Source organism: Microtus pennsylvanicus, chromosome 6 (assembly GCF_037038515.1).
Source record: "Microtus pennsylvanicus isolate mMicPen1 chromosome 6, mMicPen1.hap1, whole genome shotgun sequence".
Classification (NCBI taxonomy): Eukaryota; Metazoa; Chordata; class Mammalia; order Rodentia; family Cricetidae; genus Microtus; species Microtus pennsylvanicus.
In genome coordinates, this window is record NC_134584.1 from 83,220,230 (window position 1) to 83,364,408 (window position 144,179).

General features: G+C 40.9%; 1 protein-coding gene across 13 annotated transcripts; it reads right to left on the bottom strand.

Annotated features, from left to right (window-relative positions):
• Positions 1-23,148: 23,148 nt before the first annotated feature.
• On the bottom strand, positions 23,149-107,483 carry Il15 (interleukin 15). 13 transcript variants are annotated; one of them, XM_075976577.1, is made up of 9 exons: positions 103,776-103,862; positions 81,901-82,021; positions 59,434-59,470; positions 36,951-37,043; positions 35,777-35,874; positions 34,747-34,831; positions 28,507-28,551; positions 26,024-26,161; positions 23,149-23,520 (listed from the first exon to the last, which is right to left on the bottom strand). In XM_075976577.1, exons 4-9 carry the CDS (start codon positions 36,960-36,962, stop codon positions 23,410-23,412), a joined length of 489 nt encoding a protein of 162 aa, XP_075832692.1. In that variant the 5' UTR covers positions 36,963-37,043; positions 59,434-59,470; positions 81,901-82,021; positions 103,776-103,862; the 3' UTR covers positions 23,149-23,409. The 13 variants fall into 13 exon arrangements, with proteins under 13 accessions (XP_075832692.1, XP_075832689.1, XP_075832687.1 ...); XM_075976574.1 differs by having other exon boundaries at positions 36,951-37,046; XM_075976572.1 differs by lacking the exons at positions 59,434-59,470; positions 103,776-103,862 and adding an exon at positions 104,249-107,483 and having other exon boundaries at positions 36,951-37,046.
• Between the last annotated feature and the right edge of the window lie 36,696 nt (positions 107,484-144,179).

A 144,179-nucleotide genomic window follows, 5' to 3' on the forward strand; every position in this document is an offset into this window, starting at 1 on the left:
GTGTTTACTGCCAAGGCTTATAATATTAATCCCATGACCCACAGAGAAAGAGTGAACCCTAACTCTCCTCCTCCCCACCCTCCCCCCTGGGCATCTTGTCTGACATTCACATGCCTGACGTGGCACACACCAACATACACTCTCTCTCACCACGCAAGCAAATGGATAACTGTAATATTTTAACCTTAGAAAAGAAATTACGAAATTTATAATTTATAAGAAGTGCATATTCAATATTATTAATGTTTTTAATTAATAAAATTTTAAAATAAAGATGTTAAAGAAAATAGTTTTAAATTTTGGGGGAGTGTGTCAGAACCAAACCTAAATTCCTTAGTTCCCTGCACTCACCTGTATTATTTGAACCTTATTCCTTCTTCCTGATCTTGTCACTCTTTGTGAGATTATGCACTTCCTGTAGTTTCTCTTGGTGTTTATTTAGAGCTTCCTTTTTTGTGGTCAATTGGAACCGGAGGAACTGTTTCGGTCTTCTGTTGCTTAGACTGGTACATCCGAACATGTGATTCACTTTAGGGGAAAAGTTCCCTGAGCTTCCAAGAAGCCTGTGTAGTCTGGAGTCTCTGGGTGGAGTGCTCTATAGATATCCGGTAGATCCATTTAAGTTATTTTTAATCTCCATTTAATCTCTATTTTTTTATCCAGATGAGCTGCCCATCAGTGAGGGTGGAGTGTTTAAAGCAGCTACTGTGAGTCTGTTGGAGTTAATCTGACTTTCTATCTATTATCTGTCTTTAAATTCAGATTTTTTTCCCCTTCCAGACCCTCCATAGAACTATCTCTGCTGCTAGTTTCACGTCACCTTGACACTTGCAAGAAGGATCGTCAATTGAGAAAGCGCTCCACCATGTTGGGCGACGGACAAGTAAATGATGTGTTCCCTTAATTGATGGTTGACATGGGAGGGCCCAGCTGACTGTGGGCATTGTCGTCCCTGGGCTGGTGGTCCTCGGTACTCTAAGAAAGGATGAGCAAATCGTAAGGAGCAGGCAGTAAGCAGCACCCGCTATGGTCTGTGTATCAGCTCCTGCCTTTGATTCCTGCCCTAACTTCCTTCGATGATTCACTGGGATTTGGAAGTATAAGCAAAGTAACCCTTTTCTCCGCAAGTTTCTTTCAGTCATGGAGTTTTAGCACAGCAATAAAAACCCTAAGACACTGTCTTAGTGATCAAAAATTCCTTTAGCCTGTTCTTACTATGGAAAGTTAATATTTATTCTTCAACTGTACAGTTTTCCTGGTGTAGTAGTGGGTTGACAGCTGTAGTCTTTCATAACTTGAATTACATCTTTTTAATCCTTCTTGGCCTCAAGAGTTCCTATTGGAAAATCAGATAGGTTTTTTTTTTTTTGGATTGGCTTGCCATTGTGTATAATTTAACCATTATTAATTTCATCTTTCCATGCCCTTTCATTGTTCTGTAGTAATAATTATTAATAAATTTATATGACCGAGGGATTTCTTCCTTATGACTTTGTCATGTACTTCTGTCAGCCTCACCTGCCCTAATTCCAACAGACATTCAGTTCAGTGTGAGAGCCCGACTGAACTCACCCACCTCAGGTCAGCGGGAGCCTCAGATGAGGTGCTGAGATCAGGAATATTCCTTGTTGGAGTAAACAGAGTGATATGTGGAGGAGTAATCTTTCTGCTGAAGGAAACGAAATGTTTCCATTAAGGGCTCGTCGGAGCTGCGGAGGTCAATGAAGAACTGAGCGCGTCGGAAATATTTGTGGAAGGTATCTCCTTCATGGTGCCTCTATTTTTGAAAGTTAACAATCTAAAACTGTTGTGCATCTCAAGCTGTTTGCTGAACGGGAAAGCTCTGAGATGCACATAAATCCCAGGCGACAGCTCCACCCCAGTGGGATGCACGTTAATCCCAGGGCCACTGCCTCCACCCCATTGTTTTCTATATTAGCGATCAAAGATCACCTTATGTTTCCTTGTAAGACAGAGTGACTCAGCCATTCTATATTTAATGCACCCTTGGATAGCTGCTTTAGAGTTGTGCATGCTGGGGCAAGAACACAGCAATGGACTGTGACACCTTCTGTTGATGGCCCTGGAGACAGAGTTTTGTGTTCTGCTTGAAATATGCAGAAAATCAGAATCTGCTCAATGCTATTTTTTGCCAATATTCTCAAATGAACAGTTGATTTCTGCATTAAATTTAATCAAATAATGTAAGTGTTAAGATTGTCTAGATCAATGCAGAAGTCAGGTAGGGGGTTCTATCCCATAATACCCATCAGCAACCAGTGGCATATTCATAAGAATTCATGGTGGGCACTAAGAGGGAGAATTATGTGAGGGGACTTTCTTAATTTTTCCTGAAGATCCAATGTGTCAAGATTATCTTAGTTACTACTAGCAGGGGGACTCTCTAAAATGCAAAGATCCCTACTCACATATAGAATAAAATCAGATTGCTAATTTTTTTCTATAAGAGCTTTTATTTTCTGATACCGTGACCACTTTTGAATGGTACCTTATTTTGGACAGGTTTGAGAATTTTCAAGCTTCTAAATTCAGTGTGTTTCTTCTTGGCTATACACCTCCATGACAACATACTTCTGTGTCAATCAGAGGGAGTCTTCCAGCCCCTTTTAACCTACCAAACTCATATTATTTCTTTAATGCAAAATCTATGTAGCTTATTCTAGATGAAAACATTACCCTTCATTGACTACATTGCATCTTTCTTTTTTATTTAAGCCTAATATTAACCTATTAAAATATATTTGTGCTGGGTATTCTTGGATTTCTAAAGTTTGGACAGAAACCTGTTTCATAACAATTACTCTGAGTATACACTTTTAAGTATTTTCCAACTAAGTTAAATATTAAGAGTGTTTGAAATGTCACAAGGGAAATTACAAAATTCAAGGAAACAGGGTTGTGCCTGCATATTTTATGTCCTTCTGCTATAACATGCAGGTTTCTGCAGACTTAGACTTTCTGCCATCATAACCTCCTGGCTTTGCTTTCATTGAATTTGAGGATCCCCAAGATGCTGCTGACGCTATCTGAGATCTAGATGGAAGAACACTGTGGCTGCTGAGTAAGAGTGGAGTTGTTGAACGGTGAGAAAAGAAGGAGGGGGTGGAATCGCAGCCTCCTCCCTCTTGGGGTAGTTGCCCTCGAGGTGATTACTATAGAAGGAGTCCTCCACCTTGGTAAAGATCTCCAAGGAGAGGCTTCTCTGGAAGCTGGCGCACGTCCTTTCTAGAGATAGGAGAAGAGGGAGGTTTATGTCTTGTGAGAGAAACCACAAGCTGTCTAGATCCTTCTCTAGGTCTCATAGCGGATCTAGGTCAAATGAAAGGAAGTAGAAGACCAGTTTGCAAAAGAAGTGGTATATAGGAAGTAACTTTATTTGACAGGAGTATGTACAGGAAATTCAAATTTTGTTTGAGACTTCATAAGCTTGGTGCATTTTTAAGATGTTTTAGCTGTTCATGTTCCTTTAAGCAAGTTTGAATTAGCTTTGAACTTTAGTTTTTCATAGACTGAAATAAACCTAGATCCTGCCCAGTTAAAGTGTGGTGTACTAATGATAAACCACTGACGGAAATTGAAAAAAACTAGTTTCTTTATAGTAGCTGGGACACAGTCAGGAGCTGTGGGTGAAATGATAAGCAGTCTATAAAAGCTGCTGTTAACACAAGTTAACAGGGAAAGGGTGGGAACTGTACTCTGAAGGCTTTCAAAGAGGTTCTTCGCCGATTGCTATCTATGGAGGAAGCTCTTTGTAACATTCTTTATTTGGAAATGGAAGACTAAGTTACCAGTCGGTTTAAGGGCACATTGTAGAGTAGAACCTTTGAGTTTCTGTGCAAGATTTCTTTTTAATGTTGTCATTTGTAATATGTTTGTGAGAGTCTTTGGGATTCAAGTTTGGGTTACAATTGTTGCTTAAAAAAAAAACAAACAAAACGACAACCAGTAGTTCTAACAGAAGCATGTCCTTTCACTGAGCTTCCTTTCCTGTAACTACAGTGTAACCCAGCAGTAGTCAAGCAGAAACTCACTATTCTTGACAGCCAGCGCAGCAACTCCACTCTAACCCCCGTCACATGTATTTTTTCAATGTATAAAGCCCGACACTCAGGTCCCTCTCCACAGAATGCATTCTGGGTAACTAGTGTACACGGTTCTTGAGTGGTCTTTATAATGGTCTGTCCTGTCCCTTTAAGAGACAAGCCTTGCCTACTCCCTCCCCTATCCAATAAGGCAAGCAGATTCTGGCCTGAGCTCCTTCCTTTCCATCTCTCTCCCCAAGAGGCACTTCTGTCTCTCTTCCTTCTACCTACTTCTCCTTCTTCCCTTCCCTTTTATCCTCTCTCTCTTTCTCTCTCTCTCTCTCTCTCTCTCTCTCTCTCTCTCTCTCTGCCTCTCTCTTCTCATTCCTCTTCCCTTCCATAACCCACTAAATAAATATCCAGCCTCACTCTGCATGGCATGCCTAGCTGTCTCTGTCTCTCACCCACATGTGGCTCCCTGTCTGGGACCTGCTGGCTCTCGTGGCCTGCCACTGCACCCCTCAGGAAATGGGGAACTGCCTCGTAGCCTTTTACCATTACCACCATTCTCACTTTGGCCAACATAAACTTTGTTCTGACATTCATCACGCATCAAGTTTCCTCAAGGTTGACAAGATGCAGTTCCTACTAATGAAGCTTTTAAGTATTCTTAATGAGAATAAATTACCATCTTTAGAAGGAAGATTTCAAAAACTAATAATCAACTATAATTTGGAACTATTTTTGAATAGAGAACATGATTAAGCCAATTTCTCAAAAATTATAAGAAGTATTTTGTCATGTGATTTTTAAAATTAGCTCTTAAATTTAAGCAAAAAGTATGTGATTGAAGTGAAGTCCTACTCCCAAGTACTTTCAAAGACAACAGTGATGTCGGGAAATAAGATTAATACACCTTTTAACAAATAATTAATTATCTATTGGTGTCTAGGGAGCACTCTAGTGCATCTCTGTCTTCTATGAGGATATAATAAATATACGTCCATTAAATATTTTAGATTATTCCAATCTCTTAAAACATCCTGGCGAATAGGTATTAAGTCTCCCGGTGCAACCAGTGTGATGGGTTTTCAGCATGATTAAACTGCTCTGCCTGGCAATGGCTCAGTCCTGCGGTGTCCACACACTTCCCAGCTAAACACCTGCCTTACCCTTCCTAGTATGTGGGCCTCATTCACTGTGTGTTGTCCAGTTTAAAGTCACACTCAAACCTGTGGATATAACATATTTAAATACACAAAGACTTTGACAGTCAAAAAACAGTCTTCAAAATTTCCTTCAGAGATGACTAAAATCTAACTTCATAATATTAACTTTATGTAGAATGAAAAGGTACTGGGCCATGTATATTTAAAGCAAATCATTAAAAATTTAGAATATATATGTTTTTGTTGAAGGTAATGTGTATGTGGTGTCAACAGAAACTTCACAAGGACATGTTGAAGGTTTTAGTAAACATGGAATTCAGTGTAAGTGACATTCTGTTTGGTACAGAATGTATCATCACCATAGGAATTTACCTTGGGCCAGGTAAACTCTTTTCTGGAGAAAACACCCCAGATTTGTTTTCCATATTCTTGATTCTCATGTCATGTTCAGCTTCGTATTCACTCAGTGTAAATATTGGTAAATTTCCAGTTCATATCAAAACTTACCTGTGGCTGCACATTTTATTACTGTGGGTGTTTAATTCTAATTATTTTAACTGCAGGTTGTTTCTAGTCTGGGGCTATGATGAAGACTCCAACTATAAGGCTAAAAAGAAATCACTGTAGCTCTGAGCACAGCTCCTGAGCTGTGTCTCGGTATACCTGAACTGAAGACATTTCCCTACTGCCTCCAAAGTTCTTAAGACATTTGACCGCCCAGAAAGAAGGAATGAGAAGTCAAGTGTCTCCACATCTAATGTCAGTTACTTTTCTCATTGCTATGACTAAATTGACTTAGTAAAGAAGGTGTTTGTATTGGCATCTGGTTTGGTGGAATACAGAGCATCACGGTAGGAAGGCAACTGGAGTATCCCAGCCATACTCAGGAAGCAAAGAGACAAATGTTGGTGGGCACCAGACCTTCCTGCCCCTTTATCTCCTTCATCCATTCTGCATACCCAGTCAAATTTAGAGTGGGCCTTCTCTCCTCAATTAATCTCCTAGGTGACTTAAATCCATTCAAGTGGACAATCACAATTAACTGTCCAAGAGCTGATGATATTAATCTTTGTTGTTGCAATCTGCAGAATAGATCCCCATATTTTCCTGTAGATTAAATGTTTAGCCCCCATTCATATACTTATTAGCTGTCCGTGTATCTTCTGTGGGGAAGTAGCTGTCTTATGCCCACTGGCTTATCTGTCTTTTTAATTGAATTATAAAATTTATTTATATTCTGGAGAAAACATTATTTGTCAAATACTTGTGTTAAAACTATTTTTTTCCAGAAGTTTGTCTATATCTTTTTTTTGTTTGTTATGTTTGTTTGTTTTGTTATCATTGTTTTGTTTTTGTTTGTTTTCTTTTGTTTTGATATATTTTCTCTGTATATAGCCCTTGCTGTCCTGGAACTCACTGTATAGCCAAGCTGGCCTCAAACTTACAGAGATCCGCCTGCCTCTACCTCCCTTGTGCTGGGATTGAAGGTGTGCGCCATGATGCCTGGCTTCAATTTATTTTCTTCATGGTGAACTTTCCTACATCCACATTTCAGTTTTGTTGAATTTTAGTTTTCAGGTTTTAGTTTTACTTTCTGAACTACTTCAAAAAGCTTTGCTCAACAGAGGTAGTAAATATTTTACTATTAACCCTCTGGAAGTTCTTTAATTTTAGCTTGAGGTCCAAGAGTATAACCCATTTCAAAGTGCTTTCTGTTTATGAGGTACTCTTTTCTTTATAAATATGAATACAAATTGTTTTGAGCACTATTATTGAAAAGATATTGACTTCTCCATTGAATTGCTTTGATATTCCAGTTCAAAGCCATTATCTGTGGTGTGTGCAAGTCTATTCTCGTGCTCTTCTCTTCAGAAAGTTTGCACCACCACCTTGTCTCCAGTACAAGACCTGGGCACATGCATGGTGGCCTGAATGTCACTCTGATGGCTGGCTGTCATCACTTTCTATTTTCCCTTCTTGTGCAGTATCTCATTTCTTCCTGACACCATCATATCTCAGCAGGTCGCACATGTGCACACCACAGAAGAGCCTTGTTGACAGTTCTGTCCCATAGCAAATCCAGGCTACTGCTATCGCACCTTGGGTACCAAGCCTGGATGATAAGAGAGCGCCTCCTAGCCCTTTTCTGCAGCCACCAGACTGCCTTAGGCAGGAGTCTCTTCAGAGAGTTCTCACAGTTCCCTGATTGCCATTGGGCTAGGGGAGGGCAAATTAAGTTTTATATTAATATGATCAATAGCATTGTGTCCTCTTGTATACTTAATGCTTGGGGTTTCTAAATAATTTTCCTGGTGTACTTACTTTAAAGAAATAATTCTTGAAAATCCAGTTGCTTTCCTGTCATTGGTGGCAACTTCTTCCCCTGCTGTTTTATGCGCTGGTTCGATGTGATAAACACAGAAAAAGTGTTATGTGTTGCAAAACATTATGTCCAGAGTGACTATATGACTGCTGAACCATATCAGCATCAGTCTCTTATCTACGAGTGCAGATCATAGACACTACAAAGTGACAACAGAAAGCACCTACTCTAAGTGACACTATGGAGCCACCAGGGATCATTATCCGTACCTACAACAATGGCATGCTGTATAGTAATTTAAACAGCAATGTAGTACAGATGCATTGACATGGGAAAGTTTATACATGGTGGGATGGGGAGCAAGTAAGGGTGCAAAATTCTTATCCATTGGTTAATCATGAATAATCAATAGAGAAAGTCTAGAATTAAAAAAAATCAATAAAGACAGGTGCATCAGGCATAGGTCAGGGTTTTGCCCTTGTTATTTGCCTTGTGAAAGAAAATCATGCATATGGAGGATTTTGACTAAAATCAGGACACATATTTAATAGAGCATAACTGTGTGTGTGTGTGTGTGTGTGTGTGTGTGTGTGTGTGTGTCTGTGTGTGTCCTCTGAGTAATTGCACAGTTATCTTTTCTCCTGGATGCATTTTGCACCAAAATATAATTTCTCAATTTTGAATAATGGTGAGATGTAGCACTTTCATTTTAAGTAAGGGAGGGAGAGCCATCTGCAGGGAGCAAACAGCTTCATGAATAGGTTAAAATGCACTTCCTTTTGCAATACCAGCTCCCAAGTATAGATGATCACAAACAACAGATTGCTCCAAATAAATGCTCTTTCTCTCTTATGCACGATGCAGGTAAAAAACAGCATTAGGAGCAACATTTCAGAGGAAAAGAAGTCATAACGTTAGAGGGGAAGGCACGCGGTGTGGGGGAGGGGAGACAGCACAGGCCATGTACTTCACAGGAAATGGACAGTAAATGGGCTGTGACAATGAGAGAACTGAGGAGAAGGTGGGGAAGTTTATGACTGAGACTTACTGGGGCCTTCTGGGCCGGCCAGGCGTTCGTAAAGCGCCATCTCTCCCTCATCCCAAAGTTGAAGAACAAAAGCTTACTCCAGTCTTTCCTTCCCTTCTCCTGTGGGTCCTCTGACTTCTGAAGGGGAGGGGTCCGATGGAGACCTCCAGTTTAGACTCTCTCTTTGCATAATATCTAGCTCAGGGTCTCTGCAGCAGCCCCCATCTGCTGCTGGAGGAAGCTTCTCTGACGATGAGGGGACACGGCACCAGTCTGGGAGTATGGCATCATTAGGAATCATTTCCTTCTTTCTTTTTTTTCCAGTGATGTTTGGTTCTACCCTAGCTCTCTGGGTCATCCAGCCTCTGGTTCCTGGCCATCCAAGCAGAGTAGGGTGTGGGCTTCCTCTTGAGGAGTAGGCCATAAATTAAACCAAACTTCGGTTGGCCACTCCCCCAAGTTCTGAGCCACCACTGCTTCAAAATATCTTGTCCACAGGACAGAGTGTAGGTCAAGGATTTTGTGACTGGGTTGGTGCCCAGCTTTTTCCTTTTGTATTCTGCAGAGTACCTTCCTGCACTAATGAGACTCAAACTTTGGAGTAAAGGCTCCAAACCTGCACCAGCTCAACTTTTCTACCTTTCACAAGCTGTGTGGAAGTTGTCTTTCACAAGAGATCGACCCTCTGTCCTAGCATCAGCCTGGAGGACACCAGAAGAAGATGGTTCACTGAATCAACTAAGCAGGGCTCATGGAGACTGAAGCAGCTCTGCTCAGAGGATGAATATGTGTTGCACGAGTTCTAATTGGTCTTAATAATAAAAACTCAGAGTCAGACATTAGCGGTTAAAAGCTAAAAGATCAGAGAAGCAGAACAGCCAGCCATTAGAGATCTTACCTCTACAACTCTCGGCCCAAAAAGAGACCGATCTCCTATCTTCACACGGTTTATCACTTCCTCTTTCTACCCAGCCATATCACTTCCTGTCTGTCTGTACAGACCTCCAGATCTCTATGGTTAACTAACGGCTAGCCCCTCCCTCTGATCTTCAGGTAAGCTTTCTTTATAGAGTACAGACAAAATCTCACAGGTGTGAGTTGTTATGTGGGTGCTGAGAACCAAACCCAGGTCCTCTGCAAGAGAAGGAAGTGCTCCAAACCACAGACTAATCTCTCCAGCTAAGATTTCCGTTAACATCTCATTCCGTTACATTTAAAGCTAAGTGTACAGAGTATTCCTAGCTGGAAAAAGGCTGGAAGGATGGAAAGCTTTGGGGTATGCCTCAGACAGAAACAGAGGATGTTTTAGCCTTACACAAGGAACTTATGACCCACTCTAACCAGATACTGTAAAGAGCTCAACAATTAACACACAGAATTGTGGTTCGGGCTAGCCACTCTAGTTGGGGCAATCTAGCTATAGTGAAGAGAAAAGTGATCCTCTGACATTTTCTAAATATAAAGCCATGGGAAGGGACAGACTTTCAGAAGTCTAAGAAGAGAAGTCCCTCTTGACATTGCTGAGTCCTTAAATACTTTTTTTTTCTGAGAGGCACATATCTTTAGGAAGTCTTACCTCAGGGTATTCACTCAGGAATAAAATGAAGTACAATGATTTTAAAAATCATTTTAGTAATAAAGTATATTTTATTGATATGGTAAACTATAGTAGTTCTATGATTACTAAAATGAGGCTAACAATAAAAGTTAAAATATAAAATATTTCAAATTTAAAACTTTATGCAGAAAATAGTGAAAAGATGTGCTAAAATTGATTAGTGTTTATCTCCGGGAGGTCATGGAGTTATCTAACTTCCCATCACAAACGTGTAGGGTTTTGATAAGATAAGGAAAACGATTAAGTCAGTGACAATGCTGAGCACAGCTATGTCCGAAACCCGAGAACTAGGAGAGTGTGGACTGTGCAGACTGCCCCTCCCAGCACCCACTCAGGGAGGCTTTTGTGGGTCTGGAGCGCATTTCTTTTATCCTAAGTGTTTCCCACTTTAACTTTTCTCAGTTGAACCTGTGCTGTTTATCACAAACGTCAGATAAGCTAAGATGGGAGACTTACGAATTATCTGCTCCTTTAGTTACAGGAGCAGCAGGATGCCACAAAGAGAAGACTTCCTTGAGACCAACCTCCTAAAACCTTGATGTGTTTGGGGAAAACGGATTATGCCTGCTTTAAATGGCTCAATCTTGCACAGAGGTTAGGTAATAAAGTGTCACTGGGAGTGACTTCACCATTGATTAGGGAGAATGCGGTGACCAGTTCTTACAAGGGTAGAAGATTCTTGGAGAATCTCAGAGCAGATACGTATCATACTTACTTTTTTTTTTTTTGAGTAAATGAAATTTGATGTTGTAAAGAGGAAAGAATGGCTCGGCTGATGAGATTAGGGGCGCAGAGAAACTTTGGAGAAATGGAGCCATGAGGTCATCCAGCTCAAGTGGGACACTTGCAGCTGTAGATCCAGACTGACTGCAGTGCCATTCCATTTCGAAGCCAACTGTAAGTCTTTAAATTCAGTAATCCAAGTCCTTATCACTCTTCTGCATTCTTTCTATGACGCCCATTGTTTGCTACTCTAGTGGAGCTTAAAGTTGACTCCATTTTACCATTCTAGGTGATATGAGTCACCGTCCGGATCTACTAATTGGAATTGTGTAAATTGTGATTGAACATCTTTTCCAGTTAGACAATAAAATTCCATAAACCCCACAGTAAAATATGCCTTCATTCAAGGGTATTGTATTAGAGCATTGTGCTAAAAAAAAGTGTAGATTTATGTGATGAGGATCAAAATGAAGATCTGAGTGTGTGTGTGTCTTGTGTGTATCTCTGTGTGTTTGTCTATGTGTCTGAATATGTATGTCTCTGTGTGGGTGTGTGTCTGTGTGTGCTTGTGTGTGAGTAGATGTCTGCGTGAGTCTCTGTGTGTGTGACTTTGGGTGTCTGTGTGCCTGTGGGGGTGTCTGAGCACATGTCTGTGTGTGTGTGTTTTTGTGTGTGTGTGTGTGTGTGTGTGTGTGTGTGTGTGTGTGTGTGCTTGGACTCTCTTTTCTTTCCAGATCTTTCTCTTGTCTTTGGACTGGTAATATAAACACTACACAGACTCTCCAAGGATGCATGGCACTTTAATACATTCTTTTCATACTCTATGACTTAATGGAATATTTTACCATATTTTTATCTTAGCTGGGGAGTTCCTCTCTCTATTGGCCTTGACACTGACTGAGACTCAGAAGACAGATTGAATTAAAACACTCAAGTCCAGAAGGACCAGAGAACACAGCTCACAGGACTCAGCGTAGCTCAGAAAGTGCCACGCTGGGCCCCAGAGGAGTCCTGTGTGCTAGAAAATCTGTTTAGACGGTGTTGATGTCCGCTCTCTTCTTTGGACACACATATTTCTCAGAGACCTCTTGGCGAGAGGGCACTGAATTTCTGTGGTAAATCCAGAGTTTCTGACACGGCCCTTCAAGGGGATGTAGGTAACACAGACATCTGATACTTGTACAGGAAATGGCTGCAGAAACTAGAGCGGCACACAGCTCTGTGGGCGGTGAGACCTGTGCTATAGAGGTCCTTCCATACTGACTGAAAAACCCCTGGGTGAGGCTGAGTGTTTTATAAAAGAGCAGTGTGGCCTGAAAATGTCATTTGACTTTCAGAAATGTGCATGCAGTGTCGTAAAGAATGTAAGCTACACTCGGAGACGACCCAACGTGTCCGTGGCAATGCCCCCTTGATAATTCCTCTCAGAACATGACAGCCTTCGCCTTGAGTGAGCCGAAAGAATTCCCCAGAAGATTGCTAAGGACCAATCCATGTGGACACTGCCCTCCTTTATAGACACCAGCTGTCACCTCTGATAGCTCTTCAGGATGTGACTTCTGGGGCCCTAAAGGAAAATCACCTGAAGAAGCAATTTTGTTATTAAGTGACTTGGGGAAACACTACACAGACAATGTCAAATTTCTAGGTTTTAAGAAAAGTGGTGATGGGAAAAATGATAAATAATTTTGTTCTTTCTCTAGGGGAAAGCAGCAGGTCAGAGATCATAATTTTGTCCCACGGACTGAACCTAAATGAGAACCCTAAGCACTGAGCAGGATGGCTGTATTCATTTTCCTCTGCAAGAGGGGACGAGTGAGATGATGCAAAGACACAGGGCCCAGGAAGGGAAAGTGAGGGCAGGTGCAATTGCTAAAAAGAAAATTCCAGAGCTCAGTGAAAATTCATAGAATAATACTCCGCAGCCACTTCGTGTTACCTCCTTCAGGAGCAATGCAGTGTCTCCCACTGGCTCCTTATGGCCTCTCTAACACAGCTGTGAACACAGATCTGCCAGGGTGATGCTGTGTGCCACCCTTCGGTCGTGTAATCACACACGACATTGGCAAGAAGAGCTGCTACCGTCATGGAGAAGATGTTCTCCTTCACAAGGAGGGACAGCCGCAAAACAGGGAAGACACTGAGGTGAGAGCGCTAGAGGAAACTGGTCCAAATAGGTTTATGACAAGCCAAGCCATCCACAGGCTGTAGTTGAAGACGCAAACCATAGTTGGTCTTCTTCAGACTCTCTGAGATTACATCTGAAGCTTGAGTCCAGCAATCCAGCTTCTAGAGGAATCCAGTGTATGCTAGCACTTCTGAGCCACCACAATAGGCAAAATCATCTTCTAAAAGGTGATCTGGGAGTGCGGTATGATGTGTTAGGAGAGTGACAAGCATGGAACGGAGCCTATGCGTATGCTACCTCTGTAGAACCTTTCAGTTACCAGACTCGCCCTTTACCTAGGACTCTACCGCCCCATTCCCACCCATTCATGGGCTCTGACACAGTCATGGTGCGCATCATATTTCCCCAGGAGGGGGTTTGTTCTTTAAATTTGCAAAACACCTCCCATGGTGAGTTACCCCTAAGATGGTAAATTTATTGCCTGAATTTGTTGCAAATGTAATAAATTGGTAGTCATCCTAGCACTGGCTTCCGTAGAGCTCAGTTATTTCTGGAATCAAGGTTTGCTCAGCTGCCGCAATGTGTGACTACTGAGCAAGCCCTGGCTTCGTCGTTGCCATCTAATGGCAAGTCAGTGCTTGTACCCTTGCTTCATCAATGGCATATTTATTGTGACAAAAAGAATGATTGTTTTCTATAGGGAGTGCTCTTCTGGATATGTGTCCCCCAGATGGTTTGTAATCCGCTGTACTTTACTTTCCACGGCCACCCACAAGCATTTGAAGGAGGTTGCCTGTTTTGGCTGGTGCCCATCAAGACAGCTGTGAATTCCAGGGAGAACTCGGGAGCTGCATGCATCACGGCTTGATGTACTTGCAAGCTCAGGAGCGCTCCGGGAAGAGTAGTCAGCCTCTAGCTCACGTAAATTACACTGCCTGTCTGAGTGGCTCTGTGATCCAAAGTGACATTCTATTAACATTGTTCCTGACATAAACAGGATTTGACGGTAATGGGAGAATTAAACATGAATTATGTTTGCCTGGTAACCTTGAGCCTAACCGTCTTGAAGAAGAGCACAGCCTACTCTTTCTTTCCATTTCTTTCTACATTGTGACCTATTCACGCAAGTAACAACTGTGGGAATTGAAATTTATAAATCAGCCCCATTGTTTTCTAACTCGTTTGCTTACTCAATTTTGTCAATGATGAAAACTCAACAGTAGAGTCAAATTAATATTCCACGCTAACTGTAACCTTAGCATTGTCTCAATTAGAAACAACAGCTAACGATGGTCCTGCTTTTGTGGCTCAGTGATAAGAACGTGGTCTCTTTCATTATCCAGCACAGTAAAATAAGGAACATAAAGAAATCTTCTAAACCATGGCATATTTCAAAGCATGCAGTCTCCCAGTTTTCCTGACACTTAATGAGTTCTAAAGCAAAATAATAATAATAATAAAATAATAAAAAATAAAAAAGAAAGATAGAAAGAAAGAAAAAAGAAAGAAAGAAAGAAAGCAAGCAAGCTAGCTAGCTCTCGGGGTTAGACCTGACTGCAATGCAAGCCCCATAGATTTGATTTTTTACTGATGAGAGAAGGTCACATTGAAATGGGAAGTGCCCAGAGTCATACATCCATTCAATAGCTTGTATGAACAATGTAAGCAGTGAAATTCTGCAGTAGTAGCAGGGTTACCAGGAAAAGGAGATGGATAAACTCTAGTATACAGCATAGCTTTAAAAGGAGTTGGAGAGAGAGCAGGAGTTGGAGAATATTGTCCTCACTGTAGAAGAGGCCAATCAGAATAGCTAGTGCAAGTAAGCACTGAAAGCAGAATGAGTGAGGGGAGGGGTCAGGTCAGCTCAAAGGCAGTAGTCTGCTAGGCAACTAGCAAATAGAACCAGGCAAATAGCATTTGATTATCTGTTGGGAAGACTATCAGCAAGCACTGAAAAGTAGGAAGGTTTCCCACTCAGATCCTTCTTGGAACCAGGAAGTACTAAAATAAAGACAGTTTCTCCGAGGGAATTCTAGACATGATAGCTCTGTGCTGGTTTTCAACCTGAGGCTAGGCCCAGATAGGGAAGAGTACAATCTTTCCCTAGAGACACAGGAAATAGAAAAGCGAGTCAAGGAAAGGTGGAAGAAAACCGCCTACTCAAGATCTAGACCCTGGTATCTATCTCAACTCACAACAGTTTGGCTAGTAAGAAATAGCATAGCTTTTGTAATGTGTTGAAACACACAAGTCAAGGTGGTTAAGTGACTTGATCAAAATAAGGTGGCAAAGAGCACGTCTACTTCCGTATTTCTGGATGGCATCTCTCTAGTCATGGCTATGGCTTCCTGAAGCAACTCAAGAGGTGAATGCTGTTTGATGTCAGATTTTATGAAAACCTTTCTGTTGCCTCAGAACCTGCTACCAGCACCATATCTATGGGAACTGTTGATTAAGAATGTGAGTTTTGGTAGGATTCTTGGTCACACATTAAAGCATACAATTGAGTTTTACAAAGGCACGGTTACCTGACCCTTGTCTTAATTTGGAGATCTAGGAATTCCTAGAGGCGTTCTTTTCTTTAGATGTATTTTATTTTATCAATTATTGCATTGTGCATATGTGAGTGTGGGTTTTTCCTGTTTTTTGAGTGCCTTTGCTCACAGAGGCTGGGAGGGAGTGACCTTGGCCCTGGAGCCAAGATTACAAGCAGTTATGAGCTTGGTGCTTGGAACTAAACTCAGATCCCCAGCAAGAGCAGTGCACGTTTTTTGACCTCCGAGTCATCTCTCCAGTCTTCCTCCAGGCATTCTTAAACTCTGCTGAGTCATAGCAAAAGCTAAGGGGCAGCTGATGGTGTGGACTTATTTCTGAAAAAGACTGTATGGGTATCGCTCTTCACACCTTCTTTACCCTGTGAAACAGGGAGACCTCCTAGGTCCTGTGCATGCTCAACCTAGCCACGTGTTGCCTCCATGCTCCTATGCTTGCTAAGACATGATGAAGGTAACAGAGAACTCCAAACCAGCATGGAAAGTATATTACATGTAAACTCCTTTATAAATGGCAGTCTGAGCAATTGATTAAAATTTAGGAAAATCATGTTTGTGTTTGTGGGGCGGAGGAAACCTTAGCAGTAGGATTGTTTTCACATAATGATTGGTGGTATACAGACATCAGAAAGACAGATATTTTCCTCAGTTTTACAACTGTTTTGAACTTCTTAAACAGCCAAGAAGTGCCTCCCTGAATCCTACACCTGGGAATGTTGTTGCTGGTCCCTGGTGCCACTGCTTGCTAATATGAATTCAACAGAGCACTGCCTGTGTTCTTTAGAAGTCAAGTCAACATGACTAAGACATGAAGTGAATACCCAGGGATCAGAGAATCCCCTGGTAGGGCAATGTCCACCTGAAGGGGAAGTCTGAATGCCAATCAGACACCTCAGACAACTTTGGTATCATGATCAGGCACCATGACCCTCTCCTGGATCCACAGTTAGCAGTCTTGGCTAGCAAGAAGTGTTCTGCTTGGCAAATACGTTCTCTGAACAAAGCAAAGAATCTATCAAAAGTCATTGAGCTGAAGTGTGAGTAACCAATGTCATTGTAGCCATTCAGATAGCAACCTGTGGCTGCCAGTGTGTTACAGGGGAGAGTTGTGTTGCTGGCTTACTCTACCGGGTAAAGCACTGAAGAACCAGGCCAAGGGACCCCCAAAGAGAATGACCACCAAGCACATGCATTGGGCTTGCTATTCTGAACTGAGGGCTTCACAGAAGTAGTACTACTCTGCGGTTTTCACACCTTAACAACCCCAGGGACACCCATGGCTGGTGTTCTTGTGAAATAACAGAGTGGAAATCTTTTCAGATGAAATGTTGGAAGCCATGCTATTAATAATGCTGTCTAGCAGCTGCCTTTATTTATTTATTTATAAATACAGTTCAAACATCTTCCTTGTCAAAGGAAAGCATCTTCTTTTACTATAAAAAGGTAATTAATTCAGGATGGATAAACTTAAAGGTACCTTTGCCATGTAGGATGAGCAAAGAAAGCACCAGAACAGAATTATATAAATAGTATCGAAACACGCACCAAAAATATGTACTTAGATGTTATTTTGATCTCTTGAATAAGACACAATTTCCCACCTCCAAGTATCAAACTCATGTTTATTTAAAAAGAAACACAAGTGGCGATACAGCAAAAACACATGCACACCTGCGTTCAGACAAAATAGCAGGCAGCTTCTTGCTGGATTGTTTTTTGTTACGTATCACTGAAAAAAAGTCAAGTATTTCCAGGCTGTTTCCCTTTGAATCGGTGCCAATGAGAGACAAACACTCTCACTGAATAAAATAGAGTAGATGAAAGGGCTCTGTGAACTTTGAAGAGTCATGCCTATATAAGAGAACTATTATTATTACCTTCTGCCTGGTGCATCTTGAGAGGAGGGAGTAGACGCATTGGGAGCTTGACTTTATTAATTCCTCGCAGGAAACTGGGCTTGGCTGAAGGCCAGTGATCTTTAAATTTTTTGAGAAGGATGGTGCCTGCCAAATAGAACCATTTCTGCTCTAGCATCCCCCGTCCCCAGCTAGGAGCTTTGCCGTCACATATTGAGAGACTGGTTTTGTCTTCCTCCCCTGAAGCCCATAACGTTCTACTTCTGCTGAGCCTTGTTGTAGCTGTCCCCCACGTTACCTGTTCCTAATTCTACTTCCGACGTTCTCTCTCTCTGCCCAGGCCCATCACCCCTTCCCACTTCTCATTTCAACCCTTCCTAGCTGCCATTCCGTGGGATTTCCTCCACTTGGTTTATCTCAAAGAGAACAATTAGCTTCCCAAACAGTTTTCCAGCGAAGGGCAATTTAGAAAAATCTTCATTTCAAAAAGCCTTCTTTGTCTCAAGATTTTTCCACAGACCTTTTCTGAGTCTGGAGAACCAGTCCCGTGATCCACTTGTACAGATGTCCCTGCGGCTTGCAAGGCCCATAATGCTGGCTACAGGGCTGTCACATTGAGTGATTACTTAACAGTATCGTCCATTCAGCGCTTCAAGAACTCATCAAATGATAGAGATGGCACTCTCAGACAGGAATGCATTTTAGGAACCTGGTATTTATCTGTAAGGAGACATTGACTTAAAGGAGACATGGACATAAAGTAGTCTTTCTTTCAAAATAAGAATACATCAAGTTTTTGTGCTACAATGTGACACTTCTTTCTCTAGAACAGACTGGAAAGTTTTTAGTGCAGCCCACAGAGCCGACAAACCCCTCCACTACTACACCTTCCTTTCAGTCTTTTGCCATCCTGGCCATTCCAGATTTTCTTTTGCCCTGAGAACATCCCGTCCTTGCTGACTGGAACGATGCCACTCTTGCCTGCTCCTCTAGCTCAGTCCCTACTCCCCAATGGCTCAGCTCACCTGTCACTTTTGCCCAAGAGACTCTCTTTGAAAGGGCACCTTGAATGATCCTGATCCTCCCTCATGACCTTCATAAAACTGATGGAGATCAAATAAGCCCTCGGATGATGGGTTTGGTATTGAGCTGCTTCTGTTGGTTGCTCCTGAAGGCCAAAGCTGTGGCTTTCTTAGAGAATCTATCAAAACAGTCACCCAGAGTAGATCTCCAATAGCTAAGGCTCCAGTAAGTCTGACATGGCGATTTCTTAAGTCACAAGAGGTGATCACAACAATGAAGGCAAACGATTTGGCAGGGGTGGTGCATTCCACAATAGTCAAAAAATCTGACATTGTTTCCAAAGGCTAAATGTAGCAGTTTTCAAGTCTGCTTCTATGTTATAATCATCTCCTCCATTCCCCTAATTCCTATTTCAAAATTCATTGTTGAAGTAAATTATAGAACAAAAGCACACCTCTGTTTTATTAATTTTTTTCTATGTTGTGTCAGGTAGAGTACACAATTAGGACCAAGGGACCCTCCACACAGCTAAGCACCGTACATAACACATTCCTTAGGGGGACCACAATTCAGTCACTAGACTCTCCATGGAAATGGAATTTCCTCTGGGCAAAATATTTACCCATTGCAGGCATATGTTGAGCGTGATTTGCCAGTGAGTGCAGATGGCTTCAGTCATGATACAAAGTCACAGAAGAGAAGAAAGAGGAATACACTCTCTATGATTTCTTGTTGCTTGGGGACAGAAAGGAGTTACAACGCATTACCTGGGTTTCATTTTGCATATGTTGGTTTGATTTTATAAGTTATTGAATTTGGAAGCCACAAACTACAGCGTCAAAACATGTAATTCCCTCTTTACAACTACAGCAACAACAGCAGAAGCAGGTAATTCTATTGATTCGCTCGTCCCGGATAAAGAATGAGATTATATAAAACTAGACTTGTAATTGGGTTATAGAATTCTCTTGGCTCACAAATTACTTATTAGTTCTGCTTGTGTTTCCATGTTCCCATCTTATAGTCCTTTTGCTTTATTGCCAGAGAGAATGCACAGATAATATCCTCTTGTACATCTTTTCTTTACTTGAAATAATAATTAAAAAAGCAAGAAGATACCTGTTAACGGATGTTGGTCTATAAATCTAACTTTTATTTGGTTTACTTTGTCCATTTGCCATTATATATGTGATTTTGTGCTATACATATAATTTTCATTATAGGTAATATGATAAGTAAGCAATTAGTGCAACAGGTGAGATGCAAACAACGCATTCCCCAGGAAAATAACACTGGCTGGCCAGTGGGAGAGGGAAGAGGGCATGGACTTTGACATAGAGATAAAGGATTGGCTTCAAGAGCAGAAACACATAAAGTTAAATTTGGATGATGGCACATGATCACTCAATCTCTTACATTAACTAGAAGATGCTGTATATGATCATTTCATCTTTTGTAACAAGTTAAAGGATTTGAAGACACATAGACCTGAGTTTTCTAAAACTGGCTGTGTCCTGTGACATTCCAGAGACAGTAACTTTGAGTACTGGAACATTCCAAAATTTGAAACTATCATGCATTTGTTTATACAATGCAAGTGGATTATTAGTCACTATGAAACACCATAGTAATGTGATTGTCATCTTGACCTCCCTTTCCTCGGACAAATAAATACTGGATGGGGACCAACTTCTCTTAACAATAAGACTAGAAAATTAAAGCTAAAATGGCACATTTTTCCTAATTTTTTGCAATAGAGATGCTAGAAAACTTAGTAATTTTAGCTAGTAAAATGAAAAATTATAAAGGTAAGAATCATAAAAAATATATTACTCTAAAGTCGCACGTGAGTGTTGATCACATGTTGATATACACGTGTGTGGATACCTCTTCTAACCCTCTCCTCCACGTTTTTCTTTCTTTTTATTTATTCTTTGTGTATCTCACATCATGCATCTCGATTCCATTCATTTCCCTGTTCTTCTGTATCCTCCCTCTGCCACTATAACACCCCCAAATTAAAATAAAAATTAAGAGAAAAAAGAAAACAGAAAAATAGGAGAAACCTAGTCATGGAAGCTGTAGTGTGACACAGTGAGCCACACAGTAAACCCTTTTGCCCATCTATCTTTAGGTGCAAGGGTTCATTGCAAAGGGTCATAGGTCTGATTGAGACCTCTGGTTTCTTTTTTTTTTTTCAGTGTGTGATTTTTTATTCACGATTCCTCTTCTCCAAGGGAAAAGAGTCATGCTTATTAAACACCCTGAAAAGCAGGGCAGGTGACTAGAGCCAGGTGGAGTGGACTGGCTATAGATACACACTGCCCTTTTCAATTTTTTTCCTCTATTTTTTTAAATTTATTTATTAAAGATTTCTGTCTCTTCCCTGCCGCCGCTTCCCATTTCCCTCCCCCTCTCTCAATCAAGTCCCCCTCCCTCGTCAGTCCAAAGAGCAATCAGGGTTCCCTGCCCTGTGGGAAGTCCAAGGACCACCCACCTCCATCCAGGTCTAGTAAGGTGAGCATCCAAACTGCCTAGGCTCCCCCAAAGCCAGTACGTGCAGTAGGATCAAAAACCCATTGCCATTGTTCTTGAGTTCTCAGTTGTCCTCATTGTCCGCTATGTTCAGCGAGTCTGGTTTTATCCCAGGCTTTTTCAGACCCAGGCCAGCTGGCCTTGGTGAGTTCCCAATAGAACATCCCCATTGGAAAAATGGATGAATAAAGTATGGAATATACACATATTAGAGTACTACTCAGCAGTAAAAACCAAGGACTTCTTGAAGTTTGCATGCAAATGGATGGAAATAGAAAACACTATCCTGAGTGAGGTAAGCCAGACCCAAAAAGAGGAACATGGGATGTACTCACTCATATTTGGTGTCTAGCCATAAACAAAGGACATTGAGCCTATAATTAGTGATCCTAGAGAAGCTAAATAAGGAGAACCCAAAGAAAAACATATAGGCATCCTCCTGAATATTAACCTTCATCAGGCAATGAAAGGAGACAGAGACAGAGACCCACATTGGAGCACCAGATAGAAATCTCAAGGTCCAAATCAGGAGCAGAAGGAGAGAGAGCACGAGCAAGGAACTCAGGACTGCGAGGGGTGCACCCACACACTGAGACCTCTGGTTTCTGCTACAACATTGATGCTTAACTCTCATTGGAACTCACACCTCTTGGATAACCTGTTGTTGCCCTATGACATGGAAATTCTGCAGCTTTGGGTCTGCAGGACTAGCCCCTTCACATGCTCCCACAGATCATAGATGGTGTGAATGTTGGGATGGGCCAACATGTAAATCTGGTACTGGGCCAGAATAATTGCAACTTTGGTCTGCCTACCAGCTTTCCTCCTTTCTCACCACCAGGGTGAGCTCTCCAGCATTACCTCAGCTAGTTCGGCCCTTGTTGCAATAAGCAAGGAATGGAGCTGGGTCTGTTTTCACACCCATAGAGTTGACTCTTCCACAGCTGGACCATCGGAGCTCTACTGTGCTGCCCACGTGAGATGCAGGATCCACTTTCCCCAGTGCTGCAGCTGGTAAGGGAGAGGGTCAACTCCCTTGCCCGCTACAGGTGGCAGGGGCAAGGGGGGTAGAATATCTTTCCCTTGCCCTCACCCCCACATGGCAGATGAGGGAGATGAGGCCAACTATCTCAGTCTCACACCCTGAGGGCCAGATCACCCACCCAGCCTCTGCAAACATAGGCAGCTCTGTATTGTGCTGCCCAGGCAAGGTGTAGGGTGCAGTTTTTCGAGTGCTGCAGCTGATAAAGGGGAGGGGGTAGCTCCCTCATGCAAGCACAGGTGGTAGGGAAAGGGGGCCTCCAGATCATCTTAAGACAGCGTACTGCACCGTATCTGTAGCTAAACTGGTGGCCCGCAAGCCCTAGTCCTCCTGTTCCTCCACACGGCACAGGGTTGGCATGGCCATGATCAGTTTTCCAAGGATGCTGGTAATGCAAACTTGGATCCTCTTGCCTGTTCAGGAAATATTCTTACCCCTGAGCCATCTCCCCAGAACCTATGAGCAACTGCATTTTTTGTCACAGCAAACAGAGTCCAACAAATCAGCACTTTTTAAAAATTCAACAAGTAGAGCTTTAAAAATTGCGAGAATAAAATAGCACTCTTTGGGAAAAGGGATACACTACTGTACACATGGGCGTTCTGTGTCCCCTGTGCACTTTCCTGGAAGGACGATCACCCTCAAACAAACAAACATGACCCTTCCTTTTCTGCAACAGATAAGTTAGAGAGTAGAGAGTCGCCTCAACGGGGCAAGCGTTTGCCAGGCAAGCATGATGATCTGGGTTCAGATCAGCAGGTCCCATGTAAAATGTTTGGTATGTGGCAGCTGCCTGTAACCCCACTTTTGAGGGCGTAAAAACAGGAGGATCTCTGGGTTCACTGGCCAGTTAGTCTGACTGAACTACTGAGTTCCAGGTCAAGGAAGAGACACAGCCTTAAAAACAAAACAAAAACAAAAGCAAGGTAGAAAATGAGCAAATGAGCAAGGCACCAGAGGTCAACCTCCAGCTGCCACACACTTGCACATGTGTGTACTGCATGATGCACACAGACAACCACACACACACACACAATAGGCACATGCAGCCAAAGACAAACTAATCATAAACGGTGAAGTAAGAGTTAAAGCTAAATCGATAAGGCATATAAAGAGCTTTATTCCACATCTTCTGTTATATTACAAATATGTACAAGCGCAGTAATAAATTAAAAAGGAGCAAAAGACGCCTGAGAAGAGTTCCTTTCCTCCGGTCGTCTCCCGGAGTTCATCTGATCCAAGGGGTTCATCGGCAGCTGCTTCGGCTGCTTTGTTTCCCCAGCGGATCTCAGAGGCACAGAGCGGCGCTGCCTCTGCACAGCAGGCAGCGGCGTGGTAATAACAGAAACCCTGGAGAGCATCAGCGACAATCACGAAGTGTTGATGAACATTTGGACGATGCTTTTAAAACTCTGCAAAAACTCTTTGAAGCTTTTCTCCTCCAGTTCTTCACATTCCTTGCAGCCATATTCTGTTATATTCTACAATCAAGAAGGAAGAATTAGATCAGCAAGCAGAATGCATCGCTTTGTTGGGGTTATTATACTCTTTGAAACACATGGTAGGGAGGTCTTTGGACATGAAGACATTGTCAAACTAATATGAAGTTAAGAGCAGCTATGAGAAAGAATCAAGAGATTTGATAGAGGTTGGTTTTTACCAGCGTTGGGTTAAGAACTCTGCAAGTGCATAGGCCATGTATGTTAGACTGTGCTCTTCCTGCTTAAAGCCCATCAGTGGATTATTTGTTTCTATCTTGAAGCCCATACTTCCCTGAATGCTCCATGGCCTCTGTGACGTGTCCTTACCTAGCTCATCTTTCAATGGCCTTGAATGCCATGGCCTTGACCTTGAGACACCAAGAGAATACTTGCCTTTATACTCCACATATATGTACATATATACATATGTGTATATATATACTATATGTACACACACACACACACACATATATATCACAGACTTTTAGTATTTTTATATTACTATTCTCTAACCATTCCTAGGAAGGATAACCATCTATTTTTCTTTCCCATCAGTAAGCACAAGGCCTAGTACAAATGATCTGAACCACTTAGGCAAATGCCATTAACACAGCTTCGGGGACAACTAGAACATTACAAGTGTACCCATCATGAATTAAGATTTTAGAGATCTTCTGGATTGTGAAGACTGTGCCAGCAAAAATCAAAATTAGATTTCATATCCATTAGGCTCTTAGGAATCAGATTCCCCAATATTCATCAGGCATAGACTGCATGCCAGACATTGTCATAGGCTTCTACTGCTCTGGACTTGGTCTTGTGAATCATGTCGGAGGGGAAGCAAAGATCCTCACAGACACTGTAAGCTGAAATTCTGTACCCGGGTCTCCCAAGCATGCAGTCCTGTTCATTTTTCCAGGACATATGCCAAGCTGTCACCTTGGGAGTGGCACCAACATGCAGCCTAAAGCTGTCACCTTGGGAGTGGTACCAACATGCAGCCTAAAGCTGTCACCTTGGGAGTGGCACCAACATGCAGCCTAAAGCTGTCACCTTGGGAGTGGTACCAACATGCAGCCTAAAGCTCAACACTGAGACTGCCCTAGTTACCTTCTGACTTTCCCACCATTAATAAATGGTAATAACATATCACAGGAGTAGTTTAACCACGAAGAGATTCACTTGGTAAGTATCCTGAGAGATGAACATCTGTAAGAACTGTATGTTTTGAGAATCGTAATCAAACATCCAAAAACCCAGAAAGCGTATATGCTCTGAAGCTGACTAACAGACAATTACATGATTTTCAGAGTGTGGGAGGTGTAGGGAAGGGGACAGAGGGTGATGGCGTGGAGAAAGCATGGCACATGCGAATAGCTGACATCAATGAGAAGGTGACATCTGAGCAGACACTCAAGGCAGCCCAGCATTTGGGAGGGGAAGAAAAGCATCTCCATATCATTGTGTGTCCAGTTGTATCTGCCTAAAGATACTCCCTGAGGGCCAATGGCACTCATTCCTGAAGCTCTGTGTAACATACCAGCCTATTAGCTAGCCCTTCCCTACATAAGAACTCTAGTTCCCCTCTACACATATCCTTCCTCTCTTGCTACACTGTACTTAATGACCACTCATTCACTTCCCTCTTTCCTTCATAACAGGTACTCCAGGCTTTAGCCCAGTGTGCTGAAGTACTTACTAGATGAAATAATTTTACTGAGCATGCTCTGATGACAGAGTTTCTTGGTTTCACCTTGTTTCACCCTATGGTTGTGCCATTCAAGCCACAATTAATTCCATGCACTTGAGGCATTTGTGCAGCGCACCCCACAGCCGACCATGGGAGTCAGTAGTGTTTGCTTCTCGTGACCCTCCCTGCTTATGCTGTCTAGGATGCTCCAAAGAACACTTGACTCATTAACACTTTTGATTATTAGGATTTTTCATTATTTACTACTTTAGAAGGTGAGAAGCCAGAGCCACAGCTCTTGTGCCATTAGCTGCTCAAGTTGGGACCTGTAGTTGGTACGGGGTGTTCTGAGCGCATCCGCATTCAAACAGACATAAAAGACAGCTACATATGAAAAAACGCGAGATTACTCTCAAAGACTGACGCTGAGGATTTTGTGCCTTATCAATCTAAAGACTACAGAGTAGAGACACTAAGAACTAACTCAGTAAATGTGAGCTACCATTTCTGATGTTAAACACTTGACTGCACTGACGTCTCTCCACTGCACCCACGCACCTGCCTGCCTTTCCAGCACGACTCTCGCACTAAAGCACACTGGCTGCCACTACTCAAAAATGCCTGCTTACCAATGGAATCAACGAACTTGGGATTCTGTGCCTGGCAGCTCTGACTCCACTTCTGAAGGCCACTGCGCTGAAATCAGATTTTTTCCTGTGGTCCCCATAGGAGAATCCGCTTACATATGAATGTTTTATCCCACGTGATCCCAAACCATCAGATGCAGCTCACTAAGGCAGGTATATAGCTCACCTTGTTAGAAGACAGAGAGCTGTTTGCTAGTAACATCACGTTTTCTATTGTTCCATTAAGGTCCACGTTACTGTACTCGTGTAAAATAACCCGTAACTCCAGCAGAAAGCAATTCATTGCAGTAATTTTGCAACTGGGCTAAAAAAATAAGAATTGCAAAGAGCCAATTTGAAAAAACAAGCAAAATAATTTTCCCATTTTTGATTTTGACATTCATAAAACTTTAAAAAAAATCAATCTCATCTCATTATCTTACAAAGAAACATAATCACCATACTACTTAGTTTTAACTATCAACCCAACACAACCTAGAAGACTATCTTAATGAGGAATTATCTACAGGTTAAACTACATGTTCCTACAGGTTCAAGACCCAAATGACTGTAGGCGACACCATTTCCTATGCAGGAGGTCCTGAGTGTTGCTACAGTGAAGAGAGTTAGCTAACAACAAGCAAGCAAGTTCTCCTGCCTCTGTTCTTGTCTATTAATTGGATACTTTCAGTTCCTGACCTGATTTCCCATAATTACGAATGATAACTTGGAACTGTAAGCCATATAAAGACTTGCTTCCCCAATTGTCTTCTGTCTATGTACTGGTAAAGGATTTTATTTATGGAGGAAGCTACTTTTCTCCCACTTGGTTTTAAAATCAAACTAAAACCAACAACAATGAAGAAGGGTGGTATTATTGTACGGAAGAAAACGGGCGTCAAAGGCCACCATTCCTCACTGGGCATGCCTCTTGTTCTCTGGGGGTGACACAGCAGTCTAGGAGTGACAGGGCATCTATGGAAACATTGAGGGTCAGACTGTGTGCTCACATTTGAAGGAGAGATAACTGCCAGTCATGCCATCCTGACAGTTCCCTGCAGAACGAATTCCAAGAAACTCAAGGGGGATAAAAATAAAACCAAAGCAAAGGCAGTACCCACTCGTGGGCTGGCCAAACCAGAAAGGGATTGTAGGCAACAGGAAAATGTATTTCCTGTAACAGTTACTTTACAAAACCCTAAGTGATAAGAATGAATAAATGAATAAATAAATAATAAATAAATAAAACAAAAGAAAGGAAAACATTTAATGGGATTCAACAGTGATTTATACTAGGATGTGCCTGAATCTAAAGTATAGTCAGAATAGTTCATTGAGGGCTATCTGATCAGGAAAAAAAGAAAAAGTAAAAAGCACAGAAAACCAGAAAAATACACTTTAAAATCAGAAGAGGGGTCACCCATGTGTCTGGTAAATATCTAGTTGTCTGATATGTCCAGGCTCCACCTTCTCCTCAACACACCAAGAGCAGGGTGCGCAAACCTTCCACCTCCGAGAGGTTACACTTGACAGTTTTGAACACATAGTAGACAGTTTAGTTTTGAACACACAGTAGGCAGTTTGATTTGGGTTTCAGTTTCACTTCTGTCTCTGTCACTGTGATAAAATACTTTGATAAAGAAAAACTTCAGGTTGAAAGGATGTGTTAATGCAAGTTATGGTCTGTCAACAGGAAGGCCAAGGCATGAGGAGCATAAGTGCTCAGATCCAAGGGGCAGAGATGCTGCCGATGAGCCCATCTGGCCTTCTCTGCCCTCAGTCCATTGTCCAGTAAATGAAGCACTGTAGGAAATCCGACAGCCAGTAGCCTTGAAGAGGCCACGCCCAAATGGGTGCATAACTCAAAGACTACCTACTGGCTGTCGGATTTCCTACAGCAGTGAAGTGGTACTGCCTACATTAGGAGTGGATCTTCCCACAACAGTCAATCAGATTAAGAAAAATAGCCCATAGTCATACCCTCAGGCAAAATTCATTGATATTCTTATGAGGCTACTTTAAATTGTGACTCGTTAACATTTTAAAATAAATTAACCTTCACATATTCCAAGCAGTGGCATTCAGATCTATCCCTTGGCTTTAGGGACAGTCTAGAGTGAAAGAAGGAACCACATGACAAACTGCCAACAACCATCATTCTAATAAAGCTAGTTGTTATTTATAAGCTCTAGTACATTATTTCAATTATGTTTTTATCACACAGAAAATAAGGAAAGGACTTCTTACAAGTGTAGAGATTCATGCAAAACACACAACATGGATACCCTCAAGCAAGCGCAGTAGACGTTATTGAACTTGGAAACATACGACAGCACTGGGAATAATGGTACCGTGGAGACATTTAGATTGAATTATTTAGCGTAATTCTAGCATCTAATCCTATGCTTACCTAACTGCATCACAGAAACAAACAGAAGATTTTGTTTGACATTGATGGAAAGGTATTTTTTTTCCATTTTAATTTGGCACCATTACAAAAATAGCATTTATGTAGCTCTTTGTCCCAAGTCCCACAAATTCAATGATCCCTTAGAAATGTCATGGGTCAAACACTCTGAGAACCCACTGTGAGTTAGATTTTAGAATTGTAACTATTTCAGTGACTTTATGGGATAACTGGAATACAGCAATTCTGAAAAACATACTCACATGGAAGTCACTGTCTGTGTATAAAGTGGCATCAATATGGACAGACTGAAAGAGAAAGGGGGTAATATGAAAGATTAGGTAAGACAACAACTTCCCGTAAACAATAAATTTAGGCCCTTAACTTAATTTTGTATTTTGCAATAATTTTAAATTCTAGCAGTTGCAAGAGAACATATAGTAAGGCGCTCTGACCCCTTCTCTGTGTTACTCTGCTGGTCCTTGCTTGACCACAACACAATTTTCCAACAAGGAATTCATGTTTATGTAACATTTATCCTTTCACCAGATTTTACCCGCCCCCGTGCAATTCTATATATACTTTTTATCATTTCTAGAATGCAAAAGAATTAGAACCATAAAGAATGCAACATCACAAGACTGACTTTTTAAAAAATAATGCTTAGGGAAACTGTGTTATAGGAAAAAAAAAAACAGAAGAATGTCCTGAGCTCTCTTCTGCTCCTTTATCTGATGTGGGAGGCCCTTCTGTCTATGTGTTGCTTTTATTGGCTAATGAATAAAGGAACTGCTTTGGGTCTATAGTAGAGCTATAGGGGAACAGAGCTAGGTGGGGGAAACTGAACCGAATGCTGGGAGGAAGAAGGCAGAGTCAGAGAGATGCCATGGATCTGCCACTGGAGATAAACGTGCTGAAATTTTGCTGGTAGGCCACGACCTCATAGTGATACACAAATTAATGGAAATGAGTTAAATTAATATTCAAGAGTTAGTGAATAAGAAGTTAGAGCTAATGGGTCAAGCAGTGTTTTAATTAATACAGTTTCTGTGTGATTATTTTGGGTCTAAGCTAGCTTGGCGGCTGGGACAAACAAGTGACTTCCTCCAACATTTATCGATTCCAGTTCCATCCATTGGTAATATCCTTCAGATATTCGGTACATTTGTTATGCTTGATGAGTGAACATTTGTACATAGCTACAATCTGGGTGTTTAATCATCTGAACCTTTTGGTTCCATGGTGGAACTGGTGAAACTTCTGGCCAAAGGATCTAGGAGAGGACCACAGGGCCCTGGAATGTGACTTTAAAGTGCTTGTTAGGACTTTCACCTCTTCATTTTTCCTTCGTTTTACTTTCTAGACAAAATGTGAGCAGCTTGCTTTGACACTAGAAGCTGTCAGCCCCACCAGAGAGCTCCAAATCATTGGTTTAAAGTCATCAGTCAAAATAAACCCTTTATGTTTTAAAATTAATTATCTTGGTGTATTTTGTTATAGTAGCATACGCTGATTGCTACCACTGTGATAGAGAAGAGTTACAGGATACATATATAACGGACTTTGATGATACAGTGGCAGGTATCCACCATTCTGATACCACACATTGGAGTTGTATTGTGTTACAGAGAACCCATATTCTGCCTGCTCATCCTTCTCTCCTTATTCCTTCATTTATTTATTTATGTATTTATTTATGTTTTTTTTTGAGACAGGGTTTCTCTGTATAGCTTTGGATCCTGTCCTGGAACTCGCTCTATAGACCAGGCTGGTCTCGAACCACAAAGATCTGCCTGCCTCTGCCTCCTGAGTGCTGGGATTAAAGGCATGTGCCACCACCACATGGCCCTTCTCTCCTTTCTAAACCCTGTGGTCCAGGCATCTTTGTATTTGTTCTGTAATCTTGTCACAAGGACAAGCAGCTGGAATCCCACAGCAGGAAGCCTCTTTACTGGCCTTCGTAAATACAGTGTGTTCACTGTATGGTGTGCTCTTGGGGTGTTTGCTTCTTTGGCTTGGCTACTTACTTCTTTGTCACTGGATAAGACTTGACTCTACAGGTGCACCAAAATGAAGCCCATGGTGAATAAAAATGGTCAGAGATTTGTTTTGAGTCCTGGGGAAAAGCTGTCTTTCACTCACTAGCAAGGAGTAGTCTGAGGTATTTGAGTACATATACATAAAGTTGAAGAAGATGCCCTCTGTGTCTCCTCTGCTGAGATAGTTTGTCTTGAACTAGTTCTACAGCAGTTCACTGAAACTGTTAGAATTTCATATGAGTTGGACAGCTTAAATAAAGGTGTGTAATTTTCTCAAATTCTGCAGGCAATCAGTCCCAGAAGGATGTGCCAGCAATAGTCTCCCAAGTCTTCTTCTGAGCCTCATCAAGCTTATCTTGTCTTCTCTCAATCTCCTCAGGGTATCTTCCTCCTGTGGGTAATTGCATGGTTTTCCATCTTCCTAAGGACATTGGCCACATTGGATTCACATCATCCTAATGACCCTATTTTAACTTAAATGGCTCTTTAAAGATCCTGTATGAAAACACAGTCACACTAAAGGTTGTAGACAGTAATTAAGGAAGGGAAATCCATTCTGTACAAGAGGTGCTGTATTAATCATGTCTTTTCTAAATCAACTGATATGATTTGCTTTTTAGGCTCCTGATATGTCAGGTTGGATTGATTGATTGATCTTCAAATATGAAAATATTTGCATACTTAGAATGTATCCCTTATATTGATGATATTCTTTTTATATTATACACTGAAAGATCTGAATGATAATATTTTAATTGAGAAATTTAATACTAAGGGTATGAGAGTCCCTTGTCTTGGTATCATATTACACATCAGGGTAAGATCAGTCTCCCAAGCTGAGTGAGAGGGGCTTCCTTCCTCCCAGGCCCTGGAAGAGACTAGGAACATCATTAAATAGATGATTACCTGAACCATTGGTTTCATTATTGCTATGTTTGGGGTGTTTGTGTTTGAAGAACTGGCCAATTTTCTGTAGGTCATTGGTGCAGAATCTGAAGTTACAACAAGATAACAAGGGAAATGATAATGACGTTGATTACCACAGATTCTGGGCCAAGAGCCACCAGCCACCCCTGGTACTGGCGCTGTGTTTCCTCTCTCTTATTATTAGATGTTAATTAATTTGACTGATTTTTTTTCAAATTAATACCCTTTTGCTTCACTGATTTGCCCACCACTTTCCTGCCCTCAGTTTCATTAATTTCTTCTCTAAGATCAACTCTCTTCCTCCCTCTACTTGTGTTGAATTTATTTTGTGACTCCTCTAACTTGGGGAGATGTAACTTAGGTTGCTGCTTTGATCTTAGCACTTTCCCTCATTTCTAGCACATTGGTCTAATTTTTAAGTTTCCTCATCCTTAGCAGCTCACATCTTAACAGATTGGACTTCATTTTACTCAGTTTTATGCATTTTTTTCCTATATTTGAGAATCAGTCTTCAACCCCTGTGCTATTTAGAAATATATTATGTAACCTGTAAATTTGGGGAACTTCACCAATGTATTTTTTTCACTTTTTCATCTACATTTTGATTCTATTGTGTTTTAAACATACTTTATGCATGATCAATTTTGGTGAGTTTCATGGACCTGACTTTGTGGCTGAGAATATATTTATTTAGTCTTTCAGCATTCTACGGGAATTGCTGAAAGTTTGTTCTGATGCCATTGAGTAGAATGTTTCATGCATAAAGTAAATCCTATTAGTTTGTTTTCTCATGGTTTCTATCTTTTGCTTAATAGTTTACTTAGTTATTGGGCTAGAGACAGTGAAATCCAGAACTGTAATCATACATTTGTTTTTCCTTTGAGCTGTTAAATTTTTGTATCACAAATTTTGAGACTCTGTTGCTCAGGGCATATATATTAAGAATCAATGTTTCTTCTTCGTGAATTTTCTTTTGTCATTAACGTTGCTCTTGGAATTAGCAGTTATATTTCTCATCATATTGGCTTTACTTGATACTAATTTAAGACTAATAATGGTCTTGATTGTGACTTCCTTCTTCTTGGTATGATTAATTAGTTTTCCTTGTAGCTGGGTATGATAGCTATTATACTGGGAGATTCTTGTCCTACTTAAGTACTCTGTTTGAATATGCAGTCAGTCACCTATTGAGATGTTTTGCCTGTAGTCTGAACTGCTACTGTGAGCTATGATCCTAACAGCATCTTAGTGTTCAGGACCTCTACAGACTTTCCATTGTATTCCTCACTTCTTCAGACCAAGTTCCCTGGCTTCTGTTGGAAAACACTGGCCCATGGGGACAACACATACCCCCAGTACTGTCAGTTAGAATGATATTCCTGACTTTCCTGACTAGATTCAGTGGAGCCTGCTCCTAGGATACTGTTGCCTCTAGGCAGGAGAAGAAAATCTACAAAGCCCAGAAATGGTATCTCATTCCAGAGCTAATGTCATGTTGGGTCCCCTTCATGGAATCTGCTTTCCAGATAAGGAGGGAGTGTTTCTGATTTATGAGGAATGGAGCTCCTTAGTTACATTGCTTAGGAATTGCATTGACTTTTGAATCCTTTAGTAATTCCTTGAAAATGTTGTAAACTTTTTTGAAATTTACTCTTCTTCTAACTCCCTCCATGTCCACACCCCTTTCCTATCCACCCAGCTTTGTGTCTTCGTCTTTTCTTTCCTTTTTCCTTTCCCCATGAAGTGCAGCCCATATACTCTTGCTAGGTGTGAGACCCTGCACTGGAGCTGGATGACCCTCCAGGGCCCACCCTTAAAGAAAACCTGTTCTCCCGCTCTCAGAGACTACTAATTGCTAGTATTTCCTCGGCTTGGAGTGAACGTCATGTCAACCTCTGCCCTTATGGCTGGGATTTTATTTGGCTTGAGATTATGTGGGTCTTGAAGATGCTATCATAACTGCTAGAATTTTATTTGGCTTGAGATTGTGTGAATCTTGAGGATGCTATCATAACTGCTGTCAGCTCATATGGATAGCTGCTCTGTTGTGTTGAAAAACATTGTTTCCTTATAGTCATTTTCCTGCCTCGGACTCTTACCATTTTTCCAATAACTCTTCTTCAAAGAATCCCATGGGGAAGAGGGTGCATCATATAGATGTTGTGTTTAGGGCTGAGCATTCTGTTGTCTCTCATGCTCTATTCCTTGACCAGTTGTGGATCTCTATGGTAATCACCATTTACCACAAAAGAAGTTTCTCTGATGAGGGTTGGGGAATGCGCTACTCTATGGGTTTAATGATAAGTCATTAGGAATCATTTTCACGCTATACATTTAGCAGAATGATAGTAACAAGTTCTTCACCAGAGTCTAGGGCCGGTCTAGCCACAGGCTCTTAACTATGATAAAGGTGTAAGTTTTCACAATAATTCGAACTTAAAAGAAATGCCTTAGGTGGTTTTGCAAAGTTCATGTGTTTCTTCACAAGTATTATTATTTCAAATGGTATTATTTCATGGGAGCTTATAGCAAAACGTAAGAGACACATACCTTATAGCCATCATATGTTTTTCGGGGGGAAAATGACATCAATTATCTTTCCCGCACTGACTCCTACATACCACAATAGCAACCAGCCATGCAAGATATGGCTGTGGCAAGACTATTTTGGATAACTAACAGATTTTAAGAAACCTCATGTCTAGAACTAAAATCTTGATCAAAAGCCCATGGCTGGTAGGTCATACACCTTAGGGTAGAACCTGCTACTGATATTTTCTTAATGGCCATGCTATCAAATTACCTTCTATATATCTATGGTTGTATTCACAGGCCTGGTATCCTACCAGTCTTGGCCACAGAGACTTCTTTTGTTTTCAATGGGAAGCAACCAGTGCTGAGGCATAATTAGTCAAAGTGCTACCAAGAAGAAATCGATTACTCTGCACTAAATGAGATACCTTCATCAGCCATACTCCCTGTCCTGCCAAGGCTCAGAGCATGCTGATGAAAAGGAGGCAGAGAAATCTGAAAGCCAGAGGGTGAAGAGGAGTACAGTGAAACACTGTCTTCTCGATGTGATGTGGCTGCCACGTGCATGAACTCAGAGTGCGTTGCTCCCTGTACAAGATCTAGTCTGCCAAGATGACCGCGGAGATGGGGATGTGCTCTCCTGGTTCTGCTCCCATGGGACCTGCTGGTACTTAGTAGCTGTTGGGGGAGGGAGAATTATTCTCTTCTGATGTCATTTTCATGTTTATTTTCCTGTGTTCCTGGGGATGGCCACATAGCCATGTACATACGGCAACACTAATTGGACTTAGTGGGTCATCAAAAATCAAGAAAAAAACATACAACGTTGGGCATGGACACAGTGGAAAGATAGAAGAGAGGAACTTAAGAGGAGCAAAATGGGGAGTAGAAATGATCATATTTTACTATATTCATGTATGGAATTCTCAGAATAAAAATCACTATACAAATAAGAGATATCAAATATGAACTTTAAACGAAAAGAAAAGAAAAATGAATACTCACTTTAATAAGAGACTCAATATATTCTAGATCACTCAGTACATCCCTCCAGTTGGCCTCTGTTTTAGGGAGACCTACACTGACACAGCTGGAAGAGAGCACAAAGACAGGCATTTGAGAGAGGATGCTGTTGTCTGACTGAGGATCTAAGCAAGAGCGTGGCCAAGTTCATTTATATTCCCACTGGGGGAAAAGCCCAGCTTTTTCTGTCTCTGCACTCAACTGCTCAGTGGGTGAATAGAAACATCAAATATACAGTACACCTTTGATACTCAGAGCTAATTTGAGGAGGACTGTCCAACCTTGAAGATTAGAGAAAGGCTAATTAGATCATTTGTAAGTAACCACACGCAGTTGATCACAGTGAAACAGGAAGAACATCGGATGTGCGGCATGCTCAATAAATGTTCTTGAAGTACAAGTTCCATGAGAGTTTGGGGGCTAGTAAGTGTAAAACCTTAAGCATTGATCTTTTCCATGTGACAATTGTGAGGAGAAATGTCCCTTACAGCTTGATAACCATGCCTCTTTCACTGTGCTCACACTATTCTGATGCTAGGACTATTTCAGAGTCACTGAACACTTAATATAAGATGGATGATCACAAATTTATTCTCTTTGGTTAAAACTGAAATTTAATATCCAGAATAAAAGACACATTGATGAAGTGATGGTCAAGTGATTCATAATGCCTCAGGAAACACAGTTATTCTCAGAAGGGTCATGAACAACGTATGTCGGCCAATGAGAGTCTGTTTAAGGGGAACAATTCACATGCATGATATCAGTAAATGGGATATTTATAGCAAGAAGCTTGATTGCTTTGGGGGATAGAATGTGGAGAACTGCCAAGGTGCAGAAATCCTCAGTTAAGTTCCCTAAGCATCTCCACAGTCACCGGCATGTCCAGCCCTGAATGGTGAAGACCTCTACACTAGCAAACCGAACATAGTGACTTTCCAACAGGAAGAAATTCAAGGACAAATGAGCATGCTGTTGACATAGTAACAGTTATAATTAAAGAGGAAATTACCCCAAAATGAAGACATGAATGCCAGCCTCAGTTAGGAAATGACTGTTCAGCAGGAAACACAAGTAGCACGAGATGGATGTATTCCTCATATATGGTTTCTGGAAAACATCATTGCAGATGATATGGTGAAATATCTCTAGTACAAACATGTAAGACTGCATTTTGTCATATTTTAGGTGCAAAATTGTAGCGCTGCCTTTTCACAATCAATAATCTTTAACAGAAACAGTGAAGGTTCAGTGAATCTTCTGCTTTTCTCTAATCTCCAGACTCTCCAGCAGCTATTTCTCCAGCTGAAGGTCAATGATAAAATGATATTCTTAGCAATTGACACACACATCCTTAGGACCAGTCAGCTCTTTCAGCACTGTCTCTCCTTTTAATAGACCACACAGTACATGCAGTCCAGATTAAGAATGTGAACCAACAGCAAGCAACTAATTGTACATTAATTTCATGCAAGTATATGGAAATCAAAACATATTATTATCACATGGAGAAAAACTGGATAGAAATGAAACGAGTAAAGTTATTTGGGCCAGATAGTGCATGCCATCAATCCTGGAACTAGAGAGAGAGGACATGAAATCCTGTGAGGTCGAACCTGGTCTATATTGTGAATTCCAGGCTACCCAGGGCTACGGAGTGATGAGACCCTGTCTCAAGAAGTGTATCCTTTACTATTAAAACAGCCATGACATAAAAGCTTTTCCTGGTTAATTAGAAAGTTTTTTGTCTGAGACAAACCCAGAATTGAGTCTTTGACCTGACTCTTTAGTATTTTCAAAGCTTTTTATAGTTACAGAGAATAATGTCAGCCAATATTTCAGCCACCAGAAGACTGTGTTCTATTTAGTCTCTGCTGAAAAGATGCATAACACCAGACCTTGACCTCAAAGGCATAACTTCTGTGGTAAATAGACACTTGGAGAACAAGAGAGGCTGAGCCAAGTAAAATAATGCATTACCAATGGCATGGAGAGAACGGGCAGACTGTTAGTCTTGTTCAAAAATGCACATTACTTATCTTTAAAATAAAGACAAACCGTGGGAAAACAGATGTCTGTCCAAGCCAGAGACGTTTAGAGAATAAGCATACCATTTATTATAAAATCCAGTTGAGATGAGGGTGACCTTTTAAGAAATATGCTATTTTTGTCTGCTTTTTCCTTACCAAAATTTTCATTACTTAATGCCCAGGTAAGTGCTTAAGTGGTGAAGAGCTGGCTATGGCGATGGGCTTCCAGCTGCCATCCATGCAGAACGCCTTCTGGAACACAACCAGGGTAAAGGATGACAATCAAAACACACGCGGGCAACTCGGGGACAAAGAGGGAAAGACCTGGTGTTTACGGAGCATCTACTTCCCAAAGGAGATGTTCCTTAACACACACATCACATCAAACAGTCCTGAGAGCATTTGGGAAACCTGATCTGGCCTCATGACTGCCCAAACTAGAGACCAGGTTTGTTGAATCCAAAGACCAAAACCCTGTCTTCCTCGCTGTGTCCCAGATCTAACAGACTTCAGGGCCACAGCAATTAGAGTTAGAGACATCCAAATAGCCACCAGGTGATGATCTAATTTACAGTAACAGCTACATCTGCAGGCTTCAAATAGATCTTAGGTCTGCTCTTCAAAATAATTAATTGGAACACCATCTACACATTTCCTAAATAACAAAATTATGTTTGTTTACAAAATCAAAGTACGGGAACATGTGATGGTAAAACATCCCCACTGAACTCCATTTCATTAAAATATTCAAACTCAAAATACATCAAATGTAGACAGTCTTCCTAGACTTAAAATTGATACATATTAATTAAACTTGCCGATAAAAATGTTAATATCTTTGGTTAATATAATATAATTTATCACAATTAATTATCTTGATTTTTATACTTTAAGATGCTTCCTAATGTGTAAATATTTGCTGTAAATTATGCACAGATTATTAGCCTTATTTTTACATCGTGTGTGTATGCCTATGTGTGTCTGTGCATATCTGTGTGCGTGTGTCTGTGTGTCTACATGTATATCTGTGTGTTTCTGTGTATGTGTCTCTGTGAGTGTGCGTCTGTGTGTGTGTCTATGCGTGCACTATGCACATGCCATAGTGCATGTTTGGAAGTCAGGGAACAAATTGTAGGGTTCCCTGTCTCTTTCCACCACTTGGGTTTCTGCGATCAAACTTAGGTCATCCATCTTGACAGCAAGTAGCGTCACCTACCCAGCCATCTTGTCATCCTGTATAATGATAATGTATCATTCTTAAAAGGAAAAAAAAACTAATATTTATAGGAACATAAAACACGATACTAGAGGTGTGTGGGCAATGCTGTGTTTCTGTGCAGTCTTGATCCATGTTCCACGTGGCTCTGGCATTAGCCTTTTCCTCCAACTATAGTTCATATATTAAGCTTGCATGTGCAAGGACCAGAATGGCCGAGCCTTATTTACGCCTATGGTTGATGTTTGCATTCAAAACCTAAGTCACCTGACCCACATGGAAAGCTTAAGCAGGGAAGACTCCAGAGGCATCTAGGCTGTAACCCAACTCAGCTTCAAACTAGGTGGCTGATGCCTCTGACTCACCAAACACCTCTTGATGGACAAATATTTGGCTTGTTGGCAATGCCTGGCTCCTGCTGATCCCTTATTCCATCCTCATTTAAACACAGCTGAGAAAGTCATGTCTTTGGATGTCTTGGTGCACCTTACACTGGCAATTTAGCAATAACTGTTGTCTAGTTGCCCTTGGGAAGAATTAGTGGGATTCTATAGTAAACCTACCCAGTTCCCATTAGAGTGAGTCCTTATGAAAAAGCCAGCCTGGCTTACGGTTTCACCATGTGCCCTATCCTTCTTGTGTGCATTTTCACCATGGTGAAGCCACATACAACCCAAGTGGCACCGTCACCAAGGCCAAGCTAATAAGGCCACTTGGTTTTGCACTTTCAGCTCTAGAATAGTGAGTCAAATATACCTCTTTTCTTTAGAGGTGTCCAGCCTTAGGGATGTTGCAATAGAAACAGGAAATAGACTGGCACATGATTCTAAATCTTACAGTCCATCATAATACAGCAAAAATAAGTGACAAGTCAAGATTTTTCATGCTTTTAAAATATCACTTCACATAAAGATATATGGGCATATACACATATATTAATGAAATAAGTTAAGGCTTTTGGGAATGATGAAAACGAGATCAGCTGCTCTGTTAACAAAACTATTTCCAGGATAAACATTACCCATGTAAGACTAAAGTGCCCAGTAGCAAGCATAAGGTTCGGGACCGCACAGTTGTAAGCACTATCCAATAAAGAACAACTAAACAAAAATTAATTTTAAATTGATACAAAATAAATATAAAACACTTTAGATAGTTTGTCGTTTGCAATAGAGAGCACACACAGGAGGCATATGATAAGTGGACTTGTCTAGGTTTATTTTATTTTTTGATATTTTACAGAAATGTTTTCAAAAGCTACTTTCATAAGTGTTCTTGAAAAATTCCAGCTAAACCAATTCTGTGGGCAGACATGCTGGACAGCTTCTTTAGAAAAACATAACAACAAAACCTAACCAACTGTCCAGAAACAGTCATTAGGATATCTTACTCCAGAGATACCCTAAAAGCTCTTTATTCAAACCCTCACAAAGTAAGAAGAAATTCTCCCAAGGCATTCTGCATGGGAAGAAAGATGGAAATTATGGGAGAGGGCTAAAAATTATAATATATAACCTAAAAGGAGTTCCAGAAAGAATGGAAAAGATGAAGAAACCAAAAAACCACAATAGGAAACTTCAAGGAAGTGAAAAAAATAAAAATAAAAAAAACACAAGCATTCACACTGAAAGAAGATAAAGGGGGTAAATAAACAATAAGCAATTTAAAGGATATACGTGTTCACAGCCAGTTGCTTAAAGGCAAGCAGCACAGAGACCTGATGATGCTGTACAAGACGAAGAAATTCAGCTTCAACATCAACATCCTACCTTAACCAGTGCTCATTGGGAAGAAGGAGAGCAAAGCACTCTCTTGTCAGACCTTAGAAGACGTAAGAACTGGGGCTGGGGAGATGGTGCAGAGGTTAAGGGTACTTAGATTGTGCTGTGGGACAATAGTCTGTATCCTGTCAATTATATTTTAAATAAATGCTGATTGGCCAGTAGCCAGGCATGAAGTATAGACGGGGCAACCAGGCAGAAAGTGGAGGAGGGACAATGAGAACAGGCGAATTCTGGTAAAAGGACGCATTCTGCAGTGGTGACCCAGCACAGAAGAAGTAAGATGTGACTGCCTCACTGAATAAGGTACCGAGCCACGTGGCAAACATAGACAAGAATAATGGGCTAATATAAGTTGTAAAAGTTAATAAGAAGTCTAAGCTAATGGGACAATCAGTTTATAAATAATGTAGACCTCTGTGTGATTTTTTGGGGGGACTTAATGATTGTGGGAACCAGGCAGGACAGAAACCTCTGACAACAAGATTGTCAGCATACTTATGCAGAATTCTGGTAATTATATACACTCATAAAACCATCACAGCCACTATAACAGACACCATATTATAAAGACAAAAAACATTCCTCATGTGCTCCATCCTTAGCTCTAATGTGAGGCCCTACTGACTTATCCATGAACACTTACTACAACAACAACAGGAAGCAAAGGGCATGGGTGGTTGCCATGGGAGACAAAGTGTGAAGAAAGGAAGGCGTAAGTGCATTCCAAGGTTACCATTTTTATTTAGGGTATTTTAAGCTGATCAATTGAAAGAATCAAGAGAAAACTTAACTGTTCTGGGGGGGGGGGGCAATTTCACCCAGAAGTAAGTCGAGTGAACAATGAAAATGGGCTAAATAGATTTTTATCCCTGCGTATCTGAGACATCTCATGCCATCAGCTGTATTCATAAACCAAAGGAGAAAAGCCATTTATTTGGCTTTGCAGGTAAAGAAAATACTTATCAGTTAACCTAAATTCTTAAAAATGGAAGTCAAAATATGCTCTAAAGACGGCAACTAGGAAACAAAAGAACAGGTTCCAGCGGACGTGACTAGGTCTTGGCAGCTTAAGGAATGGGGGGAGTGAAAACATAATACAATGGCCTAAAACCATGAGTTCCAAAAAGACAAGCCAGGGAGACACTGGGAGGGAAAGGCCAGAAAGCACAGGAAAGAAGAACAGCGCAGGGACTCCAGTGCTTTGCCTTGTTGGTCCCAGCTAACACCGGAGAGAGAGCCATTACCACATTCCTGGGCACGCCGAGCCCCTGCTCTCCTGAACGCAAGCAGCATTTTGTACTTTGGTCTGGACGTTTCTGAAACAGGCTCGCATATTCTAAATGACCTACACCGTCATTCCCAGAAAAGCTATTATTAACGAGATTTGTTTGTGCTTTTTACAAAATGGATGGCATTTCTGGTCTCCGGAGCACATTTTTGCACACGCAGTACAATGGGCATGGCTTCAGGACCGGCGGTGGGGGAGAAGGGAAAATAGCTAAAACACACTCTGAAGCTGAGAGGGCCCTTGAGCACTCTTCTGCTTTAGGAGACAGGATCAAACATTTGGTGAGCATCCATGCTCTTCCCTCTCTCGCCCTGAAGGTGCACTGGAGGAAAGTGGGCCCTGAAAAGTGTGTGTCTTCTTGGGGAAGCAGGAAGAGGAATCTTTAGGGGTTTACCAACTTGAGATTAGCACCCCTTAGACCCAGAAATTGGGATAAAGTGTTTTTTATTCCTGGGGAAAACAGCCACACAACTACGTTCATGAATGGAGGAAATGGGCACTCTTACCACAAGATGATCTGATTCTAATATAATAATGAAGCATTAAATATAAATTTGCTTGGGTAAGACACATTTAAAACTCCCTTTTAGCAAAAGTTAGGGCAGAGGGTTGAAGGAAGTAGATGCAGAGTTACTCCTGGGCCAAAGTCCATATGCCAAAAGAACAGTCCTGAGAATGACTTAGAAACAATCTATCCGTGAACAAGGAAAAGAAAAGAGTATGCATATGTACTTCGGACAAAGGCAGAGTCGCCACAGCATCCTGGAGGGCATGCAGTCACTGGGTACTTCAGATGGAGGCAGATTCGCCAGGGCACCCTGGTGCTTAGGTTGCATCCTCCACACAGGGGGTGCACGCAGAGGTGTGCAGGTTGTCCACAGTGATGCCCATACTTTGCCTAAAAGTCATCCTGAGTTAGTGACAAGCATACCATCAACATTTCCTTCCATCTGCCCACCTCCCAAGGACAGCCTGACCCCACCTCATGTCTTGGAGGATCTAGACTGGCTGGTAACCCTAAGGATGTAAACACATGGCATCCTAAGCTCCTCCCATCCCACACCTTCCTACCATGGACCACAGTGGGCCAGCTCAGCAGGCAAGGCAGAAGGGCTGCCCGGGAAGTCTTATTTCCACCATACCGTCTGAGCCTCCAGCAGGGAGGAAGTCAGATGTGTGCCCTTCCTAATAATAGCTACTTCCTAAAACCGTCAGCCGCTAGGAGAAATACCGATATACCTTTCTGAAGAAATGTATCTTATTCATACAGTAAAAGTAGAAAAATCATTAGTACATGAAGAGGGGGTTGGAGAGATGGCTCAGCCATTAAAAGTACTGACTGCTCTCATAGAGGACCCAAGTTTGGTTCCCAACACCTATGTTGGGCAACTCGCAGTCATTTCTCTCTCCAGCTCCAAGGGACCTGATGCCTTCTTCTTCCCACTAGCACCTGCACACACATGTGTACATACCCATGCAGACATGTATTACAATGTTGTCTAAAAGTAATAATAACTCTTTAAATTGCTAAGAAAGAGCTGGGTGGTGGTGGCACATGCCTTTAATCCAAGCACTCGGGAGGCATAGGCAGGCGGATCTCTGTGAGTTCGAGGACAGCCTGGTCTACAGAGTGAGTTTCAGGACAGGCTCCAAAGCCACACAGAGAAATCCTGAATCAAAAAACCAAAACCAATCAATCAATAAATAAAATTGTAAAATGGAAGGAAGGAAATATCATAAAGCTTGATCAGGAAGATAAATGTAATATAGTTCTGTGTTAATTGGTATTTTTAAGCTTTTAATACTTGGCATATGTGATTATTTTTCCCTTTCTAAAGAAATGTATGAAAGTGTTTGAATTTCACTCTTCACTTGGGATTCCCTTTCTTGGAGAGCCTGTGTAGTTTGAGTTTGGTTGTCAACTAGTTTAGCCTGCAGTCAATTAAGAGAAATGCCTATGCAAGGGTATGGAATATTCTTTTCTTTAAGGAGTAGTGGAGAGGGTAGACCTTCCCCCAAAGTAGGTGACATTGCCTTATGTCTGTTTTCCTTCTTTCTCTGCTGGTGAACACACCTACCCTGCTGCTGCTACGCTGCCATGCTACAGTGACACTGGACTTTCAGTCTTCCAACATGGACTTAAAAGGAACCCTTCGTGCCTTCGTCCTGAGATTGTCACTGCTGGGCATGCAGACTGAGCAATCATCTCTGCAGTGTGCGGAGTCCACTGAACTCCCTAGCTCTAATTGTCTGAACTAAGCTGATATCTCCACTCTGCAATAGTGAGCCATTCCATTGGTTCCTTTCTGTAGAAAAACTGGATGAATGTTAACACTGCAGAAACATGAACTCGATCCCCTGGGCTAATACTTAGGCATGTTTCCATGCAGCCACACAAAGACCTGTCTCCCAACTCTCTGCCTGATCTGGTCTGTTGCCCTGTTTCTTTTCAGGGGAAAAATAATGACATAACCACTACCATGGTGGGTTCAAATTTATTGTGAAGAAGCTAATACATTGCAAATATATACACTTATATATTAACTATGAATACACATGAAATAAAATTTAAGGATGAGGGTGGGAGAAGCACCTGGATTATGGATACAAGAGTAACACATAATATCAAATACATGCTTCCCAAAATAGAGGAAGCTTTGTAACCAAGGGGCCATGGAAGTAGATATTAAAAGTGGATAGACTTTGAATTGGAAAGGGGGTTAGTGCAACAGATCCTTCAATGAAGAAGTGCTGAAGAACACTGAGAGAAGTCAAGAGATACATGCGTGGACAGGAAGCCTGACGCCATGCTGTCTGTGACTGTCACAACCACACTGAGGAATCTAACTGAACTTTCTAGACAAGTGTTTCCTTAGACAATGATGTTGAGCAAGAGTTTCATTTGATAGGAATTCAATGTGGCATTTTAAAAATTCAGCCACTATAAAAACTCAGTCCAGGAGTTTACTTCTCAGATAAACTGTGGCTCAAATGCAATAAACAGTCCTTCTGCTTGAATGAGTTGTCTTACAACTCCTGGTTGTCCATGAGAGGCTGTCGGTGCTAAAGGTAAGAGAACTGAGTTGATTGCATATGGCGGTCACATGGTAATGGCTAACTCCGTAAGTGCAGGGCCAGTCACTACCAACCAAGACCCTCACATGAACTCTCTCCGTTTCCTCAAACAGAGGCACGACAGAAGCTCTTATCTGGATGGCTTTGGGTTGCTGCTTCCATATCTGAATTTTCAGATATCTGCTGCGTCATGTTTTCCTGCATCTTGACCTCCACACTGAAGTTAGATATTAACCTTTCCACAACCCCATTCTCAGTACTTCTGACTCGTGTCACCTTTAGAAATCTCAGTAAAGGTAAAAGCAGAAAAGATTTTCCTGAAAATGTCTTTTAAACCATTTTTTTCCACCTAAAGCTCGCTTCTCTCTCCTTAGCATTACCTTCTCATGTTTATCCAACTGCTATGCAGAGAACCAAACAAGAACGTCCTGGAATGGGATCCTCTCCTTCCCCTTCTTGCTTCTGATTTCAAAACCCCTTACTCTTGGTGCCAAGCTGTACTGATAATCAAGTTTCTTGTACAAAATGGTAGCGTAATTGCTCATTTTTTTACATATCTCTAGATTACCCATAATACTGAGCTGAATGCAGTGCTGGTGCTGTGGAAATGAATATATTAGAGTGTTCAAGAAATAATGACAAGGAGAAAATTCTGCCCATGGTCAGATGTTCGCCCAAAGCCTATTTGATCTGCGGCTGTTGGATCCTGGTGTTGAGCCTAGGAAAGGGTCAACTTTCGGGCAAGAGGGAAGTGAGCCAGGAGTTGTTAAAGTACTTGAATGACTTGTTCCAGCTTCCTGCAGTGATGAACAGCCAAGAGGATAGGCTATCTGCACTCCGCTCTATCAACAGTTTATTACTCCACACCGTCTCCGCCTCTGAACATCTCAGAACTTTCAGAGACTGGCTCTACACTCGGTATGGGCTACTGTGCCAAAGGAAAGAGTCACATTGTTTACTTTTCAGAGCCTATATATGAAACTGACATCTTGCATTACTGACCCACTGATTCATAAAAAGCACTTCGCAAAAATATACTCTAGCCAGAAATTTGTGATTAAAGTTGCTTTGATTAAAAGTTTGATGGAGAAAATATATAATTCTTGATATGTTTGTATATGAAGAAAGAACTTAACTATCAATATTTCCCAGTTACATTATCTAATAAAATTAGAAAAAATCATTATTAAAGATTTCCTAGATCTTAAATTTTCTCTTAAAAACATGCTGTAATTTAAAAAAATCTTACTTTAGTTTTAATTATGCATGGGTATACATGAGCACAGTCGCTGGAGATGCCAGAAGGTGACAACAGATCCCCCCAAAACTTAAGTTACAAGTGGTTGTGAGGCACCTGACCTGAGTATTGGAAAACAAACTTGGGTAATCTTCAAGAGCAGCAAGCATTGGTGGCTGCTGAAACATCTCTCCAGCACCACCACCCCCAAATACCATAACTTCATAAATACATACAAAAGCAGCAAATCTAGGTATGGCTTTATTAGCAACTTGTATGTGATGATAATAGTTAAGCTTATTTTTGCTGGTATATGAACAAATGTTTAGGAAAAATACATCTCAGCAAAATGGTTTTGAAAGAGGAAAGTACACATAAGATCAAAGTCGCACATTAGTAATCTCTTCCATACAGAAGAATAGTTCAGGTGTTCTTATGCTGACTATATAGAATTAGAAATATTGTCTACTAGACTCATTCTTCGGCTGCTATTACTTCAATAAATTTGTATATTAAATTGTAATCTGAAGACAATATGCTACCAGCATCCACAAAATGGATCATTAAGTATCTGGAAATTATAATGGCCTACAGAGAAAATTCCCCACAGGAACAGCCCTTAGTCAAGGCAACAACTGACTTGGCTAGGGCACACAGAGAAATACTGTGCACATCTAGCTGAAAAAGAGTCTTCTTGCACCTAGGAAACCAATCAAGGGATTCTCTGGGGAGAGGGTTTCCTCTGATTCCAGTAGAAGCAGAAGACACATAACTTACAGAGCAGGGACAGGTGCACTAAGGATCTGGCTGCCTCCCTCTGGCTCCCTCGGCCACTCAGGTCTGGGGAGAATGGAATCTTACCAAGCCAATGATGTGAGCGGGAAAGAATGTTTGTGTCCTGATCACAGGTGGCATTTTGGCAGTGGTACGGCTCATGGCATAACTCACAAATAATCACTAGCTGCTCTTTTATTTTTCTCCTTATATTAAGAAGAAATGCAAAGAAACAACTTCGTTGTTAAGGTTTTTTTTTGAACACCAAGTGTCCTGGATAGTTTTATGTCAGCTTGTCACAAGTTAGAGTCAACAGAGAGGAGGGAACCGCAACTGATAAAATGCCTCCATAAATTGGGAGATCGGCAAACCCTTAGGCATTTTCTTAATAAGTGATTGATAGGAGAGAGCCCTGCCCACCGTGGATAGGGCTGCCCCTGGACTGATGGTCCTGAGATCTGTGAGAAAGCAGGCTGAGCAAGCTATGAACAGCATTCCTCCATGGCCCTGCATCAGCTCCAGTCTCTAGTTCCTGCCTGGCTTTGAGCTTTTGCCTTGATTTCCCTCAGTGAACTGTGATTCAGGACATGTGAGACAAATAAACCCTTTCCCCTCTGAGTTGCTTTTGGTCATCATGCCACAGCCCAGAAATAGTGACTATAACTAAAACACCAAGAAACCCATTTCCATACTAAGTGAAAGATTACTGAGACTTTTTACCCTTTAAAGAATTCCTGATCCTTTCTGTGGATGGTAATCGCACGTGCCAACTCCTAAGAAAAGTTGAAAGGTATAGAAGTTTTTGTGACTCGTCTCACAAAAGAATTCAAAGCAACAATACATAAGTGTTTGATTAAGGAAGGGATGGAGGGAGAGGAAGGGTAGAAGGAAAGGAAGGAGGGAGGGAAGATAGGAGTGAAGGATAGAGGAAGGCAGGGAGGGAGGAAGGAAACCATGCTGTAATGGAATATAGGCATTCTGTCTTACGTCATTCAGTTAACATCAAAAAGAAACACTACATGACACATCCTGAACTACAGGACACATCAGATGTGAACGGGCTCCACCAAATATCACAAATGTCAGCAGGTAAGAGTAGTAATAATGGCGGGTTGTGTCTCGCTCCCTGGCTAGCTTAATCACACAGAAATTGTATTAATTAAAACACTGCCTGGCCCATTAGCTCTAGCCTCTTATTGGTTAACTCTCACATCTTGATGTAACCCATTTCTAAAAATCTGTGTAGCACCACTGCTTACTGGGAAAGATTCTAACCTACATCTGTCTTGGGCCAGAGCTTCATGGCATCTGCCACAGTGCCTTCTTCCTCCCAGAATTCCATTCTTTCTACTCTGCCTACCTAAACGCTGCCCTATCAAAAGGCCAAGGCAGTTTCTTTATTCAACCAATGAAAGCAACACATAAAGAGAAGAACCTCCTACACCATTTGCGGCCCGCTCCTCCTACAGGTAAGAACACAAATCCATGACCATAGGAAGGAAAGAGAGGACCTGCGAGATGCATCAGTGGGTAAGGGCATTTGCAGTCAAGTCTGACTTCAGTCCTCTGCACCCATATGGTGAAAGGAAAGAAAAAAGTTGAAACAAGAGTTTGTAACAAGGCAGAACTGAAACAAAAGGGCAGTTGCTGCAATGGGATAATCTCTAAGCTGTTTGATGACATTGAGGACTGTCTCATAAGAAACATGTCTCAGCAGCTATGCCTGGGGTAGGAAAGGGAAAACTGCTAAATGACATTTGGTCCTTGTTGTTTCAAACGTCCAAAAAGAGATGCCTTAAAGGCTTGGTCTCCTCGCACAGGGAGGCGAGTTTGGTGGACTCTGCAGTCCTTCTCTACAGGAGACTGGTGGGCAAGTTGTTCTGAAGGAGAAGAGCCATGCTTAGGTGAAGAAAATGTCAAACATGCAAGACAGACACAGCCCTGAGTAAAAGGAAAGCTCGGTGCTGAGTGTTAACAGCAAGCAGGTTGGCAACAAATAAAGATGCTTTCCGATCAAATTTTATAGAAGTTTACTTTATAACCAAGACATAAATCCCTCTCCAGGAAGCAGCTTTACAGCAATGCTTTCCATCAGTGTCTGACAGGAGCCACCACCTGACGAGTCTTCGCTTTTTGAGCAAAGGAAATGGAAGCAGTGGCGTGACATTTATCCCCCAGAAGGGCGCACACAGACTGAGGAGAGCAAACTTTCTGCACATGGTATTGGTGGCACATTCCTCCCCGTGTGTCATACACAAAGTTTTACTTCCCCCTCCAGCTACAAGAAAACATCACACTAGCAAGCTAGATGATTAGCACACTAGCTTCCAAAGCACGCGGCCCCGGTCGTCTCCCTGACAGAAGCTTACAACTTTATGGAGCCGTGCACTGATAGAATGGCAATAGAGACGGAAGACAAAACAAAATGAAAACAGATGAACAGCTGCTTCCCCTGCACTATGGCAGCATTGCAGATTCCTAGCAGAAGAGGTGCTTGCAGGGTGAAGGCTCCTCTTGTTCTTTTTATGCCAAATGGCAATGCAAATGGATTCATTCTGTGTTGGTTGTTGTTGTCCTAATTTTATTACCAGGAAAAATATTTCCCTACGTGCGTGTTACCCCTAATATCCTCCCTTCCAGGGAGAGAAGTTACGGCTTAGTCCCCATTTACAATTTTACTGTTCATTTAATTCCCTTTAACACTTTCAAATGTCATACGGAGGCTTTGACTTGTCAGAACTGAACCATCCATTTCGGGCAGAGCCCATCAAAATGACAGCATCAATGCTTCTCATAACATAGTACAGAGAAAAAGGCAAAGCCAACGCTTCAGAAGACAATATGTGTCCACACTCATTGTCCTCCGCAGTTTCATGTTTGGCTTTCTTTTCGTACTTCAGTAACCTATCTTGAATAGCAGAAATATTATGCTCCTTTAAAATGTAATCAAGTAGAAGTTAAAAGAGATGTAGCATCCAAGGTAAATATACTTCTGGCCCAAAAGAATAAAGAGCCGTGTATTGGAGAATACGGAGATCTTTTAAGAAAAGCCTTCTAAAGGAAAAACATCAGCCCTGGAGCTCCCTCACAAGTCCCACCCGATCTCCACCAGGCTTTGCTTGAACGTGGACCTAAGCACACACACCTGGGATTTTCCTAGCTTTACGAGAGCCAGGAAAAGATTCTTCATTAGTCAAGTCCAGATTGTTTTCAACAACTGGAGTATACTGGGATATTGACTCAAGCACATTATAAATTATTCTTGTGTCATTTGGAGAAATTTTGGATTTATAAGTGTAACGTTGCAGCCCAGCGCTGTGCAGTGACTTCTCCCTAAAGAATAAGCAAGTAAACGTGGTTTAAGTTGTTAAACCCATAATCCACACTATTCAAAACATACTAGAGGTTATTAGAATCTGTGAGCTGACTCTGGGAATTTAGCTATGGCCTGGTGAATGCCAGGAGGAAAGGTAACAACTTGTTTTGGCAGCATGAAGACAAGCTGTCGGAAAAGAAAACAATGTTTATATCCTACTGCCCAGGAAACACATGCCATGGTTACTCTACATAAGATCAGTGCGACAACCCTCGTATCTGTTTCTCCTGTCATGGCAGCATTAGGTCATTTTTGTTCATGTGACTTTTTGTGTGATCACTAGTTAATTATCTCTGTGTATTTTATTATTATAGATACGATTTTCCTTTTATATTTTTCTTTATCTTTCTTTCTACTTTTTTGTGTATGTGTCTGTAGACTGTGTCTCACTCTGTAACCAGATTAAGCTACATGTATGTGTGAGATAAGGTCTCATTCTGTAGTCAGGCTGGCCTCGTGTGTGTGTGTGTGTGTGCGTGCGTGAGAGAGAGAGAGAGAGAGAGAGAGAGAGAGAGAGAGAGAGAGAGAGAGAGAGAGAGTCAGTCTCATTCTGTAACCAGGCTGCCGTGTAACTCACTAAGAAGCTGAAATGCATGGCAACCCACCTGCCTCAGAAACCCACGTCCTGGGATTACAGGCAACAGCCACCATGCCTGGCTGACCTTTTCTCAGTTGATTTTGCATCTTCTGCAGTTCTCTTGATGCCTTATTATGAGACTCACAGCCACTTAACTCAATTAACTGAGAAAAAAACGCAAGGAGGTAGAAAAACTGTCATTTCCATGGGTGTTTGGCCATGACACTGCGTGACCACATTTCTTCAATGTGTTCACGAGATGGAGGGGAGAAGGCTGCAGATTACCCTAACAAACACAAGCTAACAAACAAATCAAAAAATATGTAGAGCATAACGAAACATCATTTATGCGATGCTTGACCATCTGGACCTGCTGTTTTATGGGATGAGGAAGTGGGAAGCTTGCGCTGGAGCCCTCTGAGGTGGGACGTTTTACAGCAGTATTTGGGGCCCACACAGACTGGCTGTACAATTATATGGCTGCTTTCCATAAGGCCCATCAATAAAAATCAAGCCCTACAGTGAACGTGGCATAAGGACAAAGCCCTGGAGTCCAGCCTACTGCAGGCTTTACCATTAATTCTGCCAATTCTTTGTGGCTCACAGATTTATGCTCCCCCCAGAAAGTGGGAGAATGATGGGAGGCAGACGTATAGTGCAATATCATCCCAGAGCATGTGGTGGGTCACATGACTATGCCACGTCCTACTGAACAGCTTACTGGAGATATTGCTGGATAGGGACAAAATTACATTAGCCACAGAGAACAAAAAGAAAGAAAGGTAAAAGAAGAAAGAAAAGAAAAAGAAGGCAGATGTCTTCCAGTTGCTGCAAAAAGAGGGAAGCAGAGAGACAGAAATTTTTAGAAAAATCAGACAAAATTTTGTACGTTATATAATATTGAAACTATGAGATGGAGGCGTGTCATGAAATACAATACCAGAGATTCCAGGTTGGTAAGCAGCTTTTGCTGGTCGCCAGTGAGGAAACAGCAACCTCATTCCTAACTTATAAGGACAGAATTCCACCAATGAACCGTAAAGAGCCAGGCAATGGGCTGCTTTGAGTGTGGCCAGATAAGAGCTTGCCCAACAAATGCCCGGCTTTCTACTACCTCAAGAGACTACGCAGAGAATGTCCAGATGAGCTTAGCACCCATGGAACTGAGAGAATGTCCAGATGAACTTGGCACCCATGGAACTGAGAGAATGTCCAGATGAACTTGGCACCCATGGAACTGAGAGAATGTCCAGATGAACTTGGCACCCATGGAACTGAGAGAATGTCCAGATGAACTTGGCACCCATGGAACTGAGAGAATGTCCAGATGAACTTGACACCCACGCAACTGAATGTGCAGACGAAGTTGTCACCCACGTATCCGTGATGTTATTTCAAACAACTGTGATGCTATTTTAAGCCTCTATCTTCACGATTTCTTACACAGCAATAAAATGGTAATTTATATAGCAATATGTTTCACTACAAGTGTTTCAGAAAATATATATAATAACTATTATAGTTATTTAGTTTTAAGTATAAATATACAATATATAACATATATAATAAGTATATATGCATATATTTATTATTATTTGAGAGATTGAATGATTTGATAAGAACTAATGAGATTATATATGTTATGCATCTAGAACATTTTTTGGTAATAGTTTTCTTATTTATAAGTTATGTTCTCTTTTATTTTGATATTATATTGCAATTTCATCATTTATCCTTTCGCTGTTCCTCCTCAACCCTACTGTATACTTCTACTGGCTCTCTTTCAAATTCGTGGCCTATTTTTTCATTCATTGCCTTTGCACGGATACATAAATATTCCTAAACATAGCATACTTGGTCTGTATAATATTGTTTACTTATGAATGTTTTCAGGGTTGATGCTGTGGGAAGTCCTTCAGCCAATAGCCTCTAAGATACCAGCCTATTTGGGGTGTGGTCTCATGTACTATAAAAGCATGTGTGGGCCACTTGGCTCCTGGATTTGGTTCCAGTTCCCAGCGTATGCAGAGGACTGTGGATTCCTATTTCTGTGAGCTTATCCCCTAATAAATAAACCTTAGTTATACTCCATTATGGTCTATTTTGGCACACTTCTGTACACCAATAAATTTGCAGACCACGCCATTGCCAGACCCTGACCTGACCCCATCTGCAGCCTCTCCCACCCCACATAGCTGAACTACCCTCCTGCAGCTAAACTGCCTCTCTGGTGCACAGCTGCATATGGTTTGCCTGGGGCACTGGGGAAGCACCTCATTGACTTGGCCATTTCCTGCCGCAGCCCACACCATGGCTTGGTCCCCCCTACTGCTGCCAGCTGCTTTCTGCTGCAACTCCTCGGAGACTTCTCTGGCTTCTGCTCGTCCTGCTCTGATCAGGTCAAACTTTGACTCTGAGAGCAGAGGCTCCAACCCTGCACCTGGAACACAAGTTTGTGTTCCTAGTTTCGATCTGTGAAAGCCTGGCCCAAGCTCTGGCCAGTAACCTCGGGGCTCGCCACTGCCTACAAGCTCTGGGTTTCTTGTCCTGTCCAACTCAAACCTTCTCCATATGTGGGTGTGCTGTTTTTAAATATTTAAATAAATTTGTTAATAATTCTAAGTCTCAGGTGCTATTTCTGACTTACCTTACTGCCACAACTGTGACACCTGTTGGCCAATAAAGATTATTACATATACAATAATTCTCTGAAAATTTTAAAAGGTAAGTTAATTTAATTAATAAATAAATAAATTTGAAAATTGTAAACCACCCCCAAAATAATTGTAGACAATATCACCATCCAGGAATTTAAGAACTTTTTTGTTTCTAATATGATGGAATTCTGTAAGAGCTATATGACTTACTTTGTACATATATTTTTGTGGCCATGGTGGCTATTAGCTTTGTTCTTCATATCCTTAAAGAAAATGGCTTTATATCCTTTATATCTTTAAAGAAAGAGAAACTTTTAGAAAGTATACAATATTTCTTTAAAGATATAAAGGATATAATGATGTGGGAGTGAATTCTTTCTAATCTGTTGCTTTTATTGGTTAATTAATAAAGAAACTAGCCAGGCGGTGGTGGTGCAAGCCTTTAATCCCAGCACTCGGGAGGCAGAGGCAGGCGGACCTCTGTGAGTTCGAGACCAGCCTGGTCTACAAGAGCTAGTTCCAGGACAGGCTCCAAAACCACAGAGAAACCAAAAAAAACCCAAAAATAAAATTAATAAAGAAACTGCCTAGGCCCATTTGATAGGCCAACCCTTAGGTGCGTGGAGTAAACAGAACAGAATGCTGGCAGAAAGAAGCTGAGTCAGGCAGTCACCATAATTCTCCCACTCGACACAGCCGCAGGTTAAGATCTTCCCTGGTAAGCCACCTCGTGGGCTACACAGATTATTAGAAATAGGTTAAATCAATATGTAAGAGCTAGCCAATAAGAGGCTGGAACTAATGGGCCAGGCAGTGTTTAAAAGAATACAGTTTCCGTGTAATTATTTCAGGGCATAAACTAGCCAGCTAGCTCAGTCGGTAGAGCATGAGACTCTTAATCCCAGGGTCATGGGTTCGTGCCCCACGTTGGGGCCAAATGTAGCAGCTTAAATGAAGGCAGACAGAAATTGTAATAATATATACAGCTTTAATTGGGAAAGAAACTTACAGAACCAGAGATTCCAGCGGAGAACAGGAAAGCAGAAGGGGTGGGGGAGACCACACCAGCAATACTTATTAGTAAAAAATATCCTCAGGCGACCCATCCTACAAGCAAGTTATTGGCTGGGGCTACCCCTACAATATAAAGCCATATCTTTAAGGATATGAAGAACAAAGCTAATAGCAAAAAGAGGAGGTACAGGCAAAGGATTTAATATCACTAGTACCTCTCAGAGTCAGAGATAACTTATCAAGAGTTTTAGATACTTATACCTCTGAAAAAAACAGCAAATACTCAATACCCAAATAGATATACAGAATGTAAATGGAAACCTATAGGTATAAAAGATCTAAAAGAAATTAATCAAGTAGTAGTATCTTATGGCATACATTCACCATTCGGTAGTGAGATGGTAAAGATATGGGCTTCAGCAGTAGAGTTACTCCACATGATTGGCTTAGTCTTAGCACTGCTAGAAGATAGACTGCAGTTACAGTGGAAATGCTATTGGAGAGAAGAAGCTAAAGCCTGGAACATCAAGGTAGAATCAAAGGATTTGAGGCTTCCCAAGATCAAATTTATTGTGAGGGCCATTATGCTGATCCACAGAGTCAAGCTATTTACAATGAACAAATACATCTTGTTCCTATGCTATACAGCAACCTTGAATGCCTGGGATAGTATTCAAAGACAGGAAGAAGAATTGAATCATACACGAAGGTCACACAAGGCCCAAAAGAACCCTTTCGTCACTTTTTATAAAGATTAACTAAAGCTGTACAAATAGGGGTAGCAGATTCAGAAAATAGATGAGTACTTATGAAATCTCTGGCTTTTAAAAATGCAAACATGGAATGCAAAAATGTACTTGGGCCCTTAAAGATCAAATCACCACCAATAGATAAGTAGATTCTGCACAAAGCCAGTGTTGAGTCATTTAACTATAATACTGAGGCTAACGTAGGAGAAGCAATTTCCAAAGGTATGTATGAAGAGACATCACAATACCAAATGTTTTAATAGTGGTAGAATAGGTCATCTTAGAAAGGATTGTAGACAAGACATTCATAGCATATGTTTCTTGTTTGATATTGTTCATGCTGGTTGTAATTCTAATTTTCATGTATGTTCTTGCCTCTTCTTTTCCCTGGGCAATACTTGATGTTTGTTCTTATTGTATATTGTTTGGTACTAGGCTTAGAACTTTTTGTTTAGACAAAAGGAGGAGGTGTTGTGGGAACTCCTTCAGGGAATAGCCTTTAAGATACTGGCCTTTGGATATCTTAAAGGTGTAGTCTCATCTACTATAATTGCAGACAAAAGGTATGCATGGGCCTCTTGGCTGCTGGATTAGGTTACTGTTCCCAGCACATACAGAAAACTGCAGCTTACTATGATTACTGTGAGTTTATCCCCTAATAAGTAAATCTTTGCTATACTCCATTCCAGGCTCTTGTGGAACTCTTTGGGTAGACATTGGTGTGCACCTCCCTGGAGAAGACTATTATTCCCATTCTCAGCATTCCTTACTTGTCTGTAGTTTCTTAAGTAGTGTTGTCTCATGGCTTTCCCCTTCTACACTGGCATATCTATTGCTGTTCTCCTTGTCCAGCACACATTAGGGCAGTCATGTCAGTGACATTTTGGGGGTGTAGTTTTTGATGTTACTAAGAGACACAACTGCACAGGAAACTTCTGATCCTGAGACTTTTACAATATTTCTGACACCTCTTCCACAATGTTCCCTGAGTCTTAGGTGTATGAATGTTTTGTAGGTATATCCAAATACGTAGAAAGGATTTAAGATGTGACTATAGTAACTTCATATTTTTCCAAAAGTTCAGAGTTACTGACTTATTTTATAAATCAGCATTTATGACAAAAACTATTGCTGTATTTCATATGTCTGGGAACTTCATATCCTAGATATGCTATGGTTGGTGTGATGAAAATTAAAGCTTCATATGAGATCCACAATAATATAACCAAGTAAGCTCACAAAACGTGTCAAAGTCAATCATCTGAATGTACCCAGGGCCAAGTGGTGAGGAGAAAACATGCCAAAGACAAGGGAAGTAATCTAGTTTGGGTGGCTATGGTTGTTTGATATTCTAGGGAAATGTACAGTAATATATAAAAGCATGACAAATTGCACCCTTACAACCTGAGAAGTGGCCTTGTGGGTATTGCTCTTCATAAGACAGTGTTATGTATGCTATATCTTATGAGGCAGAACATTTCACCAATTGTAACCACACAAACACACACATGAATAAAGAAACATACAAACAAGCAAACAAACAAATCATTGCACACTTCTTGTTCTCAATGTCCAAACTCATTGGTACTGATACACAAATAAGACCTTCAGGGCAAGCAGACCCTCATTGAGCGGGGTTCAAGTTGAGCTGGAAGCACATCCAAAGGTCAAAAGTTACAAAACTGTATTTGATACAGTGACAGGCTATGACTGACATACATAATAGGCTATACACTGAATGTTTTGTTTACTGTCACTGTTTTTATGCAAATATTTGAAATTCTGTTTTTATCAAATGGATAACTGTGTTTTCTATTTTGTCACGCATATTTCAAGAGCTCTAAGTTATAAAGTCGTTAAAACTACAAACAGCGTAACCCAGCAGCCTTCTGTCGGGAAGGCTTAAAAAGTAATATTACCTAGTTATAAATGATGTCAAAAACACTTTTTGAAATGGAGAAAAAGAACTGCAAGCATCGCTCAGTGGTCAGAGCATTTGCCTAGCGCGTTCAAGGCCCTAGATTTCATGAACAGCACTGCTAAAAATAAAGACAAGAGGATGGAGCAGAGGCGCAGTCATTCACCCTTCCCTCTGCTTTCTAGCCCTTGGTTACACATGGAATCAAGGACAAAACTGAACCACATTGATCTTGTCATAGAGGTACGAAAGTGACAGTAACTGAGAAACAAAATTTACTACCCCTACTAACACTGGAATTAGCACAATGGTCAGGACTTTGAAACCCTCAAATTGCTAGATTTTCTCACAGACATAAATCCTTCCCTTGTGACACATTAGACAACAGTTATCCAAAACCATGAGTCAACAGGAACTTCTTCCAGACCAGACCAAACTGAAATGGTGGCCTGTTTTTCTTATTATTATTTATTACTGGTAGTTATGAAATATGAAAAACACAATTGTTGGCCCTCATAAATAGAAAAAATATTGTCTTTCACTCTGTGGAAAATTAAAACCTGCCCCATATATATGTGGGCTAAAATGGTTACAACAATCTCTCTTATTTCATATGCCTTTTCCAAAGTCCCCTTATCATGGTGGACTTTCTACTTCATTCCTCAAATCATCATATGCCCTCTGTCTACATAACTAGCTATGACCAAAAACATATGCGACTTCTGAGGTTAGGCCCTAAAGGTTCTGACCTCTCTGTCCCTGTCTGCATGCTTCGGCTGGCATGAAAGAAAATTTGGATGGGACAATGAAGATTGAGGAAGCACAGAATTTCAGACTAATGCCACCTCCAAGAGCCCAGATGAAAATGATAAATTCTGGAATAAGTCTAAGGAAGAAGAATAAATCATGCCATCAACCAACAAAAATATGAGAAATAACTATATATATATATATATATATACACACACATATATATATATACTCTCTATGACCTAAACTGAGAATCTATATGTACAAAAACAATGCACTATGGATTTTAGAAACTTATCTGAAATGAAATATTATGTAAAAAGAAATTAGATAATTTCTAGGTTGTATTGGGAAAAATTGATCTCTATAGAAATCTTTTGCAAAAGTAACATTTCTTGGCTAATCTTGCAATCAATAAAATCATGTTAATAAAATATACTTAATTTCTAATATTTCTGCAAATTAAGGGAACAAGTAAATTCTTAACTTAACTCATTATTCATGGTTAAGTTAAGAAATTTCTTGGTTAGAATAGACAGAATTCCAGAACTCAAACTATTTTTATTTTTTGGTTTTTTTTTTTTTCGAGACAGGGTTTTTCTGTGGTTTTGGAGCCTGTCCTGGGACTAGCTCTTGTAGACCAGGCTGGTCTCGAACTCACAGAGATCCGCCTGCCTCTGCCTCCCGAGTGCTGGGATTAAAGGCATGCGCCACCACTGCACGGCCTCAAACTGTTTTTTTAAATATTATGTAAACTGCATTTGCTTTGGTCAATATTTAAAAGAATGAAATTGCTATCCCTTTGATGACCAAAGTACAAGAAGCCCAGACAGCTGGTAAGTTGGTGCTAAACTGTGCTTCATGCAGCCTGGCTAGTTCTAGCTCATATGGTACTGCTCATGTGAGCCAAAGGCAGCGCTCTTTGTTTCTGCAGCACCCAGGAAGTCAAGCATTATTCTGTGATAATCCTACAGGCCGACAAAATTAGGAATTTTCTGACATTATCCTGTTAAAATAAAATTAACATTCAAAACTTCTGGGTTAATTTGGTTGACCTACTTTTATATATAATTGATAGACACCCTTACAAGATACTTCATGGCTCTGATAAGAAGGGAGGGAAATTTCGAGTCTATTTCTGGACAACCTTTGGCAGAGAAGTCACAAGTGACTTTTGAATGCTCAACCCTAAATGGGACACCTATATTAACCCCACCAAGGCCCAGGTAATGGTACCCAAGAGAGGACAGAAAGGTTGTAGAAGGTGGGGGAAAGGAAAGAGTGCTGAGAAACATTGTCTTCTGGACATCACATGGCTGTTGCCGTCATGAGCACAGAGTATCTGCAGCTGTCTGCACAAACCTGTGCGAGAAAGACATTAAAGCGGGAGGTGGCTGAGTGCGAAGGAGAAGATCGTTGGGAGTGAGACAGGAGAAGAGAGTAAAGGAGAGGAATGTGGTAACAATATATCACATGCATGTGTGGAACTGTCAAAAACTGAAAAAGTAACCCAAAATTTTCAACTTAAATATTTAGATAATTTTTATATATTTAATTTATATATGAATATGTAATATATTAATTATTTTTTACATAATTTATGCAATTTTAATATTTTAATGCTGAAGTCCAGTTTCTGTTACTGTGTGCTTACAACACAGATGGTTTCTCAGTCACAGACATACGGGGGTTTCTCCCCATCACTGCAACCAACCAATTCCACAGGAGACACCAGTTGAGTTCTTGATGACCCAATACACTTCTGAGGCTGCCTGCTTGAGACAGTGGCAGATCTGATATGCTTGCGGCTCCATTCCACATCACCCGACTTCTGACATCCTAGCCAAGCCTGGCCGTCTGAAATTCCTGGAGAAGTTCCAGCATCCTTTGTCAGTCAGTCCGAATGCAGGGTAGCATATTTACTAGTTCGCAGTGAAGGACAGTTTAAAGAACAGCCACCATCTAGGTGACTAGATACGAAGGGCAAGGCCTGGCAGGGACCACGCAGGAGGGTCGGGCTGCATACCCCAGATGCGCATCTCTGGGCTGTGTAGCCGAGACGCGCATCTCGCATAGAGCAAGAACTGTTCAGTGGCCTCCAAGGGTTCTAAAAAGTCCAGTGAACTCCTGTGTTTCTGGAGATTTTTAAGATTTCTTTGCATAAGCAAGACTGAAAAACAAGGCCTACAGAGACATTGCTAACAGACTGAAGGGGAAGACTTACCCAGGCTTGTCTGTTCCCTTAGCTGACTCACAGGACCCTGCAAGTAAAGCGGGAAAGAGAATTTCCTAAGTCGAGCTGCAAGAAGGGAGTAGGAGGATTAGATGGAAGCTGTTTTTAGTTGCTATGACTTGGAAAGGGGAAGAAAGGGATGAGAAAGGCTTTAATTTCTATGTTCTCCATCTGAGAAGAAAACGGCCCTGGGAGAAGAGGGAGCAGGTAAAGACAGGGCAGGGCGTGGCAATGGGGGCGCCCCTGGCTGAGCCCCGCTCTCACAGTCAGAAGTGCGCTCAGCAGAGCACCCCCAACCTGCCCTCACATTGTCCTCACACAGCAGCAATGTAACCATAGACAAATAGATAGGGTTTTGTTTTTATTTTTGTTTTGTTTTTTGGTTAATCGAGACAGGGTTTCTCTTTAGCTTCGGAGCGCTGTAGACCAAGCTGGCCGCAAACTCACAGAGAGCCGCCTGCTCGGCCTCCTGAGTGCTGGGATTAGAGACTTGCACCACCACCGCCCGACTGATAAACTGATGTTTTAAGTGACCTCTGTGTAGAGACTAATCCAGAGCCAGATGTCTACCATCTCACCAAGCAGCTGCCCTCTGGCAATAGACACAGGAGACGACGACAAACAAGTCTGAGACTATTTGCCTTCTTCCGCATTTTTATCTCTTAATTACACACACCTATAAAATTATATCTTAATGTATGTATAACTTTATTACATTTGAAATGAAATATTACATACTTTTATTTTTAACATTGTATATATTTGTATTTTTAAATGTATATTATACTTATGTAAGATATCAACATATGTACTAAATTACTATATTTTTACCTTTAAAATTACAATTTTACTTTCAGTTATATGTAAAATATTTTAAATTATGCTCATAATTCAAAATGTAGGGAAGAAGGTCCCAGGGAGGCCTAAAAATGTGAGCCAATTTCCTCCTTGTCTGATGGTCAGAGAGTTTGGAGGTTGCTCGAAATTGTTGACAACAAGCATAGCTACAAATCCTGCCTCGGGATGTGGTCACTTGGTTCTTTTGACATTAAGATGGCTCCTACATGTAGATCCATTCCATCCTGAGAGATGGTCAGGATGTGCCCATGTACACCTGCTTCTTCTTTCCTGATGTGAGGTTACCTGGGGAGTGGCTGCCCCTTCAAGTTACTCGGTCTAGGGTGGCATCACTGCCTCAACACAGAATGCTAATGACTTGATGTCTCAATGTGTTAAAGCAATTAACTGTGCGAGCTGTCCTTTGTATCATGTTAAAGTAGTCTCTTATTGCTTTATTTTCCTTTTGTGTTGGGGTTTAAAAGCCTACGGGAAGTTAAACGCAGGAGATTTCAGTATTCACTGGAACTCCCTCTTGATACTGTTCTATGGTTTCTGTTTTATTATTTTCTCATCTTCGTACTCTTTACTTGTATTTCTGGTCCGCACGCCTCCAACATGGCAAGTGGTATTTTTGTCGAGGCTGATCCCCAGCAAAGTACAAATATATATTAAAGATATTAATGTGTATACATTATATATGTATATAAATCATGAGAATCAGAACCAAATCACACATCTACAAATACTAAAACACACAGCAGCTCATTATTTCCAAAAGGCTTGGTCAATTCTTTTGGAGTATTTCTATTTGTATTACCAACTACTATCTCAAATGTAATAAATCTAAAAAAAATAATCTCCTCAGCTACAACACCCTGTTCTTGCAACTCCCATTTCTCCTGAAGCCACCAGAATAGTCATTCATCGCCCAAGAGTGTTCTTGGCTGGAGAACTCTTTGCTCTCAGCTAGCCTTCTCTGCTCTCCCTTATCACCATGGCACTGGAAGACACACAGCTTGAGTTGAATGCATCTTGTGGCTGGATTCCTGTGAAGTATTTTGCTCATACTTTGATTTTGCTGTATACTCCTGATGGTGGGTTTAGTCAGCATCACTCAGTTAAGTAATGACTATAATACTGCTAATTCTTGAATTCAAATGAACTTTTAGAGACCCGCTCAATTATGCATTTGTATTTCCAAATTCATTTCCCATTAGTTTCCAACAAGAAGACATAATGTACCCATGTGCCCTTTTACTTTGAATGTGAGGATGACCTTGCCATATGCTACTTACATTCTGCATGAACAATGGCTGGGGATGATCAAGTGCTTTCTACTGACATCACTATTCCCATTTATTTTTATCTTATTACTAATTTTTATGTTACAATAACTTTGAAAAAGGGGCATACCATAATTTTAAATATAATACAGTTGAAGTATAAAGAAGTTACCTATTATCTTATACTATAGCTGCAATAGTATAAGGCAACTTGGGGAGGAAAGGGTTTATTTAGCTTACACTTCCATATCATTGTTCATCACTGAAGGAAGTCAGGACAGGAACTCAAACAGGGCAGGAACCTGGAGACAGGAGCTGATGCAAGCCCATGGAGGGGTGCTGCTTACTGGCTTGCTCTCCTAACTAGCTCAACCTACCAGGACCACCAGCACAGGAGTGGCACCACCTACTGGGGGATGGGCCCTCCTCTATCAATTGCTAATTAAGAAAACGCCCTACATGCTTGCATATACAGCCTGATATGCCGGAACCATTTTCTTAACCAAGGGTCTCTCCTCTCAGATGACTCTAGCTTGTGTCAAGTTGACATTAATCCAGCCAGCACACATCTTAATGCACGATTACGCAGCTCACAGCAGCACCAGACCAGGAATTCAGGCAGCCTTGCTTTAGAATTAAGCCAGTGTCATCTTTAGTGTACATAGTCATCACTCTGTAGGTCCTCAGGATTCAATCTTGGACATGGCATTTGGCCTAGATCTGGTTTATCCACATAAAGAGAAGAAATCTTGCCAGTGAAGGCTCACATGAGGTTGTCCCACAGAAGAGGAGAATGTGATACGTTCTAATATTCTCCCAAGAGGGTGCGACGGCGAAGCAAGACAAAGCAGAAGCTACCAATCACGGACTAACTCCTCCTGCCTGAACTGACAGAAACACGGTGTGGTCTGAAGATCACTGTTACTATGGACTATGCATCCAGAAATACCAACATGAAAGCCATCCCAGTCCAGAAGCAACCAGTGTGACAGTGTAACAAGTGGGGGAACAACTCAGGCAGAAAGAAGGCTGGAGTACCACACTGAAACCTCCTTTCTGGAAAGAATAGAGAAATGTCTGCCAAAACTCACAGGGAACTTGAAAGGTAGTTGAGGAACATTTGTGTTGGAGCAGCAGTGGCAAGATAGCCTGATGGAAGCTGAACCTGGCACGCCAGAGAGCCTGGGAGACAGACAGCCTCAGGAGAGCATCAGTGCCTTCTCTTAAAGACCCTCCATTGAAGAAAAGTGTGGCTATGGAATGCTAGGTTCATGTGACATTAATTTAGAAACAATCATTTAACACATTAATAAAATTACAAAAAGGTGTGTAAACACAACCGTATAATGTGTATGTATTAATAAAGAGAAATTGTTTACTCCACAACCTTTTAGAGCTCAAATTAGATTCCCGGTAAAGTGAGCTTTACTAACTGTGACAGCAGACAAAGCTTAATGGCCCATAATAAAAATGTTAACAATGCCAGATTACAGAATATTAAAATAACCTACTGTACCAGAAAACTAAAATGAGCGATTAAATAAGTAAGCTCATTAGGGGTTGATGGTCATGAAGAAGATCATTCTCACATATCCATGCACAGCGGAGTAATCTCCAGAGTGTTCTAGCAATGCATTCTGTGCACTAAGAGAAAAGCAAACACACCCACATTATCAAACACTCTGAGAGAATTTAACAAAAACGCCAAAGTTATTAAAAAAACTTTGTGTTTGATTCAACTCCACCCTTCCTTCCTCGAACAGAATAAACAAGTCCTAAGAAGCAAGAGGTGTTCTTGTTTCTTCATCGTGCTGGCTGAACAAATTATGTCCTTTTTAAAAGTAAGGAGACTGTGAGAATTAAAAAAAAATAACCAGGGGTGAGTTAAACCGCTGGTGGACAGACGTGAGCTCCTGCGGTTTCCAGGCTGGCTTACTCACACTCTTTGCTCATTTTATGTTGACCCACAGATAAGCATGCCACCATCACAGTTGATGATAACTCGGGCACGATGGCTTTCTAAGCATCAGGCTACAAGTTAAGTGGCATGCAAGCTGGGGTAAGGACTGTGGGTCTGTCACGCACCAGGACATCTGTGAGGCAGATATGATGATACATCCCATGTTACAAGTGAAAATAAAAGGGTCGGAGACATATGGGAGGTTCTAAAATAAAACTAAGTGGCAGACCTGGGAATCTAAGGGCCTGCGATCCACTCCACTCAATTGTGTAAGGGTTAAACACGTAGTGATTTATGGAAATACAGTCACGTCTATTTAAAGGGGGGGAAACAGAATGGCCAGGACATCTACGATCATGCAATTAACAAAACTGAGCCAACACCAGAGGTGCCACAAAGATTAAAGTGTCAATGTCTATGATATGTCTGGGAAAAGGCCAGTGATAAGTGAAAAGTAATAACTTGCTGTCTGTAGGAGAGATAGCTAACTCCCAGTAGCCACTAAATCATACCCACAGGAAAGACAGCTAACTCCCAGTAGCCACTAGATCATACAGTACTTAAGAATGGTTATGACAATTGGTATTGGTATTGGATTGGTATTACTGTCGGGTAGTGGTGGTGCACACCTCTAATCCCAGCACTTGGGAGGCAGAGGCAGGTGGATCTCTCTGAGTTTGAGACCAGCCTGATCTACAGAGTGAGTTCCAGGACAGGCTTCTAAACTACAGAGAAACCCTGTCTCGAAAAACCATAAGAAAAAGAAAACAAGAACAGATTGGAAAAGAGATAGACAGTTAAATAATTTCAAGTGCAAACTTAATCCTTGAATAGGAATACTACACATTACAATAATATTACATTTTCCCAAATTATTTCCTAAGAAATGAAATTGAAAGCCAAGTTAACACACAGGAGCTGATAGAGGAAGTGAAATTGACGTTGCACTGTGTTCCTAAGTTCATTTAGAAGAGAATCCACTGGTATGGACACTTCTTAGATAGAAAAAGAATTATTAAATAATAAAGAGGAAGCAGACTTAGTGGAACTTAAAATCAACTACTTGATGAAAAGAATGCAGCTCATTGGCACTGAACTGATTCTATGAATTCTTCTAAGTCTGCACACTGAAGCAGCAGGATAGAGGTTAGAGGAATCACTTAGCCAATCCATGGAACAATTAACCAGCTCTTTTAGAGAAAGCAGTCTCAACTCGTGTCATGACAAATTGCAAGTTTATTTTTTGAACAAAGTTATCCAGAGAAAATGTATCTGATTTCTGACTAATGATATTGATATTTAGAAAAGAAAGATTAACAGATTTGACAACATAAAAGTAATTAAGTTCTATAAATTAGTATGTAGTAAAAGTATAAGATTAATGTATTTTATAAAGTAAAATATATTACAATATAGCACCTTAACAGGTGAAGTGATTATACAAATTAAAAATACAAACTTTCCTAACTACAAAGATATTAAGCATAGTTTCAATATATGAAAAAACAAGCAATAAATGAATACAGTTTCTATAATATTCGAGAGTGAAGTAATCCTTATACTTTACAAAGCTGTCCAAACTAAAACTTTGTGAGGCAATGGAACGGCTCAGTAGGTAAAGGCACTTGCCCCCCAGTCAAGACTGATGGCTTGAGTTCCGTGCCTGTAACTCATGTGATATAAAGGAAGAAATTATTTGAAAGCCATTCTCTGTTATCTCACACATGTATGGCCCCTGACTCAATACTTAATAAAGAAATGTAATTTTTTAAGTTACAAATTTGCATTCTACTTCAGTTTTTTTTTTTTCTGAAGGCAATATATGGGTGTGACTGAAGTAGCCATCAAGTTATGGTAATGCTGACCTCTAACCTTCACACACAAGTGATAGAGGCAGGAAGATCCGACATCCATAGCCAGCCTCTCTAAATAGGGAGCATACGTGAGGCTAGTCTTCACTACACAGATATAAGGTGAAAGGGGGGGTGGAAAAAACAAGAAAGAAAGGAAGGAGAGAGAGAAAGAGACACTATGAAAATGATACTCATAAAAATCACCTTCCAGGAAGCACAGGCTGTGACTGCACAGAGCAGAGCAAGAGGTGAGTGATCACCCACCCAGTTGGACATCCCAATCTATAGGCCCTCAGTACCTGGGCAAAACCCCAGGCCCCTCCCCCATCTGCATCGCTTTCTCTAGCCAGCCAGCTGGCAAGCTTCCTGCAGGTAGGCTTTCTAAGCTATAAGCCCCACTCTGCCCCCAACCCTCATATCCGTCTTGACCGCATAGGAACTCTGAAGCACAGGCTGTGACTGCACAGAGCAGACCAAGACAGCAGACAAAGAGAGTGGACCAAGACAGTGGGCCAAGAGAGACTTCAGCGGCTCTCTGAGAGACAGACAGTGGCAGTACAAAGCAGTCCAAAACCAGTTTCCAAAGACACACACAGCAACTACAAAGACTGGACCAAAAGGTAAAGACAATGCCAGCACCAACTGGAGGAAGGGATGAGTAGGTGCCAATGTAAGAATTCATTGAACAACCTAAAAAGCAACATGGTAACACCAGAGCCCAGTGGTCATACAACAGGTGGGTTTGATCATCCTAACCTAGAAGAAGCAGAAGAAAACAATTTTAAATGTAACTTTATGAGGATGACGGAGACCTTTAAAGAGCAAATGAAAAATTTCCTTAAAGAAATGGAGGAAAAGACAAACAAAAATAAAAGAAATCAATAAATTTCTTAAAGAAAACCAAGAAAAAACAATCAAATAGGTAAGGCAATCAGTTCAAGACCTGAAAACTGAAAGAGAGGCAATAAAGAAAACACAAACCAAGGGAACTCTGGAAACGGAAAATCTGGGAAAACAAACGGGAACTGCAGATACAAGCATAACCAGCAGAATACAAGAGATGAAAGAGAGAATCTCAGGTGTTGAAGATAGCATAGAGATGTAAATGAGTCTGCTCATTTGTTTCTGGGCCACCAAATCAGAATAATAAAACAGAAACTATATTAATTACAGCACTGTTTGGACTATTAGCTCAGGCTTCTTATTAACTAACACTTAATCTTAAATTAACCCATTTCTATAAATCTGTGTATTGCCACTAGGTTGTGGTTTACTGGGTAAGGTTCTGTTCTGGTGTCTTCTCCTTTGGCAGCTCCATAGCATCTCTCTGACTCTGCCTACTCTATCTATCTATCTATCTATCTATCTATCTATCTATCTATCTATCTATCTATCTATCTACACACACACACACACACACACACACACACACACACACACACATATATATATATATATATATATATATATATATATATATATATATATAAAATCTTCTAGGCATAGCTATATTATGCCCTGCTATATGCCAAAACAGTTTGTTATTATCCAAAGATAATAAAACATTCACAGCATAGAGAGAGGAATCCCACATCATCTCCCTTTTTCTGTCTAAATGAAAAGGAAGGTTTTAACTTTAATATGGTAAAATTACATAAACAAAACAGTTATTAAGCAAGAATTATAGGTACAATATTTAGTCAATTTACATTTGGAAAATTTAGGAAAATATCAACTATCTTTGTGAGTCTAAAGTTTTATATCTACTTTATCTTTTATCATAACTAAGGAAAACTATAACTATTTGTCTTCAAGTCTGCAAAGACCACAGAAGGATAAAATATTACCTAAGTAAACAGGAAGTGCATTGTATGCAGCTTCCAAAGTTCTAGAATTGACAGACAGTCACCCAAAGTTCTTTTTTAACATTGGATCATCCATCTTCAGCCTATAAGCCCATGGTATCTGGCAGATATTTCCACGAAGCAGAAAATTTGAAAGGTTGTTTCACATATATTGGCAGTTTGTTAGTCGTGTTCTTCTGTGTCCTGCAGAATGTCTGGCACAATCTTTCATAATCAAAAGGAACCCTAAAGGACCATCCCATCTTTTGGAAAGTTCAGCAGTCACTTTCCTATGGGTTCTGCAAGTCTAGTTTATACAGAATACCATCAAGCAGTACAGACAAGAACAGTTTCTTCCCCAAATGGCTAGCTTTGTCACATTGAAGGCAAATTCCAAAATGGGTTTCTTCACTGCCCATAAACTTCTCTGAAGTGTTGGTGCTGCCAGAAGCAGACATGTCTCACTATTGAGAAAAGTCTAAGTTCTTAAAACATTTTACATGCCATATTCTGCAAGTCTTTGAAAGGTTTAAAGAATACCTACCCATCTGAATATAGAAAACCTAACATGACTACAAGTTTGGCTATTATAGATGATTATCTATTAATCTTTATTTCATAGTTATACACTACATTTTTAAATGAATTACACAAACAAAATACTGTAAACAAGAGCAGAAATATCTATCTATCTATATCTATCTATCTATATCTCTCTCTATATATATACAGTGTAACAAATTTTCCTTCAATTTGTATCAATAGACTAAGATCCATACCAATACAAAATATTCATCTCTATATCATATTCCCATTTAAATGAAAACAAACATTTATAAAGAATCATTTTGGGAATTTGACTGTGGTTTTCTTCAACTTCCTGTTGTTTATTGGGCAAAGTATCCTTAGAGTTCATAGAGACCTTTCAGGGGGTTCTTGTTCTATCAAACCACATTAGCCTGGAAGGAATTCACAGGTTCTCATCTTCTGTGTAAACAAAAGCAGAACCTCTTTTCCAAAGTAACATATCCTTAGACTCAAATTTTAATTGAAGATACCTTTAAAATATATATGTTGATTTAGCTTAGCAGCCCCCAGAATCAAATGTCTCTCTGCAGTCAAAAAATTCAAAGAGAACACAATAATATGATTAATTCAGACTCTTTGAGTATTTTTCATCTTTACATGGCTTTTTTCTTTAATCCCTTAATCTATGACTGTGTGTATTCTTTCATATTACATTTATTGTTTCTTTAAAGACTTTGTTTTACTTTTTAAAACCTATTTCTTTTTATAATTGCCTATACTATTTTTCTTCTCTGTCTTAAGCCTATGTACATTTATCCAACACTGTGACCCATTCAGAGGTCTTTTTGTCTGAATTCATCTTTATTGCATATCTGTTATCATTTTTTTGACCAGGAGTACTTTTTTAAATTCTAAATCTAAGTAGCATGGCTAGGAATAAGGTTGCTTTGCCTTTTGGCCCCACACAGTTCTACATGGTAGAGGTACATTCACCGCCAGCTCTGTGAGCCATGCTCAATGCCCCAACTCCAGGGATGTAGCAGGTCTATGGCACCATTAAGCAATTTGTAACATGCTGCTCGCAGACTCCATTTAAGTAAAAGACCTCTTGAATAAACCAGAGTTCATGCTACTAGCATGAACCAGGAAGCCACTATTTTTTAAAGAAGCCACAACTCTGCTTCCTGCCAGAAAACAGAGCCAATCTTTTAAAAAAAAAATGGCTACCAAGAAGCTGTGCTTAACTCTGTTCTTTTGTATCTAGAATTCCTTCCCAAGCTCTCTCAGTTTTTATGTGGATATAGTTGCCCTACTCTGGTGTCATCTGTAAACAGAGGCTGATTGTTTGTTTGCCGGCTGCCCAGACAAAAATAATCACATAGAAGCTATATTAATTACAACACTATTTAGCCTATTAGCTCAGGCTTATTATTAACTATTACATCTTAATTAACCCATATCTATTAATCTGTGTATTGCCATGAGGCTGTGGCTTAACAGGTAAGGATCTGTTCTGGCATCTTTCTTCTTTTGCAGCTGCATGGCAAATCTCTGACACTGCCTAGTCTCTCTCTATATATATATCTCATCAAGCATGCCTATATTCTGCCCTGCTATAGAATAAAGCAACTTCTTTCTTAACCAAGGAAATAAAACAAATTCATAGCATACAGAGGGGAATCCCACATCATAGAGGAAATAGATTAATAGGTCAAAGAAAATGTCAAATGCAACAAATTCTTAAGACAAAACACCCATGAAATCTGGACACCATGGAAAAAACAGTCCTAAGGATGATAGGCATAAAAGAAGGAGAAGAACTCCATCTCAAAGGCACAGAAAATATATTGAACAAAATCATTGAAGGAAACTTTTCCAACCTAAAGTAGGTTATCTCTATGAAGGTACAAGAAGCTTACAGAACACCAAACAGACTGAACCAAAAAAAGGCCCCTTGCCATATAATAATCAAAACACAAAACATACAACAAAAAAGAAAAAATATTAAGAGCTGCAAAGGAAAAAGGCTAGGTAACATCTAAAGGCAGACCTATCAGAATTGTATCCAACTTCTCAATGGAAACCATGAGAGCCAGAAGGTCCTGAACAGATGTACTGTAGACACTAAAAGGCCATGAATGGAAATCCAGATGACTATACCCAGAAAAGCTTTCAATCACCATCAATGGAAAAAACAAGATATTCCATGACAAAACCAGATTTAAACAATACATATCCAGAAACCCAGTCCTACATAAAATACAAGAAGGAAAACTCCAACCCAAAGAAGCTAACTGTAACCTCAAAAATGCAGGCAACAGATAACCGCACACCAGAAAACCCCAAAGAAGGGGAAAACACAAACACTACCACCAAAAAATAAGAATTCACAATCACTGGTCATTAATATCTTTTAATATCAATGGACTCAATTCTCCTATAAAAAGACACAGGCTAAAAGAATGGACACAAAAGCAGGATCCATCCTTCTACTGTATACAAGAAACACACCTCAACCTCAAAGACAGACATTACCTCAGAGTAAAGGGATGGGAAAAGATTTTCCAATCAAATGGACCTAAGAAACTGGTATAGCTATCCTAATGTCTAACAAAATAGACTTCAAACTAAAATCAATCAGAAGAGATTGAGAAGGACACTTCATACTTATCACAGGAAAAATTTATCAAGATGAAGACACAATCCTGAACATCTATGCCCCAAATACAAAAGCACTCACATATTAAAAAAAAATTACTAAAGCTTAAACAGCACATCAAACCCCACATACTAATAGGAGGAAACTTCAACACCCCTCTCTCCACAATGGATAGGTCAACCAGACATAAACTTAACAAAGAAATAAGAAAACTAACAGATGTCATGACTCAAGTGGACTTAATAGACATCCACAGAACATTTCACCCAAACCCAAAAGAATGTACATTCTTCTCAGGACTTCATAAAACCTTCTCTAAAACTGACCAAATAGTTGGTAATTAAGCAAACCTCAACAGATTAAAAAAAATTGGAGTAACCCCATGTATCCTATTGGATCACCATGGTTTAAAGTTAGAATTTAACAACAATACTAATTGCATAAAACCTACAATCTCATGGAAATTGGACAGTGAACTATTGAGTCACCCTGTGTCAAGGAAGAAATAAAAATAGATATTAAAGACATCCTAGAATTCAACAAAAATGAAGGCACAACATGCCCAAACCTATGGGGCACTTTGAAATCCATGCTAAGAAAAAAGTTCATAGCACTCAGTGCCTACATAAAGAAAGCACACCTGAAAGCTCTAGAAAAAAAAGAAACAGACTCACCCTGGAGGAGTAGATGACAGAAAATAATCAAATTGAGAGCCAAAATCAATAAAATAGAAACATAGAATCAATGCAAAAAAGAGCTGGTTCTTTGAGAAAATCAGCAAGATAGACAAACCCTTGGGCAACTAATTAAAGGCAGAGAGAGAACATCCAAATTAACAAAGTCAGAATTGAAAAGGGGGAAATAACAACAGACACTGAGAAAATCCAGAGAATCACTAGGTCATACTACAAAAACCTGTACTACATCAAATTGGAAAATGTAAAAAAAAAAAATAGACAAATTTCTGGATAGGTACCACATACCAAAATTAAATGAAGACGAGGTGAACAATTTATATAGACCTATAACCTGCAAGGAAATAGAAGCAGTCATCAAAAGCCTCCCAATCAAAACAAAAAACAAACAAGCAAAAACAATGGCCACATGGTTTCAGTGCCGAATTCTACAGGAACTTCAAAGAAAAGCTAACCTATACTCCTCAAATTGTTCCACATAATAGAAAGAGAAGGAACATTACCAAACTCTTTTTATGAGACTACAGTTTTCCTGATACTGAACCCACACAAAGACTCAACCAAGAAAGAGAATTACAAACCAATCTCACTCATGTACATTGTTGCAAAATACTCAGTAAAATATTGGTGAACCAAATCCAAGAACACATTAGAAAAGTCATTCACCATGACCAAGTAGGCTTCATCCCAGAGATGCAGGGATGGTTCAACATAGGAAAGAAAATCTGCCAATGTAATCCACCATATAAATAAACTGAAATAAAAAACCATATGATCATCTTATTAGATGCTGAAGAAGCATTCGACAAGATCCAACACTCCTTCATGATAAAGGTCTTAGAGAGATCAGGGAAACAAGGAACATATCTAAGCATAATAAAAGCAATATACAGCAAGCTGACAGCCAATATCAAATTAAATGGAAAGAAGCTCAAAGTGATTCCACTAAAGTTAGAAACAAGGCTGTCCACTCTCCCCATATCTATTCAAAATAGTTCTTAAAGTTCTAGCTAAAGTAATAAGACAACAAATGGAGATCAAGGGGATTCAACTTGGAAAGAAAGAAGTCAAACTTTCTCTATTTGCAGGATATGATAGTATACAAAAGTGACCCCAAAAACTCTACCAGGGAACTCCTACAGCTGATAAATACCCTCAGTAATGTGGCAGAATACAAGATCAACTCAAAAAAATCATTAGCCGTCCTATACAAATGGTAAAGGAGCTGAAAAATAAATCAGAGAAACATCACCCTTTACAACAGTCACAATTAACAGAAAATATCTGGGGGTAACACCATGCAAAGACGTGAAAGACCTGTTTGAAAAGAACTTTAAGTCTTCGAAGAAAGAAATTGAAGAAGATATGAGAAAATGGAAAAATCCTCCATGCTCTTGGACAGATAGGATCAACATAATAAAAATGGCAATTCTACCAAAAGCAATCTATAGATTCAATGCAATCCCCACCAAAATCCCAAGACAATTCTTCACAGACCTTGAAAGAACAATACTCAACTTCATATGGAAAAATGAAAAACCCAGGATAGCCAAAAAAAATCCTGTACAATAAAGGAACTTCTGCATGCATCACCATCCCTGACATCAAGCTCTATTATAGAGCTACAGTATAAAAACAGCCTTGTGTTGGCATAAAAACAGACAGGTAGACCAATGGAATTGAATCAAAGACCCCAATATTAATCCACTCACCCATGAACAGTGAAGTTTTGACAAAGAAGTTAAAATTATACAATGGAAAAAAAGAAAGAATATTCAATAAATTGTTGGTACAACTGGATGTCAACATGTAGAAGAATGCAAATAGATCCATATCCATCCCCATGAACAAAACTTAAGTCCAAATAGATTAAAGACCTCAATACAAATCCGCCCACACTGAACCTGAGAGAAGAGAAAGTAGGAAGTAGCCTTCAATACTTGGGTACAAGAGACTACTTTCTAAATATAACACCAGTAGCACAGGCACTGAGAGCAACAATAATTAAATGGGACCTCCTGAAACTGAGAAGCTTCTGTAAAGCAGGAAGCACAGACAATAAGACAGAAAGGCAGCCTACTGAATGGGAAAATATCTTCACCAACCATACATCAGGCAAAGGACTGATTTCCAAAATATATAAAGAACTTAAGAAATTAGACATCAAAATATCAAATAATCCATTTAAAAATGGAGTACAGATTTAAACAGAGAATTCTCAATGAAAGCACCTTAAATGGCCAAAAAAAGCACTTAAGGACATGTTCAACATCCTTAACCATCAGGGAAATGCAAATCAAAGCAACTCTGAGATACCAACTTATACCTGTCAGAATGGCTAAGATCAAAAACATCAATGACAGCTTATGCTGGAGAAAATGTGGAGTAAGGGGAACACTCCTCCACTGCTGGTAGAAATTCAAACTTATAAAACCACTCTGGAAATCAGTTTGGCGATTTCTCAGAAAAAATGGGAATCAACCTACCTCGAGAGCCAGAAATACCACTCTTAGGCATATCCCCAAATGATGCTCAATCATACTACAAAGACATTTGTTTAACTATGTTCATAGCAGTATTATTTGTAATAGCCAGAACCTGGAAAGAACCAAGATGCCCCTCAACCAAAGAATGGATTTTAAAAAAAAGTGGTATATTTACACAATTTACTCAGTAAAGTGGTAAATTTATACAATTTACTCAGCAGTAAAAAACAATGACATCTTGAAGTTTGCATGCAAATGGATAGAACTGGAAAAAAAACATTGTGAGGCAACCCTGACTCAGACAGATGAGCTTGGTATGTACTTACTCATAAGAGGACACTAGCTTTAAAGCAAAGGATAATGAGTCTATAGTCCACAACCCCAGAGAAGCTAAATAACAAGGAGAACTGTAGAAGGAGCAGTTGGCCTGCTTTTTGTCCTGCCCAGCTCCCACCTGGCTAGCTCAATCTTAATCTGAGGGTCATGGGTTCGAGCCCCATGTTGGGCACCATTTGTAGAAGAAGCAGCGGGCCTGCTTTTGGTCCTGGCAGGCTCCTGCACGGCTAGCTTAGCCCCGGAGTAACAACACACAAACTGTATTCATATAAACACTGCCTGGCCTGTTATATCTAGCCTCTTCTTAGCTAATTCTCATATCTTGCTTAACTCATTTCTAATAATCTGTGTAGCACCATGAGGTGGTGTCTTACTGGGAAAGATTCAGCATGTCTGACCTGGCAGCTGGCTCCATCGCGTCTGGCTCCGTGGCATCTGACCTCACTTCCCTTCTTCCCAGCATTTTGTTCTGTCTACTCCACCCACCTAAGGGCTGGCCTATCAAATGGACCAAGGCAGTTTCTTTATTAACCAATGAAATCAATACAAACAGAAGACCCTCCCACATCAGAGAACTCTAAGAAAAACATATAGATCCCCCTGGGACAGGGAAATAGACAATATCTTTTGACAAAATTGGGAACATGGGGTTGGGAGGAGAAAGGAGAATAGAAGGGAAAGAGGAGGGAAGAAGGGGAAGGGAAGGAAGAACTTGAGGGAACGGGATAATTGAGATGGGGGAAGGACAGAGATGGAGAGCAAGGAAGAAGATATCTTGATTGTGGGAGCCATTATGGGGCTAGCAAGAAATCTGGCACTAGAAAAATTCCCAAAAATCCATAAAGATGACCCCAGCTAACACCCTAAGCAATAGTGGAGAGGGTATTAATTGTCCTTGCCCTGTAGTCAGATTGATGACTATCTTACATGTCACCATAGAGCCTTCATCCAGCAACTGATGGAAGCAGAGACAGAGATCCACAGTGGAGCACTGGACTGAACTCCCAAAGTCCAATTGAAGAGTGGGAGAAGTGAGAATATGAGCAAAGAGGTCAAGACCATGATGAGGACACCCATTGAAACAGCTGACCTGAGCTAATGGGAGCTCACCAACTCCAGCCGAATAGGAAAGGAAACAGCATAGGTCCAATCTAGTCCCTCTGAATGTGGGTGACAGTTGTTTGACTGGGGACAGACTGTGGAGCTACTAGCAGTGGCAGCAGAATGTATCCCTACTGCTTGTACTGGCCTTTTAAAACTGATTCTCTTTGGAGGGATAGCTTACTCAGCCTAGATATTGTAGGGAGGGCTTTGGTCCTTCCTAAAAGCAATGTGCTTTACCCTCTCTGAGAAGTGGATGGGGTGGGGATGAGGAAGAGAGAATGGGAGGAGGTGGGAACTGGGATTGGTATGCAAAATGGAAAGAGAAAAGTCTTTTTAAAAAATAAAATAAAAAGCTGGGTGATGGTGGCGCACACCTTTAATCCCAGCACTCGGGAGGCAGAGGCAGGTGGAGCTCTGTGAGCTTGAAGCCAGCCTGGTCTACAAGAGCTTGTTCTAGGACAGGCACCAAAGCTACAGAGAAACCCTGCCTTGCAAAAACCAAAATAAAATAAAATGAAATGAAATAAAAAATTTGCCTTCCAAATTCTGTCAACTGCATTCTGCTCCACCCAGGGTGGTTAAACAATCCTTACCAGTAGTTCTTGCTCATCCTTAAAATCTCCCTGCAGAATGCAGGCAAGTTTAGAACACAGACTTTCAATCCCTCATTTCTTCAATAAATACTAGATGGCAAGTAGCATTTTATGTGGGTTTGAATGCCTTTTAATGTGCTGAAGTGCTTTTTCTGTTTCTTCTTATGCACAATGTCTGTTCATGATTTCTATTAGAGAAAAATTTCCTACCTATCCCCTCTCCCCAGCTCAGCGTTTTCATTTTCAATTTCTCCAGATTCTTCTTATTCCCAACAAAGGAAATTTTTTTCAATGAGTCAGACTTATGTTTTGATTGATGCCTGTTTTAGAAGCTGGAAGTGAGTTAACAGTTGGAAATTTCTAGTAAGATACTTCTGGGATTTCTAGGTGACAATTCATCAAATATAATTACTTTTCTTTAGCTTGCTTGTTTTTGAGTCCAAGTTCTTCTTTCTGCTTTGTTGGTTAAACTGGTCATCACAGGGACACTCCAGGTTTGAGCAGTGCCACCTTATTTGTACATCTAGCAGAACTGTTTCTAGAATTTTCTCATTAGTTATGACATTCTCTTTGGGCTAATATTGTGTGTGTGTGTATATATATATATATATATATATATATATATATATATATATATATATGTATATATATATATGTTTGTGTATGCACACGTGTTTCATGTTAATAAAATGCTTATAATTTAATTTGTTGAGTCATTGTTATTGTATGTATATGTCTGAGTGTGTATCTGTATGGTGTCTTTACATGTGTATATGGGTGTGTATATGTAGGCATACATCTGAACATACATGTGTGTTTGTGTGCATATGGAGACCAGAGATTAACATCTAATGTTTTCTCTGATGGTTTTTTACCTAACTTTTTGAGACAGGATCTCTCTGAAACTGGAGCTCACTGATCCCACAAGACTGAGGAGTTGAAGAGTTCTGTGGATTCCCCTGGTTTTGCCTGCACCCCAGTGCTAGAATACCAACATGGGCCACTGAATCCAGCTTAAAATGGGTGCTGGGTATCAAAATATGCATCCTCACATATATGCATCAGGATCCTTACCTACAGAGTCATCTTGCCAGCCCTGAATTATCATTATTTTTTTAAACATCTACAAAGACTATTAAATTATTTTCAACTGAATTTTTTCAACTGTGGATATTTGCATATGATTTTCTTTTGACTCCAAGGATATGATGAATTAATTTCAGATTTAATAAGCTTTGATTTCTAGGAAAAACCTTAATTGGTAGTAATATATTATTCTTCCAATGAACAACTGGGTTCTTTTTAATTTACTAAAGTGTTTTAAACTTATGTTCATAAATAAATAAGTTAGGCTATCTAGCATAATATTAATATGAGGCAACATTAACTCCAATATCCTTATTAGGAAATGGTATAACATTTCATTGGCTTGAGAAGGTCAGTTTATCAAGGAAGACAACATAATACATAGTATATATCCTAAAAAATCACAGCTTTAATGTAGAAAGGAGAGACAGACAAATGCACCACTCTTCCTAGCAAACAATAAAAGGGAATTTCAGCACCTGTGTTGTGGGCCAAGAACAATTCCTAAGGTTGGTCCCACTGATTTGTTTGGTGCATTGCACTCAACAATGGTGCAGCTCTTAACAATGACAGAGCTCACCAACAGTGGCAGTTTCCATAATGCCCAAGTCTCCTGGAACACTGCCAAAATTAAGCATATGTTGGACCACCAAGTAAGTCACCATAAAATTAAATTGACAGAAATTCTATCAGTGAAAAATTGCAAAGAAAACAATGATACAAGAAATTTTCAATTGCTTGAAAATGAAGCACCACAGGTTTAAATAATCTGTGGCCCAGTGTAGAAGTACCAACAGACATCAGAAAGCAAAAAAGAACAAAATGATGTCATTTTTAAACATGGGAGTATTTACATAAGAAACGAATTTCCAGGAAATCCAGAGATTGTGAACTGGAAAATAAGAGGAAACGGGCAAGTCGGTTCTGGGAAGAGCTGCAGAGCTGACCGACTGTTTCCCAGTACAGACAGCCAAGCAGGTTGCACTGTAAGGAGTCAGTCACGGGCGAAGAAAAGGGAGTGAAGCTGATAACTGCCTCGTGGGTCAGAACTGTTGACAGCATGCTAAGTTTCCACAGGACAAAGGAACCAATGCAGACAAGGCCTGAATCTGCCTGCTTAAATGTGGTGAAGTTCACGAGCATTTGGGTACCAATTCTGTCAACCCCAGCTTCACCAAGAAACCTACCATTTTCTTCCCTTTTCTTGTTTGTTCAAAGATGAACTCTCAGAGATCTGCATAGAATGCAAGCGTCTTTCTCTGTTTCTTCCAGCAAGGCTTTCCGCTTGGGTATACCTGTCACTCAGCAGGGCACGTTGTTTTTTGGATCCTCATCTGATGGTGGTTCACGGGTATCAGTGTGTTTCCTCCACGTTCCCATCCTTTCCTGTTGTCTCAGGAAAGGTTCCCACACAAGGTTTTCTACCTCAACTTCTTGGCCGACAGATGCTATGGTTAGCATTTCACAGTGTCTTCCACGCTCCTAAAGTTTTGCTATAGAATTATTTGTGGATGTCTCCCAGCCCCTGCCACCAGGTCCGGTCTCCTTGTCCTTTGTATGGTTTCCAGAAAGATATTTAGCATTTGGCATTAACCAGTGCCATCTTCTTTGTGGAACCAGAACAGTTCGTGCGATGGTGAAGTGGTGACGTTAGGAAGATGCACAGATAATGATGCAAGTCAACTTTCACATATTTTCTGGACTATTTAGTGAGCACCTGTAATATATTCAGACATCTGTGCCGGCTAATTTGGTTGTCAGCTTGGCTGAATTAAGAAGATGCCTAGAAAACTGGTAATTTTCACTTCTAGGAGTATCTGTGAAGGGGATTTTGAGAAGACTGTTTCCCGTGTGAAGGAGCTGGGCAGATAGGAATCCCCGGGGATGGGAAAGACCACGGGAAAAATGGAACACAAAAGCAGAAGTAGGAAACTAGCCTTTGCTCATGCTCCCGTTTCTGGGCAAGCACCCTTGTTCACTGTTGTTGTCTAAGGACATGAGACTCCAGGTTTTTTAATTATTGACCACAGACTTGCACAAGTGGACCCGTCTCTAGGGACAGCCAAGCCTTTGGTCCTACTTAGACTGGGGCTGCCCTTGGCCCTTCTGCCGTTCTGAGGCTTCCACCTTATTCAGCCTGGGAAGATGTGCTCTCCATCCTGCGAGCATTCACTGTGGGACTTTTCAGCCTCTGCGATCCTCTGAGTGAGGCAATAAGTCATCTTCTGTAATAACATATTCTTTTGCTTCTGCTTCTCTGGAGAAGGCTGAGTAATACAGCCAACCCCCAAGGAAGTATTTCTAATAAATGTTAAAAGTCTACACAGAGCCACTCACAAAAGAAATGCGCTCATTGAGTATTTTCAATATCTACCCAAATTAAGGAAGTTAACTATGGATTTTTAACACATTTTAAATTGTGTTACTATGTGCATTAAGGTAATATTTACTTCTGTAGTATCACAAGGAACTGCCGTAATTTTCTGGTAAGCACACAGAGCCACAAAACAAATGGCTTTCTTACATAGACCATGTAGAACTAACTCTAGAATGAATCTTGTAATAAATTATCTCTTAGCCATTGCATAACTGGCTATAAGTCTTCTACTACACACTTAACTGTAGGTATCACTTTGACGATAGTGAACACCCAGTATTTTGAAAACCAGGAAGATAATAAAAAATAGAATGAAAAGCTTTCACCAAATAGGGTTTAACACTGGTTTAGGGCCACCACAGCCTGTAGACTGTGGTCCTCACTGAAACACAAGGAGAAGGCTTGGAGTGAAAGCACATCCAGGAGAGACCAGATCAACACACCACAGACAGAAATTCTCCTTCATACAAACATTTATCTTCAGAGTGTAAGAAGTTAAACAGCGTGAAAAGCACTGCAGGCGAGGCTGGGCTGTTACTGCAGCCCAGGATTCTTTACTGTTGGGCCTGAAGTGTCCAAGAATAAGAATATAAAAATGTAGATTGCAGAAATAAGAATGTAGAAATAACGAAATATAAAGTTGTAAGCCTAGGAGAATGAGAAGAGACTGTCAGCAGCCTTCTCAGCAGCTTGAGGATTGACATGGGTTACTCTGCTTTACAACCCATAGCTTTGTTAACAAGGCCAAAGCATCTCTCTGCAAACTGAGAACCTACACCCCCGGCCATCCTTGATTAACAACAGATATGAGCTAAGCTAACTTTTAGGAGATAGATATATGACCTCTGGGTTACATGTTAGCCCTGCTATATGAAACTGGCAGCATCAAAGGGGAGAGCACAGGGCTTCAGTAAAGAACCCCTGGAAGTACCAAGAAACACAACAGATTAAGTACAAACACTAGTTTAACTGAAAAACTCTGATTGTAAAGTAAGGCAATCTGTGTCTGAGTTTTTCATCGAGATTGTAAAAATTCCAAAGGCCCGTTCACAAGCGTTCACACAAAGGAAACCAGAATGAAGTTATTCAGGGAACCCAGAGGGGTTGAAAAAAAATAAATTCGGGAAGCAGGTAACACTTTTCTTATGTTTTCAGAAGACTTGTTTGCTATTGTGTTAGTTACTATGGGGCAGGGCATGTCCTCTTTAACTTGTTTGCATCCTTCAGGTGCAGTTTGGGTCAAAGAAAACCCATCCACCATAGTTTATCACAATTGAATTTAAAAACCCTATGATGATTACTTATTTTTATTGATATCCCACAGTGACAAAGCAATTCAAAGCTATAGTGTTTTTGATAAAAATGCAACAAGTTCTACAGCTCCAATATCCAGGATGCCAACCTGCCTCCTCCTTGAGCCCCTACTACAGCAGTCCCTGAAATGTGTGTGTCTAAAACACTAAGATAAATTAATATTTGGGTTCAGGGAATTTGCAACATGATTTCTAGGTAAGACAGCCTTTCAAGGAAGCCTGGGAAGCTACTGGGTTGATTTGTTTACAGTTAATTATTATTATTATTATTATTATTTATTTGTTTACAGTTAATTATTGCCTAGGGCAGGTTCTTCACACATTTTCTTTCAAATTTTATTACCTTTATAATTTTTCAGCAGTGAAAATGAGCAAGCAAGACAAGAATTCCCTTTCCTTTCTACCGATTCTTACAAAGACCTCCACTTCTATAACCCGTGATGGAGAATCTTTGACAACCAATTATTTTAAGAGGTGGGACCAAGTTATGGTGTGGCTTTCTGGGACCCTGAGAAAAATGGGGTGGCCCGGGTGCCCTCTCTCTGTGTGGTTCCCTAGCAGCACAGCTGACCTTTGGACGTCTCGTTCCCCTTATAATATATTATAAAAATATAATTGTTTTGTCTTTTAGCTAGCCTGATTATTTTTCAAATCAAGCTAACTTCAACAAACCTGCCTCCTTGCCTCCTGTATTGTCAATCTTGATCTGACCACACATTATAGACTCTTGTCTGAAGGTGACATAGAAATTACAACTGAGCATAAAAATGAAATTATGCATTTGTCAAGAAGAATACAGAGCTTGTATTTATATTATTTTACCTTTAATGTTTTTATTTAGCTCTACACGTGAACTTGGCCAGGCTTTGTTCTCAAATAGTTTCAAAAAAATTGCAATTACTCATCAAACAATTAGACAAGCCAATGTCTAATCTGCCATTTTCTGATCTGCCTGCATTAGGCGCTCCATGGAGCGATGGCTAACAGAACTACTTTCATGCATAAGCTGAAGCATGCCATTCCTTCAGAATTACCTACTAATAGAGCAGAAAGTGAGGTGAAGAAGTCACTCAACACGGGTGCCGGAATTGAGACAGCACTCTTCACAGGCCAAATCTCACTTGTCACCTGTTTTTGGAAGTGAAGATCTGCTGGGGCCTGTCATGCCCATCACATCCCAAGGCTTCTACCCACCCACAAAACGGGGCTGATTGGTCTCTCCAGAGATATTTTAAATTAAATAGCCTAAAATATTTCTAGTCTGACTCCAGGTAAACGAAAGCAGCCACCTCTATTATGTGGCCGATTCCCTGTCATCGCCCACATTTCCAAACTCTGGCCTCTCTTTTTACACCAACTCCAAACTCTGGCCTCTCTTTTTACACCAACAGGCTCCTTTTCTTAAACCTCAAGTGTAAACAACTGTATCTCATAGCCATGCCCTATTTATTGTTTGGTACAGTGTTAAGTCACATGATACAATTCTTAAATTTTTGCTTACTTGACCTCCTGGAGGCTGGTTATCTGCTGACAGGGGCCGTGTGCTCTAAAGAACCTCACCAGCGTGGACCACGAAGAGACACTGCTTCAAAGAGCCAGAGGGCCATGTGTCGGCATGGACTCTGCAGGAGCAAAAGGCAGGGCTTAAAGACGTAGAATCACATGCTGACTGACCCCCTATTCCTCAAAATTATGGCTAGCTATGGAGCTGATCATTCTGTTAAAGACAAGACTTGCGTGGAGAAAATGTCAAAAATCGGTCTGAATTGTTTTGTTTTATAAATTTCCCCTAAAGTCTTCAAAATGTCCCAGACTATAAGTGATGCCCATGTGTACTGTAACTCTGATAATAACTCAAAGCAAACAAGATGTCAAAAATGCTTGTTGGCTTTGTATTCAATTACTAAATCTAAGCAAGATGATGATCGTGGTATGCACCTGTTCTAGGATTCTCCACTCAGGCAATTAGAAATATAGTATATATAATGTCATTTATAAAGTATATCTGCTTTGGGGGCTTGGTTACACTGTTAGAGAAGTTTAAAATGGGCTACCCCAATTTTGCTGTAGCATTTCATGCTTTTCAAAAGAGTAAAATAATAATTTCTATCTTTTAAAATAATTATACAACACCTTGGGCATATTCCAGAAGGACTATATTGATAAGAGGGACATCGTGTTCATAGCATGATTATTACCTTAGATAAACTCTGATCATCACTGAGGTAGTAAAAATTACAAATTAAAAGAGGAAACACTGTGTTGCCCAAAACCTTCAGGCAAGTTTGTAAGAGGGTTTGGATATTGGCTCTGTGACTGACTCACAGATAGGAAAACTCTCCTATTTAGCCTGTAACACCAGCAGTCCACTCCAAGACCTCATCTCTGGTCCGGAAGACTAAACACCAGGGAGGTGAGGGCACAGCGGTGTAACATCTCCGCTCAAGGACATCCCTGTTAGAGGATGCTGGTCACAGGTGCTAGTCACTCCCTCTCCTTCTCTTATGCCCCTCTCCTGTCCCTTTCGCTCTCCTTCCACCCCCTACCATGTAAGGACATGGTAAGATGATAGCCAGAGGCAGGAAAAGACATCTTTCACTAGAAAACAAACCAGCTGGCTTCTTGTTCCTAAAATTCCAGGCTCCAGAATGGGAAGAAACAAATTCCTACTGTTTACACCTCTTATTCTCTAGACTACTCTTACAATGCCCACAGCTGTCTAATACAAATTATCCCACTTCCTCATCAGTCAGGATAGCAGTTTTGCCTCCAATGCTTCTTGGCAAAACCTCCCGTATTTCCCCTGGCTTCCTACTGTGGTTCCTACTGCTGTGACAAAGATCATGACCAAAAAAGCAACTTGGATTGGCGAGGGTTTATTTCAGCTCTCAGTTTATAGTACACCATGAGGCAAAGTCAGGGCAGGAAACTTAAGGCAGGAACTGAACAGAGGCCATGGAGAAAAGCTACTGACTGGACTCTTCTCTGTGGTTCAGTCAGCCGGATTTTTTCCACCACCTCCTGGTCAGGGATAGGGCCACGCACAGTGGACTGAGCTCTTCCCCACCAATCATGAAGATGCCCCTATGGGGAGGCCAGTGGGGCGTTTTCTCAACAGAAGTTCCTTCTTTCCAGATGATCCGGCTTTTGCTGAGGTGACAAAAACTAACCATCACGCCAAGAAACCAAAGTAATTCGATCCAATGAACCAATTGCAGGACTAAGAAAGGAACTGAGAGCTGAGAGGCTACTGGTCATTCACTGTAACGCTGAGCTATGGCTGTTACGGAGAGCCCACCCCTAACAAAGGATCCACACCAACCCAGGAGAAATTCAGCCCCTTAGTCCTCCACCGTCCCCCAAATCTCTAGCTGGAGTCAATGAGAACCAGAAGAAGGTTAGAAAGCATGTTACACGGACTGCCCTCTTTCCCCTTCTCCTCTAAGGTCGGGCTCGGATTGGGGCGACATGGGCAGAAGATGTCAGGATAGGACTAGATAATTATTGTGAAAAATAGGAGAAAATATATAGAAAACAAAGCCCTGCTTCTATTCGCAGAAAGGAACTGGAGAACACTGTGTAACCTTTTGAGGTCTAAAATCTCAATTTGAATGCATTTACACACTCGAGCATTACGTGTGAGAAAGCAATAAATAGCATTTATTTATTGCTATTTATTTATAGCATTTATTTAAATAGATATTTAAAAATGTTAGAGGAGGTTTGGATATTCTGATTTAACATTCATCAGACAACTATGAAATATATTGTTATTTTCTATAAAGATACTTAGTCTGGCGATGCTTGGCAGGGGAAGCCATGTCCCTGTCATGTAGCACTCTGGAAACCCAACACTGTCTCAATCAAGGGGATAAGAAATGAATTTAATTGAACACCATCTCTCAAGAGTAACCAGTTAAGACACTTTGGTTTTCCTGTTGGAAAAACTCTAGAAATGGTGAACAACGATTACTTTCTCTTAATGCCTTTCCTGTGTCTGGTTTTCCAGTTTCTAGTGAGCCCCATCTTAAAAGTATACAGAGCTGTGCTGTCAAACCTGATAGCCACAAACCCCATGTGATCTTCTGAGAATAAATGAAGTCAAATAGAAGGAAACCAGAAAACCACTTCCTCTTCCTGGAGCCACTGCATCTCAAGTGTGGAAACGCTGGCGTGCTGTGTCAGACACTGTGGGGTCAGTGGCTGTCATCACATCGGACAGACTAGAAAACACTGGTGGAGGCTCAGTACAGGACTCGCCTGCAAACAGACGTGGGTTTGAAACCTGACTTAGCCACTATCTAGCAATACCACCGGGTGAGTTAATTCAAACTGTTTTTATCGGTGGAATTGGGAAGGCGCTAATACCTACCTCACACAAGGGCTGTGCAATTCAGGTCATGCGTGTAAGCTCCATACAACAAGCCCAGGCACACAGAGAGCACGAGAAACCATTATTGTGTTTGCACTGTGGTTTTATTTCTGTATTTGTTTCTTTAAATGTGAAGGGTGATGGGTTGACTGGGATGAGAACTCGGTATCAGATCTAATAGGACAAGTAGGTTTGTACCTAAGATGACAATGGTCTCCTGAGATGACACACCTCTAGATAGGATTTCAAAACTCTTAAGAAGGCTCTCAAATGCCATCGGGAGGTGGGCAAAGCCTCACAGCTGAAGAGGAGGGGCAGCAATGGGGAGGTTCCCAAAGATGGAGAGTTGAAGGTAAGTTTCAGACAACATAAGGACCACAGCAGTAGAAGAACAAGACTAGAGAATGAGAGGAATCCCACCGTGCTTGTAGAAAGAGATAGCAGAAGGAAGCCCTATGCTCTTAACTCCTAGAGAATATGAGTTTTCTTTCCACCCCACAAGCTAAGCCATGTCTTGTTAAAATGATCTATTTAGGCTTGACTCTAACAGTGGTCATTTCTGACCTCCTTCCTTCCTTTGCATATTATCTTTATATAACTCTTATACATGCATGCCACTTCGAACTGTAGAAATAGCTATAGAAAGCTGTTTCCTGAATTTTGGGGATTTGCTGTTAAACTACCTCCCTCCAGTTCACAGAAATGTATTAAACACAAGAGGTTCCCAGGTATGCATTTAAAATGCAGGCCCCTGCTTTTGATTCCTTCTGGAATTTATATAAAAAGATTCATATAAAATTTATTCTTCATTATAAAACTCAGCAAATCGTCACTAAGCAATTTTCCAGTCCTGCCACCAGAGATGATTGTTTGTTAATGCGTGTGCTGTATTTATAGCAGGCCAGCAATAGCAATCTCAGCGTGATCACTCTTGGCAGCCCCAGAAGACACACCTCACTGTTTGTCCCGGGAAGTATCGCATGATAGTTGCAATGACGCGCACTCGCTGTTACCTGCTGATAATGTCCTGTCAAAAGGCACGACAGCTTAATGACACAGCACAGCGCCTTCTGGCAAATACCCGGATGCAAATATTTCAATTGCTTCCCGCAGCAGCACAGCAGTAGGTTTACCGCAGTACTCAGAAATCACACGATCAAATAAAGCCATCTAGGACAAAGCGGTTCTTTTATTAAACACTGATGTACTTTTGACCATAAAATTCTTTGGTGCTTATTCGGTCTACAAATGGTTTCACCAAGACTGACTGACGTTCTTTTATGCTTTAATTATTCTTGTTGATGAGACCTCAGGCACCACTCATTCTGAATACTTGACTTTTGTGCAACATACAGAGTGGTTTACATTGTACGTCTGAATCAACAGAGTAGCCTCAGATTCCTGGAGTGGTTCCAGGAATCTTATGTCTCTAAGGCTCTGCTTGCTGGGCCCCTCCCCAACAAAGGAACCAAACATCTAATAATTGCAAGCCACAGCTTGCTGGACTGCGAGGAGCCCGGCTGTTGCTATTAACAGGGTTTATTTGCCAGTTGGCATAGTAGACTACTGAGCTCCTGTGCGGTGAATGTGGCTGTTGGTTTTCCTCTCCCTGACCTGGACAGCAGACAGTGTCCATACAGTCAATTGTCATGGCTTTGTCCTCAATAGGGTTGTGTGTGGTTGTCTGGGGGAGAGCGAGTAAAGCACTGGCCCCCATGACAGGGGACTTAACTCATAATTGCACCTTTTCTCCATGGGTCTCATTAGCTAGTTATCAACAGGCCAACTGTTACTCCGGTACAGTAGCATGCATTCAACCACTACTAAGAATGGGTACTTTTACCTTCTTAATTATTTTTGGCTTTTCCCTTCTGTTTTCTATTATTTCTGTGATCCTCAGATTCATTGTAAAGAAAATGCGTTTTCTAGTGGCCAGCAAATACTGACTCGTTCCTCGTGAAATCAAGTTTGCTACACTCTGAGGCTCAGCCCCGCCAGTGCTGGTCACAAGATGTTAGAGGTGGTTACAGTTTTGTTTTTTACAGGTTTCTTTCGAGGGTTGTGCTTTCGGTTTTGTTTTGAACTGTTTGGTTGAGGGGGGAACTGAAGGCTATAGCATGTGCATGTGGATAACTCGCTTCTTGTATCAGGACAATCCCTACAGAAGGAAGGTCACAATCCTACATGGCTAATACTGAAAGTAGATTCTTTAACACACAGGTTGGGAGGAAAGACGACTGAAAAGGCTTTTCTATAACTTAGGACTTGAAACATCCTAAAAGGTCGTGTCATCCAGGTGTGCTTCCTTGCGCAAATGCTGTTTGCAGGTCGAGTTTGGAGGCAGTATTTGATCTTGGAGGCCCTGGATAATAATAATGATTATTATTCAATAATAATAATAATTAGATTATTTTATTGATAACAGTATTTGAATAGATTGTGTGGAGGTGGTAGAGTGTGGAAGCTGGTCCTAGTTGGGGGAAGTAGGTGACTGAGGGAATGTCTTGGACAGATCATTTGGTCCCTTCTATTATTTTATGCTCTCTGCCTCCAGACTACCATGATGAGAAAAGCTCCAATCTTCTACTCATTTCTGAACTGCTTCACCACAGGCCGAGAAACACTACAGCCATCCAACCATGGACTTTAGCCTAAACTGTGAGCCAAAGTCAATTTTTACTTTTTCCCTCCACTGTTTCTCACAGTAACAAAACAATAAAAGCTATAGCACGCTCTTACAGAGTACATACCCCAGGCTGACCAGAACATATAAAATCATCTCCGTGTTGGTGCAGAACACAGCTTTCTAGGTGAACAGCACTCAGCATATGCCTGACGTTTCATGGTATGCCAAGAAGTCATTTCTAGGATGCAGACTCTCTCTGCCTTTGGATGTGCTGTGTGAACAATGGTGGAGACTTTACCATCTTCTAGTACATTCTCATGCATGCTATACCACACTCCCACTGAATTACTAAAACAATAATAGTTCGTATCACACTGAAGCTGGGGAATTCTTGATGAAATTTGGATCCTCCCAAACTTTCACAGAACTATGAAGTAGACGGGAAGTCAAGAAACATGAATGCAAATCTTGGTTCAGACTTCCACTGGCTTCATGACCTTAGACTTCTTTGTAATAAGGAAATTATAGTGGAGGTGATTCTAATTCAGCGTCTAAGTGCCATTATGAGGTCACAGTTGGCTATCACAGCATGTATTCAATCCAGCTATGTTTTTTTTTTTCTTCAGAATATCAGCTTTAACAGCCCGGGAATTTGGTCTTATCACCATAATTTTCCTGAAGAGAAAATACCCAGATTGCAAATGCAGTCTAGATTTGCACAATGAGGTAAAGTTTGGGTTTAACGAGATGTTCTAGGGCACCCACACACACACACAATTAACTACCACAAATATGTGAGCATTATACCAGTTTGCCCACACTAACTTCAGTTCTAAGATAGATGCAGCTTGACCTACTAACCCAGAATTATGATGGTTGGCTTGCAATTCCACACAGATTGACTGCATATAAAAAGGTGGTTATTAGCAGACTTTGAGTTTTCTGTTTTACGTCTTAGAATGAAGTGTCTTACACCATCTCTGCTATGAATGGAACGCGCTGCCCTGCTATGAACACAGTCTACGATTCGCGAACAGCTTCCTTAAGGATCCGAACCAGACACTGGTGCAGAGTGATCCTTCTAAGAGCCCAGTTGCCACCCTCCCTCCCTGTGCTTCCTCCCCTGCGCATGCCCAAGCCACGACTCGCTCATTTTTGTTCCGCTCAGCACACCGTAAGCGTTCTGTCTCAGGGTTCTGTTCTCATTGTCGTCGGCGCTCTTTTTAAGGGCGAACTGATGTTCTACTCATCACGTTCCAGGAATATTTTTCACATTTCTGCATTAAATTCAACATTTGCTATATTTTTTATGCACAGAGTTCTCCAATTTTGAAGACTACATTCATTCTTGCTCTCCTTGTCGCTTGACATTAGGGTTTTTTTTGTTTGGTTGGTTTTGTTTGGTTTGGTTTTTCATTCCTAAGAAAATCAAGGTAGGTTTTCTTAATCTGAGTCATCTATTCAGCCCTCAAGTAAACCACAATTTGTTGTGGAGAAGGTGTCCCTGTTGTGGGGGGCTGTATGATTTGTTTCACTAATGTATTATATTAGCCAATGATAATCCACTATTGAAAATGTCCTATTTTTAGACCTCTCTGGTAAACTTCCTGAACTCTCTAACAAATTTTAGTAATCTATTGTCTCGTGTGGCTTTCATTTATAAATTATGAAATTTTAATAAATTCTTCTTTACATTTTTGTAATTGCTACCAGTGGGGATCACTAGCAAATAACATTCTCCATATTAAGAATGCAGAATCTAAAGTGAGACCCGAGTTCAAATCCCATTTCTACCACTTTCTCACAGAGAGCACTCAGTGGAACGAGTCATAGTGCTTCAGTGTATGAATATGAAATTAGCCCCCATGAGTTGGAAGAATTGATTACATTAAGATCGTTGGCACTGTGGAGGAGAAAGAAATGTGTAGAAATATTACCGAATGAAGCTAAGAGTGAAAGATTCGCAACCCAGTCTTGGAGGTTTATGGAAATATTCCCCTAGGAAGTTTAAAGACCACTGGCTCAGGTTTGTGTCAGGAGGAAGAACCGGCCATATGCCAGGAGGAGGCGCTATTAGATGAAATGGCGCATGCCACACGAGTCCTGATTGCTGGCCAGGAAAGGAAACAGTGTGTATAAAGTCATTCACTCCACACACGGGCTACTCAACTCTAGACATACAACTATTTACTCTTTCATTAGATGATATGTCCCTGGAGAGCCCCGTGGTAACTCTGTCTCTCGTATACGCTGGCAGAGAACCATGCCCAAAGAAAGTGGTCGGCACACAGAAATATGTATAGCAGAACTTCTGCCCTGCGGAGAGTCTTCCAGAATTGAAATCCTGGCTTAGAAGACCTATTTGGTAAATAACAGTGGCTGCAGATAAGAAAGGCCAAGGTTAATAAGGTGAATACGTCCATGCCAAGTCAAACAAGACATTTTCAGCAAAGCCATGTCTCAAGTTTCTTCTCGTGCAACCACTGGGACATTGCTCTGTAAGGGTAGCGTCTAAAACCATGAGACACCGATTTTTAAATCTGATCATTGAATAGAAATAGAAGTGGCATAACAATACTAAGACCCTATGTTTGATCTTTTTATTCTTGGGGAAAGAGGCACTAGATAATTCTTATAACAAAAATATATCTAGATTTTTAAACTTCTCTCATCCTCTTATGCCAAATTGCTTCCAAAATACCTGGCAACTAGAGTTAAGAAAACAAAAGGACTCTTGTTTGAATGAATTTAGAGATTAGAGTGTGTCATATTTCCCTTTCCTTTCATTTATGAAAGTGTTTTCTTTGAAACTGCAAAATTATCCACTCTGAAATAAAATAAGAAAACACGAGTGAAATATTAAACAGCCCTGAGTTGGTTCTGCTGTTTCTTCACTTCTAAAATATTCACATTTCTAATAATGAATTCAAATATTCTATATGTATCCTCTTTCAGATTAGGTGCCTAGAAAATTTCAGTTCACTTCTTGACCCTGGAAATAAGGAGTACACTGGGAAGAATTCTCAATATCCATGTGATCTGATTAGGTGTCTAGTCAAATATAGCTGAGCACATTTTCTCAGATACTCAGCAACGAGGAGTGACTTAAAGGCAACAAAAATGGCATTTGAAAAGCCCTACTAGTGTGCAGGCAAGGTGGCAGGTGTAAAAGGAATCACTGTTTCCCAGCCTCAACCTTCCAACCCTATCATCACGGTCCTGATCATCCTGTGTACCTGAGAAGAGGAGCTACATAAATATGTTTCCATTCAATTAAGAATCATCTGAAGTTTTTTTCCATGCATTCAGTTCTGAAGCAAAAAAAATCAACAAATAAATAATATGCATTAATAAATCAATCTCCTTGACTTAGCCATTCTTTCATTTCCAAGTGTGTGTGTGTGTGTGTGTGTGTGTGTGTGTGTGTGTGTGTGTGATGTTTGTATCTGTGTACTTGTTTTATTGGTTGTTTGGTTGTTTGGTTGTTTGGTTGTTTGGTTGGTTGTCTGGCTTTTGAAGACAAGATATTATCAATGTAGTCCAGGCTGGTCTTGAACTCAGTATCCTTCTTCCTCCACCTACCAAGTGTTAAAATTGCTTGGTAAGATTGCAAAGGTAGAATGTAAACAAATTCCCAGGAGCAAGGCAGGAAATTGAGTTAAAATTTGATTTTTGCATGGAAAACTTTATCTAGAAAATAACTCTTTCAAGCTACACATGTAAGAATCTCTATAGGTAGATAGAAGGAGCTTCAGAAGACATCAGGCAGAGCAAGCTTGGCAGGCAAGCAAGAGTATGTGAAACTTCACCTTCATTCTTGAAGACCTTGGAACTGACCACGGCTATCCTGAAGACCATCTCTGAGCACTGCTTCTCCCCGTGTAACCAACTCTGTGACAGCCATTGTGTATGTGACCTGTGTCTTCTGTATATCTCTCTGCCTCCTGGAGAACCGTCTCACAACTGGCCACGGCTGATCATTTTCTCCTTGCTAATTTACAGGCTACATTCTAGGCTATCCACTCTCCATGTCAGGACTCCCAGTGACTAACACTTTCAACCACATGCCCCAGTTTTACCACTGTCTGGAGATTCCCAGATCAGTTTCTCCTTTTCTGGTTTTAGGTGGAGTCCCTAGCACCTTTTATTTTCCTAGCTCTTAGGATGACTATCTTAACACCCCCAACTCTTCTCTCATGTGCCCCATTGACTCAAAACTTGCCAAGTGCTTAAAATACAGCCTACACATTCTAGGCTCTCAACAATACTGGTGACTGAAAAAAACAATAGATAATGTCAGCAATTATATTCTCTCTGAAAATAACTCTTCTTTTTTTCTCCCAGTAGTGTTTTGTTTGTTTCCTTGGCTGTTTGATTGGTTGGTTGAATGTGTGGTTGGTTGCTTGGGTTTTGGAAACAAAGGCCTTATAATATATCCCAGGCTGGCCTTGAACTCAACATCTTCCTGTGTTTGTCAACTGAGGACTGGAATTGTAAGGTATAGGCAACCACGCCTAGCCTTTCCTATATTTAACAGTTTTTTTGTCCTTGGTAGCAATATATTTATCCATCCATCCATCATTCATTCATTCATGCATTCAAGTTTCTACTAGAAACTACCATTATCTAGAACCAACAAATGGCAAGGCTTTGTCAAAGAAGAAAATCACAAAAATACATGCTGCCTTGCATTTTATTTTGCAGCACAAGAGAACTGTTCACAACTCATTAAATAATTCTTATATCCAAGTCCAGAGTTCCTTTTTATGAACACAAATACAGCTCTGAAAACTGAGTAGTACCTTACACATCAGTTAATAAAACATGAACAGATATGTATCTACTTTTTTATAAATTGCTTTTGAATTGACATCTGAATAAGTTCACTTTTGAATTGGTATCTGAGTAAGTTTTCTTGTTGCCACTTGCACCACAAGACACCCTCTAATTTTGAACACCTGGAAACTAGCCCTGTGTTTGCAATCCCCACCAGCCCTCTAAGCCTGAGAAGTATTACCCACGGGACTATGTCAGACTGCAACAGCAGTGCAGAGAAGAGAAGCAGGCACTGCTGCTGGGCATGCAGTTTGAAGACTATCAATCACAAAAGACATCTATGTAAATGAGGTACTTGAGTCAAACCCCAAAAGACCTTAAGGAGAGTTGTCATATCTCAGATAAGAGAATTCATGGGAAAAAAAGTAGCCCCAAGTTCAAAGGTTCTTAGGCAAGAACGTGGCATTAGCGTTGATAAGTAGAAAAGGTGTCTGTGATAGTAAATCACTGAGCCCAGAAGAACAGATGCGACAAGGACACCAGTTGTTGTAATTGAACTTGGATTTTATTGGAGTTAGAGGAGGGTTTGGAAAACAACAACAGTATGGTCCAAGTAGCTTCTTTACAATACCACCCTTTGTGGAATTTAATTTTCAGAAGTAGGTAGCATAAAGCAATGGCTTCCAGCCTCTGGCTATGCATGTCGGGCAACTTGTCGAAACTGATGTTCTGTCCTCTAATCTTGAGTAGAGTATGGCCTTACAAGTACTTTTCCCCAGCAGAATGATACAAGCGTGGCAGTTAGAATTGAATTCCCAGTCCTTACGTGTTGACAGTTTCTACTTCCTGTCTTACAGAAGCTGAGTGTTGTGTAAGTGGGTATGGGCTCCCACCCCTTACCAAGAAGATGTCTGCAATTGACATCCACTTACAAAGGAAAAAATTAATCTTCTCCAATGGTATGTTTACCACATTTAATAGGTCACATACCCAGCAATAGATGACCAACACAAAATGAACTGGGGGGTATTTTTGTAGACTTTTTTTCATATTACTTTATTTGGGCATTTTTGATCTTAGTGGTCTTTTACTTGTATAGTATGGCTTCCAATGTTGGGTTTTTATGGACCGTGTGTGTGTGTCTGTGTGTGTGTTTCTTGTGTTTGGTGGGCTTTTTTTCTGTCTGTTTTCTTTGTAAGGAAAGAAAGAAAAAAAGAAAGGGATGGAGTTATATGAGAGGGAGGTGGAATGGATCTGGGAGAAGCCAAGGGAAGGGAAACCAGGAAAAGAATATATTTTACAAAAAAAAAATATTTTTTCAACTAAAAACAACAACAAAAGCAAGTCTGACAATCCTGAACTCCTCCTGTTGTCAGGTCATTCCACTTAGCCGGGGGGAAAAGCCTTGTGGGGGATGACTAAGCCAACCAAGCAACAGATACTATGCTCCACACAGACGGCCCTATGTCCACCAGGGTCTTGAATCAGAATGGACAGACATTTACTGTGAGCATGCTAGTACTGAAGTAGAGAACACCATCACTATAGTCCCTTGTACAGATCTTTAGCCCCCCCAAAAACTTTTTTTAATTTTATGATAACAAGTTTAAGGTATCAATTTACATGGGGATTGATGATACTGAAATTGATAGATCAGGCAGTAGACAGTTGAGAAAAGGTAAAGACACTCTCAGTAAAGACTAGTAAGGTGGTGATGTCATGTTCCTGGAGTCTAAAGAAAGGACAAATCATTCTACATTATATTGCAGAATGTTATTGGTAGCACTGTGGCCTGGAATACTGTTGAAGAAAAAAAATGGACTTCTGAAAATGACAACTGGCTGAATTTCAAAGCTAACACTAAATATGGGACCAGAAAAATGGGCGAGTTTCACTTGGGCTGTGGGGCCATGGTTGCAATCACAGCATTGGAGAGGCAGAGCAGGGGTATCACAAACCAAGACCAGTCTATCTACACAGCAAGTTCCAAGGCAGCATAGACTACATGACACTCTATCTCAAAAACAAAGTACTTGCCTAGTTAGAAACAAAACTGATTTTCCTCCTTGCTTGTCTAGACATCAACAAATTATCAAAGGAACACATGGTCTTGGGGCAAAGTTCATATCTGAGGTCCATTAGAACCAGGTACTCTCAGGTTAAAGACAAATCGCTTGTGTACGTGAACCTCTCATTAACACCTGAGAAAGTTGTAAGGTCACGTCTTATAGCTCTTGCCAGTCACTCTAAGAGACTCCAAAACACCCATGGGCTCCTACAATATTCTGACTCATAGAATAGTAAAGAGCAGCCACTCTCGGGCACTGTGCTAGTGTTTCTTCTTAGTGGAATGGACCTCAATAAAACTCAAAGAAAGCCCCGAAGTTTTAAAGATTTTTAAACTTAAAAACAAAAATAGAACACCATCAACTACATATAAGAATATACAGGAATTAACTGGGGACCTCGGCTTGGGCACCTGGGAGCCACTCTAGGTTCAAATCTCTTGCCAACCCTAAGGTGGCTCCCTTAACTAAGAATTGTGCTTCCGAGCTCCCCTATCCAACCTTCCTTTATCCCAATCCTCCTTTTTCCCCAAGTTCCCCCCTTCCTCCCCTTCTCCCTTTTCTCTCCCCATCTCCCCTTACCCCCATCCCACCCCACCTCCAAGATCTCAATTTTCTCCCCGGCAATTTTGTCTACTTCCCATAGCCAAGAGGATAACTATATGTTTTTCCTTTGGTTCACCTTCTTACTTAGCTTCTTTAGGATCACCAATTGTAGGCTCCGTGTCCCTTATTTATGGCTAGAAACCAATTATGAGTGAGTACATCCCATATTCATCTTTTTGGGTCTGGGTTACCTCACTCAGGATAGTGTTTTCTATTTCCATCCACAGTAGAGGCGGTAGAGTGACGGCGTCAGCTTCAGCAACAGCTGAGCGCCAGGCAAGCCAGGCTGCTGAAATGGAAACACAGCTGTGAGGTTGACAACAGAAAAAAAAGGCAGCTGAATAGATCAAAAGAGCAGCCGAAGAAGGCAGGAAGGGGGCTGACAGAGGTAGCAAGGACAGGGAGCTGAAGAAACATAAGGGCCTAAACAACCACTGCAGGCCCTGATTATTGGAGTCATTGGATAGAAACGCCGAGCCTTTAGGTCAATACTTTCAGACATCTCAGGCTGGCGAGTGTGACGCAGAGTTCTGTGAAGGGCTGAGAGATCCAGATACATAGGCCTCTACAGGAATTTAGGAAGCCAGCTCCTGTTCAGGTGTCAGAAATCACCATGTTCTAGACCAGTAGAAGAGCCGTATCACTGACAAGGATGAGTCCTACTACCCTGGCCTATACAAGAGGGATTACACTAATAAAGCTAAGAGTCAAGCCTGAAAACAATGAAAGGACTGATTAGTAACAATCGCAGCCCCCGATTCCTGTGTGTGTCCCATATGGGTGCTGAAATACACACAACATTGATGAGAAGGCTTTTGTAGCAACTTGAAGCTTTTGTTTACATTCTTCCATGGTCACTAAAAACACATTATATACAACACTCTATCAACTTACTCAAAAGTCATGATTATATTGTGTTAACCATGTCATGATTATATATGTTAAAATGTCAAAAAAAAAAGAATATACAGGTAGTCTAACTTTAAAAGGAGGGAGTAGAAACCTTAATTGAGAGTATGAGCTATTTCTTAGGGAAAGGAGAGAAAAGGTCCAGGGAGCCAAATAGCCAAAGAGTGGAGATAAAAGGCCAAGAGGACCAATCTCTGGTGTTTACCACTCTAGTGGGAGCCTTGAACCTGTGAGAACAAGGCCTTAATATGAGGCGGCCTAAAGTCTCATGCAATGGCCAACTTTATTCAGGGCATCAGACAATTTATACTCTGAGGGTTAAAGAGAGTCACCTGAGTAAAACATTCAAAGACAAGGACAAGCTACACGCGGCAACACGTGATTTCCATACAGTTATATGAATAACAACAGCTGAAGCAAACTCACCCCTATCTGCTCAGCCTTGGAGCAGCGCATAGGTAGATTCCAAGAATAATTCTGTGTTCTCGAGGAACTGAGATTACAAGTCTAACTTTCTTGTTACGATTTTCACACAAGCACTCAGAATTTCCTTCACAGAACTCCGTTCTTGGACTGTGTTCTGACTCTCTGGGAACAAATTTGAGCTTTTATTAGGCACACTTTCTGCTTTGAGAGCAGAGAGAAGTAAGGAACTAGGCCTGGCTGGGTTGAGAATTTCTATGGACTAGTGGTTATCCCAGCCTTTCTTTGTCTTATTTTTAAATGGCACCATCTCTTGTTTTTATCCTGTTGTTATTTGTCTTCTTTACATCATGTCACTGTATGTTGGGGGCAGAAGAAAGGTCAAAGATCTCAGCACCCAGGGAACAAACAGCATGAGAAAAATACGTAATCATAATTTAAAGATCTAATTTAGAATCTTCAAGGCTGAACTACAAACAATGATATAATAAGCCATAGGCAGGAGGTGGCAAAGAATGTCAAAGTCCATCATTACTATCATTTAGCTATTGAATGCCATCCAAAGGCATGGCTAAGTAATCTGGTGGCAAAGTCAATGTGAGCATAAGCAAAACAGAAATTAAAAATAACTCATACTGATTTACTCATTGGTTACTTACAGAACTTACATGGGATTGTCACCAAACATCACAGGAAAGTATTCTGGGACAGGTAGATTATGGAGTAAAGTTGAGAATCCAATGTGCTAAACGTCTAATCAGGGACGATGTACAGACTTTGAATATGAGTCTGGAGTTCATGCTGTAGGTCATGACTAGAGGCATAAATTTATGAATCATCAGCCCATGAGAGCATTAAAATCAGTGCGTCAGGATGAGATCACCAGGACAGGAAGCACAAGTAGAGATCAGGTTTAAGGGCCCAACTCTCAGACTTTGCTGTATTTTCACGTTGAGAAATAAACAACTAGTTAAAGAGTGAAATGGTGGCTAGTACGGTAAAGATAGAGACTGGGTAGGGAGGAAAACTAAGAACTAGCCTGTGGAGTCAACTACACCTAGTTTATTTGACTCTTTAACAAGACAAGTACACTTTCAGGGGAGAAGTGGCCATGTGCTGTGTAGCAGTCTCCTCCCAGATCCCAAACCTTCTATCTTCCTTAAGGCAAGCTCCTTAAGAAAAAAAGTAAACAATTCAAAATCACTCCAGGAAGTCCCAGGGACTCACCAGACTCACTAGGCACCTCCCTCCCAGAATAAACAATCAGGACTGCTGAGAGACAATCTTAGAAAAGTCAAGCTACTTAACGTACTAGACCAACTGCCTAGAAGAAGCAGGCTCAGATAAACTTAGTCACCTGGAAAGGGTGCTCTCCACCCCTTTGAGCTGCCAGCGGGCTGGCAGATTTTGTGAGCTGTCCACCCATGCTGAAGTGAGCTTTGGTGATGCAGCTGTCTTTGAGTAGTTCTTGCGTCTATAAAAAACCCTCACCCATATTTCTGTAAGTAACCCCAATTTTTAAAAAGTGGGACTTTGGGGTATACTTAGTTTGGTCAGTTATGGGCTTCTAATGTGTGTGTGTGTGTGTGTGTGTGTGTGTGTGTGTGTGTGTGTGTGTTATGTCTCCACATGGAAAAGTCTTCTCACACAACAGCATAAAATTTAATTGATTTGTTTTAAAAGAGTCTAAGATAGGGAAATTTTTTCTATGTGTTGGGATAAAAACTAGATATAGTGGAAAGAAATATAGCAAAAGACTTTAGGATAATTTTTTCTTAATAGAAGAAATCAGGACATAGGTGATAGGGAAGGTTCACTAGAAAGAAAGAAGGCAGGAAAAGAGGGAGCGAAGCAGTTACTAGAGTTATGTCCTTGAATGACAACAGACAAGAGACTGCACACTTGAATTAACTACTTGAATTTCCAGAAATTTCCTTAGGTCTAATTTGTCTTTTCCGTCATTAATTCTACCCCCAAATGATATCGATCTTATCAAACCTTAGTTGACCATTTTCCCCATATGGCTTCTGTCTCTGACTTCCTCTACAGCCTTGTTCAGCTGTCAAATTCTTGAATGATGTGGTTGACTCTTACTGAAGTTAATACAAATCAACCCTATGGCCTGGCTATGCATAAAGACTCCACTGTCCCAAGTGTGTGTGTGTGTACATGTGTGTGTACAAGCCTGAATGTGCACATGTACATGGATATCAGAGATGAGCATGAGATGTCTTCCTCCATCACTTTCCCCCTTGCTTTTGAAACAGCGTCTCTCACTGAAGCCAGCACGTGGAATAACAAGTACATGGAAAAGCAGAACCAGCATGGCAGGAGCTGGGTCTAGAAGATACGATAAGGAACCATAGCTTACCCAAGCCTCCAGACACTCAGTTCCAAATCACCAGGAGATCCTCCATAGCAATCAAGCTAGGATCTCCAGTGCTCCCACTCTCCCTGGTTGTCCAGAAGCTTGAGGAGGGGTGAAGATAAGGCTGAACTTGATCAGAGCTCTCCTGCCTACCCTAGGACTTGTGCCTAGGGGAGGGAGGCACAAGGTACCAAAGGAACTAAAAAGCCAAACCCACAAAGACCACACCTACTGCACCCAGAGGAGCTTTCAATCGATGAGCCTGAGTTCTCCCTTCCCTCTTCCCTTTTCACGATTACCCGTCCCCTCTTTTGCAAAGAAAAACACACTCCTTCCGCTCAGAATCTCCTCCAAGGCGCCACAGACAGGAGAAATGTTCATATAGGAGACGCCTTCAGTCAAAGCCTTGACATTAGTATTTTGTCCACTGCTTTGATACATATTTCCAATATGGTCTTAGTTTATAACTAGTTCCTACTTATCAAAAGTACAAGAGTTATTTGAGTTATGCACTAAAAATATTAAAAATGATCCAAAACAGTAGTCTTGAATAATAAAATGTATTAATGATAATATTTAATTTTAATTTTCTTGTGGAGAATTAAGAATAAAAGTTGGAAACAGTATGGTTAGAGAAAGGTTAGTCCAATTGTTGAGTGTTTGCTTTACAGGCCTGATAACCCGAGTCTGATCACCAGAACACGCATTTCAAAAGAGTGAGGCACGTTCCCTGAGATTGCAATCTGACCAATGCTGGGGAGGCAGAAGCAGGCAGATTTCTATAACTTACTAGCCAACCAGTCCATCCCGGCGAATGAGTTCCAAGCCTATGAGAAATTCTGTCTCAAGAGAAAATCGATGATGGATACCTGAGGAATGATCCCCCCCCAAAACACACCACACACACAGACACACACAATAACACACACACACTCCTATACCCAACATAAACAGAAAACAAAATCGGGAAAACATACGTTTAACTATGAAGGTTTTCCACAAAGGGAAAAATTCCTTGATCACCTCAGAACTTGGTCATGAGGTCCCAACGGCGGCTTCGTTTTGTACATTTCAGGCGGAAAGCACAGGAGTAAAGTGTCTACCAAGAACTATGACTCAATGTTATTGGACACCAGGGACTTCTCAGGGCCTCTTTCTGTGTCACAACAATGAATACAGCTCCCTTCCCCCACCAACCCCAGACTCATCCCTTCCCCCAGCCCCACCCTTGATCATTTTCAGTTTCTATTTCTTCATTTGACACAATAATTTCTATCATCCTCCTAACGTGTTCTGCAACCCCTGAAGACGTAGAGGAAACGAGCATTTGGAGAGAGCACACATATCTACACTGTGGCTATGGACCTCCACCCTGCAGTAGGCTAGAGTACTTCAAACCCATGCATCTCAACACTGGCCCCACTCTGGGGAATGTGTCCAGACACAACCGAAGTGGCCCAATGAACTCCACCTTCCGAATTCTGACCCCAGCACTGAATACCTGACTTCTAATCAGCTTTTATTATCATTCTGTGTGTATGCATGATGGAGACCAGAGGCACAGGCGCCCTGGTATATCACGGAGTGGGCTCTCTTTCCGCTTTTACGCAGTTTCATGGTTTGAACTCAGGTCACCAGGCTTACGTAGCCAGCTCCTTTACTCGACAAGTCACCTTGCTGGCCCAAAATAACACTTTAGAAAGAGATAACATTGTTTGATACAAAGCAAAACAATCACTCAAATGATGGCCAATGCCTGCTTCCTGGCATCAACACGTGTTTTTATATCTCACTGCACTGAACACAAAGAGCCTGACACCCACAAAAACAGCAGTGATAGAGTCAGTCTTAAGTTCAGCAGTGTCTCCCTAGCTGATCCTACTCCACAGGGACAATGTCTCCCTAGCTGGATCCTAAGTAGACTAATGTCTCCCTAGATGTCCCTACCTGGATCATAATTAGACCAATGTCTTGCTAGCTGGATCCTAAGTAGACAAATCTCTCTCTTGCTGATCCTACTTCACAAAGATGGGTCTTCCTTGCTGGATCCTAAGTAAACCAATGTCTCTCTAGCTAGATCCTAAGTAGACCAATGTCTCTCTAACTGATCCTACTCCACACAGATGGTGTCTCCCTAGCTGGATACTAAGTAGACCAACATCTTACTAGCTGGATCCTAAGCAGACCAATTTCTCCCTAGCTGGATCCTAAGTAGACCAATGTCTCTCTAACTGATCCTACTCCACAGGGATGGTGTCTCCCTAGCTGGATCCTAGGTAGATCAGCATTTCCCTAGCTGGATCCTAAGTAAACCAATGTCTCCCTAGCTCGATCCTAAGTAGACCAATGTCTCTCTAACTGATCCTACTCCACAGGGATGGTGTCTCCCTAGCTGGATCCTAAGTAGACCAATGCCTGGCTAGCTGGATCCTACTCCACATGGAAGGACATGGAAGCACCACCTTTTGTTCTTTTCCTTTTTGTACAGTAGGAACAAACATTATACGCATTAGAATTCAATGAAGCTGTGCCTACGGCATGCCAACATGGTGCCCGAGACACCAGAGCCTTCCTGTTAGTAACTTTCGGGCTCACATTCGCTTCCTTCTGAACACATTGTTAACAATTCTTACTTCAGTATCTCAATCACGATTTCTAGACCATCCTTGCTTTTCCATCCAATATAACCCAAATACAATTTAAAATAGTCCTTCTATCGGCTGATAACTGCTAACACACAAACACATATTCAAACCTGTAAAATATATAAATACATGCATATGTAATTTTGATATTAGTTAAATGAAACACAATATAAAATAATTATTAGTTAATTGCCTTCCACTTTCTCCCAAAACCCACTCATTTTCTCTCAACACTTCTACAGAACGTTCCCTCACACTAACACTGAGTTGCAGCCATCCCCTGCTGTTGCCAGAGCTGCACAGAGGCTCAGAAGACCTAATGTTGAGGCTAAGAGAAGAGGGAACCGGACTCTTTGCCAACCCCACCACATTAGACTTTCTAAAGAAGCCATCTCAAAGAGCAGCCACTCAAGCTCAGTCATGATGCAGCGGGAGAATCTTCTGCTCCCGTCTCTCCTTGAGTCCTACCTTCCTACCTGGATAGATAAAACGACAAGCAGAGGGATTGAGATATAGAAACCAATCCAGGTTTGCCCATTATGAGCCATTATTTAAAAACTGATACACACTAGCAGATAGTTTCATTCAGGGACCATAAATTTTTTTCCAAGGGATCAAACACATATAGAAATTATTTGATTATGATCTTTCAATATATAATTAATAGTATCAGCTGCAGAAGTAACTTGAAACCAAAACTAACATCATAACATTGGTCCAAATAAAGTGGTAATTGTCACTATCAAACTGTGGGAAATGGTTCAATGGGAATAATTCATTTTTTTTATCAGCATTGCAATCTTAGGTCTGTCTGGATCAAAAGAGGTCAACCCTCCCAAGCCCTGTTTCCTTGCATAAATTATTGGAGTTAGTTTACAGAGTGATTACTAAATGCACAATTATTTATATTTCCTGGGTGCTTCATGTGACACTTTCTAAGCAAGTGTATACTTAGAACAATATTTAGAGCTTAGAGTTTAACTCATTGGCGGTTACGCATGTTACTACCCGATTCAGGTTATGGACTGAAGACTATATTTCCTGTATGGTCAGTAGCCAGCGTTCAGAAGAATGGTTGACAAAATGCAAGAGCAGAGAAACCTAGGAGACACCAGACAGAGGTCTAAAGTCTAAAACGTTTTAAAAGGCTAGGATCGGACGGCCTTCAATAGAGCTGATTAGCGTCACAAACATTTCCCTCCGGAAAATCTACATCTGCAGAGTTCCTTTTCAGCCTTCCTGAGATTGCTGAGGGGCAGCACACCTTAGCTGAAGTGCTTGCCAAGGTCAAAATTCTTCAGTCTCCAAATTCTGTTTCAATAACCTTAAGCCATTTTTTTAATCTTCAAAATTAGTTTATAAAAATATGTCACTGACAAATTTTATATCATGCAATACAGATATTGACATTTCCTATCATTGAAACAAGATTTAAACAAAAAAGCCCCGTAGCATTTTTCCTCTAACCCACCAGAACCAGCTGCCCATCACACTGTAAAGCTGTACCCAGCAATAACATCCAAACTATGAAAGGCTGTCAGAAACCTGAGCTAGGGAAAACCTACCCCCTATCATGTTCCAAAACAGATCACAAGGCAAGAGGTCCCATGGGAGTCCAACTGCAAACTCCCAGAAGAAAAAAGAGAGAAGCATAAAACACTTAGAACGCGCCTGAAGCACTTTCTGATGCTCCGGCATTAAGTAAAATTCCTGATTTTTAGTTTTTTCACGCTAAAAGCCTCAAAAGACTATTGCTTTGTCTCTCGTCCTTTATTTTCTATTGGCATTCCTTCTGGAGTAGCTTCCCCTCTTTATGAAGCCCACTCAGGTTTCTTCAGGAAATCCTCTAAATTATTCAATGCTAATAAGGATCTAACTTGCAGCCTCTACACAGAAAGATGGCTAATCTTATTTATCTGGCTATTTACCAAATCAAAACAGAGAACCCAGCAAGTACAATCAGACCTCCCCTGCTACAGACAAAGATGAGGGTGGGTGATAGGCACTGGCAGAGACCTGCCGCCAAGGAGAAGATCAGAAATCAGTTTAAGTCACCAGTAGAAGCAGCTGGAGGCAGACACTTGCTTCCACTCCCACTCTGACGACTCTGTGAAGAGTCTGGAACCTGCATTGTTTACATTGTATACATGTTCCCTTGTCCTGGGAAGTCAGCACAACCTTAACAACACAGGAGTTATAGAAATTCTTTTGACCTTCGTATTCCTGCAGAGTTGCAGCCTCAAAATCACTTGAAAAAGATAGCCAGGTTTTCATCTAACGCCCCCATGAGTACGGATTCGATTTCAGGACAATTTTCCAGCATTGCTTCCCTTCCGTATGGCATTACAAACAGACAGCTATGGTGATAAGCTTTAGGTGATTCGAGCTAAGTTGTGGCTAATACAGACCCAGACCTATGGCCATCCCTGCTCATTTATTTCCCTTAGAAGACGCATCTTCATCAAGGAAGAGGTAAGTTTTGAAAATGGAAAGAAAGAGAGAGAAAGAGTCCAGAGCACGCATCCATTCACCAGGGCCAGCAGAAGTTTGGAAGGGGAATGTGGAAAGGAGAGAAGCGCTGGTACCTTTCCTGACCTCTCTGAGCTCCTCGGGTAGATGGGGAACTCAGCCTTCCAAGCAGCAGGATCCTGTCTTCGTCCAACTCTGCAGCTGGGCGGGGGCAGACAGACGCGCGTTGCTCCCCCTGGGCCTGCCCTGGCAAGGTCCCTGCAGCGCGGAGTGAGGTACACCACAAGCTGCAGGGCGCAGCGGGCTGGTGAGACTCGCAGGAGGACCGGCAAGCTGCCCTACTCTGCAAGGGGAAATTGTAGAGGAGAACCCCGGAGAAGAATGGCTGGACAGAAGGGAAAACACTCTGCATATAGTGCCACTGAGTACTGAAGTCTCGGTCAAGAGGGCGGGGCGCCTTAGCCCGCAGCTGGTGGGAAGAAGGGTGCCTGAGCAGAGCCAGAGCTGGGAGGGGCCCCGGGCGTAGGCTTTCAGGAAAACTTCCATTGTTGATCCACCACCACCATCACCACCGCCTCCCATTCTGTACCTCCATCGAGTTCTGGCTGCAGGGTGCAAGGCGGCAGCCAGTGTGAGCAATCAAGGTACGAGGGGCGAATCAGCTGGGGTTTCCCCGGTTTCCCAGTGCGCTTTCCAGCTGGGGAGTCCCAACCCCAGCTAAAAGAAAAGTGAAAGAAAAAGATCCCAAGCTGAGTCGGAGATCAACATCCTGGAGGAGCCTCCGCGAGGGGCACTCGTTCCCGGGCCACCGCACCAGGTGCCCACATGATTCTGCCACTGCCAGGCCCCCAGGGCACAGAACCTGAAGGGCGACTGAGAACAGAGAGCATTCCCCGCCCCCTGGGCAGTTGGCCACAGCCTCTGTGTGTCCTGGAACGCCTTGGCCTTCTGTGAAGTCTCAAGGAGCTGGCGTGAGTTCACAGGTTATGGGCACCCACAGCAACTGGTCTTGGAGGAAGGCTGGAAGCCTTGGAGGGCGGCTGGAAGGCTTTCCCCAGAAAAACCCTGAGAACTGTACTCAGCCCCGCACCGGGAGGATTGGGTCTGGAATGGGCGGGCCTCCAGAACAACCCTTGACCGGCTGCAGAGTCAGGAAAAGGGAAGTTTCTGAACTCTTCTGACTAGAAGCTATCTGGGGGACTTTTTGGACAGGAGAGTAACCTTCCACTAAATGGACCCATCTTGGATTACTCTTCCAGCCTGATTTGTTGTTGAATGTAAAACATTGCACTTGTCTTTAACAAGGCATGGTTACAGCAGCATTCTTACTCTGGAAATTAGGAATGGTTGTATTAATGGGGAGTCAACTACCCGTCCATAGCAGACTGCAGGAGAGCCTGGATTCTCAGCTTTGCAGGCTCCTCCAAGCATATGAATCACTGAAAAGCCCCAGTGGCTTAGGTTTTCCAAAACTTTTAAGAAAGCCAGGAGAGATGACGAGACCCCCAGGCAATTAGTTGAAAATGCAACTATGTTCTCTTTGTTTTGTTTTGTTTTGTTTTTAAATGGTAAAACTAAAATATTCGAATAATTAAATATTGCCTTGCACGGCATTACTCATAAAATCATTTTTATGAGGAGCTTTCTTTCACAAGCTTATCTTGTGTCACTTGGCGTTTACAGCTGAAACGGTAACTAACAGACGTTTTGGTAACAATCACGCCAACCTTGAGTGTAATCATCAAAAGTGAAACCACGTATTTTTACAACCATTCAAAAATGTTACTACCATTATAAATCGCATTTGAAGAAATGGGAGAATCTAACTGGAGAAATGACCCAGTGTGGTTGAGAATGCTTGGTGCTCTGGCAAAGGACTGACGCTCCATTCCCAGGACCCTCCTGAGCCCGTCCACAATCACCTGTAACTCCTGCTCCAGAGGATCCAACAGCTCTGGCCTCCTGAGGTACCTGCGCTTGACCTGTGCGCACAGAGGAGGAGGGGGGAGAGGGAGGCAGGGAAGATAAATACATTTATTAAAAAATCAAACTGGAGGAATCATATTTTGAATGTAGCATTATAACGAGTTTTCTTGAACAATGCTGTTGAGTTTCCAGCCCTATCACTTTTTTCCCACGGTAAGCTGAAGCTCCGCTTTGCCAAATGAGCATGCGCTGAGAACGGCCTGAAGCTGGACTGATGTCCATCCCAGGGCTGTAACCGCAGCGAGCACTCAGCATGAGTTACCTAGAGGTGACCCAGTAGGTAGCTCCCCCAAGCCTCAGCTTGGTCCACTCGCTACTGAGCTGTGTGTATTCTTGCAGTGGTGATTCTTCTCACACCTCCCTTGACCGCTTCATGCTTCCGTGTGCTCTGCAGCTGGTAGAGGACTCAATGCCTGGACCATAGCCAGTGCCTCCTAGCCCGGCCAGATGTTGCTGCCACCGGAAGACACAATAGATCCCAAAGTGTCCTCTTCTGTTGGTGTGCTCCACGGGGGCAGCTGCTTTCAGTCAGACTTACACCAGTCCTGCGATCCAGGCCATGCTGACTGTCCCCAGGACTGACCAGGCATGTCTGCCTGACAAGACACTTTTCACGGCGGCAGCCGCCACCATGTGTTCTCAACTAATGAAGAATTTCCATAACACTTCATGAAACCAGCGAGCACTTCATCTAAAATGTGATCTCAGTCTATAAAAACAGTAAAACCAGACGAAAACTACTAACTCCATACATATATGGAGATGTCTACGGATATGGGTACTCCACGGATGTCATATGGAGATGTCTATGGATACGGGTACTCCATGGATGTCATATGGAGATGTCTACGGATACGGGTACTCCATGGATGTCATATGGAGATGTCTACGGATATGGGTACTCCACGGATGTCATATGGAGATGTCTACGGATATGGGTACTCCATGGATGTCATATGGAGATGTCTACGGATATGGGTACTCCACGGATGTCATATGGAGATGTCTACGGATACGGGTACTCCACGGATGTCATATGGAGATGTCTATGGATACGGGTACTCCACGGATGTCATATGGAGATGTCTATGGATACGGGTACTCCATGGATGTCATATGGAGATGTCTACGGATATGGGTACTCGATGGATGTACGCAGTGGGTTCTGGAAAAGGTGCTGGATGACATAGGATGTGTTTATGCAGATCCATGGTAAAAATAACACCAATGACAGTAAAGTCAAATGGAGCATTAGAGCCAGAGGGCACACTGTGTCCTTCTAGTGCCTCTCAAATACGCAGGGCAAATTTGCTTTCTTAATTACAGATAAGAAGGAAGTTTTTAATTACTCACAAGTGCCTGCAGTCCAATGGCATTCGCTTCGCGGCATAATTTGCTTTTGTTGCGTTCTACTCCAACAGAAAGTTTTAATATATGCAGCTTGTATTTTCACTTGCCACAGGCTGTTTGGCAAGATATCGAAAATTACTCACTCCAGTGAGCAAATAAATTCCACCACATAAGTGAAAAGAAAAGACCAAGGCTGATGAAACAGTCTTAGCATCGCCTTAGGAGAGCTTTGGCCATTAAGACGTGGAAAGGACTGAGAGCCAACAAGCTGAAGCAGGCAGAGCCGGCCGGAGCAGCGATTTTCAGAGGATGAACAGAGAAGTCAGAGTTTAGAAAGCTAAATAAAATGTCTGGCTGTTCTCTGAAGATTAACTTTGCCATCTTTAAAATAAGTTGCTAGATGAGTGTGGTGGCTTGTGTCCATCGGCCAGTGCTTAGGATTCTGAGCCACGAGTTCGGTGCTTACCTGGCCTACAGTATGAGACGCTGCCTCGAAAAAAAAAAAGAAAGAAAGAAAGAAAAGAAATGGACTTAATAATTATTATTTCAATAGATTTTTGAGTAAAAGAAGAAGTTAAATATTAGCTCATATGATTTAATGAATCAGCCCATAGCAGATTCATTTATCCTTTATATTATTTATAGTCCCATAAGGGTTAGTTAGTTACAGGGGTGGAATGCGTTGGTCTTTGGAAAGAGGCCTATCCTAACTCAAGTTTCCTTGATATTATGTCAAAAATGTGCAAGCCTGAAAGATGCAGTGGCCCTTCCCCTGTCCTTCCTCCCTTCTCCTTCCTCTCTCCCTCCTCCACCCCTCCTTCTTCCTTCCTCCCTCCCTCCTTCACTCCTCCCCTCTCTCCCTCTTTACCTCCCCCACAGTAAGGAAGCTCATTTGCTTGTCAAGATGGGCTCATTTTTCAATCATCTTGAGAACGCTGGGAAATTGAGCTGTGCCAGCTATTGCTTCTGGACACCTTTCACAGTGTTTCTGGTCCCACTATATTTTAAATTTTTTTTTTTAGTTTCATTTCACACACCAACGGGGTACATATATTATAAAATTTTATGCACACATACAAATAAGCAGGGGCATTAGCACATGTGTGCTCCTAAGCAACATTCAGAGGTATATTAGAGATTATCATCTTGTTTTACCAATGTTACATTGGGGTAGAGGGTGATTCTGTATTTGTTTCTCTCTTACTGTTTTGTTCATTTTTCTTCTGTTTTGATTTTCTTTTTCATGCACCTCCCGTTGCATGGCAGTTGACTGATGAGGTCGTGAACTTAAAATATTTAGCCTGAGAACGGACCTCTACGTTCTGCTTCTTCTGCACTGATAACCGCATGCGTCTGCTTCTGAAACACAGGCTGGAGATGAAATAATCCGGGACCTCACAGGCATGCTCTCTCAAGGAGTTTAGCCCCCGGAGGATGCTCCTCAATTGCCTTGAATTTCCACCTGCTGAGCTCTTTGTGTTTCTGTAATGAAAGTGCCCTGACTAAGGCAGTCCTGCTTCAAACGTGGGTCATTTGAATAAAGTGATTGACAGCAGGCTGGCAGAGAGCTGCTGAAAAGTTAAAAGCTACACAGTCACTGGCAGACAGGTTGCTGCTAGTTGTTAATCAGATGGGCAACGGTATTGAAGTGTGATATCTGGGTGGCTCCATGGCAAAGTAAGAGATGACACCTGATTCAAGGTGGGGAGGAATAGATGCAGAATGTTTTTGCAGGTATCTCAGAACACGTGCAGGAAGAAGATTTAAGTAGAAACAGCCAGTGAATTCATTTGGTAATAGACCTATTCTGAACAGGCTTCTAAAATTGACCTTCTCAATCAGAATCCAATGCGAAATATGTAAATCGCCCCTCTTAGATTTCTCACTTGAGCATGTAAAGAGGAAAATCGATATTGTTGACATTTATTTCAATACTCTGTATCACATATACTTGTTGGCAATGACAAACACGCTTGAAATTATTGTCTGACTTATTTTGTTGCTGTTACTTATTAGATGAGGGTGGAGGCGTGGGCACATGCCTAGCACACATCTGGAACTCGGTAAGAGAACAACATGTGGAGGCGTGGGCACATGCCAGGCACACATCTGGAACTCGGTAAGAGAACAACACATTGCAGTGCCCTGATTTGCCAAGCAACAGCATTCTTATCAGAAAGATCACAAGACTGCTTTGGGGGTTATGTTCAGATTAAACTGAGACCCCTTTCCCTCCCCTCTTTCCTTATACCAAAATCAATTCAAATTCATCAAAGGCATAAATATAAAAAATTAAAACTATGTAACTAAATGCACATTAGTCAAGATTCTCTAGATAGGTTCTTAACCTTCCTAATGCTAGGACCCTTTAATACAGTCCTTCATGTTATGGTGACCTCCAACCATAATATTATTTTTGTCATTGCTACTTTGTAACCATAATTTTGCTATTGTTAAAATCACACTGCAAAATTTTTTTGGAGCAGGAAGTATGCTGTATAAACTAGACAAGAAGGGCTCACAAAAAAAAAAAATGACTGTTAAAGTTGCCTAAAGAATGTTAGACAGTTCTTCAGGGTTTCTGCTTCATAATAGAGTCTGCCAGACATCCTGCAGGACACAGAAAAGAGTGACTGACAAACTGCAAATATTGGAACTGTCTTTGAAATTTCCTGCTTTATAAAAACATCTGCCAAATATTATGAGCCTCTAGGCTGATGATGGGTGCCCCAATGTTACAAAGGAACTTTGGGTGACTGTTCAGACAGTGAGGTGTCTTTGTCAATTCTAGGGTTTTAAAAGTTGCTTACAATGCACTTCCTGTTTACTTAGGTAATATTATATCCTTTTGGAGTTAAAAAGATGGTTATAAATATAAAAATTAAATCAGATATAAAACTTCAGACTCACAAAATAGGTTAGATGATAGAATATTTTTTTAATTATCCAAAAGTAAATAGACTAAATATTTTAACTATTATTCTTGCTTAATAACTATTTCCTTGTTTGTAATTTTACTATGTTAAAATTAAAACTTTCCTTTTTATTTGAACAAAAAATGGAAAATGGTGTGGGAAGTCCTTCTGTATATGTTGCTTTTATTGGCTAGTAAATAAAGCTGCTTTGGCCAACGGGCAGGACAAAATAGAGTAAGACGGGAATTCCAAGCATATAGAGGAGGGGAAAAGGCAGAGTCAGAGAAATGCCATGTAGCTGCAAAAGGAGACAGATGCCGCAAAAACCTTACCATTAAACCATGAGCCTCATGGTAAAAAATAAAGTAATAAAAATGGGTTAATTTAGGATGTAAGAGTTAGTTAATAAAAAGCCTAAGCAAACAGGCCAAGCAGTGTTTTAATATAGTTTCTGTGTGATTATTTTGGGTCTAGAAGGCTGAGAAACAAACAAGCAGCCTCTGCCTACACAGATCCAGTCAAGATGACAACCAAAATGAACCATCACAATGGAATTCTTTTTTTAAAATCATATGACAAACTTTTCAAGACAGTTTTTTAGAACAAATCTCCAGAGCACAGAAAACAGAAACGAAAATATACAAATGGATTCCATTAAACTTACAACCTTCTACATAGAAAAAAAGAATCAATAAAGAAAGAACTCACAGATTTGGAGAACATACTTGCAAAATAGCAATCTTATAAGGGGTCAATAACCAAAATGTCCAACTCAACATCAATAGATCAGGCATCAAAGTTCCTAGTTTTGAATAAATGTGTATGATAACAGACATTTTTCTCAAGGCCAACACATAAATGGCCAGGAGGTACATGAAAACAATAAAGTTCTTTATCTGTAAAAGTTGGGAAAGCACAAAGTTAACCACAATGAAGTATTACCTGATGTCAATAAGAATGGCTGTTACTAAAATGACAAAAGATAATGCGAGTGATGGTTTGGGCATATGGAGAACTCTGCACACTGTTGTTTTAATGTAAATTATAGCCATTGTGGGGTAAGTACAAAAGTTCCTTAAAAACATCACACGACCCAGCAACCCTGCTCAGGCATGTATACAAAGAAACTGAGTCAGTCTGAGAAAGGTGTCTGCACACTTGGCCGTCTCACCTCACTCTTGGCATTACTAAGAAAAGGAAGCAAGGAGGTTGGGTATTTGAAAGAATATATGGTACAGAAACCATGGATAAACATTCAGCCTCTGTGCAAGGATGAAACCTTGCCATTTGCCACATAAACGAATAGAAGCAGAGTGCATTTTGTTCTATAAAATGATCCAGGCAAAGAAGGACAAACATTGTCTGATACCATTAGTATGAGGAGTCCAAAAAGCTCATCTAGAAATAGAAACTAAAACAATGATTACGAGAAGTTTAGGCATGAAACTGGGATGAGAAAAACGTAACCATGGATGTTAAGTCACAGTCTGCTGGAAGAAAGACTTTCTGAGAGTTTTATAAGGAATGACAACTACAGGTAATGATAACAGATCATCTCTGTGTACTTAAAGAAAACTATAACAGACGACTTTGGATACTTCACTGTGAAAAAGTGATGGTGGTTGGCGGGAGAAGATTGATATATTTAATTTAATTTTATTTGATACTATATAGTGAATACATATACATAAATACACACATACATGAAACATCACATGGTACACTTGAGGGTTTAAATGAGAAATGCCCCCAATGGCTTGCACATTTGAGCAACACACGCACGCACGCACACACACACACACACACACATCAAGCATCACATGGTACACCTGATGGTTCAGATGAAAAATGTCCCCATTGGCTTGCACATTGGAACACTTACTTCCTAGTTGGTGGCAAAGATTGGGAAGACTGTGGAATTTTCAGAAGGTATCTCCCTGGGTGACTCTGAGGAATTCATTGACTGCTCCCGCTCCTGCTTCCTGGACAGATGAAATGTGATCAGCCATCTTGCTCCTGCACCCCTGCTCCATGCCTTCCACACCCACGATGGACCCTACTCTACAGAAACCATGAGTTAGTTTCTCCCCCCACCCACTTGCTTTGGTCGTGGTATTTTGTCACAGAAACAGAAAAGTGAGTGACACATCATCGACATGTGTGATTTGTAGGCGTCAATTAAAAATAAAACGTAAGCATGATTGCACAGGCTTGTGATTTCAGCACTTGCAAGGTTGAGTCTGAGAGACTTTGAGTTGGAGGTCAGTGTGTGCCACATAGGGAGACCGTGTCACTAGAAGCCACCACCAATGATAATAAAATATTTCTTAATTGAGCTTAATATAAATAGATATTAAATAGTGTAGGAATAAAGGAAGATAGAAAATAGCGTTGCTTTGTTGTAAAACTTGGTAGTGGATTAAAAATTTAAGAAGAATTACTCTGATGTAGTTTAAAGAGCAGGTTAAATTGGTGGCAGGTGATATAGCATTTGCGTTCTTAGCCAAACAAAATAGAAAATGTGCTACTTCCCAAGAAAACAAAAGACATCCAGACCTTTCCTGTTGGTGCGCAGAGAGACTCACACAAACACCAAGTGGCCATTTCCCTGAAAAGTGGCTTTCAAAGTAGAGACCTGACATTTTCATTGTGTTTGCAGCATGAATTAGAAATGAGATTGCTGAGCATAAAAACGAAATCTTATGTTCATAAAGCTGGCTTTTGTGTTCAAACAGTAAAAATATAGAAAACGTGCCATAAGAATCTTTGTATTTGAAGACACCTCCATCCGTACATAAATAGTCAAACGGGTAGCAAAGTCATAACAGCTCCTTGCTGCTTGTTTTCCACGCCTCTCCCCACGTTTGTCTCCAGGTCTCCCTTTTAAAATCTCCCCTCATTTGTATTCATAGCTAAGTATATTTGAGAAGAGCTATAGAATAAAAACAGGCTTTTGATAGACCTCAACTAACATTATCACAGCATTTTGTTTCCTCTTTCCTGATTGTTGCCTCTGTATACACATGGTCTGTATATGCAGGGCCTATATAAGCAGGGCCTGTATACATTGGACCTGTATAAGTGGGGCCTGTATACACAGGGTCTGTACACATGGCGCCTATATACGCAGGGTCTGTATATGCGGGGTCTTTATCCATGGGGCCTGTATACACAGGGTCTGTGTATGCGGGGCCTGTATACACAGGGTTTGTATGCATAACTCTTTCCTTCCAAAGACATTGCCCCATAGTTTTTTATTTACTTTAAATTTCACCACAGCAATATTACATATACATTGTCTATTATCTTTGTTGAATTCTTGAATGAATTCAATGAATACATATGTGAAAAAATAGCATAGAGGACTATTTCCTAAATTCTGCTTAATGTTTCCCTACAGTACAGATTTTTATATACTCTCTTGGAGGCGATGCTAGTTAGCAATCACAGCAAAAGCACCCAATTAAAATAATTTTGTGATATTACTTCAAAAGTAATTGTGAATCATTTCTGGATGCTCAGAATTCATTCTGCTGATAACTGTATTACTGGATCATTTACGAACTCAAACTACAGTTTTTAATGTAAAGCCAAACGTCATGCCAAGCTGAACTTTTAAAGAATTGTCCATAAAATCTGGTACCCACCCCTATTATCTTTGAACATACCATTTTTTATATATCTACAATTTCCCTTAGCTTTATTGTCAAGTACAGTGAGGAAAATGATGTTTCTTTTCAGTAAAACATTTTCTATATATACTTTTGAATTAACCACATTTGAGAATTTCACAGATACATATGATGAAATCAAATTATATATGCCTTTCCCACATCCTCTCCCCCAACTATCTCTGGCACCCTTAACACCTACCGTTCTCAACTTCATGTCTCTGTTATATTTGTAACCCACTAAGTCCGATACTCCTGCCCATAAACGGGTGGGTATCTACAAAGCTCCCCGTGGCTACACGAAGGAAAAATATTTCCTCTCCCAGGAGCTATCAACTGTCAATAGCTCCACCCAATAAAGGAAATAAATTCCCATCTATGTGGGATTTGGGCTGGTTGGAGCTGGAGAGTGTAGCCCTTGTGCAGACAGCACAGCTGGTATCAGCTCCTGAGTGCAGCTGCCGTGTCATGTCCAGAGACAAGATGCATTTCGCAGATATCCTCTTGGCGGCTGTTTCAGACATTCTCATTAGCTAATCTACTAGATTTTATTTCTTTTTTATCTTATATAATTGCAATTATCCTAATGAGCTCATTGTCTTGCTGTCTGCTTCCTGAGACTTCAGGCAAAGGACAGAGTCTTCCTTGACACAAAGCACTTCTCAGTTCATGCTGACGCATTAAAGCCAACCCTCCTGTCTCTTACTGAGACATCTCTCCTTCGGGGAGACTTCCCGTGCTAGCTGCAGTCATTGCTCCTCTTTCTTCCCAATAAGTCCTTGCTTGGAATACTCTGGTTTGAACTGGCATACATATATTATTTTTTCAGGCTATTTCAGATATGTATATTTCTTCATTTCATGGTGAGCCAAATGCAGAGACTATCCCCCTCCCCTCTCCTCCATCTCTCTTCCTGCCTTTCCCTACCGCCCTCCTCATTTGAATTAATATACAAAGACATAGAAGTAGGTTGTGACCTCCGCACTGAAAGATAATAAATCTTAAGAGAAGAATTAAAATTTCCCTTGTGATGATCACATTCTAAACATTCACTTAGATTTCATTATACTATTATACTTTCAGAGTAAAAAATAATATGTATCCTTTTCACTAAGCATTAACATTCCACTCCCATATGAGCCAATATCCATGCCTGGTAAATATGTAGTAGAATGTTTTAATAAGTACTATTATTTTATGGGACATTTTGAAATACTACATTTTTGCAACATTTTGTACTTGGCTCCATAGCAACCATCTTTGTAGATATGTATTTTGGCATGTACTGGGTTAATTTTAGGGTAGTCATAGTTATTAATAAAGTATTAGTTAAAACTGTTACCTATAGCAGTCGGACAGATGACTCAGTAGTCAAAACCACCAGGGTCCCCAGGTTCAACTCCCAGAACCCACATGGTGTCACAACTCCAGTTCCAGGGGATCTGACTCCCTCTTCTGGCCTCTGTACACATGTGGTATAAAGACACATATTCGGGCAAACACATAAAATAAATAAAATCTTAAAAAATTTAAAAATTATTACCTACGGCCGGGCGATGGTGGCGCACGCCTTTAATCCCAGCACTCGGGAGGCAGAGGCAGGCGGATCTCTGTGAGTTCGAGACCAGCCTGGTCTACAGAGCTAGTTCCAGGACAGGCTCCAAAGCCGCAGAGAAACCTTGTCTCGAAAAACCAAAAAAAAAAAATTATTACCTACATACTATTACGAGAGCACCATGACTCTGTGCCGTGCCAATGATCAGAAATGTAAGACAGTTTAGCTATCTAAATTAAAACATTCTTGACCAATGGGTATCTTACCATCCGCATATATTATATTTGTTAACACTCTCCTAATAGCTAACAAATTGAATAAAATTATTTTAGAATAATTTGGGATGTGCCGGTTCCTTGAGTATTGTTTCTATTGCGAATGATTCTGTTGTTTTAACCTTCAGTGCTCTTACAGCTGTGAATTAGAAAAATAATATTCTTTATAGGAAAGAAATAAGCATTTTTGAATAAGATAGACAACTGCAGAGGGATTTAGTTATTGACTGTCTTTATCATCCAACTGACATTATTTTATAAGTAAATTTTTGGGGGGCTAGTGTAGCTATAACATAATATCTTATGTCAAAATACTTTTTCTGCCAAATTCATTAGTTGAGTTTGACCTGCTTTCAAAACTGTGTGGCATTTGGCATACATGAATGTATGTAGCATATGTAACATTATTACATAACCATGGAGTACAATGTAACATTGCCCAGGCCACAGAAACACCACCGTTCCCTCCCCAGATAATCTCCTATGTGCATCGTTTCTTTCTACATCTCAGACCCTCCTTCATGAACTATGTTCTCCTGAGCATATCCTTCCTAACAGACATTATAGCTGTCTGTTCATGCCTTCCTTCTGTCTGTAGTGTGCGGCTGCCGGCCTGTCTGTCAGGTGTTTCTGACCTGTCTGTCCCTGCAGTATGTAATGCCTAGCATAGGAAACATGATATAGGAAAGGAATGAGGGATAATTGTTATAGAGATTTTTAAAGGAGTTTAATGAGGGAAGGAATTACTTCACTGGCTTCAACAAACCTACAGTACTATTCTAAACCACACGCAGATATTATCAAACTCTATTCGCATGCTGCTTACATTTATGGGATGTTTGCTTATTTTGTTTAAGGTTGCTTTCAGTCTACTGGCTGCTTGCAGCAAATGATTGCTACAACACACACACACACACACACACACACACACACACACACACACACACACACACACACACACACACTAGGCTGAGTTGGAGCATGACCGTATGATCAAAGCTATGCATTTAACTTATGCTGTAAAGCGGATGACATGGGCAATCCAAGTCACAGTAAGCTTGGTTACATTGTTCTCGTAAGGCAAGTTAAAGTTCAATAGACTAAGCAGACAGCAGAATGGAGGGCTGGGTGCATAGTCTCAACTGATCTCAAGGCATATTATTGACTTGACTGCAAAGCCCAGCAAATGTTCAGTCATTTTGGGGACAAGAGATATATTTCAGGAAATTTATCACACACACACACACACACACACACACACACGCACGCACGCATGCACGCACGCACGCACACACACACACACAAATCTTACCCCTAGCTGAAGAGCCATGAGGATCTGGGAGAAGAAAAGTCAGTTTGATTGCTTTTATTTTTAAATGATGTGAACTCTCATAGGCCTGGTAGACACGTCAGAGCAGACACCAAACTCAAGTCTAACTGGGCAATATAAACCAGAGATGATGGGGGATGAGGACATTTAAAAAAGTAACCTCCAAGTTGGGTGAGAAGGGATGGGAGGGACAAAAGCAGTGGTAATGGGAGGGGTTGAGGGAATGAATAGGTTCAAATTACACCCAGTGTATGACATTCTCTTACAGCTAGGAAACATTGTAACAAAATATGTTGTATAGGGATGATGTATGAGGAATGATATTGAGGTTGAAACAGCGGGCTCTAAGTTGCTAAAATTGTATAACCTGAGTCAGTGGGCAGCCGCACCTTTCCTGTGAGACTTGGGCTCCTTTCTTGACTTAAGAGATTTTCTATTAACATCTTCAGATTTCATTAATTTGTAACATTGCTAGTTCTGTCTTCTACATCCAAAATACGTTCTGGCATTCCTTATTGTTACAGGAGCTCCTTCCGCTCCTTCAGCCAATAGCTGCTGAGATACCAGCCCATTGGGGTGTGGTCTCTCTCTCTTTAAAAAAGTAGCAGTTGCCCTAGCTCGCTCTCTCTGGCTTCCAGCTCGACTTCCAGCGAGTAGGCTCCCTTCCTGATTGCGCAGAGCGTTGTTGTCTGTGACAGTGATCTGTAAGTTCTTCCCCTTTAAATAAATAACCTCTCTATTGGTCATAATTCAAGAAGAAAAAAAGAAAAAAGAAGGAAGGAAGGAAGGAAGGAAGGAAGGAAGGAAGGAAGGAAGGAAGGAAGGAAGGAAGGAAGGAAGGAGAGAGAGAGAGGGAGGGAGGGAGGGAGGGAGGGAGGGAGGGAGGGAGGGAGGGAGGAAGGAAGGAAGGAAGAAAGAAAGAAAGAAAGAAAGAAAGAAAGAAAGAAAGAAAGAAAGAAAGAAAGAAAGAGACCACGCTCCAATGGGCTGGTATCTCAGCAGCTATTGGCTGAAGGAGCGGAAGGAGCTCCCGCAATACCTTATAGTATGTTTTAGAATTCTGCAGCACTCTTAACATTGCTTAGAAACAGTGGTTTTGCATGACAATTGTGGTGTTCTCATTCCGTAAGGATCCTTTTTGACTTGAGTGGGCATATGAAGTCCAGGACTATTGCATTGAGACTCGGCCAAGACAATGGACCGCTAGGGAAAGTCTCTCTTGATAGACTGCACTCTGTGATTGTATCTCAACCCCCTTAACCTAGGCTGATTTCTTCCTTATATGTCTGCCTTCTTTCCTCAGCCCCAACCAGATTTAATTTCAATTAAAAAACAAAGATTCTCCGTGAGAAAGCATAATAATCTTTCTATCCTGACCAGATGAAGGGGTTTTGCTTCTGTGTGAGCCCACGGCGGAGGTGGGGAGGAGGGCAGGACACAGAGCACAGCGCTCTGACTCTTCTTGGAAGGACGTCAGTCCCTCTGTGGGTGTCTAGGCACTTGGCTGCTTTCTTAAGGGCATCGTGGCTTACTGTTGCCGTTCCATTTTCTGTGCTAACATGTTCATTTCACTCAGTTTCGGAGTGTGTCTTCCACCTTCTCTGTGGCAATGATCCTGCACTCCCTGTCACACCGGACCGCTGCAGTTCTGTGCTATCTGTCACACAGCTGCTCGTTTGCCATTCGCTGAAGTCAAGGACCCCAGGAAGAACGATGATCGTGCAACACAGTGAGGTACTTTTCTGTCGTTCAGCCGCGGGTAGGCAAACTTGACACTCATCTTACTCTTTCAGGCAGCTCTGAAGTTCACACAGCAGTGAGGTCTGACTAAGAGGTTTTGAGGTTAATGTTTAAGTCACTTACTAAGCGAGGCACGAATACAGGTGCCCTGCCCACTGATAAGAAGGAACAAGCTCGCAAGCTCCCACCACCAGCTGCCTCTTCGGCTTCTGGATCTGGGTCTGTAGCAGTCTTTGGCTCCCTGGCTCATCTCTTCCCTCTCTCCCAGGGGGTGGTGTGTTTTTGGCAAGGAGAAGGGGACACCACAGATTTAGAGAGTTATTCCACTCAGAGAAATGAAAGAAAAATTGACGGACATAGGGAAGAAAGCATCAGAGCCTGCATGGAATAAGTGGGGAAAATATGGAAGATTCAAGAAAAGGTTTTGTTCTTTATTCTTTATATAAGTGAGTACAATGTTATACTAGATATAATTTTATCAAATGCAATCCAACATATGCATAGTTAAGCTATTTTGATAAGATGGAATTTGTGCAGTGTGTAAAGCCAGATGTGCTGACTTATACCTATAAATACCAGAATTTGGGGGGCAGAAATGAGGGTTGCCACAAGTTCCACGCCAGTCCAGGTTATAGGGAGACTCTGTCTCAGACAATAAAGACGAAGTGTTGAAACAATTAAGAAGCTAACACATTGCCAGTGTGGGTCATAATTTCCTGGGACCTTACTCTTCTGAAAATGCTTAGAATAAACTCTTTGGGTATTATAGCTATGTACAATAAACAAAGGTTAATATCTACTTGTTTTTTTAAACATGCTATATTGTGTTAAACAAGATGAAAAACTCAGAAATGACTGTGATCTGTTTGAGTTAGTTCTGGAATGTTTAAGTCTCAGTGTCCTAATTTCACAAGGTGACATGCTTTGTATTAAAAACCTCTTGGTTTCTTTCTCTCTCTCTCTCTCTCTCTCTCTCTCTCTCTCTCTCTCTCTCTCACACACACACACACACACACACACACACATATAATTTGCTATATGCATATATATATATATATATATATATATATATATATATATATATTTGTGTCTCTGTGTGTGTGCGTATACCAAAACCTCATCATTTTGAAAACTTTTCTTCAGACTCAACTAACGCATAGCAAAATGACATCATATTAATAGAAAATGTTTAGTGAGTATCTGAAATACGATAGGCACTGCTTTAGAATATCTGTACACACTCTCATCCTCTGTCTCAGCAGTGAGGTACGGGGAACACTTGCTGAACTTTAGACTTCATAGAACGAGGTTCAGGGAACTTCTATGTCTTGCTGATCCCTAGGACTTAGTAGTGGATACACATGTGTGCCACACTTCAAATCGCTTGCTTATCTCTATGCTGCTTTTTGTGAATAGTTTTAAATGTTTTGGGAATGTGGTTTTGCTCAAATTCATTCCTCACTCCCGACCCTCCTACTCTGTCTATACCCCATATTACTCTGCCCTTTCAATCAAAGGTAACAGTTTTAATCCAGAGTTGAATTTGTGCCTGCAGAATGTGTGTGGGTGTAGAGCCATCCATTGGCACACAGACAATCTACAGGGCTGCCTCCCTTAAGAAAATGCATCCCTCAGGAACCGCCAATTGGCTTTAGCACCTCAGCTATGGGTGGGACTTCACAAGCCCCGCCCATACTCTTGCTGGAACTTTGGAAGGCCCCATCTTTCATTGTGAAGAACACAAAACTTAAGAATGTAATGATTCTTGAAATCTACTTACTATAGGTAATATATGTGATAATCTTTCCTTAGGACAGAAGAATTGCCTATCAAAATGAGCAAACTTATCCAACCCTGTTGCTCCCACGCCGTGAGCCAATGTGCCTGGTCTATCGCTACAAATGCCCTTGTCTGGTATCTGTCGAATTGTTTCAAATAGGAACTCAGGGCATTTTCTGTTCCAGATAATGTTAAAACCTATTAGAGGATCTCATTAGCTCTACAAAGCTGTTGAGCTTCCAGGGTTAAGACGATGAAAAAGTACTGCAGATAACAATGGAACAGGAGGGAACAGGAGCAGGACCCTATCTGGTACAGAGGTTTGTGAAGTTGGACAGGGCCCAGTTAGCACACCCACATCACTGATAACTCTCTGTGATACTTTAGCAATGAACCTCGAAGATTTCGGTTTCAAATTGTCTGTTCTTTCCCTCAAATGGATACTGAGCTGTGAAGATACAGCTGATTATGAAGCATGTGGACACAACTCTAATAGAAATGAGTTGTCGGGTATCTAGAAATGGCCCAGCAGTTGAGAACTCTGGCTGCTCTTGTGTTATAGTCTAAACTCAGATCTACAGTTAAAAATTCATTTTAATTGAAATTCAAACTTTATAGTTTTATTTTTTCCCTTATTAAGCTGCAGGTCATGATGTCTTAATAGTTATAAAGTTGATGATTTTAGATGGAACTATATTTTTAAGCATTTGATATGTGACTCTATGTCTTGGAAAAAGTCCCAAACTAATCGTAAATACAAAGTGTGATGGCAGGTGGTGATACGAACTCAATAGGCACATGTACACTAAAATCTAAAATCCTAAACTTTCTTTGGGTCCCCATAAGATTATCAGAGCCCCCAATCATCAGGAAGTACCCTAGACAACTATGCCCAAATTTCCAAAAAATGGATTATGAGTGGTTGCCTTTGTTTAGTGTGTTGGTTACAATTTGTTATGGATAATGGTCAGGAAAAAAGCCACACAAAGAAAATTAGATTCAAGGTTCTTATGTTGAAAGGGAAAAAAGAGGATACAGATATGATAGGATAAAAGGGTATATTATTGAATCTACTCTGAAAAGACAAATGGAGGATATAGATATGATAAAATAAAAAGGCAGATTATTGAATCTACTTTTAAAAAGCAACTGCTAGTTTTAAATGCTTTACATTGGATTGGACTTTTTTATATTGTGTACAAATTTTGTATATTGCTACAAATTTGATGTGAATTTTGTTAAAACATATTGTACATATATTTCTAATATTGTTAAAGGTATTGTACCTATACATCTCATTTAACATGGTAATGTAAATCTCTAGTCCTTGAAAATTATTATTACCAACTGTTTAGGATAATAAGGAAATGCAGGCTAGTAATTAGTCACCTAATATAATCAAACTTATAGTTACATTAGGTATGTTTTCAAGGTCAAACAGAGATATATTTGAGAAAGACATGTCATCTTCAAACACTTCAGAGATCTATAGAATATGGCATTTAAAATGTTTTAATAACATAGGCTCTTTTTTATGACAATGAGACATATCTGCTCCTGGCAGCACCAATCTACTTCAGAGAAGATAATGGGAATCAAAGAAACTCCACATCGAGTTTACTTTCTTTGTGGCAAAAGTATGGCACTAAGGGAAAAAATGCCCTTGCCTCGACTACTGACAGTGTGCTGTCCTAATTGGACAACCAGGACACCAAAGAAAGTGACCATCAAATGTTGTCAAGACAAGGAGGGACAGCTCCTTGGAACACCTTGCTTCACAGAAAAGTCTGTCAGATATGCTAGGTCTGGAGGCCCCAATGTTGATGAGGAACTTTGGATGACTGTCCAGGTAACCAGCTGTTTCTGTCATTACACACATTTTTTTTTTGGAAGTCGCTTGCTTTCACTTCCTGCTTTCTCAGTTAATATTATTTCCTTCTTGGGTCTCTGAGGGAGTTGAAGACTAGATATTTAGGGTTATAGTTTTCCTTGTTTACCTGACACAGAAAGCACATTATGATAGGAAGTAAAATTAGGCACAGGACTTTGGACTCATTAAGATAGGATAGATATGGAATATTTTCTCTGAATTTATCAAATACAAATAGACTAGATATTGTTGATGTATTTATTGCCTGTATATATTGTATATAGTTATTTTACTTATTGTATATAGTTTTTCTTATATTAGTTATAAACTTCTTTTTATTTTAGATTAAAGAGGGGAAATGAAATGACATTTCATTTGTATTTTAATAAATAAACCTTGCCTGAAGATTAAAGATGAAAATAACCCCACAGGTCAGCCTTACAGACGAGGCAGTGGTAACACACATCTCAGCAGCCATATTAGCCTGTCATAGAAACCAGGTGGTGCATGCCTTTAATCTCAGTGGTGCACACCTTTAATCCCAGCCCTAGAGAGGATTATAAAATGGGAAGAGACAGCTCTCACCCTCAGTCTCATTCTGAGATTCCTGGAGACAGGACTGCCATTTTTAGACTGAGGTTGTGGTAAGAGTCAATGGCTGTTTCACTTTTCTGACCTTCAGGATGAACCCCAATATCAGTCTCTGAGATTTATTAATCATGCTTCAAAACTGAATCTTGCTAGAAACATCAAACTGTCTTATAGTTATTATCATTTATTTAATCAACAGTATAAAATCGCAATAGCTTCTCTACAAATTTTCATGAAAGTAATTGCAATTTTCTTTGTGATCTATTATGAGTGAAATTTTCAGCTTTTCAATTGACATCAGAAGACCTTTTTTAAATTGTGCGATGTTAACAGAATAATCCAGAAACACTGCTTTTTTATTCTTTGTGCTAAATCATCCAAACACAATTGTACCTTCTTTGTCAGGTTTTTCTTACATTCTTAATGGTTTTTCTTTTACTTTAAAGCCATGGTGTCAGGCGCATATAAAATTCATGAATAATAGCACGTTTGGTATATTGTGCCTTATAGTAATATATAAAACTGTCATGTTGAATTTATTTTATCTGACTGAAAAATGCATGTTTTTTGAAATCACCAGGAAGTATTCTTTTTAGTAAGAAATTTGTATGGGACTTTGTTTTAAATCTCTAGTCTTGATCCTTTTGGCTTCATAGTATTTTACAGAGGTGCCTTGCATAATGTTAATGGGTGAGATTATAATATTTGCATCTATGTTGCTATCTGCACAATTTGAAAATGTCTGTTTTGTTGTATAATTAGTACTGTATTAGTGTGTTGGGACTCCCTGGGCCTCTCCTTTGTGCTTGTTTACGTATATTCTAATGTTTTTCTTTTATATGTTTCTTTACTTTAATTGTTGACTTGAATTAGACTTTTTTTCCAGTTTGGAAATTTTATATATCAAATCTTTACTTTCTAGTAGTTATAATTTAGGTTTTTAATTATGTGTGAAGGTCTAATTTCTGTAATAATTAATTACAGATACCTTGCATATACAGCTTAATCTCTAATCTGTTTGGAAAACATACTCACCAAAACAGCGCTCATTTCTACCAAAATGCCTGGTCACACCATTGTGATTTCTGTAGCCATAAACTAATTGTGTTGTCTCCAGAGTTTCACATAGCTAAAAACACACAGGATTTGCTGTTCTCTGCCTCTACTATTTGAGTTTGAATAATTTGTAGGGTTTTTTTTTTTCCATGTGTTATTGTGTGTTCACTCCCTTACATTTCCAAATATTAACCCATTCCAGGAAATGTCAGATTGGTTGGGTATCATGTTTCCAAATGGCTTTTGTTATGAATATAGCTAAATAAAAGCAATAATTCTGTCTAAGGCCACCTTTCTTGGTGCATGCATGCATGCTTGATGGAGGAAGGTCATTGGTTAAATAAAAAGAAACTGCTTGGCCCTCATTGGTTAGAAGATAGGTGGGAGGAGTAAACAGAACAGAACGCTGGGAGGAAGAGGAGGTGAGCTCAGACTCCACAGCTCTCCTCTTGGGAGCAGACGCCTCAGAGAGAGACTCCATGCTGCCCACTCCCGGGCAGACACACACGATGAAGGTCCGACCCAGGATGGACACAGGCTAGAATCTTCCCGGTAAGCGCACCTTGAGGTGCTACACACAGATGATTAGAAATGGGCTAAATTAATATGTGAGAATTAGCCTAGAAGAGAATGGGCCAAGCAGTGTTTAAATGAATACTGTTTGTGTGTTGTTATTTCAGGCATAAGCTAGCCAGGCAGCCAGGGTGCTGGGGACACAGCCCGCCGCTCTTATTACTACACATGCTTGCATGTGTACCTGCATGGATGTGTGTGTGTGTGTGTGTGTGTGTGTGTGTGTGTGTGTGTGTGTGTTTCAGGATGGGGAAAAGCCTAAAAAATTATCTTTATTTAACTGCCAAAGAAGCTTGCCTGAAATAGTTTTTTAGATTCTGGTGGATTTCAGACTTCTGAGTCAGAAGCAAAACATGTTACTCTTTTTCTTTTATATTTATATTTTATTTTATGTGTGTGAGTGGTTTTGCCTGCAAATATGCATGTGCATATGTGCACCTGGCACCCACTGAGGTTAAGAGAAAATGTTGGGGCCCCTGGAACTGGAACTACAGATTGTTAAGAGCCACCATGCCACCAACTGGGAACAGAACCCCATGGGTACTCTGTAAAAGCAGCCAGGATTCTTAACTGCTAAGTCAAGTCTTCAGAACAAACCCACTATTCTTCATAGTTCCATTAACACCCTTCACATAAGGATATTTGAATTAGCTTTCTGACCTCAGGTCTTGTGGTGAACAAGTGGGTCCCAGTGAACATCATGCATGAAATACACACTCAGACTTTGGCAGCTTGCATCTTCTATGGAAGGGTAAGGGTCCGAAAAAATGCTGAAGGAAGACCCCAGACTCAAACAGTAATAAAAAACAAAGAAAATTTATTACCAGCATGCAGGTGCCGAGCACCTGTACAAAATGGTGCTGGCTCTGAGAGGACTCCTTTGAATCACGACTAGGAGGATTTCACAAACGGTTTCGTCACCGCAAACAGAATTGGTTAGGCAAGCAGCAGTTTTACTAGTTACTTTTAATTGTCTGAGCTTCAGTTTTACCATTTTTGGACATACTTGAGCAAGATTTGGCAAGTCTGAACATGACTCAGAAGGGGCAGGGGGGTGCAGGATTTGTCCGGGAGACACTGTGGGGCTTACTCAGACCTTGTATGAGCTCTGTCCCTCATCCCTGAATGTAAGGGTGTGGTTGATAAATGTCCCTCTTGTTAGGAGAGAAACCTATTTTGCCACTCTTAGAGAAGTGAAACCTAAATTCAGTTATGAAAGTGGGAAGATGTAAACCCTTCAGTAAGGATGGAAGAAAACCCATCAAGTTAGTTGGAAGGCCGGGTACTGATATAGGACACCCCACAACCGGATTTCCAGCACAGAGAAAATTTATTTCCCCAGGGAAAAGGGCAGAACTAAGGAAAGAGACAGGAGATAGAGGATAAGGGAGAAGGGGACGTGGTATTTGTCCTGGAGGGACAAAGGGGTCTGGATAAAGAGAAGATAAATATGCTTCATAGATAGATGTGGTTTATCAAGGTAATGGGGGAAACCCCATGTCACAAACAAGTGTTTAATTTTGATTGGACAGGTTAGTTTGGGAAGCCACTGATTTTTGGATGTCAATACTTTGATAACCAAACCTTGGTAGTCATCCTCAGAGGGAGGAAGTACTCAAATGAGGGAATAGACCTTGGTGGCTGGCTTTAGGAATGCAATCTAATGATTTCTAAGCAAGGCAGAAAGGACAGGAAAGAGCAAGGCCACCAGAGCCATGTTCACCATGCTTGGGCCTTTGAGAGCCCTTCATTAATGACTTTTCTGTATTATTTCATGCAAACCTGTCTTAGAGCTGGATGGAGATATTGTTTGTACAATGTAAAAATTCTTGTTTTTAAACACACCTTAGGAATGACTTTCTGAATCCATTGTAATATGCAAATTACAGTCAGCTCTCACACTCTTCCTCATGTGAAAATGGCTGACCAAACTGAAGACCAGCAAGTCCTGGAAACCGTGGGTATCGATGTCAAAGGAGGAGTTCCTCTAAACTGGATAGACAAGACGACATGGAATCACACTTTTCTGGGAACAGAATAGGAAACAGGGAAGAGACCAAGAATAAGAATATAGAAATGTAGGTTCCAGAAATAGAAAGGAAGAAACAAAGAATAAATATAAAGTTGTAAGCCTCAGAGAATAAGGAAAGACTGTCAGCAGCTTTCTCGGCAGCTTAAGGATTAACTGTTAACAGTGGGTTACTTTGCTTTATAACCAATAGCTCCGTCTGCAAGGCTGAAGTAGCTCTCTGCAAATTGAGGGTCAGCTTTTTAGATACCCCCGGCCACTTGTGACCAACATCTGATGTGAGCTGAGTTAATCTTTAAATGATGGGATGTACTGACTTTTTGGTTGTACATTGTCTCATACCCTTCCTTGCTATGAAAAACTGGCAGTTACAGGGGAGTGTAGAGCTTTGGTAAACTCCACCAGAAAGTGCCAGAGAGAAACAATACAAATACTAGTTTATCTTAAAAACCCTGTTGATGGAAATTGTTAAAAAAAAAATTCAATTTGTATCTGACTTTTACCTCAAGATTGTAAAAATTCTTTTGTTCATGTCTAAATGTTTTGCTCCTGGCTATAAAAAGGGGAGTTTGGAATCCACCCATTGTCACAGTTACAGAAACCCATCTCTGGCTGAGGTCACAGCTATACCTGATAAGCTTCGTGTGCCCTATGGTGATTTTTTTCTAGAATAAAGCTTGCTTCTGGTTTAATAGACTTTTGTGGTAATCTGTCCCCCATCATTGTATGATGCCTGGACCCAGCACAGTAAACATCTCAAGTGTAATTGATGAATTTCTGGGTATTAATTATGGATTCAGCTCAACAGATTAAAAAGAGCTGAGGTTCAGCCTCACAGGAGTGGGGTTGATCTCACGTCTTTCAAGATTTTAGTGACAGAAACTTAACCAGTTTGGCAGAATAGAGAACACAGGAAAAGTCTTCTCTTGTGTCAGATAAGAGAAGTGAAAATAGATATTTTCAATTATGGCCAGAGTATATTGTATCCCCTAACAAACCTCTTCTCTAAGAAAAGGCATCACTACAGTCTCACAAATAAAGACCTCGCTGGAATCTAACCAAGTTAGGGAGGGTAAGGTCTGTAGCCTGGGTCTTCATTGTTGAAATAAGGGCAGCGGGGCTGCGTCCCCGGCACCCGGCTGCCCCCACAGCTAGCTTTACTCGAAGTAATTACACGGAAACTGTATTTTTTTAAACACCGCTTGGCCCATTTCTATCTAGCCTTTTCTAGGCTAGCTCTCGCACCTGGACTAGCCCATTTCTAATAATCTGCTGTAGCCCACCAGCTGGATTACCAGGAATGATCTTAACCTCTGTCTGTCTGGAGTGGGAGACTCATGGCGAATCCTTGACTCAGCTTCTTTCTCCCAGAATTCTGTTCTGTTTAGTCCACCCACCTAAGGGTGGGCCTATCAAATGGGCCTAGCAGTTTCTTTATTGCTTAACCAATGAAATCAACAGATTGATATATGACACTCCCCCATCACTTCATTACTTCTTATCTAAATGAAAGGTGTAGGGGAAGTGGAAACCATTGCCTACTTCTCAGTCAGAGGCCCATGTCCACTGGAAACAGAGGCCAATCACAGGACAGAGAGAGGCCTATGTCCACTGATCACAGGACAGAGGCCCATGGCCACTGATCACAGGACACAGGCCCATGGCCACTGATCACAGGACAGAGGCCCATGTCCACTGATCACAGGACAGAGGCCCATGTCCACTGATCACAGGACAGAGGCCCATGTCCACTGATCACAGGACAGAGACCCATGTCCACTGATCACAGGACAGAGGCCCATGGCCACTGATCACAGGACAGAGACCCATGGCCACTGATCACAGGACAGAGACCCATGGCCACTGATCACAGGACAGAGACCCATGGCCACTGATCACAGGACAGAGACCCATGGCCACTGATCACAGGACAGAGACCCATGGCCACTGATCACAGGACAGAGACCCATGGCCACTGATCACAGGACAGAGACCCATGGCCACTGATCACAGGACAGAGGCCCATGTCCACTGATCACAGGACAGAGACCCATGGCCACTGATCACAGGACACAGGCCCATGTCCACTGATCACAGGACACAGGCCCATGTCCACTGATCACAGGACAGAGGCCCATGGCCACTGATCACAGGACAGAGGCCCATGTCCACTGATCACAGGACAGAGGCCCATGTCCACTAATCACAGGACAGAGACCCATGTCCACTGATCACAGGACAGAGGCCCATGTCCACTGATCACAGGACAGAGACCCATGGCCACTGATCACAGGACAGAGACCCATGTCCACTGATCACAGGACAGAGACCCATGTCCACTGATCACAGGACAGAGGCCCATGTCCACTGATCACAGGACAGAGGCCCATGTCCACTGATCACAGGACAGAGGCCCATGTCCACTGATCACAGGACAGAGGCCCATGTCCACTGATCACAGGACAGAGGCCCATGTCCACTGATCACAGGACAGAGGCCCATGTCCACTGATCACAGGACAGAGGCCCATGTCCACTGATCACGGGACAGAGGCCCATGGCCACTGATCACAGGACAGAGGCCCATGGCCACTGATCAGAAGACAGAGGCCCATGTCCACTGATCACAGGACAGAGGCCCATGGTCACTGATCACAGGACAGAGGCCCATGGCCACTGAAAACACGAGGCTAATTATGAAACAGAGGACTACTTGCTTTTCCCCACACCTATTGAAAAGCAGAACTGAAAGACATGATGAAGATGCTTAGAAAGTAAATAAATGTTGTTTCTGGGCAGCCTGAAACTTACAGGATTAGTGGGGGACCTAAAGTCCCAGAAGCACTAAAGTGCTGCCCAGGGAGGAGGCTGACCAGGGGAGCTGCCTAGGAGGAGACTGACAGGGGAGCTGCCTAGCCTAGATTCTTCTACTTGGCCTATTGAAGCACTTGCCAAGTCCTGAATATTTTCTTTCAGAGATCATGTTTTATGAAAACCATGGGTTTTTCCACCACTTTAGCACACTGGGTTCTCCTCTGTAAACTGTTTTTTTTTCTGTTTCTTCGTCCTTAAGAGAAATCCTTCACACTAATGCATCTTCAAACTCACTAATGTTTTCTTTGTGGCAAGCCTGCTAATAAGACCATCTGTGAAACTCTTCACTTTCAGGGTTTTAACTTCTAGAATTTCCTTTTGTTTTCTTCTTATATTTGTTTCTCTCTACTCTACATCCTTATCGTTATGATTTTATCTACCATCTCATTAAAATCTATTATTTTTCACAATATTTAAGATATTCTGCCAGGGGTATGAATATTGAAATATAGTGTGATCATGGTAAGGAGGAGAACCCTTTCTGAAAATGATGTTGGTTTCTCTGAATTACTTCTGGAATTCAGTTTGTGAAAGAGAAACATGCCAACAGCATCGTAGTTGGATCAGAGGAGTGCCCACAGAGGGGACAATACTGATCTTGAAGAATTAATCTCTTAAGAGAATAAGTTAGTTGTTTTGGGGGAAAAAAACAGTTCTCTGGCTTTGTGCCTCACCATGTCTTTCTGTCTAGTATGGTGATGTTTTCATCACAACACCCTCACCAAGAGGCCAAGTCAATATGACCACCTCTGTCTTTAATTTTCAACCAGTTAAATTGTGAGGAATAGTTACCACTTTGTGTGCAATACACAGACTTGCCTAGTCTTTCATAATTAGAGAAAGGAAGAGAGACCGAGACAGTTCTCACCAGATCAGTCAGAGTTGTTTAAAATCCCCAACCTGGGCACTCCATGGAGCCCTTTTTGGGTTTGATACCTTTTCTTTTCTGTATTCTAGACACAAAACATAAAGTTTTCTCCCAGGACTCTGGTTGTATTATCCATATACACAGCTTTCATTAACTTCTTACCCAAGTTGGTCTAGTTAACTTTGTGATTCTTTGACCTGTGGATGACTTTTATTATTTGAATATATTTTATTGTCATAAATTAGAATTTAATATCATTGCATTAGTGAAGATGTTGTGTATCTTTTTTAATATTTTTAAGTTCGCCAAACATGATTTTTGGTTCATGTGATCTGTTCTACTTCTCTGCAAGTAAGTTCTTTAAAGAATTCTTTATTCTTTTTATTACACATTTTTATGTTGAATGCTTTTACTTTCAAAGACAATAGAAATTTGTCTTTTGTAATCCATATCACTAATGATATTCTCTATCTATAGTAAAAACAACAATGGCCTCCCAAAGGTGTCTCACCTTACTTCCCAGAATCTGTGAATGACATACCAATGTTTGTCACTTTTGACTCTGAATCCTGTGACTTTCCTCTTATTTCTTAGCATATCTTAGATTTTATACTTCGATGCTGGGCACTGAATGAACCAACAAAAAGAGACCCAGTTAACAATGTTCAATACTAGAGAAACACACTTCCCAAAGATGCTAAAGAGGATAGAGTTGCAGTCATTCTTTGTCAGTGATCCAATGACACTGCGGGCTTGGGCTTGTTTGAGGGCATTGTCAAAACACCACATAGCAGCATAAGAGGTCTGAGTGCTTGCAGGGTTTGTCTGAGTTCACTGAGCTCTATCCATCCCCTTCAGAAAGAGATCAGCCTCTAACAGTAGATCTTTACCAGCTCTGGGACCAACACAATGTGAGAAGAAAATATGTTCTAAGAGACTAGAACTTTTGCTGGACCTCACAGTTAAATAATGGATATTGAGATCCCTTGGGCAATGATGATGTGCACCGTTAATCCCAAAACTCAGGAGGTAGAGGCAGGCAGAACTCTGTGAGTTCGAGACCAGTCTAATCTACAAAAGTGAGTTCCAGGACAGCCATGACTGTTATACAGATAAACCCTATCTCAAAAAACTAAAAAGAATAAAAAACCTAACACTGTTATCCTACTGTGTATTCAATCATTCTGTTTAACCTGCTTTTAACAGAATAACGTAACAACCAATAACCAATCTTACTTGCCTTAGATTCTCCATGTAATCAACTTTTATAACCTAAGTTAGTGCATAGATGCAATCTTAAGTTATGTCTTCTTCCAAGACCCCAATGAAAGTGTAATGGATATATGTTTGTGTTTTTTATGATAATACTTTGATGAAAACAGCAACTATAGCCTGAGAGCAATGTTATAAAATGAAAATCCACCATAAATGTTGAATTGATATATGGATATTTCTTGAGAAACAATGACATTTGTAATACTGATTATTATCTGGATCAGCTGAGGTCAAGTGGAGGCAGTTACTAAATTCCTTGTAAAACTCTGGTTAAGAGATCTGTGAAATGTGCCATTCCTAACCCATGTGATGTTTTACGTACTCTTCAATAAACACAGAGCAACGCCCTTTTGTGAGGGATAGGCACTTAGGCACATGCGGGGTCACAGGACAGCATTCAGGCAAACACAGACTCACACAACACACAGACAGGGCAGAAGCCACATGGAAAGCAAACTAAAGAATTCAACTCTTGGTTCACTCTTAGTTAAGGGACACCAAGGAGAAGTGCTTTATTGATTTCTGTCTCTCATGCTCCCCAAGGCATTATTGGTGATTTAGATTATTCTTAATGAATCCAAAGTGGCAACAATCCCTTACACTGCTTAACAAAACAATAGTCTCTCAACAAATGCTTCCTGAGGTCCTGCGGTTCCAGGACGAGGAGAGCATGAACTCTCTCAACTTGTTGGGAAGTAATAGGTCCTTTGAATGTAGTCTGAGAAGTATTAAGAGAGATAAAGTCAGGACAGAGTGTAACAGAAGCTATGGCAAAGCAAACAAATCAACAAACAAAAACAGACTGGCCAGCATCCTAGCAGAAGCTTTTTTAGTGGAGCAAAGATAAACTCTGCTCATTAAACAAACAGAGAGAGAAATGAAGGAATTTATCCTCAGAAGTGGGAGCTATGAATTCCCAGAAGCTAAATAGAACATGGCAGCTCCTGGAGACTACAATGCTTATAGTCTATAGAGTACACAACATATACTATAAAACAACATATGTATACAAATATACACATTTATAGCTAGAGATATTTGTATGAAAAATTTAAGAAAGTGTGCTCTATAAGAAATTATTTTGAATTATGTAAGACAATTAAATCGATGAGATTAACAAACACATATTCATGAGCCCACTGAACAATGGTCATGAATTTTGCAAGCCATGGTCTTGATAAACATGGAGAAACGATCAGGATCCTGTGGGCTGCTTGTGTGACTACAGACAGATGACTCAGCTACTCTAACAGTAGCCTCTCCAGAGTCATCTCCAGTTCTAAAGTTAACACAGCAAACTACTGGGTCTCTCACCTGCGGTTTCATTCCCTGCGGAGCCTGCCGCCATCAAGAACACAGTGAAGGGGAAGTTCAAAGCTCAAATCACACAGTCCTCACTTTCCATGACATTTGAGTGGCATTTTCTACATCCTATCATCCTATTGCAGGGCCTCAGTTTCTCACACAGAGACACTTTCACCAATCTAGACACTATGTGTGTGTTTAATTCCACATCCATTTTATTGGGTCACATATGATATTTTTCCATTGACACAGTCCTATTCAATGGATACTTCTAAAAGAATTTATTACTGTCGGAGAAGGCGTGACCATTTCATAGGTACATTTAGTTGAGCTCAGTTAAAGGCAGACAGAAATGTCCTCATAGGCACACCAATATGTGCTTCTACTAGGTGGTCATAATTTCAGCCAAGCTGACAATGAGTTTTAAACATCAAATATTTGTAAAATAAAATAAAATAAAAAAACTTTACTGTAGTTTGTCTACCCACGCCTAAAACAACAACCCCGATGGGAGTGAGACAGTAATTGATACTGTATTTATTTCCAGCTGTAGAAGTCATGGAACTTTTCAGTATTTACAAATTTCTTGTATTATCGACTTCACTTGTAACATAGATATTGCATTGGCATATTAGTGATCTTTTCTTTCTCAGTATCTATATAGCCCACCTACCTGCAAGTGACAGAAACATCGTCTAGAGACAGAAGAATCTTGGTGGCTTCATGTCTGAAGCGGGTTTGAGGTAGCTGTGGAGCAGCGCTGTTTCACTGCCCACTTGAGCTTGCTATAATCAAGGACTGCAGTGTTTCTGGTTTAAACTGAGATCGTTGATTCATTTGTATCTATTGTTTAGAAAGAGTGATAGATATGAGTCTAACATCATTTTTCTACACTCAAAATCCAATTTTCTCAGCACCATTGGTTGAAGCTATCTTTTCTCCAGTGTATGTCTTTTGCCACTTCATCAAATATCACACGGCTGTAGTTATGAGCGCTCATGTTTGATTCTTCTAATATAGTCCACTGTCTTTCTGGGTCTGGGTTACCTCACTCAGTATAATCTTATTTAGGTCATATGACTAGTGATAAACACAAATTTAATTACAATTCTCCTAGTTATTTCCTAAAGTCCTCACCATCAAGTACCATTAATTTGAGATTACAGTTTCAGCGCATGGATTTCAAGGGCAGAAATGTCCATTCCCCGCAATAGTCCACTTGGCATCCTTAGATTCATCATGGTTACAGAGGACATCTTCTGCTCACGGCCTCATATCTCTACAGAATCTAGAGCCAGAAAAAGACAGTTTGTAAGAACCCCGAGTCTTCTTTTTATTGCTAAGAAGGAAAACATCCTACAACTTACACTCATCATTTGCTGGCCAAAACTGAGTAATAGCTCCATGAACCTACTAAAGTCAGCCAAGCCAACCACTCTCCAATTGTGTGGAATGTGTACTGTTTGCTTGGGAGGCAATATCTTCCAGCCAAGAAGCTGGGAGCCTAGGGCTGAAGTAAGTTAGAGGTTAAATGGTTTCTTATCCTCATTTTAGAGATGGGAACCGAGAATCAGTAAATATTATACTGAAACAACATGACTGTTAAAAAATAAGATACTTTGCAAACATTGAATAAAACACATCCTAGTCAGCAGATTAGATGGCAAACCAAATGACTTGGAATGATTCCGCTTTGGAGCCATATGAGTTAAAATGGGTTAGCTAACTCTCACCTTTCCAGATAATACTTAGGTGGAAATTAACAATGCTTACTCCTCATTTTTCTAGCTTTTCATTTTATTTCATTCTTTACTCAGCTGGGCTTCTGGTACCCACTTCCAACTCTTTGAAAGAGTGAGCAATGTTTAGTGGTGTTGACACAAACTGCCAGGAAACAATCGACTTTTCCTGTCTTACATGCTTTTCTTGGTGTTCACACAAACTGCCAGAAAACAATCAACTTTTCCTGTCTTACATACTTTTCCTGTTGCTGTAATAAATCCCTTGCAAAAAAACAACTTCAAGAATAAAGGATTGATTTGGCTCAACATTCCAGGCAACAGTCCTTTCTGTGGTGGAATCAAGGTGCAAGGACTCGAAGCAGTCAATGCACTAGACCCACAATAAAGAACAGAGTACTGAATTAATGCATGGGTGCTGGTTCCCAGCATGTTCTCTCTACCCCTAGTACAGGATCCACTGCCTAAGAAATGGCGCTTCTCAACGTGGATGTGTATTCTCACCTCAATTAATACGACCGAGGCATAGACATTATCTGAGGTCAGCTGACAACTGACACTAACCATCACATTTCATTGCAATGGACACATCTACCACACATCTCCTGCATCCATGGCTCAGGAAGCATCCCAGAAGAGGAGACAGAAAAACAGTAAGATCCAGAACACCAGGAAGTCTGCTGTGCCACCATCTCTCCTAGAAAGGACTACAGAAGACAGCATTATCAGTGAGTACATAGAATATCCAGCGTTCAGGGAGACACTCTTCTGAGTATTGATACTTGTGTTCCTACTCTGATGGAGGAAGGTCATTGGTTAAAAAAATAAAGAAACTGCTTGGCTGGCCCTCATAGGTTAGAACATAGGTGGGTGGAGTAAGCAGAACAGAATGCTGGGAGGAAGAGGAAGTGAGCTCAGACTCGACAGCTCTCCTCTCGGGAGCAGACACCTCAGAGAGATGTCATGCCCCGCTCCCGGGCAGACAGACACGATGAAGCTCCGACCCAGGATGGACGTAGGCTAGAATCTTCCCGGTAAGACTGGTGCTCACAGATTATTAGAGATGGGTTGATTGGGATATCAGAATTAGCCAGTAAGGGCTAGGGCTAAAGGGCCAAGCAGTGTTTAAAAGAATACAGTTTCCGTGTAATTATTTCGGGTAAAGCTAGCCGTGGAGGTGGCCGGGTGCCGGGGCTGCCCGCCGCTCCTACTACTACACTACTCTATTCTTGCTACGGACTGGGTACCTCAGTATAGACTCTAATTTTGAAAACTAATGCAGATATTTTTCTACCACTCCCTTTTTCCTGCTAATCGTCCTATTACTATTGTGCTCTGAGATGATCCCTTTTCTCTCCTTTTTTGTCATATACTCCGTTGTATGCGTACAACAGATGGATGTAAAAAGAACTACTAAACCTCAACAATTTTTCTAACAAAGTACAATAAAGTTTTTACTATAATACATAATCTTTTTTAATGCTCACGTCAACATCTCTGCCTGTTTTCAGTACATGGCCTATTATTCTGGCAAAGGCCATGATTTGAACAAACATTTGTGGGTGTTTCAGACTGAAATATAACTATTGGTGTTTGTAATAGGCGCTTAATTTAGACTTGGAGCTCCGATTTCTTATCCTGGGAACGCCCTCTTAAATGCTTTAATTTAAAAATGGTATTTTAATGATATGAAAACATTATTTTGTTTAACCTTAGAAAACATTCATATCATAGCTATGTGTGAAAACTAGAGTCTATATAAAGAACTCACACTTCTGTTGGCTTGATTAATACAAGAAACTCCTTATTATGGTCATCTAAACATTGCCATTGACCACCAATTTACCACATATGTAAGACCAATGCTCCAGAATAGCAATCATTCAGATGATCATGAAAGGATTAGAGGGAAATTCTATGCTCCATAGCCTCCCTTTGGTAGACGGATTTGAAACACACAACTCAATTTGAAAGAATGTTTAGTAGCAAGTGTAACATAGTTCAACTAACAATTTCTGACATACACACATGAAGTGATTTTAACTCTTACTTATTATTGGTGAGCTTATAGAGCAACGAAGAAATTCTTAACAACACAGTAAGTGTGGCTAGAAATTCCCTCACACAATTGCTAGATGTGCAAAGAATATTTGTCTCCTCATGGCTGATCCAGCTGTTCTCCAGAACCCTGCTGTTATGTTCTAAATCTGGTTGTGCAGGGAACGGGTGTCTCCTCATGGATGATCCCAGCTGTTCTCCAGAACCCTGCTGCTATGTTCTGAATCTGGATGTGCAGGGAACGGGTGTCTCCTCTTGGATGATCCCAGCTGTTCTCCAGAACCCTGCTGCTATGTTCTGAATCTGGATGTTCAGGGAACGGGTGTCTCCTCTTGGTTGATCCCAGCTGTTTTCCAGAACCCTACTGTTACGTTTTGAATGTCTGTGTCACTTCTGATACTAATGCTGGAACCTGCTTTCACATGTTGCATAATTAAGGGGTGTGACCTTTCTGGGGTGAGTTCTGTGAGTTCTCCCTCATATATGAGACTAATGTCACATAGAAATGGCTTGGGTAGATCAAGATATGACATTTTTCCTGCTGTCCTCTGTCATGTACGGACATCTGAGAAGCAGAATCTACTGGTAACTTAGTGCTGGGCTCTTCATCCTCTAGAACTGTGAAGAATGAATTGGCCTTATCTATAGATTATCCAGTGAGGATTATATTTTTCAGCACAAACATAAGAAGAAAATTACGGAAGTAGATGGAGGATTTAGATTGAGATTATAGATAAAATGCTTAGTCTCTTCTCAATAAATGTTAGGCAGTCCAAGAAATTGATAAATAGGCATTTATGTATTTATAACAATTTTATTTTTTACTCCAATTAAGAAAAACTTCTTTTGCTTTTTGAAATTGTAATTACACTAATTCTTCCTTTCCCTCTCTCTAACTGCTCTCCTGAACTTCCCTGGCTCTCTTTCAGATTCATGGTCTCTTTCATTCTTGTTACATAAACACACACACACACACACACTTAAATATATATATATATTATATTTATATATATGTATACATATGAAACTATTCGTAAATATATAAGCAAAATTTGATCAGTCTGTATGATATTACTTGTATATAAGACTTCAGGGCTGAGCACATGATAGTGGATGGCTAACTCAGGGCCCTTTCTGGAGAAGACTATTTCCTCCACTCACAGAACCCCTTAGGATATGTAGTTTTGAGATACAATTCCCTCGTCTTATGCCAGCCCTTGACCGTGGATTACTTCTTCCCTTTGTGATCTGACAGGTAGCTGAGCTGGACAGGTTTTGTATGGAGGCCGCTTGTTAATTTCCGGCTGCTCAGCCTCAAAATAATCACACAGAAACTATATTATTTAAATCATTGCTTGGCCCATTAGCTCTAGCTTCTTATTTGCTAACTCTTACATCTTGATTTAACCCATCTCCATTAATCTGTGCATCACGATGAGGTCGTAGCCTACCAGCAAAGTTTTAGCACGTCTATCTTCAGCGGTGGTACCATGGCTTCTCTCTGACTCCGCCTCCTTTCTCCCAGCATTCAGTTTAGCTCCCCCACCTAGCTCTGTTCCCCTATAGCTCTGCTATAGTCCCAAAGCAGTTTCTTTATTAATTAATGGTTATCAAGCATACAGAGGGAAATCCCACATCAGACAGGAGCTTGTTTATACATAGGCACAGCATCCTTGAACTGCTTCTTGGTGTTCTCAAGATTCCTGCACATGCCTTTTCCACCCCCTGATCTAAGATGCTGACACCTGGGCATGATTATCTTATGGCTTGATTAAGACAGTGGCGCTTTACCTTGAAACAACTGTTCTCAAGCTGTGGGTCATGACCATTTGGGACATCAAATGGCCCTTTCATGGGGATTGCATCTCAGAAAACCACATTACAATGCATAACAGCAGCAGCATTACAGTTATGAAGTAGCAATGAAAATAATTTTATAGCTGGGGATCACCATAACATGAGGAACTGTGTTAAAGGGTCTCAGGATTAGGAAGCTTGAGAACCTCTGTCTTAAGATCTTATGATCTCCAACCTACAGCCCGTATCCCATCAAACTCTCAGGATGCTCTGCCCACAATGGGCAGCTCTTTACTTCCATTTAAAGTGTCTTCTCCATTGTCTTAGATCCAGAGCTTTTCCCTTCCCTAATTTAAAAATTATTCCTGGTGAAATGTGAACCTCCTGAGAACCTACCAAGTCTCTTCACATGCTATGTGATGATCCACAACCCAAGGCATCAGGGCGAATCCTGTGGGCAGCTGACTCTGAGACCGCCCACCAGCAAAGCCCACAGCTAAACACATGTTGGTGAGGATATCTTGAAGCAGGTGCTTTTGGACCCTCTGCTGCATACTGTAAGGAGGACAAAAGAGGCTGGGGGTACCTTCCCTTTCTAGGTACTTGTGAAATACTTTCTAGGTATTTCCAAAGCTATTTCTGAGCATCAAAAAGAAATGGGACAGAGAACAAATGTTCCCACTTTGCCCTACTTCCTCTCATCCCAAGAGCACAGACACAATCCTGTCCCTTTTTGAACTCTCTTGCTGCACCTTTCAAATTCCTGGTCACTGACGAATAGTTGTGAGAACACGCTTTTCATTTAGAAGCTTTGTGAGTATTGGGTTGTGATATTTTTGCATATGCTTGTATGTGTGCATACATTGGATATTAAAGAAAACATTTACTTACTCATAGTCAAGAAAAAGTTCAGAATTCATGACTTTGATGAAGTTTCCTTCTGAATTTTAAACTCAAAGGGAAGAGCTCCACCAAGCTGAGAGAAGCTTCCAGGTGGGCCCGGGGAAATCTAACTTTGGATGTTTTAAATAGAGTCCAAAGGAATTTAGATAAATAAAATTCTCAAAAGAAACTAAGTGAACACTCCCCAAATGTATAGGTGGATTTCCACAAGGCCTGGTTGTTTTTTAAATGTCAAGCTCCATGGTGACAATGTCTGCTGTTTTCCTGCGACCAGTCCCTGCTTCTCCACGAGGATCAGCGAGCCCCGCATTACTCCCTCGGTCACGCTCACGTGTCAGCCAAGAGTATGCTGCTCTCCGCACGAGAATGAGGGAGTGGGTTTGCTTTCCTCCATTTTGCGCTCCCCGATTCTCCCGTTCTCTAGTGCAGAACTGAGAGCCATGCGTTCAGGGTACAAAGTTTTGACGTGAAGCCTCCTTCACTTAGAAATACCCATCAGTACTAGGCCTCTACCCTGTATTTTTGAAGAATGCAACTCACAGCACTTTGAGGACAGAGCTTGGCACTCACCGATAGAGCAGTCTTTTCTCAAATTGCACTATCTTTAAAAACAGTCCTTTTTAAAACTGTGCTTTATTTGAAATAGAATTACACGACTTTCCCCCTTCTGTCCCTTTTGTTCCCTCCTACAAACCTCCCATACCCTCCTTCATCCTACCAATATCTTCCATGCCCCACCACTCTCAGGGTGATATCCTCTTCTTATTTGATTAGTTTTTTCACGGATGTGTACACACACACACACACACATTATGCATGTATGTATGCACAAATATATATGTGTGCATATATACATACATGTACACACACACACACACACACACATATATATATATATATATAACTGGCAGTTGCATGTATGTATGCACAAATAATAATATAAACGTGTGTGCCTGCATACATATACATATTCATATGTATAACTGGCTGAGTCTATTTTTAATGGTTGTGCATATATGGTTTCAAGGCTGACCACTCTGCATTAGACAAACAGAAAGGAGGCTCATCCCTGTGAGAAGTAATTTTCCATTTCCCAGATGTCGTTAGCTGCCTGGAGTGCTTTGTCTAGGTGTGGAACACCTCGAAATTTTCCTTCTTTTGCTTTAACCCATCCGCTGATACTGTCATTGTTCCGGTCGTATTGATACAGCCATTTCTAGACAAGATTTTTGTCACAGACTTCCTTGTATTATGGTTCTTACATTCTTCCTACCCCTTGCTCTGTTTTGTTCCCTGAGCCACAGATGAAGGAGCTATGATGTGGATGTACTCAATGGAGCTGGGCTCCCCACAATCTGTTAATAACAAACTAGAGACACCCATCCCTTTCTGAGCTCCACTGGAAATATAAGGCAGTTTCTACAAGGTTGTTACCTCAAGCACTTGTATACACCACAGAATTGTGCTGTGCTCTCCAGGAAGCCTCCAGGCTGCTCAGATCCTCTACCTGCCACAGTCCCTAACATTTCTATCCGTTGCAGCTAATTTCTCTTACTCATGCTCACAGAATTTGGGTTGACGATGCCTAACTTGAATAGTCTTTGTGGAATTTGTAGAATTATGGCCTGGTGTCTAAAGCACAGAAACACAAGAATGAACAGCAATCAACAACGAACAAAACATTCATTTGGTCCCTGTGGTACTACCCTGCATTCTGTCATACAGTCTTCCTGTCTACGCCAAGCCTTTTTAGCTTTTTGAGTTTTATTTTTTAATTGCCAGCTGCTTTAGATGGAGATAATTAGGTATCCTGGACTTGCTTTCTTAGAAAGACAGCATTTTCCAAAGCCCTTCATTTTTTATACAGGCTTTATTTCAATCCCTAGTAGAATCTGCCTTGAACATATTATGACATTATGGCTCCATTGCCTAATTTGAATTCCGTTCCATAAAACCCCTTGTCTCCAGAAGTTTGCCTTCTGGATATCATGATATTAAATTATTCTATGTGAAAATTTGAGGCTTGAGGGTATTTGAATATTTCAGAATAACAGCGTATTGGGTTGGTAATGCATGTCCGTCAACTTTTATTTTACTTTCAAGGAAAAGGAACCCGAGGAGCTGAAGTGGCTTTCCCAAGATTCTATGTATCAACTCTAACTCCTTTACCTTTGTAGGCAAATGGGAAAACAGAGATGGGAAATGGCCAAGATTCCTGTGCAAACATGTTAGCATTCCTGGAACCAGCTTTGCAGTTCAACAGTAAAGTCTGTTCCTCAAAATAAAATATGCCTTGAAGTTAAAAGTAGATATGACAGGAATGTATTTTTTAAATATTAAACTGATCTTATTTCTCCATTAAATCATTTTCCCTGGCAGCCTCTCACTTTCAAAATGAGCTTAAGGCTCATTTCTCAAAGGAAGAGTGAGTGTCCTACCTAGAATCAAGAGGTCAGTATCAAATAGTCCATGGTTCAAACCTTAACTGCTTAGTCTGTAACAAGAGAACAGCCTTATAACCCAGATGTTATCCAAAAAGAGAAGACCTCCCAAGTTGTTTTATTTTACTCTATCATGTCCTAAGAGGTTTATTTGATAGTACTGATCATACATTATTTTTTATGAAGGGATGGCTATCCAGATCAAGAGGAAAGGGAGCAAACAAGCCCTTAAAGTCTGTTGATTGGCAGAAAGATAGGGAGTGGGGGGATAATGTCTCAGTCAGCTCTTAAGTGTCTCTGCCTTTCCACCACAGCATACACCACCCTGCTATTGACTGTAAACCTCCTTTCATAATCACTATTCTTAATTGTTAAGTCCCAGGCCAGCACTCCCCCCTTGTCTTTCTCATTCATCTTTCTCTTTCTCTTACGTCATGAGATTTTCAGTTTCTCCTGCATATTCTTTTATTATTGATAAAAATTAAACTTCTACTCTTATACCAGTGTAAGCTGGTATCCGAAGCATGTATGCTAACTGAATACTACCAGCATAAGCTAGGCAGCAGAGTCCCTCCCCGTTTTCCCATTATACCATGTTCCCTTTTACTCCCTTATTTATACATAGGGCATTCAAAACTATAGAATATACAAACTTTGTCGATTTACTTTCTTCTTTCTTACCTTTTCCTTTTATACACTTATTTTATTAGTGTATCTATTTCATATAGAAGTGTCATACGCCCTACATGTATAGTTCAGTCTATAGATGCCAAAAATATTTATCCATAAAACCATCACTCAAATAAATGGAACCTATTTGCTATTTGCAGGTAAATAACCTCTCCACTAAGGCAAACACTGCTTGGGTTCTATTATTCTAGATTTGTTTTGCACATGCAGGGCTCAATATATGTTGGGAGTTTAAATTCACGTGAGTTAGCCTTTCCTGTGTCAAAGCAGAGTGTTTACACATCTGGGGGACTGTAAATTTAACCACTATAACATTTTGGGTGTAAGTTTTGGTGAGTGTGTGTTTTTCTTTTCTATTCCTCACTTAGAAGTGAAGACGATGTGTGATGGAATATAATGTGGTCTATCTAATTTAAAGAAACTGACATTTTGCCTCCAAAGATGACTGGGTTATTTATACTTGCACCCATAAGAAATAGTACTGCCTGTGACGTCACATGGTCATCAGCATTTGTCGTGGTCAGTTCTCTCTGGCTTGGCTATCTTACTGCATTGCTGAACAGAACCTAGGAATTACCTAACAGTCTTGGATTTCTTTTCTTCACATCTAAAATGGGGGCAAAACTGTTCAATATGTCACCATCAAGCGTGACTAGCGATGTAGGTATTTTTATTGCTTTATTTTATTTGTTTTGTTTTAAAATAAGCAGCCGCCTTGTAACCCAGGCTAGCCTAGAACAGACATAGCCTAAGTTGGCCTCAAAGACATGGAAATCCACTTGTATCAACTTCCTGAGTTGAGATTATAGGCTTATGCCTCTACTTCCCACTTAAATATTTTTTAAAGATATTCTTTATAAAGTCAAGTGCTTTTCTATTTCTAGGTTTTTTATTTTTTGAGAATTACTATTAAATTGAATCTCATGAGATTTTTCTCAACTTACTGAGTTCATCATTTGGCTTCTAGCCTCCGCTAAATTAACATGGTGGTGAATTACATTGATTAGTCTCTGAGTATTATGGCAGCCATGCATTTCTGATACACTCAAATGAATGAGGAGATACTGTTCTTGTGTTTTTGCTTTCGGCCAAGAAGGTACAACACAGCATATAAACCATTCTAATTGGTATTACACAGAGCTTAATCATTATATTTTCTATTTTTCCTAAATATATTTTAATTCTATGAGGTCATAATGGAAATATTCATAAACTTTGAATTTGTACTAGTAGATTTTCTACCTCTATTGGTTCGGGTGCAGTTCATTTTATAAGTCAGTGAGTCTCCTTCCATTTCTTTACTGATCCATAAATGCAGGGAGGCATAATGAATGAGGTCCAAGTTCCTGCATATGTCATAGATGGCCAGGATCTTTGAAAAAACCTCATGTTTTGTAAGAGATTGAACTGAGATGCTTGAGTCTTGTGGATTGACCACGTACATTCTTTCACAACTGATCCTTCTGTCAGCTCCTGGGAACTAACCAGTATCATTTCTGTTGACTGAATTCTACTGTCTTCTCTGGAATGCTGAGGAGAGGAGTGTCACATTTTAACCAGGGAGTGAAGGAGCAATGGTATGTATAAGCCCGGGGTTTTAGCAGCGGCTGCTGAAGGGAGGTGGAGGCAGTGTTGACTCCCTGAAGTTAGGAGCTCCCACTCCACCTGAGCTCACATTCGGGAATTATGGAGAGCTCTGGCAGAGATGGGGATCCTGATGGCTCTCGGGGTAACCTGCAGCACAGTGGGGTGGGTCAGACCTGCAGGCCTGGCCAGGAAAGGCGCTAAAACAAGCAAAGGCAGGCAGGAGTGGGTTTCAGAGCAGGAGGCGAGAAATTCATTGTTTGAGTC

Excerpts from the sequence above, each read along its gene's own strand:
- Il15 (XM_075976583.1), bottom strand. Across the intron at positions 28,552-34,746 it reads ATATTGAGTCTCTTATTAAA|TCTGTCCATATTGATGCCAC; the intron begins GTGAGTATTCAT and ends TTTCTCTTTCAG. Across the intron at positions 23,521-26,023 it reads GCTCTCTGTCTTCTAACAAG|AATATAACAGAATATGGCTG; the intron begins GTGAGCTATATA and ends TCTTGATTGTAG.